Source organism: Cornus florida, unplaced genomic scaffold, assembly GCF_030987335.1.
Source record: "Cornus florida cultivar Cherokee Brave unplaced genomic scaffold, ASM3098733v1 CherokeeBrave_3.0.0_Hap2_Chr04, whole genome shotgun sequence".
NCBI classification, from domain to species: domain Eukaryota; kingdom Viridiplantae; phylum Streptophyta; class Magnoliopsida; order Cornales; family Cornaceae; genus Cornus; species Cornus florida.
In genome coordinates this window covers 60,410,388-60,554,566 of record NW_026775574.1, presented here as the reverse complement: position 1 = coordinate 60,554,566, position 144,179 = coordinate 60,410,388, and the positions used below count along the sequence as shown (strand labels likewise).

At 33.7% G+C, this 144,179-nt stretch overlaps 1 protein-coding gene and 2 pseudogenes across 6 annotated transcripts in view; 2 read left to right on the top strand and 1 right to left on the bottom strand.

Annotated features, from left to right (window-relative positions):
* Positions 1 to 6,925: 6,925 nt before the first annotated feature.
* Positions 6,926 to 7,024, bottom strand: LOC132305682 (small nucleolar RNA R71; annotated as a pseudogene).
* A 62,337-nt stretch (positions 7,025 to 69,361) lies between these two features.
* LOC132303350 (coiled-coil domain-containing protein SCD2-like) lies at positions 69,362 to 110,968 on the top strand (annotated as a pseudogene).
* Positions 110,969 to 136,197: 25,229 nt separating this feature from the next.
* Positions 136,198 to 144,179, top strand: part of LOC132303348 (probable disease resistance protein At4g27220) — a 19,543-nt gene continuing 11,561 nt past the window's right edge. For 4 of the 6 annotated variants that reach the window (XM_059800579.1, XM_059800580.1, XM_059800577.1 and 1 more), the window contains exons 1-2: positions 136,199 to 139,562; positions 142,501 to 143,016. In XM_059800579.1, the coding sequence (XP_059656562.1) occupies positions 136,872 to 139,562; positions 142,501 to 143,016 (3,207 nt within the window). In that variant the 5' untranslated portion in view covers positions 136,199 to 136,871. Of the gene's footprint in view, positions 139,563 to 142,500; positions 143,017 to 144,179 lie in introns of all 6 variants that reach the window. The other 2 variants (XM_059800582.1, XM_059800581.1) reach the window with 2 other exon arrangements.

The window sequence follows — 144,179 nt, the reverse complement described above, 5'->3', positions numbered from 1 at the left end:
GGTGAGGGGTACCAATGGTACTTGAATTTTGATTGCTGATCGAAAACGAGAACATGTGATATGTTTCCAGACAAATGATGATAAGTTGAAAATTCCTGCTTGTGAAAAGATCTCTTCGATGTCCCATTTCAGAGTCACTTGATCATATTGACTTGGTTTAGTTGCACATATGCATTGGCCATGGAATCAAGGTGTTTGGACTTAGTTCATGTATGTGTAGCTGGTATATGGAAGGCTAATGGACTGCTTATGGATTTGCAAGTAAGAGTCTCGTGCATTGAGACTTGTGAACTCTTGTGAAAGGGGAGCCAATTACTTGGAAAATTTTTTGCACTTTACAGGTGTGCTCGGTGATTTATCATCCTCATAGCAGAGGGGGAGATTGTTGGGGTTCACCCATGATGGACTATAACTAATGGACCCAAGGTGGTGGATAACTTTCATTGTTTGTTTGAAAGGGTTATAACCCTAAATGAGATGACTATTTTTATTGTATATAAAAGAACACGTTGTATGGAGAATGTAGACGTTGGGAGATTTTGGATTTTCCTTGTGAGTGATTGGGGGGTACAAAAGGATTGAGAGTGGTGAATCATATCTCTGGGTAATCCTCTATTATTTTCTATGGTTTTTATAAAAATCTCGTTCTCTATTAATGTAATTCTGATTTTGGGTGAACCACGTATATCTCTGATTTATTTTTCTTGAATGGTTGGTTGTTTGTTGCGTAGGTAATTATGTTTTATTTGCCAACACAGGTGTATTCTCATTGAGTATAACACGAGAGTCGTGTATAACATGAGAGTAAGAGCACAGGTATGAAAGTGAGAGGCATAACTGTTTTGAGAAGGAATGTTAATAGATATGAGAGAATTACAAAGAGAATCAAAGCTGTAATGTTTTGAATTTTTCCTATAATAACTCATTTTCAAGGATTTTTTGACTTTTCGGGATTTTTTTTTTCATTTTTGCCTCGTTTTGCGTGTTAGACACCATGGGGTGTGCCGAGTGAATTCCGAGAGTTGGTTGGGATATTTCTTCGAGTTCAGGACCTTTAGAAATGTATTGTGTGCCATTTCGGCATTATTTAGTTTTTCTGGCCGGGAGGTCCCAGGTGGTACCTGCAACCAGAGTTGTTGAGCACGGGGGTTATTTTTCGTGATTGTTACATTATTATTTTGTACTTAATTACATGGTTGTATGTTTAAATGGGTGGTTGTAATATGTTAGTGTATATATTTAATGACAAAGGATTTTTTTTTTTTAAGTCGTGGGACCCGCCATTACATTAACCATTATTAAGACCAAAGGGGTCATTATAGACCCATTTCCTTCATCTTTCTTCTCACGCAACCCTCCTCTCTCTCTCTATTTCTATTTCTATTTTTCTTTTCTCCACCATTTCAAGCTTAGATCTAGGCTTAACCTTTGAGATTTTGACTTTGCCACTGAAGGCAAAGTCAACGAGCACAACGAGGGTTTCGTTTTGATCTGAGCCAATTCTTGGTTGGAGCACTTGGGATTTTTGAGCTTGGGCTGAAATTTGGAGTTTTTCTTCCATATTGAGGTAGGGGTTCTCCTAATGCCTCAAGCTTTGTCTTTTATTTGAGCAAATTCTATATTTTTTTTTATATATTTTGAGATTTGCAAATTATGAGATGAAATTGATGCCTTATGAATATACCTAGGTATTAAAGCATGACTTGTTTTAAATTTGGTGTCAAAGGCATGTATGATTTTGTTATATGGAAGTTGTGTTGATGTATAAGTGATAGCATGTCATTGGTGTGTATATGATTCTATGTTAAGCATGCCTATGGATAAATCTTGTAAATGTCTTACTTGAAATAATGATGTGAAGAATGTCCCTGTCGTATTTAATTTTCAAAGTATTGTTTGATTGCTATAAAAATGTCTTGTTTAAATTCATTGAATTATGAATGCCATGTAAATGATATTATTGCCATATTGTTGAGTTAATGTTAAGAGGATGAAAAGTGGTGCATTTCACGACACAACAAGAAAGAGGATTTGAAAAATGGTTTGAAGAAGAAAGTTTTTATAAAAGAAAAGTTTTTATTTAAACTGGGGAGTTTTTATAAAATGAACTGGATTTCACGAGTCCGGGGCTAACTTGACCTAGAGGGAGCGCAACCCAGTGTAAGGTGTGAAAAAGTTGATATTAGGCCCCAAATGGTTGCCGAATTTAGAACCAGGGATAGCTATCAATCTCGCCTTGTTAAAATCGGTTAGCAGTTTTCAAAGAGTGAGAGTTGAGTCGGTAGAGACCAAGCATGGGACAGGGTGCATTACATTTCATATCATGCATGGCATTTTGCTAAAATGTAGCATGTGGTTGATGAGATGCTTATTTGTGCTATGATTATTGTATGGACTCCCAATGTATGACCCCGATTTCTTTTCCATCCCTATTATGTGTTACATGGCTCAAGGGAGTCCAAAGTTAACGTCTTAGGTGACTTCTACTGAGCCATTGTGCTCACCCCTTTTTTACTATATTCAGGTCACAGGAAGGAAGTGGCGGCCGACGTAGCCTTATACACCGTTTTCTGTGATGTTAGAGATATAATGTACTATGAGTCTTGGGATGACGCATATATATTATTTGATATTAGATAGGACTTCGATGCCTATAGACGACCTTGGGTTCAGGTAAAGACTCGGTTAACAATTTGGACCTTAGGTTCGGGTCGTTATAAATTTGGTATCAGAGCGTTAGGTTCAAATACCTTTCGAACGATGGGTAGTGGCTTGCCTAGAGGGGTAAAAGGTTGACTTGCATCTATTGCATGTTTTATGTTTATGTGATTACTGTATTATGAAGCATGCCTACTTGTTACTTACTTATGTGTTTACGATTTTGAAAGACATGCTTACTTGTTAAGTGTTCATATACTTATGTGTTTCAATGTTAAAATATGTGTTACATGGCCATGTATGCAGAATATTTATGTGATAATGATTGAAACCATGTTATACATGGTAAAATGGCAAGTAGTGAGTATAGATTATGACATGTAAGTTGTGAATGGTAATGTGACGGACAGTTGAGCACGGGTTGTGCAAGTGTGTATTATATGGAAAGATGATGAGGATAAACGGGATGTTAAATTTCACATAATGATTTAATGGACACGTTGTTTAAATTAATGTGATAGGACACGGTTGTGTCAAGGTATATGTTCCAGTTATTATATACATATGTATGCATGTATATGAGTATGCAGTTGAGCACAGGATGGTTGCTAGTACGGTAGAGCACTTGTAGCGACATAGATGGTTATGTCAGTTTTGAACTGGGTAGACGAGGAGCTTGGTTGCTCCAGAACTGTTGGGTAGGTGCTAGTTCTTATCAAATGAACAATGTGGACTTCTAGCAAATGGATTGAGCTATCCAGTATGTGGTCATTTTGACCTTCTTGTTATATTTTAGTGCGGTGGCACGGTGTTTATGTTGTATGTGAGTTTCATGCATTGGTTTATGGGTTCTTGTGACCGTGGAGGTCAGGTATATGAGATGGAGTTTTCGTGGGGGAAAGGTATGACCTTAGGAGGTTCGGGTTCACGACTTAGGTCACGTTTGGTGTAACTAGGATTGGCAGAGTCTTAAGCATGGTCTAGCGATCATAGACGTATATTTCGGGTATTCTGGTACAATTTAGGGAAACGTGTTGGTTATGATTGTTAAGGGGATTTGTTGGGCTCTGTGAGTCTAGGGTGGTGTAAGTGGTTAGTTTTGGCAGAGTAGTGTAGGATTATATGATAAGGCAGGTAGCATGGGGTCACTGAAGTGCTTGGTTGTTGATAAGCGCTGAAAAGTGCGTATTTAAACCCCTTAATCTTGAGCATTCTAGCACCTTTATCTATCTTACTTTATCGTTTTAGATTGATTTCGTATTATTTTCATTTTCAGGCACTTATCCCAAAAATAAGCTAACTCAGCCAAATAAGAGCTTAATTGAAGCAATTCTGGGATTAAACAAAGAAAGAAGCAAAGTGGAGAAAGAAGAAAGAAAATGAAGCCAAAGGTTGGAAGCAGCAAAGTTCGATCGATCCAAGTTCAAGGTTCGATCAATCGAACAATGATCGATCTCAGCACTTCAAGATAGATCCAAGCCTTAGCCCAAAAGCATAAAGTCCAAAAGTTTGATCGATCCAACACCATCCTTCGATCGATCGAACACTTTTGTCCTTATTCAAATAATTGATCCTATCCACAACTGTACCACCCACTAACCACTTTTGTCATTTTCCCATAAATATCTCCCAAAATATCTCGGATTTGTCTTTTTCTAAAAAGCTTAGCCAGTTGGATCGATCCAGCCTAAGTTTGATAGATCTCAGCCAATTCGATCGATCCAAAACCAAGGTTCAATCGATCGAACTTCCTCCAGTGCGAAAAAGTTAAAATTCCATCTCATTGAAAGTTGTCCTTTATCTAATCATTAGAGAATATTGTGTGGATGACCCCAGCTCATTTTGGGTGTCATTTTGACCTACCTATATAAGGATAAGGATTACTTTTTACATAGGGAGCCAATTTTATTTTCATATCATCTCTTGGAGAGCAAGCTTAGAGGAGGAGGAGGCTAGAGACACCATTGGAGTTCTTCATCAACAAGGAGTAGATTTCCACCATGGAGTTAGCCCTTGAGGGTTGGAGCAACATCACTATGAGTGGCTAGACATCCTCTTGGGGCTAGAGTTAGCCCCAAGCATGCTTTATATATCTTAATCTTGTGTATTATTGAGGGATTAGTGTTGTAATTAATGTTTTGACACCTTTATATATATAGATCTTGCTTATTCAATGATTTATGTAGTTTAAAGCTTCCAATTGACCATTTTATTCTATCCATATGTCTATGTATGCTAGAATAGATGTTCATGTGCTTGTCTCTAGATTTTGTGTTATTGATGCATGTCTATGTGTATTGATGCTATAGATTTGGAGATTGTCAAAACATAGTGCTTAAAGGAATACTCTTGTGATTCTCTTGATGATTCATACTTATTCCTTGATGGATTGTACATCTCCCCTAGTTTATTTTTATACTAGTAGTATAGATGTAGTGTAGTTATAGTGTAGTGTTAAATGGGAAAACAATACATGCTTGTTGTTTGATATTCCAAGCTTTTGAATGCAAGTAGCATATGTCTCTATCCTTGTGTTGTATTTCGGTTGTGAGCTTAATGAAAGGATTAATGACTTGTTTTGATCTATTGTGTCTTTCACATGTTGTTTAGATAATATATACTTCATTGTTTAGATATACTGTGCCTTTCACATGTTGTTTAGACAATACATGCTTAACTAGTCATCCTTGCTTGTTGAATCAACCAAACACACACACACCAATATTGCAACACAACATTTGCCCTCATTAATCACTTGTCATTGGTATAGAAATGCATTGCTTGGTGGCAACTCTAAACCCCAAGATCTCTCTCTCTCTTACTTACTCTTAATTGCATTCTTTGTTATCACTTAGTTTAATTCACTCGACCTACTAGCCCTAATAACGATTCCACAACATTGCTCGATCCTCACAAATCCCTTGGGACGATCCCTACTCGCCCTAGCTATATTTATAGTGAAAGGTAGTAGTGGCTTCTATAAATGTAAAACTCTTGGCCCTCGCCTTAAAATCCACACACTCTTCAAGCTTGATGTGGTGGGGCGGCACAAAACCGCATCAGCTTTTGGCGTCGTTGCCGGGGATTTGATTGATTAGATTTGGCAATGTTGGATTTGTGGAATTGATTAGGATTAGTACTCTTTTGATCGTGTCTTTACTTTATTTTTATTTTTCTTTAGATTACTTATTGTGTTGTTCTTATTTGACAAGGTGCATTGTTGGAGAAAAGCAAGCAAAGGAGCCATCAAGCATTCAAGCAAGCAAAGAAAGTAAAAAGCTAAAAATTCTAAAAATTTGCTAAGCTAAGCTTTAAATTTGGAGTTGAAGTGCTAAAGGACCTTTGTGAGACTTTCTTTACTCAATCCCTTAGTTAAATCGTCGTCCCGCGTGGAGGCTTATTTTTAATTCTCTTGCATCATTGTTATTAAAGCATGGGAGTATGAATTAAGTGTTTATGGAAGAAGTCTAATTGCATTGTTGTGAAGGCATAGTGTTTGTCATTCTTTGTGTTTGTTGTGTTTTGCATTGTGCATGCATGGACGTCGTTCATTGAGACCAACTCTTGTCCCTCTTGATTTGCATCTTGAATCTATCGTTAGAAATCCTAGGGGAAGAGGGAGTTCAAATAGAGCCAATCTATCAATGGATGACCATATTGACAATCATGTTGAAGACCTTGGTCACATAAACCAACAAGGTATCCTTCATCCCAATGTGTACAATGAGAACGTACAAGTACCATTAGGCATGCCAAGGCCATTCATTCACCAACTACCACAACAACAAGGCCAAGTTCCATATGGAATGCCAAGGCCAATGTATGCTCCATAACCTCCCATCATCAATCAACGAATTCAAAACCAAGGTGTTCATGTTGCACCTCAAGTAGCTAATCCACCTCTTGCTTTAAGAGACCATTATATGCCTAACGAGTATAATGCACCTACATGCATCCAATTGCCTCCATTTAGAGCACATCATTATGAAATTAAGCCACAAACCATTCAAATGCTTCCTAACTATCATGGACTTCCAAGTGAAGAACCTTACAATCATTTGGTTGAGTTTCTTGAAGTATGTTCCACCGAAAAATATACGGACATGCCAAAAGAGGTTTTAAGACTCAAACTTTTTCCATTCACCTTAAAAGACAAGGCAAAGTATTGGTTTAACAATCTTAGGCCTTTTTCAATCACTTTTTGGGCAGAAATGCAACAAGAATTCTTGAAGAAGTACTATCCGGTTTCTAAGACCAATGCCATGAGAACCTCAATTCGAGAATTTTCACATAGGGATGGAGAAACGTTTCATGAGGCATGGGAATGCTTCAATGAATTGCTTAGGAAGTGTCCACATCATGACATACCCAAATGGCAATTAGTTCAATATTTCTTTGAAAGCTTATCGGACAACTATAAGGGTATGGTTGATGCTTCCACGGATGGCTCATACATTGATAGGCATGAGGATGACATGTGGCGTCTCTATGAGAGCATGAGTGAAAATTCTTTGCATAGAACACTATCATCCAAGAATGGTAAAAATTCACAAGGTAGGAAGAGTGTTGGCTTACATCAAGTCGACCATTCAAATGAAATAACCGCCGAAATGAAGTCTGTATCTCAAAGGTTTGATCAATTTTTGATTAACCAAAACTCGGCGAACCAAGTATCTTCATTCCCTAAATGAACCTACTTTATCCTTATGATTAACCATGTATGACTTGTTATAGTGTTCTTCATTCTACTTCTCATTGTCATCACGGACAAATGCAAAATGAACCTAATGAACAAGCTAATACGGCTTTTGTGAACCAAGGGAACAATCCTTATGGTAATCATTATTATCCAAGTTGGAGGAATCATCTGAATTTCTCTTGGAAAAACCAAGGAGAGGGCTCAAACCCTTCCCAAGGCAGTTTTCAAGGGAAGTACATTCCACCTCCACTTCAAAACCAAATATCCCAAGGTTATAGACCTTATTAATCATAAGGGAATCAATTTGCTAATTCTCATTTTCCCAACCCATCTTATTCCCAAGGTAATACTAGAAGTCCCGCATTTGAAGAAAAAGTTTTGAATGCTTTGGGCACTTTAGAGGCTAACACTCAATTACTTCATTCTCACTCTCAATCTATTGTGAAGCTAGAAACCCAAGTAGGGTAAATAGCAAGCACTCTCAATGCAAGAGAGAAGGGAAAGATGCCTATTAATGCGTCACCTAAGCAACAATGTGTTATGGAAACCCATTCCTCATCGGAAGGCCACACCATTGAACATGTTAATGCGGTGACTACCTTGCGGAGTGGTAGGGATATGGACAATCAAGTTAGAATGTCCAATGAAGAGAATAAACCGGTACAACCTCAAGTTGTCACCCGTCCCGTTTCACATCCCATTCCTCCTTCATTGCATATACATGATCTTGTAAATGAAAAAGTTTTGAAAAATGTGTTTGAAAAAGAAATTTTGAAAAATGATGTTGAAAAGGTTTTGTTGAAAAATGATTTGAAAACTTCTTGTGTTGAAAAGAGTTCAAAAGAAAATTTTGAAAAGTGTTTGAACCAAAAGTTCCATTTCCGGATACCTTAAAAGGATCCATTTCAAAAGACAAGCAAAAGGCAAAAACCAATGAAATCATAGAAATATTTAGGCAAGTGAAAGTTAATCTTCCACTATTGGATGCAATCAAGCAAATTTGGGCTTATGCCAAATTCTTGAAAAACTTGTACACCCAAAAGCGGAAGAACAAGAGCCAAGCACTAAGAAAAGTGGTTTTGACCCAGCAAGTAAGCTCAATTTTGCAACATAACACTCTTCCAAAGTTTAAGGACCCCAGTTCACCCACTACATCATGCATTATTGGTGATCATATAATTAATCGGGCGCTTCTTGACTTAGGAGCAAGTGTTAACCTTCTTCTATACTCGGTTTATGTCAAATTGGGCCTAGGTGAATTGAAACCGACGTCGGTAGTTTTGCAACTTGCCGACCGATCCATTAAGAAGCCTAGGGGTATAATTGAGGATGTTTTGATAAAGATTGACAAATTCTTCTTCCCGGTTGATTTCGTTGTCATAGACATGGAACCGATCCCTAATCCTAAGAGCCAAATTTCCGTTATCCTTGGCCGTCCTTTCTTGGCAACCGCTAATGCCAACATCAATTGTAGGATGAGGATAATGAAGATCTCATTTGGCTACATAAAGGTGAAATTGAATATATTTAATCCCACACCCAATTCATTTGACAAATATGAAGGAGAGATTAATGTTGTAGATAAATGTCATGATCTACAATGTCAAGAAAATGAGCTTTTGTATAAGACCAAAACTTCCAAAGGATCATCTTCAACCTTGCATTCTCAAAATCTTGTTTCAAATTCTTGCTTTGAAAGGGCATGGAAGCCCAAAGGTTGTGATTGTATAGACAAGGGACCAAAGGTTTCTTTTAAGCTTAATCCAATAAGTTCTTCAAAGAACCATTTGTTGGGTGGAGTTCAAAGCATCTATCACCCCAAGAAGGAGGGGATGCATTATAAGATCTTTGATCCAGGCTAAAAGAGCCCAATGTCTTGCTAGAGACGTTAAAGACTAGCAACGACATTTCGTAGGATGTCAAAACCCTATTCCTCCCCCATTTCTATCTTTCTTTCATTTCTTGCGAAGTCTAGATACTTGTTTTTGGTTCATATGCATTGAAAGGAACTTTGGTGAGAATTGCATGAGCTTTCATGTCATTATTGAGCATTCTGCATAGTTCGATCGATCTCAAACCTGAGTTCGATCGATCGAACTCCATTTTGCATCCAACACTTAGAAAAATTTTCGACCAGCAGAAACCTGCATCCAAATCACCTCTCTGTCCCATTGTTCAAACTAACTCTTAGATTGATCAGGACACCTTCGATCGATCCAACTTCTAAGTTCGATCAATCTCATGATTCAACACTTAGAAAAAAATTTAGCCTACATCAACCTGCATATTTCACCTCTCTATCTGATCGATCAAAACATTCTAAGATCGATCTGAAAGTTTTTCGATCGATCCAACTTCCAAGTTCGATCGATCTTCAAGTTCCAACACTTAGCCAATTTTCTGAGCCAAAAACCTGCATATTTTTGCTCTCTATCTGATCGATCGAACGAACTCTCGTTACGATCGATTTTAGTTCTTCATTTCAGTATTTTGACTTTGTTTTGACTTTTCAAATTTTCAAAAATACAAAAATATTTTCATTTTTATTTTATTTTCATTTTATGTTATTTTTCAAAAAGTTTCCAAAAATTCAAAAATATTTTAATTAATTTTTAATTATTAATGTTTATTCAATTAAATTTAATTAAAATTATAAAATAAAAATAATAAAATAATAAAAAAACCAAAAATATTTTATTTTATTTTACTTTATTTTCCAATTTTAATTTTAATTCCAATTTTTAATTTTAATTTTGCAATTTTCAAAAATTTCAAAAATCCAAAAATAATTTGAAGAGAGTTCATCAAAGTTCGATCGATCTCGGTTGAAATTCGATCGATCGAACCCTGTCGAGAATGTTTTTAAAAATAGAATCGAAGGTTCTCAAGATCGATCATTTAGATCGATCTCACCCTCTCTCAAACCCTAGCTCTTCTTGTCGCCGCCACTGTGCACCCATCTTCATCATCATTTCCGGTAAACCTCTGGCGAAATTAGTGAGCTTCGACCATCTCTTCATCTTTCCAGATCTTGGATTTCATCTTATTCTCTTCATCTCATCTCTTCCCATCCATTTGAGGTAAGATCCGTGACCTCATGCTTGATTTTCAGCTTAGATTTCATGTATCCATGCTTTAGATGTTAAATCCATGCTTATTACATGCTCAAATCCACCATTGTTGAGCTTCGAAGCACTGTATTTCCATATATATATGTGTGTGTTGCTTCGTGTATATATTTTGCATATTTTCAGATTTTGATCTCATATTGGGAGTTTGGGCCTCGTTCAGTGATGGGGATTTATTGATTTGATGTGTTGTTGGGCCCACGAACACGTTTGTGTGGGCCCCACGCTTCCAAAGTCACAGATCTGTGACCTTTGAGTTTTCAATGTCACACAGTTCGATCGATCGAACTTGTATCTCTGATCGATCTTGGAAAATCGATCAAACTCATGTCTCCGATCGATCGAAGTTGTGAGATTGATCTTACTCACTTTCGATCGATCTAACTTTTGTGATCGATCTCACTCCTTTTTATGATCGATCAAACTTCACAGATCTCACACACATACTTCATAGATCTCACACACACACTTCATTCATCATATCTTATGTTCATGCTATCATATCTATGCCCAATGCCTGTGATATTCCACATTGGATGCATTTCATATTTACATTGTTTAGCATGTGTCATATTCTACCACTTGCATAGATTCATGTCATATTTGTTTTGTCTAGTTTACTTAACATACATGTTTCTATATCATGCTTAAAAAATTTCTTATTCTGGCACTAACTCCCATTGTAAGTTTTTCTTTTTCTTTTTGCAGGCCATGGTTAAGAGGAAAACAGTCGCCAACAGGTAACATGGGCCCACCTGACATATTAGGCCACAGACAGAGGAGCCAGCAGAACCCTCTCATGCACAGCAGGAGCCAGCACAGGCTACCCCACCTCAGTCACCATCTCATGAGGCTGAGGATGACCACATACCATCCACCTCTGCGACTCATCCTGCTTTTACTCCATCACCATCTCCACCGCATCATGAGGCTGAGCATTCACCTATACCAGCTCAGCCTGCTCAGCCAGCTCATCTGGAGCGTGATAGGCCCACGCCTCGATATGCGTATATGACGATTGACCATGAGTCAGAGTTCGACACGGCCTTCTTCTCTAGATCGGTGCTGACCCGATCCGCCTACCATGATATCATTCAGAGGGGCCTGGCCGCTATTTTTGCCCCCGTCACAGAGCCGGTCTATCCGCGGCTAGTACGGTTGTTCTACCAGAACCTCCAACCATCGCCTCGTACCACAACCGAGATGATCACTTCTGTCGATGGCCATCCGATCACCATCACAGTGGACTCTTTAGCTCGCTCTTGCCGCTGTCCACACCGCTATCCTCTGGAGCTTTAGGACACATATCCAAGGCTATACAGGCCTTCCTATGCCGATATGGCAGTTTTTCTCACCAGTCACCATGCCAGTGGCGAGACCATCGCCACCCGGACATTCCTTCCCGTCGACCTATGGTTCACCGATTCTGTTCTCTATCGGAACATATACATGGCCGGGCACAAGATTTAGAGGAGGGGCGATTATCTTACAGTCCTTTACTCCTTCTACACCTGGCACTGAGTGTCCATTCCCGTGTTCATCTGGAGCGTGATGAAGAAGCTGTATGACAAGTACATCAGCAAGGAAACGCCCAAACGGGCTAAGTCTCTTCCATTCAGCCACCTCATCACCCAGATTCTCATAGACCAACGTTACCCCATCCATCCTCGGGAGCACCCCGAGAGAGGTTCCTATCACTTCCTCAAGAAGGACTGGAATAAGAGCTACCGCTCCATTATTACCAGACTGTAGGACCACGCGGTAATGGATGCGGCAGAGTTAGAGCTAGAGGAGGCACAGGCACCAGCAGATGCAGCAGCAGTAACTCCCGTAGCGGATAACGCACCAGTCAATCCAACTGCCGAGCATTTAGATATAGACTTAGAGCGCCCTGCAGACGACGCAGAGCAAGACTCTCCAGCCAGGTCGCCCATTCATGAGCAGGAGCAGACTCAAGAGCTTTCTTCTGATTCATCTATGCCTGAGGCTCCAGATATGACCCCCGGCTTTGGAGTACGTCTGCAAACGCTTGAGGATGCTGTTGTTGCCATCCGAGCTGACCTCACAGCCCACAGAGCTGATTTTGCTGCCTTCCGCACGGATGTCGCGACCATGTTCAGAGATCTATCCAGAGACATCCGCGGAGCCAGACCTGCCCATCCTACCTCATCCTCCTGAGCTCCCAGTCCCTTCTATCTCATGATCCCTCTCTCCTTTTGATACTTTACTTTTGTCACTGTACATTATTATTTTTACAGCCGGTCTGTCGGCTTTGATATTTTTGTTGTACCTGCACTTTATCTATTTTATATATCTATTTTTGCTATGGATGTCATATGATTATATTCTCATATCTATATATTTGACTCCATCAGGTGCATCACAGTGACTTCAGTGAGAGAGTGCTACCCAATTTTCAGGACCACCCTTATACCTCTCTCATTTTTTTATCTGTTTATCCCATTTACACTTGCATGTCCACCATGCACTGATTATCCCATTTTGTTATCTGATGAGTTTATCCAAGTGCCAATTTTCAGGACCACAGTTCATCCCAAGTTTGGGGGGGCCATGTCACCCACTTCGGATACTTCAGTCCTGATCATTCTTGCTTAATTGCACTAGTATACTCTTTCCTTTATTCTCTTTGCACATTGAGGACATTGTGCCATTTAAGTTTGGGGGGGAATGGTGCTTTACAGTGTTAGTTTTAAATTCAAAATTTTGAGCATTACTTGTGTATTTGAGGGATAATTCTATAATTTGTCCATATCTAGCTATGATTTTGATTTTTTGAGGACTATATTGTTTAAAATTTAAAAATTGCTTGACTTGAGAGTCCAATACTCCTTGTATGCCTTATGAATGCCATTTAGGAGTAATTTTTTTGAAAAATTGATATCTTGGTTACACTTGTGGTCCACATCATCCTGATTTTGTAATTGCTTTGAGATTCATTCTAGGATTCTACACTAGCACAGGCGCACACTAGCATTCATTTATGGGGTACATGTTTTGTTGATTATTGAATTGGTTATATCCCAATTGGACTAGTAGTGCATTGAAAGCTTTCATTCTTGATAAAGGTGGATAACAATCCCTTTTCACTAAGTAGCCGGGATTCTAACCTCATCAAGCACTGAACTTCTCGCGCCGAAAGGTAGAGGGCCGAAACTCTATGTTAATAATTGAATTAAACAAAAAAAAAAAAAAAAAAAAAAAAGGTTGCAAAAGTAGTAAAAAGTGAGGACTTCTCCCAAAAAGTGAGAAGTGGGAAATGATTAGAAGATAGTTGATTTGAGCTTGTAAGTCCGTAGGGGTATTTGAATGCCTAATGCCTTAAAGCCGTCTGGTTTGGGAGTCATTGACCTAACACTCGACCTCATGAATCACTAGAAAGCTTAATAGATCAACACATTGCACCATGCTTCCATCTTTGATCCTAAAAAAAAAAAAAAAAAAAAAAAAAAAAAAAAAAAAAAAAAAAATCGAGTGAAAAGAATAAGCGCACCTAGATGAATGTCTTGATGATCGGTACTAGATTTGTGTGCTAGTTTGAGGGTAATGATGTGATTAATTCTTTAATTGGCTAAGAAAGCAACACATTTGATGCCGGTCCACTCAAAAGGATTCTAGAGTTGTTTTGATTTGCATGATCATTTTCTTGATGTGTGGAGGACCATATTTGTTTGCTTGATAGTGAAATTTTGGGAGATTGCTTGGAAATGTTTGAAAGATTGCATACTTGAGGTAGTTTTCTCCCTATGCTTGTTTGCAATATTGGTGCCTTTTTTGAAAGAATGAGCTTAATGTTTATAGGTACCATTTCTGGAAACCCTCACGAGACTTCACTTGTAACGACCCGGTCATTTACCTTCTTTTCCTTTTTCCTGAAATTTTACGAATGAATTTTTTTTCGTTTAATTTTCCTTTCTGAACTCTATTTCTTGTCGCTTAGTGTCGTCTCGAGTGCTTGGAAATGATTTCTGAGACTCTTTTCCATGAATTGACAACTTTTTTTGAGGATCGAGTCATTTCTGCATTTTCACTTTTTGGACACTATGCACTATTTCGTCTTTTTCCCTATTCTGTCTTATTCCCGTTTGTCAGTTTTTGGCACAACCTCACTTTTCATGCTTGGAGTTAGTTTTTGACTTCACATATCTTGATCTTGCGTGGTTTCCACGAAATACATATCTTCACTTTTTCAAGAAAGTACTCAGGTTGCTCCCGGTGTTCATAAGGGCATGGATGCATAATTATTTGGAATTATTTTCTTTTCTTCGATTGTTTTTCATAAATATCTTTTGAAGATATTTTATTTCAGGAGTATCTAAGAAAATATTTTTGGAAGATATTGCATTCTGGGGCATTAGTACAGTTAACACTTTTGTAGGGGTCATTGTGCAATTAAAGAAAGTTATGACAAAAATATCTCGTCTGGAGCCTGAATCCTTGTATGGGATTCATTTTCACATTTTGTCGAGTCGTGGACTCTTAGAATTCCGTTCTGGTCATTTTTCTCCAGTTTCAGAATTTCTGGACCCAATTAGCGCCGAACTTGTTCGGGGCATAACTTTCTGCTCGGGACTCGGTTTTTGACGCCGTTTCTTCCATTATTCATATTTTCTCATTTGGAATCTTTTTTGTTCACAGAGTTTTGCCGTTTGAGTACGTCTGCTCAAAATCCACTTTTCCAGACCCGGCGGGGCCCTTTCGGGGCACTTTTAGGGTTTTTCTATAAATAGGGGACTCAAAGAGAAAAATCAGAATTTTCCTCTTCTTCTTCCTCTCCCATGGCCGGCCAAGCTCCTTCCCATGGCTACCACCTTCTCTCTCCTCTTTTGATTCACTTTTCTTTGATGAAAAGTCTTCGGCCTTAACGTTTAATGCTTGTCTTGACGCCGCGCATCTTATGCCCTTATTAGAATCCATTTCCGACGATTTTTCGAGTCGGGTTTGGAGTCAAGTTGAGATTTTCATGGGGCTTCTTGCAGATTCTTGTTCACGGTGTTGTCTCCGACAAAACCTCTCGGTATCGTCGAATTCGGAGCACTTTTATTTTGGTGGGCCTTTGAAGTTTTCATCTCAAATCGAGGTAGGGGATGTTCTAGGTTTAATTCTTGTTTTATAGCATGATATTGATGCTTATACAACTTGGTTACATGCTTAAATATGAAATCTAGAGATTTTATTATTTATTTTTCTTGTACGGGATCTGATTTTCCCGGTTGCTCATGACTTGGTTTAAACATGTAGCATGATATTATATTACCCCTTGATATGTTCATTGTCATGTATTAAATTTAGAACATTTGAATAAGTATTAAAGCTTTTATTTAATATTTATCTTGAATGAAAGATTAATTCACATGGCCTTAATTAACTTGAAATCGATATGTGTTACCATATTAAATTAGGCCCTAGCATGCTCTTCAACACAGATTAATTTGAGAAAAAACGGAGATGTTTTAAAATCTAGAGAATAAGTAATTAATTGATTAATTAATTTATTCCTAGTGTACTATTCACTCCATTGAAATTTCGACTTGGTATTCATGATGTGCATGGTATGTAGTTTCACATATATTTGATTTAGAATATTTGATTAGGTTTTGAAATCTATCATTTATTATTTTTCTAGTAGTAGAGTTTAATACTCATGGCCGTTCATTGCATGGAATGTACTCGTATCGTGTCCTTAAATCAAGTCTTGACATGCTGTATAACATATATTAATTTGAGATTAATTGGATAAGTTTCAAAATCTAGAGATTTTAATTAAAGGAATTAATTAAAATCCACTCAATGGTTCCATGAGCTAGATTAAGTTTCTAACCTTGTATTCATGATTTTCTTGACGAGTTCCTTCACGAGTATCCATTTGAGAATAATCGGATAAGTTTTGAAACTTACATTTAATTATCTTCCTTGTATGGAATTAAATTCACATGGTTGTGTCTTGTATGAAATAACCTTGTAACATGATATTGAACTTGTCCTTGACATGCCTTATTCATAGAATACTTGGACTTGTCTTGTAATCTTAATAATTTAATCCCTTAAGTAGATTAAATCTCCGTTTATGCTTCCATCGGTTTAATCATGACTCCTTATATCTTTTTATCAAGTATCGTGACCCCTTTGTATCTTGGCTTCATTAGTGTACTTCATAGACTTGCACATTTGTCTTGAGATGTTTCAATTACACGTGTGTTATTTGATAAGTAATTGAACCATGTATCTTATACTTGTGGTATATCTATTTCAATGAATTTCATGTGCTATATATCTTGTTTCTAGTCTATATAGATGCACACTATGAATTCTTGACATTTTCACATGCCATGTTAGTTGATGAACTTAGGGCATGACTTATGTGTTCCAAAATCTTGGTTGTGCATGAAACGTGGTTAATGCATTTCTTGTATTTGATACAATCTTTGTTGCACAACTTGTTGATTTTGGGACTTGGAGATATCAATCAAGAATTGACATGGCTAGGACTCGATCCTAGTACGGGGGAATGTCCTCCTATACTATAGTGCGCACTAGGGGAAAAGTACCCATGGGTTAGTAGCCCTAAAGTGATCTCAAGAGTACGGTTTTAATCCAGGCAATATCCGAGTTCCCACATTGGTTGATTTCACTCTCTTTAAATTTCAAGTTGCTATTCCTTGAAGATTTAAACTTGTCATGTATGTGAAATGCTCCAATCCTGTTTACTTACATAGATATTATGCCTTGTTCTTGATTCATGTATAACTCTTTTCGTGTTTCATGGAATATTCCATCCTTGTTATTTGCATAGATATTATGCCTTGTTCCTGATTTCGTGTATAACTCTTGTCTTGCTAATTGGATTATCCCAATCTTGTTATTTGCATAGATATTATGCCTTGTTCTTGATTCCTTGTATAACTCCTATCGTGTAAATTAGAATGTTCTAATCTTGTCATTAATGTAGATATTATGCCTAGTTCTTGATTCCAAATATGCTTCTTGTCGTATTCTTGGGTTGTCCCAAATCTTGACTTGTTTCATATGAGTATATATCATGATTCTTGTTGTTAGTACTCTAGGGTAACTTAGGATGCTTCCTGAGTCTCATTGTGACATAGACATTAGGTGATATGAGCCTTCTTAATATGTTTCACCTTAAGGTGATAAATTATAAAACGCTAGGTCGATGCATGCTTATTCCCTACGAGTAGCCTTATGTTGCTCACCCCAAAGTTACTGGAGCATATTTCAGGTACGAAGACTTGGTTTGTGATGCTTAGCATTCCTTGGGTGGTTTGGAGACTTGGAGTTTCTTTTTAAAGCATTCTTATTCACATGCAAGTGTTAGCATATCTGATTTTTACTTTTAAAGTTGTAATTTATAGTTAGGTCAAAAATGTTATTTTTGCCTTAAGACTTGTAGCGTGTGCCTAAGCACATTTTTTTATGTTCATTTGATGCATATGATATGTGGCCAAGGGCCAAATTTCACTTGAAATCCATGTATGCACATAAATGTTGAATCTTGCTCTTAATGAGAAAAGTATGAAATTAGGGTTTCAACATGTCATTTTTGCACTGGAGTGTGCATAGTGTATGAAATTCATTATTTGCCTTTCATTTACCATGTATGAGGTATGGCCAAGGGTCAAACACCATTTTGTTTCCACTTTTGTATTCTTGTTTCACATATTGCATTTTTGGGGCTAAATAGTAGAATTCGAGCCTTTAAGGGTTCATTTTCAAATCGGGTGGCGTGACGTGTGTTACAGCACATCCACTAGGACCTATTTCATATGTATGAAGTGTGGCCAAGGGCCAAACATTCATTTGAAGTCATTTGTTGATTTTGGTTTTCAATTTTTTCATTTCAAGTTAATTTTCGCCTTTTTGGCCGTTGGGGGATCGAATTTTGACTCGGCCATTTTCCGGAGTCGCGGACCATTCCAGCACACTCAAAATCATCATTTACATTTGCGTGAATGATCGTTTCCATGAAAAACCCTTTCGTTTGTGTTTTGAGCCTCTTATGGACTCATTTCACCTTTTTGTTGAAAAACTCGGCCCAAGGGCATTTTGGAAATTTCCTTTGGGAAATAAATTCCGTTCTCTACTCCATCACATAGAAAATGTGATTTGAGGGGGATTTTCTTCACGACATTTTTCTGAAATATGTCATCTTGGTCACGAAAACCGCGCTCCAAACTCAATTTTCTGCATTTTTACTGTTTCTATTGTTTTTCTGCAACCTGGGTGGGTTGAACTGGTTTAGGAATTGCTGAACTAGGTCAAGGGTCATTTTTGTTCAGCTTTGGGCATTCTGCCAAAGTTGAACCGTTTCAAGAAATGTTGAACCGGTTCAAGTCTTCTAGAGTTTTTCAGTTTTGGACTTCAAACTTTAAACTGATGTAACTTCTTCGTTTCAACTCAGAATTGGTCCGTTCTTAAGTCTAAACTGACCGTGTCGAAGTAAGCTTTCCAATGGTACCAATTTCAACATTATATTCTTTTCCTATCTCAATATATCCTTATTTTAGTGAGAGGGTGTCGGATTTGGTTCGAACCGGGATAGGGTTCATCTGGGATTTCTCTTCCTTTGGCCTTGGGACTTTATGTGAAGTTACCAAAGGATGGTTTTAGATGTTTTTAATCTAATTTTACTTGTTGAAAGTCAAATTCCTTCCTCTTAGGGTAAAATGACCATTTTACCCTTGGTCCTTCCTTCGGTAGGGTTTTCATACCCTTGTCTTTGTTTTGCTTCCGCATCTGGATCCATTAACGGGTCAATATTTGGCTCATCACTGTAGTACTGGGTTGAATCAAAACCCTGGTCGTTACATCACTCGTCCACTAGGGGTAACCTAAGGGTTTAAAAGGCTTGTTGCATATGCTAAGTGCAAACGTGCTCCCTACGAAAGTGGCGTTATCCATTTATTATTTTCTAGTTCATAGTTGTATAGTTGTTCATTTCATTCCTTTACTTTTTAGTTCATTGCTAGGGACTAGCAATATTTAAGTTTGGGGGTGTGATGAGCGCTGAAAAGTGCGTATTTAAACCTCTTAAGCTTGAGCATTCTAGCGCCTTTATCTATCTTACTTTACAGTTTTAGATTGATTTCGTATTATTTCCATTTTCAGGCACTTATCCCGAAAATAAGCTAACTCAGACAAATAAGAGCTTAATTGAAGCAATTCTGAGATTAAACAAAGAAAGGAGCAAAGTGGAAAAAGAAGAAAGCAAATGAAGCCAAAGGTGGGAAGCAGCAAAGTTCGATCGATCTAAGTTCAAGGTTCGATCAATCGAACAATGATCGATCTCAGCACTTCAAGATAGATCCAAGACTTGGCCCAAAAGCATAATGTCCAAAAGTTCGATCGATCCAACACCATCCTTCGATCGATCGAACACCTTTATCCTTATTTAAATAATTGATCCTATCCACAGTTGTACCACCCACTAACTACTTTTGTCCTTTTCCCATAAATATCTCCCAAAATATCTCGGATTTGTCTTTTTCCAAAAAGCTTAGCCAGTTGGATCGATCCAGCCTAAGTTCGATAGATCTTAGCCAGTTCGATCGATCCAAGACCAACGTTCGATCGATCGAACTTCCTCCAGTGCGAAAAAGTTAAAATTCAATCTCATTGAAAGTTATCCTTTATCCAATCATTAGAGAATATTGTGTGCACGACCCCAACTCATTTTGGGTGTCATTTTGACCTACCTATATAAGGATAAGGATTACTTTTTATATAGGGAGCCAATTTTATTTTCATATCATCTCTTGGAGAGCAAGCTTAGAGGAGGAGGAGGCTAGAGACACCATTGGAGTTCTTCATCAACAAGGAGCAGATTTCCACCATGGAGTTAGCCCTTGAGGGTTGGAGCAACATCACTATGAGTGGCTAAACATCCTCTTGGGGCTAGAGTTAGCCCCAAGCATGCTTTCTATATCTTAAACTTGTGTATTATTGAGGGATTAGTGTTGTAATTAATGTTTTGACACCTTAATATATATAGATCTTGCTTATTCAATGATTTATGCGGTTTAATGCTTCCAATTGATCATTTCATTCTATCCATATGTCTATGTATGTTAGAATAGATGTTCATGTGCTTGTCTCTAGATTTTGTGTTATTGATGCATGTCTATGTGTATTGATGCTATAGATTTGGAGATTGTCAAAACATAGTGCTTAAAGGAATGCTCTTATGATTCTCTTGATGGTTCATACTTATTCCTTGATGGATTGTGCCTCTCCCTAGTTTATTTTCATGCTAGTAGTGTAGTTGTAGTGTAGTGTTAAATGGGAGAACAATCCATGTTTATTGTTTGATGTTCTAAGCTTTTGAATGCAAGTAGCATATGTCTCTATCCTTGTGTTGTATTTCGATTGTGAGCTTAATGAAAGGATTAATGACTTGTTTTGATCTATTGTGCCTTTCACATGTTGTTTAGACAATATATGCTTCATTGCTTAGATATATTGTGCCTTTCACATGTTGTTTAGACAATACATGCTTAACTAGTCATCCTTACTTGTTGAATCAACCAAACACACACACACCAATATTGCAACACAACATTTGCCCTCATTAATCACTTGTCATTGGTATAGAAATGCATTGCTTGGTGGTGATCTCTAAACCCCAAGATCTCTCTCTCTCTTACTTACTCTTAATTGCATTCTTTGTTATCACTTAGTTTAATTTAGTTGTTCTCTAATCAACTAACCAACCAATTGTTTGATCACTCGACCCACTAGCCCTAATAACGATTCCACGACATTGCTCGATCCTCACAAATCCCTTGGGACGATCCCTACTTGCCCTAGCTATATTTATAGTGAAAGGTAGTAGTGGCTTCTATAAATGTAAAACTCTTGGCCCTCGCCTTAAAATCCACACACTCTTTAAGCTTGATGTGGTGGGGCGGCACAAAATCGCATCAATTGTTGCGGATGAAGTGATAGATGGTAGGTACTGTATTACCAAATGGACTGTGTTTTAGAATTTGAAAGTTGTGGACTGGGGTTGTATTTCAATTGCATCTGGAGTATTAGGAGGTGGTACTTATTTTTTGAGGATCCAATGAGATAGACTGTCGATTTGGATTGATTTGGGATAAGGGCGATTCTGTAGGTTTAGCTGGTAGCCCCCTTTGACTTTTATCGGGACCAAGGGTGTTCTGAGGAACGGTGAAGAGAAGAGGTAATAATGTTGAACCTAGAGCGTGAAGATATCTTGACTGAGAGTGTAGATTTCCTTAGGAAGAGTGGTTTGAGTAACCGATTAAATGTTAGTGATTGATTGTGTTGTAGATGGCTTTGAGGAGACAGTTGGGCGTTAAGCGTTCTGGTTTCAGTGCTCATTTTTCCTTTTGGGAATTGTCGGCATAGTATTGCCGTTTAACGGTTCTTTTTTAGTGGCAAGTTGTGGTTGTTGTGGGGAGTATTGAGAGTGAGGCATACTCTCTTATTGTTATGGTGTTATCGTAGGGATACTTGAGGGGGATCGCTTGTTGGTAGTCTATGGAGTCGGTGGGATGTGAGTCCGAGTTTTCATTTGAGGATGATGGTAGTAGAGGCATTATGGCGTGATGTTTAGTACTGATGGGTAGAGCAATTTAAAGTGTGATCCGATTGTGGTTTAGAGAGTTGAGTTGTTTATTATACGTTATCAGGCAGGTGATGGGGTTGTGCATCAGTTGAGGCAATTATGGACAGTTTAGTCTTTAGAGCCAGTGAGGACGATGTTTCCATATAGGTACTTTTTCTTTTTTTTTCTTTTGACGAGTCAATGGGTTGTTGTGACTGAAGTCACGATTCTTGTATGCACGGTGTCTGAGGTAGTATCGCCCGGGAAGGTAGAAATGGAATCAGTGTCGAGGTGTCATTTCACGACATGGAAGTTATTGATTGGGAATTACGGGTTCCAGGTACAATGGGATGCGGTATCCGACGGGCTATGATCTTTCCTAGTGATAGTATGTTGTGAGCATTGATGTTCTTATCTGATGGTCGTGTTGTAGGTTATATCCTAGTACTCAACGAGATGGTGGTATTGGTCTGATTTGCTTTGGCTAGCATGGGTATTGCGGTGTAGCTTATGCGAGGTTTCGGTGTTCATGGTGTATGATGATCTATTAGTGGTGAGATCGCCTAGATTCGAGTTTATAGTTCTGCATGGGTATCGGATTGGTTCTCCTCCTTGTGTGTAAGGATTTCAATTCATCTCAGGTGAGATTAAGTATCCACAATGGGGCGTTTGGCCAGTGGCGTGTGACGAGGCACTAGGTACGCCTGGATTCAGGTTGTCGATCTCTTGCGAGTGCGGGGTTCGTTACCCTTCCATTTGTTCTGGTCCTGACAGGGATGTCGTTTGTAGAGAGTCTTGTTCTCTATTTAGGAGTTGTGCGCATTTGCGGATGGGCTAACCCGTGTGTGGTTTGTTATGTTGTTAGAGTTCACTAGTAAAGGATTGGTTGTATTGGTCGACTCACTCCCACGGAGGGAGTTAGGATCTTTGGTTTTAGTGGTGCTTGTTCTGAAAGTGGTTTTGACCACTGATGTGTGAGGCACGAGTTGCCAAATAGGGATTATGTATTTCTAGTGTTTAATACTAACGATGATGGCTAGGGGATGTGTCGTAAACTGGAAGTTTAAGGATGATTAGGTAATGTGATATGAGTCATGTACTTGGATGTTTTTATAGATATTTGATTCGAGCAATGTCTTAAGGACAAATGTTGGTGTTGTTTGAGTGCTGGCAGCTAGATATGTGAATGTGGGATTCTGTAGAGGAATAATGTGAATGATTGATTTTGGTTTTGAGGTTTCAAGCATAAGATAGTCATATTGTGTGTTTTGAAGAAGTAATAATGGAATCAATTGATGTTATGGAGTTGTCTACTTGGTATGAGTGTTATGAGGAGATCGGAGAGCTTTTATGCTGGTTGATGATTGTGGTATTTGGTGTCGTGTTGCTTTTAGCTTGCTATCGGTTGTATGATTAAGACATGATTGGGATTTATTTTTAAAGTAGGTATGTAACTGTATAGTTGTTGAGGTTACGTAGAGCGATGGATTAATAGTGAGTGGATCTCATGGTTGTCTCGTGGACTGTGTGAGATTGTGTTTGAGGTTTGGACTTAAAGATAGGAACGACGTCTGTGTTGAGACCGGATCGATGATGAGAATGGCTTGGACAATTATTTCTCCTGAATCAGTCCCTTTTTAACACGATGTCGGGTCAAAGGTCAATGATTGTTTCAATTTGTCAGGGACAGTGAGAGTAGGTATTGTACGTTGTGTCGGTGTGACAGTGTGGATTCGGGTGGTTTGTCTCAGGTGACGAGGAGTATTAAGTAGGACCAAGTATCAGATAAAGGTTTCTGGTGCGACCATTTGATTATCAAGGATCATGTTTTGCGAAATTGTGTCTGAAGTAATTGATAGTACTTTTTGTGATTGGGTGACTCATATTTATGTAGTCGTTGGGAGATTTACCGTTTAGCCATCTTAGGAGGTGCTAAGTATGATGATTATAGAGTAGAGTAACTGGAAATCGCTTGTACGGTTATGTGATAATATAGCTGCGTATTAAGTCACATGAGTATGGTTATTGGGAATGTGTTTACTTAGATTGGGACATAGTGTATGGCGGACGGGATTCCTTCTCTGGGGTTTTGTGTGTTCTTCAAAGGATGAGTTATGATTAATGTCGTCATATTCAGTGGTCGAGTGACCGTTCTTCTTTCAGGCTTTGGTGCCTTGCGTAGGGATGTAGAGTGGACCGATGTCTGTTTTGAGTCAGGTATAAAATCCATCTAGTTTTGTGTTATGATGTGGTGAGTGATGAATACCCTTATAAGGTGGTGAGCATTGTGTTTTAGTGGTAGTGGTGTCTGATAGCTTGGTGGCGTCCGGTGTCAAAGGCAATAAGGTTGGTGAGCTCATAATTTGTAATGTGTTTCTTAGGAAGGTTTATGACTGTGGGCCTCTTTCTTTAAGGATTGGTAGATTTCAAGGACGAAATCTCTCTTTGACATTGATGTCAATATTTTTGGACATGGTGGAGAAGTATTTAGAAGTCTTCATGGATGACTTCTCGGTTTTTGGGTCCTCATTTGATTCATGTCTCCAAAATCTCAAATAAGTGCTTCAAAGATGTCGTGAGACTAATCTTGTGTTAAGTTGGGACAGAGCCATTTCATGGTTCAAGAAGGAATCGTGCTTGGACATGTCATCTCTAAAAGAGGAATAAAAGTAGATAGAGAGAAAGTTGAGCTAATTTCTGAATTGTCTCCACCTACTACGGTGAGAGAAATCCGCTCCTTTCTAGGACATGCCGGTTTTTATTGCCAGTTCATCAAAGACTTTAGCAAAATTGCTAAACCCTTGTGCAACCTTCTTGCCAAGGAGACTCCATTTGTCTTTGATGAAACATGCCTAAATGATTTTCATCAACTTCGCACTCTTCTATCATCCGCTCCCATCATGCAACCTCCAAATTGGTCCTTACCATTTGAGATTATGTGTGATGCTTCCGACTTCGCAATGGGTGTTGTTTTGGGGCAAAGGGTAGGTAAACTACCATATGCTATATACTATGCGAGTAAGACTTTCTCAGGTGCCCAATTGAACTATTCTACCACCGAGAAAAAATTACTTGCCGTAGTATATGCCCTTGATAAATTTCGGTCATATCTCTTAGGATCCAAGGTAATTGTGTTTTCCTATCATGCCGCTCTTAGGCATCTTTTAATGAAAAAGGAAACCAAACCTCGTTTGATAAAATGGATCCTACTTCTTCAAGAATTTGACTTTGAAATCAAGGATAAAAAAGGCTCCGACAATGTCGTTGCCGATCATCGGTCTAGATTAATGGTTGATTCTTCTCCAAATCTTGAAATTCATTAATCATTTCCAGATAAACAACTCTTTCAAATCTCAAATGGGACATTGCCTTGGTTCACCGACATTGTTAATTATCTTATAACAGGCAAACTTCCCATTACTTAGTCAAAACAAGAAAAGGACCGATTCTTTGCTAACATCCGGAAATACTATTGGGAAGATCCCATTCTGTTTCGTTATTGCCCAGATCAAATCATAAGAAGATGTGTGCCGGAAAATGAAGTTCCGAGCGTCCTTGTGTTTTGTCATACACTTGCTTGTGGTGGGCATTTCAGTGGAAAAAAGACCACTTTGAAGGTTCTTCAAAGTGGGCTCTTCTGGCCCACTATCCACCGAGATGCCTATAACTTTTGCACGGTGTGTGTTCGGTGCCAAAAGTTGGGATCAATGTTAAAGAGAGACATGATGCCCTTAACTTCAGTCTTCGTTGTTGAAATCTTCGATGTATGGGGCATAGACTTTATGGGACCATTCCCAATGTCTTATGGCTTTCAATACATCCTCGTTGCAGTTGATTATGTTTCAAAATGGGTTGAGGCTTGTGCTACCAAAACGAATGACCACTCCATGGTAATTGTATTCGTTAAATCAAATATCTTTGCTCATTTTGGTATGCCAAGGGCTATGATAAGTGATGGAGGAAAACATTTCTGTAATCAATTCTTGAAGTAACTTTTCTTGAAATACTCCGTCACACATAAAGTGACCACTCCCGACCATCCCCAAACAAGTGGGCAAGTCGAGGTGTCAAATAGGGAAATCAAGCATATTCTTGAGAAAACTGTCAATCCGACCCGAAAAGATTGGTCAAAAAAATTGAACGATGCTTTGTGGGCTTACCGGACAGCTTACAAGACTCCAATAGGCATGTCTCCATATAGACTTGTTTATGGAAAGCCTTGTCATCTTCCAGTTGACCTAGAACACAAAGCACTTTGGGCAATAAAAAGGCTCAACTTTGATCTTGATAAGGCTGGAAAGGACCGTTTGCTCCAACTTAATGAGTTAGAGGAATTGAGAAATGATGCCTATGATAGTTCAAAAATCTACAAGGAAAAGACAAAAGCATTTCATGATAAACATATTGTGAAAAAGTCTTTTGAGGCCGGTCAAAAGGCTTGGTTATTCAACTCTAGACTCAAATTCTTCCCTGGAAAGCTTCGAACCAAATGGGAAAGCCCTTATCAAATCATCTCCGTCTCACCTCATGGGGCGGTTGAACTTAAAAATCTAAAAGATGAAGGGACCTTCAAAGTAAATGGTCAAAGGCTAAAACCATACATTGATAGACAAACTTTTCAAAGAAATGTGGAATCTGCCCTCTTGGTAGATCCCATTTACTTTGAAGATTGAGAGCATCTCACGTCTTTCTAGCGCCGTTAAACACTAGTTGTATCGAGTTTCTCCTTCGTTGCATTTTAATTTCCATTTTATTATTATTTTATTTTATTTTATTTTATTTTAATTTTTCCTTTTGTACATTTATGCATTTTTAAATTCAAAAAGAAAAAAAAAGTAACAAAAAATTAAAAAAATTTATAAATGGGTAATGTAGGTTGGTGTTTGATTTTATTTCTATTTTATTATTATTATTTTTATTATTTTTATATATATTTCATGTTAGTTTTGCTTTATTCAAAAACATTAAAAAAAATTTAAAATTTAAAAAAAAAAAAAAAAAAAAAAGTAAAAAAAAGTACTAGTTAGTATAGGTTGATAAGTGATTTTATTTCAATTTTATTTATTATTATTTTTTTATCTATTTTTTATTTTAGTGTATATATTCTTTTTAGTTTTGTTTTTAGGTGAGAGATCGATCCCTTCTTGACAGAGAGCAACAAAAAAATAGCCCAAATGAATTGATCCCCCATTCATGTGGATCAATCTCATTTTACTTGTATTTCCCCCTTCTCATTACATAGGGGAAATTTTTTGCCTAAAATTATCGATCCCCCATCAAAGCAGATCGATCGCCCTTAGCCCTTGAAACCACAAATACATTCCTCTTCTCTATTCCTTAAAATTCTGCTTCTTTCCCCAAAAATCTCTAAACCCAATTTCATCGTCCAACCCTCACGGTTCGCTCTTCTCTTCCGGCGGCTTTGCTTTCCTTTGTAAAACACTGTTGGGTGCGATTACAAGGGTGGGGTTACCATTCCTGAAAAACAGCAGCGCCGACGGTTTAGTTCTTCTCCGGTCGCATCTGGGTCGTCTTTCTGGCATCGCATCTCTATTCTTTCAACGGTGTCGCAACTGGGTCTTTCCGGCGAGAATGCGAAACGTCGTTCTCCAGCGATTTTAACTGGATTTCGACTGGTTCTGCTTCAGATCTCGGTTGGGTGGCGATGGGTCGCTGTTCTTCGCTGATTTTTCTGGGTTGCGTTTCCTTCCGGCGAATTTCTGAATCGCCGTTTTCTTCCAGCGAGCTTTTGAATCGCCTGGTTCTTCTCTGATCGCGATCGCGACTGCTCTCTCTCCGACGAACGCAGCTGGGCTCTTCTCGCGGCTGTTCGTAGTTCTTCTCCGGCGTCGAGGCTGAGTTTTTCCAGCGATTTAGGCTAGTTTCGCTGGCGATCAAGACTGGTTCTTCGACTTAGTTGCTGGGCTCTTCTCGCTGGCAATTCTTGGCCGGTTTCTTCAGTGCTCCCAGCTGTCTTCTCCGGCGAGCTTGTGATGTGTAAAAAAAAAAAAAAAATTAAATAAATATAAAAAAAAAATTAAATAACATAAAAAATAATAATAATAATAATAAATATAAAAAAATTAATTTAATAATAAATTAAATAAAAAAAATACATAAAAAATTTTTAAAATAAAAATAAAAAAAAAATTGAATTCTTGTTTAAAAAAAAAAAAATTGCATTGATATTTTTTTTTAACCAAAAAAAAAAATTTTGAATTGATTTATTTTAAATAAATAATAATAATAAAATAAATAAATTGAAAAAAAAAAAAAAAAAATTCACTAGCATTCTGTCTTGCTAGAGACGTTAAACTTAGCCCATTTTTTTTTTTTATTTTGTAGGTTGTATATACATATTCTTTTTCTTTGTTTCTTAAAAAAAAAAAAAAAAAACTTAATTTTCTTTCCATTTATTATTATTTGTTTATTATTATGTATATATATATTTATTTTATTTTAGTATATTTTTTTCTTTCTAATTTAGTATATTTTTCTTTGTGTTAAAAAAAAAAAAAAAAAAAAAAAAAAAAAAAAAAAGGACATCTGGGAGATCAATCCCATTCTTGAAATAAATAAAAAATCAAAAATATGTGTTTCCAGTATGCCCTTCTGATTGGTCATGAATGTTTTCAGATTTTATCAAGGATTTCATCTCATATCTCTTTGCAATGTATTATATATTATTTTGAATTGTATGAATTGCTTATCCCATGTGATATTTGATGTGAGTTTGCTAGTATAGTTATACAGATAGGTTTTTGCATCCAAGTTTGGGGGAGATATCTTTCCTACTGAATCATTGCCAGACTTCATAATCTTTACCATCACAGTATACTCTTTACATTATTTTTCATTGTCCTCATTGCACATTGAAGACAATGTACAGTTTAAGTTTGGGGGTAAGGTCATTATGATTCATTCTATTTAAGTTAAGCTTTAAATGCATGATGAGATTTGAGATGTGTTTGGCAATGATTTCGAACTTTTGAAGTATAGTTCCTTTGAAAAGCAAGTTGTTAGGGTCTAATACTTCTTGTATACTCTAGGATGCCATTTAAGGGTAAATTTTTAATTTTTGATATCATGTTTGCTCTTGTGGTACACATCATCCTGTTGGTTGAAAATGCTTTGAGAGTTGATTCTAGAATTCTACACTTGCACTTGCGCACACTAGCATTCAATTTGTGGGGTATATGCTTAGTTGATTATTGTCTTAGTTTATCCCAATTGAGCTAGTATGTTTTGAAAGCTTTCATTCTTGATAAAATGAACTTGTAAAGAAAAGAAATAAAAGCACTCACCAAAGGTGAGGAATAAAAAAAATAAAATAAAATAAAATAAAACTGCATTCTTTCAACATGTCAACTAATTAAAAAGGAAGACAAGGAAAGAATCTAAGATGTATGATTAGTTTAAGTTCGTAGCCTAACCATTCCGAGTCATTACGCCCTTAGGAGTGTTTTTACACTTAACGCCCTAAGACCATCTGGTTTGGGAGTCATTGGCTCAATGCTTGTTACATGGGGTGATTAGAGAACTTAAGAAACTTGGACATTGCACATGGTCATACATAAAAAATAAATATAAAATAAAATAAAAAAAAGAATGTTTGATTGAATAACAAGGTTCATTCAATGTCTTGACGTCTGGTACTATATCTGTATGCTAGTTTGAGGGTAAGACTATGCCATTACTTTGATTTGCTATAATAGCAACACATTTTGATGTCGGTTCACTCAAAAAGGATGATATAATTTATTCAATTTGCATGATTAATTGATTGATGTGTGAAGGACCATTTTTGCTTACATGATGTTGAAATGTTGATAATAGCTTAGAAATGGCAGAAATTTGCATACTTGAGATAGTCTACTTTCAACACTTGTTTAATATGTGTCGTTGCTTCTCAAGTAAGAAAGAGCTTTTGATGTTTGTGGGTACCATTTCTGAAAACCCTCACGAGACTTCACTCGTCCACTAGGGGTAACCTAGGGGTTTAAAAGGCTTGTTGCATATGCTAAATGCAACCGTGATCCCTACGAAAGTGGTGTTATCTTTATTTGCTTTATTAGTTCACAGTTGTATATATGTTTGTTTCATTTCCATGCTTTAGTTCATTGCTAGGAACTAGCAATATCTAAGTTCGGGGGCATGATAAGTGCTTAAATGTTGCACATTTCAGCACCTAAGATAGGGTATTTCAGTCATTGCATCTATCTTAATTTCATGTTTTAGTCCTAATTTATGTTTATGTGTATTTCAGGGCAATAAAGTTAAAATGAGCTAAGAACGGTCCATTAAAGCCTTTTTGGAGTCGAGTAAAGATATTCAGAAAAAAGTTCAAAAAATGACAAAAAGAGGTCGTAGCTCATTGCTCGTATAGTGTGTTTATTCTTCGAAAACGGTCAATCTCGAGCCTTTGATGATGTTCCCAAAGATGAAGAAGCAAACCAATTAACCCAGAGCCAAAATTGAACTAAATAAGGCTTAAAGGAAATTTCCAACTCTGGGGGGATCGATCCCCCAGGACTTGGCAACATTACAGATTTTTTTTATTGTTTAGGCTTATTTTGTGAACTATTGGGCTTTAATAAGGTTGTTACTTAAGGCCCAATGAGCCATTAGATTAGGGTTAGTATTTATTTTATTTAGGTGAATATTATTATGATTATTACGTTTTATATTCTGTATCGTATATTTTTTTCTCCCTGGGAAAAACACGGGAAAGAGGAGAAAAAGTAAGAACAGGCTAGGGTTTTGAGAAGAAGCTCAGAGATGATGAATCCAAGGATGGAGATTGTTCTGTCTTCAACTCTATCAACCATGAGTGGCTAATTCTCCTACTTAGGGTTGGATAAACCTTAAGCATGTAACCTATTCTCTCTCTCTTTTCATACTTTTTGGGGATTTATTTATGTAATTGATGTATAGGCTTGAATAACATGATTTAATTCTTTCAATTGTTTATTGGTATTAATCTCATGTTGTCTTATGTGTTATTGATGAATAAACAAGCTATACACTTGAATTCCTTGTAAATTGATTCTTGTGATGTCTATGCATGTGGTTAATTAGTTGTAATCGTGTTCAAATTGATGGAAAATTAATTCTATTTGATGGATGGCACTACATGTTTAGGTTAATTTATTGTCTAATTAGTTTTAAATTCATGTTTAATTAGTTTAATTTAAGATTAATTAATTTAATTGCAATTCAATTATTAGATAAGTAGACCATCCATACTTATGTTTGAATTCTATACTTTTTGTCACAATTGCATTATCTTCTAGATTAATGTAAGCTAGAATTGTAACTTGAATTGATGGACCATTCTTTGGATTGGTGAATTGCACTACACTTAGTTTATTTGTCATTAGGTATGCAATTCAAGCTTGAAATTGATGCTTCATACTTTTCTTTGCAAGTATTAGCTACATTAGAATTACATTTAATTATTTCCCCAATTAGTTGAAAGTGAGTGAGTTAGGGAATATGCTTAGTGGTGAATCCTACACCCTAAGTCTTTTTCCAATCTTTTATACTCTACTCTTTATTTGCATTATTAAGTTTAAAATTGGTCTAATCACAAAACTAAACCTTTTTAGCAACCACATAAGTACTAAAGTAGAATTCAATTCTGAAAAACCTATAATTGTTTAAATCTCTTGAGACGATCCCTACTCACTTCATACTCCATAGTATAAGTGTTTAGTGGTTTTATAAATTTTAAAATATAGTGCCCACTTGACATTATTTCTAAACCTAAAGTATTGTGCATTATTTTGTGCACACGCTCGGTCGCACCAGATACTAGACCCCAAATAGTTGCCGAATTTAGAACTAGGGATAACTATCAATCTCGCCTTGTTAAAGTCAATTAGCGGTTTTTGAAAAGTGAGAGTTGGGTCGGTAAAGACCAAGCATGGGATAGGGTGCATTACATGTCATATCATGCATGGCATTTGGCTAAAATGTAGTGTGTGGTTGATGAGATGCTTATTTGTGCTATGATTATTGTATTGACTCTTAAAGCATGACCCCGATTTCATTTCCATCCCCATTATGTGATACGTGGTTTAAGGGAGTCCAAAATTGACGCCTTAGACGACTTCTACTTAGCCGTTGTGCTCACCCCTTCTTTACTATTTTCAGGTCATGAGAAGGAAATGGCGGTCGACGTAGCCTTATCCACCTGCATTTGTGAGTTTTCTGTGATGTTAGAGATATATATTATGTATTAATATTGGATAGGACTTCGATGCCCTTAGACGACCTCGGATTCGAGTAAGGACCCGGTTAACGATTTGAACCCCGGGTTCGAGTCATTACAAAACCGATGATTTCTAAGATGACGAGTATGAGTATGAGTATGAGACTGAGACGCATAGTACTAGTATGAGAGTAAGAGTGTTGTGAGAACGAATGTTAATATGTAGGAGAGAATTACAAAGAGAATCAAAACGATGATTTCTAAGACCACGAGTTAGTGTGGAAAAATCCAAACAATTACCGGATGGTAAAAGAGTTAGCATGAAAAAAATCAAAAGAATAGCGAAAGAGTTAGCTCGAAATTCAAATTAAAGAATCCAAACACAGGAATGAACAAGTTGGATACATCATGAATGAAATGGTAAGCGTATCCAATTTCAACCGTGTCCTAAAACAAATTATTGGTTAGACGATTCAAAACAAATATATATATATATATATATATATATATATATATAAATATAAAGAACACTAGGGTTATTTATTGTACAATTCACCGTGATATGCCTATGATATCACCGCTCAATCCACAATTTATGGTTCATCAAGTCAAATGGAGAGTTTTCATAATTGTTAATTGTGAGGAATCCACAATTTATAATGCATCAAGTCAAATTGAGAGTTTTCATAATTGTTAATTGCGAGGTACCAACAGTTGAGTTTTCACAATTGTCATTGTGAGGGTACCAACCGATGATTAGACACTCAGGGTATTGTATGGTATCATCGCCTAATTCACAATTTTCCGTGTTTCAAGGCAAATTAAAAAATTTTATAGCCATGCATTGTGCGGGTAGCACTTGTAAATTCCATCTTGAGCTATTCCTAAACCGGGTAGCACTTGTAAATTCCTTCTTGAGCCCTAAACCAATCCAAACATTTAGTTTGAATAGTGAGGAAAGAGTGAAATAAGGTAGGTGAAAGTGAAAGGGTGTTATATATCCGTGAATTGACGTTAGTTTTCCTACATACTATAAGGTGACAGAGTGCTTTTAGTGATGAGATGTGATAACTTTTTCTAAGCCCAATATTGTGCTATTTTTTTTTTTATGCGACATGTTGGATTAAGTTTGATTCTATTGAATGGTTTACTTCTATGGTATTTAGAAAATACTTATATTAAAAACAATTAACCACTTTATGTTGCCAAACAATATAAATAATAAATAACAAATAAATAAAAAAACAACGACAAAATAGTTATTTTATCATAAAAGGTCTTCTGAAATTGGATGGTCTTCGAAAGTATAATTCCCAAATCGATGCATAAGCCAAACAACAGTTCTTCCTCCTCCTCTTCTTATTCTTATTCTTGTGTAAAATTAAAAACTACTCCTATGTTAAACGAGCACTATGTAGTCTGAGAAGCAAACAATTATACTGTCATTAAAAAAAATAAACATTTCATAAAAGTGATTATTAATTAAAAGATAAAGGGCCAATACGTAAAAAAAAAAAAAAAAAAAAAAAAAAAAATAGTCCAGACAATCATCACCACAAGAAGATATTAGGTGAGCAGAACATGTCATGTCATTGACTCATTGGTATGACTTGTAATAAAAATTCAGCATACAAAAAGAAAAGGCCCTACCACTGAAAAAAAAAAAAAAAAAATGCTAAAAACTGCTCTCACAAACAGACTCTAGAATGCCATGAAACTTCCTGCTGCTGCAATCCCAATTCTATGTGCACATTAATCTTTTGTAGTAGAATAAACACCAACAAGACAAGGATATAGAGCATCTTACCATAGTCCATAAGTTAAAAAAAAAAAAAAAAAAATCCTTTGCAATTTCGGGCGCCTTGTTATAAAATTGTTCTTGAAGCTCACCAGCCAACATCTCATCCGCTTCTATCAGTCTTGCCCTGGCATTTGAGTCAACATTTCTACTGCAACCTATACATGGAGAGGCAATATTTCTTATTCCGACTGGATCCGAATTGCCCAGATGCTGCCGATTCCGAATTCTATTTGAGCCAAGAAATGTGATTTGTCCCGCTCTAGAGGATTCACCATGATTTCCGAAAGTAGAGCCTGCCTTAATTCTTTCAAATCATGAGATTGCCGCATCACAACACTCATCAAATTCGTCCAAATAAGACATAAAGCGCGATGCTGTTTGAGCAATAGGTGAAGCAGACCCATGCTGACATGAGCCTTCATCCCAGTCTCTGAGGGAACTGTTACTCATTCCATCCCCATTATCCCTTCTCAACTTATCACTGTTTTCAAGGGATTGACAGATAGAACTTGATGTAGAGCATTCACCGTGATCACTTGAACTGGAGTGCTCGAGTCTTTTATTAAGTAAGATTTCTGCCTGACAATGCTCAACAGTAGAGTAGACCCATGCTGAAAGGTTGTATCCCAGTCTTTGGGAAAATCGTGACCAGTTCTGTTACAAATTACATCCCCATTGTCACTACAATTTTTATTGACGACAGATGATATTTATGCACCAAAATATCTACAAATAATAACTTCAAAATATCTACAAATAATAACACGGTCTAGGCATGTACCTAATCCATCCCAACCAAAGGTCCACAACCCTTAACTGGTGTGAGAATACAGAGTTGGCACTCAAATAAAAATATATTATAAGTCTTCTCTGCATATAAGTAGAGGCAGCAATGGCTTTGGTAAAGTCTAAAGAAACACGTCATCATGAATGTCCATGTACATGTGTGTGGAAGAATGCAAACATGTGTGTGTATAATTATCATAACTGATTAAATCATCCTATCTCCAGAAACCTAGTGAAGGGAAGTCATCTTTTGTGATAATTAAATGTGATGGGCAAAGAGAAAATAAAGAACCAAAAAAAATTATAACTGCATATTATTGCACATATGAGTGTCTTTATTACCCAACTCATTTCAAATGATTTTTTTTTCCTTCCTTTTTGAACAAAAAAAAAAGAGTTCTTTGGCAGAGGTCGTCACAGGCGAGAGTGTGTGTGCGAGAGAGAGAGATACAAAGGAAGCGGGTAAATTAAAGATTAAAAAGAGGCAGCATTTCATTTGTAATTTAAATAATGAAGGAAATGTAAGCTCTAAAACAAAAATAAAAACCTACAGTTTAAACAGAGTAAACCCGTACCCTTCTTGCTATTAAATTGTCTGGGAGTCTTAGGAAGGGGCATTGTGATGGTTCATTGATTTCTTTCAGTTCTCGGTCATCAGAAATACTGGAGTTTTCATCTGCCGGACTTTGATATCTGCTATTCTACAGAAATTCAAAAGGAAAAAGTTAATTACTAAATGCACCCATGTTTAGTAAATCTACATCTGACATCTAAGCATAAGTTGCACAGATACAACAAAATCACATAAAATCGTATGCAATAATTACATCGACAACATTTTTTTTTTTTCATAAATGAACATGGACAACATTAATATACAGGTTAATTAATTGAATGTTCTCTTGATGGAGCCCGTGACACTCACCAATGCAAACACTGATGCTCTTGGAGCGGTTGGATATGAAATGCTTGATCCAGTTGGCCCAAGTTTGTTCCAAATAAATATAGTAGCATTCAAAATAAATTTACTATAAAGTAGATATTTATTTAAAAGAAAAAAAAAAAGAAAGACGTAAACATGTGCAAAAACACGCACACTGAAATCCTAAACATATCAATTGTCCCTCATGTCAGAAATATGAATGAAGAACCAATATAAAGAGGGTTCATTATGGCATATATTAGGTTGTACCTCTTCGAAGGAGAGATTTTTTTTAGCTACATACAACCTGACCTCAGATCAAAAGTTCAAAACCTTTCCCTGCAAATTTATTCAGTACACAAAATCAAACAATCCATAAAAATTCCTTCAACTACACTCAAAGAAATAGGTCCAAATAGCATTACTCATCCATAGAAGACACACTCATAGAGAATTATACATATGTATATCTAGTTGTGTCACCATATCTTTGGGTTTGGATATTTAGTAAGCCCAACTTTGGATCATCAAACCAGCAACAGAAACCACCTAAAAGTCATGGCAAATACTGGTAAAAAAGCTTAGATCACTGATTGTCCCAAATTCACCACACAGTGTTATGCAAACACCATCCAAGACAAATGCATTATGATGATCACATTACACAAAACTGTTTATCAATCCACTTAAAGCTCACCTGAGTTCACTGGCATAGTGTTTATTTGCAATGAAGGGACACTAAACAAGGAAAAACAATATAAATAGAACTCTTAAAAACCCATATATAATTCAACAAAACTCCGAACAAACACATTACAAATTACTTCATCAATGTTGGATAACTTTATGGAGGGGTTTAAGCCGTGAGAGACGCTTAAGCGAACAAATGGTCACCGACAAAGAACGACAGATCAGATTGAAGGCAATCACCCAATCGATGACGACGCAGAGACGCCATTGACAATGCGACACCAATCGATCTTGAACGCAACTATACATATGTCAATGCGACATCAATCGCTAAGATTTAGAGGTCTTCGAGGGTTTGGAAGAGAAATCAAATGGGCTCTGCATTTTAGAGAGAGAGAAATGGACTCTCCGGCGTGCATCTTTTTTTAGAATTTTGAGAAGAGGAGAGAAAAATGAAAGGAGCACAATTCTGTCCGCCACATAATTTTAGCCTTTATAGGGCTTTTTTTCTTGTCGTGAATGGCCTTTACAGATGTACTGAAACAGATTAGAATCAATAAATAACTCTAATTATCCTACAGAATTTGGGAGCAACTTCGCACCACAACCACAACCAAACATCAAAAACTTGCAAATCCTGATAACAAAAATAATAATAATACCTGGTAGACAACTGCATAGTTTTTCTACCCGGCTCTTTCACTAAAAAAGATGACCCATAACCCCTTTTTCTTTGAGTCTTGGAGAATCATCGTCGTGAAACCAAATCAATCAGAATTGGACGACTATCCATTGTATTTTCTTTACAAGCATCCACTGCTTTTTCTTTACCTCTACCTTTACAATCATTGCCTGATGTCATTGAAGGGCATGCCATGCCATTTAAAGAAGAATTTCCTAATGCTCCACATGGGAAGGCCAAACTTCTGCTGTGCCCGTTACAAATGACCACGTTACCCCTGTCTCTTAAACAGTTTCTAACCCCTTCATCAGAAGAATTAGTGTTTCCTCAACTACCGGTCACTGATGAATTACCTCCATTTTCGATACAATCCTTGCCATCAACATTCTTCTCAGTTGATCTGCCAGGGGTTTCAAGACCCTCTAGTTCCTCATCAATGTTAATGTAATTCATATTCTGCATGACAAAGTTCCAACGGGTCATATGCAACAAATAAAATCAGTAATAGCCGTAACAAAGAATTCATACTTCATACTTGTGAAAATGACCTTAATACTATCACCCAAAAAAAAAAAAAAAAACAAATGAAAATGAAAAAGAGAGACATAGAAGAAGCATGATAAATTACATACATATACTAGAAAAATGATATTTTCACACCAAATATTGTTGTAATCTTGCACTCCCCTTATTTATTTATTTATTACAAGAAAAATGATATTTGCTAAAGCTTAATTTGATTCATCAACTATAAGAGAGACATTATAATGTTTTCCGCATAAACCACCAATCTCTACACTATAATAATTAAGAGGAGATATTATATTATGATGTTTTCCACATAAAGTGATGTAAACATAAAAAAAATTATTTGACAACATAGAACAGAAACACTAGTATAAGTTTCATTCGCCAAAATACTAGTACACTTAATGCTACTGAGAAAAATGAAATTTTGATGTGCAACTTAAAAAATAATAGTAAATTCCCAGAATAATATTAATAATAAAAATAATATTATTAAATAATAAAAAATCAAATATTTCCATTAAAATCTAATCAGATCTAAACACACAGATTCATACAACTTTTCAACCCAACTTCTCTCTCTGCACCCCATCACCACTTTCTCTCTCTAAAAATTGAATCAAGAAAATAGGTGCGACTAAAATACACAAAGATTTGTACAAGTCTTCCATCATCATTTTCTTTCTCTCTGAAAATTGAACCAAGAAAATATTATAATCCAATTATAAAATATGAAAAATCAAATGTTTCACCATTCAAAAAAAAAAAATCAAATGTTTCCATTTATTTTTAAAAAAGAAGATAAATTTAAACACAAGTAAAAGCAAACTGATAAACAATCTATGTACATGCATGCATAGATACACACAGAAATAAGAAACATTCCAATGCATGCATTGAAAAGAGATAGGGATGCCTATAATTAATCCAATTATACAATATGAAGAATCAAATACTTTCATTTAAATAAAAAAACATAAAATTTATCTGAAATAAAAACAAACTGATACACAATCTATAAACATATATGCACGCATAGACACACACAGAAAGAGAAAAATCCAATGCATGCATCGACAAACAGAGATCGAAATGCATGTAATCCAATTATACAATATGAAAAATCAAATATTCCATTTTTTTTTTTTTTTATTTATGAAAGAAGATAAATTTTAACACAAATAAAAATCAAACTGTAAGCAATCTATTTACATGCATGCATCGACACACACAGAAATAAGAAACAATGCAATGCATGCATAGAAAAGAGAGAAGATAAATTTTATCACAAATAAAAACATAGTTTATCTATATACATGCATGCATAGTCGCACACAGAGAGAAAAAATTAAAATGCATGCATAGAAAAAAAAAAAAAAAGGTATAGAAATGCATATAATCTAATTATACAATATGAAAAATCAACTATTAACATGAAATTATGTAAAATAAAAAATAATAAAAAAAAAATTGCTCACAAAATTAACAGGCATTTTAGGAGAAAAATGAACACAAGTCCAAGATTGAACAAACAGAAAATAACAATGAGTGGAAAATGAAAAGCCAAATAAAGGGTGCAATTTATTTAAAAAGTAGAAAAGGAATTTACCCAGTTCAGATGGAGCTTCAACAGAGAACCCAAATATGAATAATAGATGCCAATATAGTGAGAGAGAGAGAGAGAGGACTGAGGGGAGTTTGAACTCTTGATGGGTTTTCACTGTTGGTTCAAACCAACTACCGAGGCAGTAATAGCATCTAAGGTCGACACGTCCGAGAGAGGAGAGAGACAAGTGTTTCTTTGAGTTATTACAATACATGCGCTCTGATTGGTGGTGGGGTTCGTATATGCCCAATGAGAGAAAGAGAAATTTTATTTATTTGGTGGAAGTTCCAATAATTTGGTATAATAAATTACTTAAATAAAAATACCTTTTTTCATGGAATATATTCATGAGAAATTAAGAAATTAATTAAATTGTTTTAAAAAAATTTATTTAAGATTTTTATTTAAATAATTTATTTAAAAAATTAAAAGTAAATTGAAACAAATTTAATGGAGAATATGTTATCAAATTAGTATAAATTTTTTTCATAATTTATTTTAATAAAAAAAATAGATTAAGTGTAATTCAATAAGAAAAGGCATTTTGATCATTTAATGAAATATAGTCTAAGTAATGGGGCATTTTGTAATAAAATGTGATAGTTCAAGAGATATTATGGATAAAATATAGTTCAAGAGTGCTATTTACAAATTCAAACATAGTTAAAGAGATTTTTTTTAATCTTTACCCATAAAAATAAGATTTAGTTATTATATTGTGACATATAACCAACTCGAGTTGAAGATATATCACTGAAACGTAATAGACAAGTTCGTAATATCTTTCTGGATTTTTTTTCTTTTCAGCTTTTTATTTTTACTTTCTTCTTTTCCTCCGCAAGTTCAATAGAAAGTTGTTCTTAGAGCGAATGAGAATTGAAAATGGAGAAGACGACACTACTTGATGGTGATGACCTAGCTCAAAAATAAAATGGTGCAATATATCTAGGTTTGGAGTTGCATTTAAAAAATATTGTGTCTTACTTTTGTAGTGTTGTACTAACGTCTGTCCCACTCCTACCACATTGTTGGTGGGATATTGTTGTTATAAATAAATGATGTGATGTATAATTATGGTTTTGGAGTTGAACATTATAATTGGTATGTCTTTGTATATCCAAAGGTTAGCTAAGAAAAAAGCACCAACAACGTCAGTTTTCAGTTCCCTTTCTCATATATTGTTTTAATTTGAAAATATATAATGTCAAAAATATAATTTCACAGCAATGTTCATTTAAAAGAAAACTTTTTTCCATTTGATTTTCTCACCAATTTGAGCTTCCATATGTAAATGTAGCATAACATGGACCAAAACTACGGTTGGTTGAAGGAGAAGAAGAGATTCTTCTCCAAGGGATCAAAGAAAGATTTTGGCAAGTTCCAATGTTCGCAATGGATTCGACAAAGGGGCATTTGGGTTCTTCTTGAGGAGACGAGGTGTAATATGATGGTGTCAGCAATGGAGTTTAAAGTTTTCGAAGAAGGAGATGTTATGTTTAAGGCGTGATTTGGATCCTCGCATGGTTTCAATATTTAAGATTGAAGCACAGTAATACATGAAAATCTGCATTCATTATTATAAGCAATATAAAAATATATTTTTATAAAAACTGCATGATATATTTTTAAGAATTTTAGAAGTATGGAACTCTCGTCAACCAATAATGTCACAATCACAACGGCATAATCGATTATCATGATTTTAAAATTTTGATGGGATCAATGTAGATAGTCCGTTTTGCTCACTTTGCTCAGTGCTCATGATTATTCTCAAAATACGCCCACACAATTGAGAGATGTGTCATTTAACATCTCCTCCCAAATAGTGTAGAATGTCACAATCATAGTCAAAGTTTTTCAAACAACTCAAATAGAGCAAAATTTTAAAGAACTGGCACGACTCAAGAAAGAAAGTACACATTATAAAGAGAAATTGTTGTAGCCATGCCACCATGGGATATATTCAAACTAAGATTAGAGCTCAGAGCAAATAATGAATGAAAATTATGTAGGTCCTCTAGACCAAACCGAGTATACTAGTCATAAATGAGTTCAATGATAGAAAAACATATGTAGGAAATGAACAATCCTCCTCAAAAAAGGAAGGATATGAATGATGCCATTCCAATTCGAAGAAAGAAAGAGTGACGGTACATCATCACTTGAGAATAAGTTGTTGACACTTATATGTGTTACAATATCTACACAACAAAGCGGGTTATTATAAAAAGACAAGCAATCAAGTAATGTGAGTCTATAGGGTTAGAACCTAAGTTAGAATCATAAAATACTTATTCTGGCATGAGACTCAACAATTACTCGGGTTGTTGAGCAGATGGCCAGGGCTGCAAATGAACCGAGCCGAGCCGAGCTTTGGGTTGCTCGGGCTCTGCTCGTCACTCCCAGAGAGGTGCTCGGGCTCGGCTCGGGATCGGGCGAGCTTGGCTAAGCAAAGCTCGGGATCAACTCGATAGATTTTCCAGAAGCTCGGGCTCGATTACATGCACCTCCAATTGTTGATTCCTAACTCTGCATAACAGGAACTAAACAGACCAGCTTTTCTTTCACGATATCAAATCTCAATCTCCAAGAAGAAGAAAAAAGAAAAAATACAGAAGGAGAAAAAAAAAACAAATAAAGAAGTTAAAATTCCAAAGTTGTAGAATTAATTCCCGATTCAAGAAAAGAACTAAACAAGCTCTCTTTCATGAGATCAGATCTCAATCTCCAAGAAGAAGGAAAAAGAAAAATTACAGTAGAAAAAAAAACAAATAAAGAAGTTAAAATTTCAAAGTTGTAAAATTAATTCCCGATTCAAGAAAAGAACTAAACAAGCTCTCTTTCATGAGATCAGATCTTAATCTCCAAGAAGAAGAAAAAAGAAAAAATACAGAAGAAAAAAAAAACAAATAAAGAAGTTAAAATTAGATCTTATAAGGTTTTTGCCTTCCTCTGATGATAGCAGTGAGTGGAGTGATGAGTGACTTAGGGAGGGATGCCAGCGTTGGAGTTTATCGGAGCTTTGTTGCTTGTGAGGGCTTCCGGCGCATTTATGTGGTGAAGCTATGAAGATGGATACGTGGTGGAACTGCCTTCTTTAGGGTTTATTATATCACTTAAAAAGTATCAAAATCAACGGCTAAGATGCAACCTTAATTGATGATGGGCCAACGGTCCTTGGGCCTTATTAATGAAAGGATGTAAATTGGGCCAAACTAATGTATTATATGGGCTAACACTTTGAATATAGAATAGGGTTTGTTTGTTAACACAAATGGGTTGGGTCTTTAAAATGAATATGGGTCATTTTTTTTTTAGGCTTTATTATTTAGATTATAGTAATGGTTTTCAAATGGGCTTATCATGTATAATTGTAATGGTCTCATATATATGGGCTGGATCAAGAACTTATAATTGGCTAATAAACGAGCCTTATACGAGCTTTATTCACAAGCCTAAACGAGCCTTATCCGAGCCTTGTTCAGAGCCGAGCCTAACGTTGTTCAGGCTCGGCTTGTTTACTAAACGAGCCTAGAAATTGGGCTCGAGCTCGGCTCGTTTACTTAACGAAAGAGCCTGAGCCGAGCCCTTAGCGAGCCGAGCCCGAGCTGTTCATGAACAGCTCGGTTCATGAACAGCTCGGTTCATTTGCAACCCTACAGATGGCTTACAAAAATTGAAAAAATCTAGAATCTGATATGATGAAATTTTAACAATGTATTTACAAAAAAGTGGTGGTGAAATTCATAGAAGTCTAATGTCGTAGCAAGAAGTGAAAATTATAGAAGTCTTCTTTCATTTTATTTCTCGATCCTAACCCAGTTTGAAAAAAATTTCTTAACCCTATTTCTCTATGTAATCTCAACTATTTGTGCAAAATAGAAATTTTATTTCAGATAACAAAATAAAATGAGAATGATTTTGTTAACATCAGAGATTGGTTTAGAAATAATTTTGACTTAAATATAGGATTTGTTAAATTAATATTAATGAAGTAATTCAATTGTTCCATAACATTATCTGTTAATTACAGTCTTGAGGTGATCATGAGCTAAATAATGATAGTACACTCAAACTTCAATCTATCAGTATCAATTCCCTTTATTAACTGTTTGCAATGGTTTGTATGTTGTGTGTGAGAATATCAAATCAGCATTTTAAAATTAAAATCAGAGGAAATTTAGTTCAAATTTTAAATTAAATTTTCTCTAATTTCAATTCTAATGCGTTGATTTGGTTACATATTACCTACCTGTTTTGATACGAATGGATTAAAATAATACCCCCATAAAGTTCTCTAATTTGCATCATGTTCACTTTCAAATTCATACTGCCAATTATTGGTTTCTTTTTAACCTGATTACCAAGGTTAAGGTATTTAATTTATATTTAAGGCCTCGAAACACTCAATAGAAAAACCAACTATCATTGAAAATTATTATTCTGTATTATGCCATCACTGAACTGCAAACTTAGATTGAATCAGACAAAACAGAATTATCCCACTAGTAATATGGTAGGATATAGACTAATAAACATTAATGGTGGCCTCATATAATCTAATGGTATACCATATTTAAAAAAGTCTAAGTGCAAAAAACACCCTTCAAATATGTTTATAGTGTATATCACACCTTTCTCAAGCAAAATACACTCCTCAAGTTTTAATTTGGTGCAATCAAGTCCCTCCGACACATTTAAAATTAAACTTGACTAAAATACCCTTAGTCAACCATTTTATAAAATATATAAAAATGTAAAATTTTGTAAAAAACTAAAAAGTACAATAAACATGACTCGTTTTGCACACTCTGCAATCCGGTCTGGGTTATGGCAGAGGAAAGAGTGGCGACCATGGGTATGAAATTGGTGGTGTTAAGCGGCAGTATAGAAGGCGGAGGGCGGTGGCGCCGCTGCGTGGGGTATTCGGCAAGCTTGAGATTATTTTCTTGGACCGCCTCCGCGCTGGCCATCAAGCTGTGGACAAGTCGGAATCCGTTCTCCTGCTAATCCACGAGCACCACCGGCCGTCGTGGCTCCACTACAGCAGCTCCAATTTCTGGAATCGGTGATACATGCAGGCGGCAGAATTCTCAACCCCGGATCACAAGCAAGCCAAATCGCAAAATTTTCAACAAATATGTATTGATTTGCAAAATTCTCACCAAATCTCAACAGAATTCTCAACCCCTAATCACAAGCAACCCAATCACAAGAATTGATTTGCAAAATCCAATCGAAAGCAAACCCAACTGCAAAACCCCATGAATATTTTTTCACAATCACCAATATAATACCAAAACAAGAAATTGGGATTTTGGGTCGCGGCACCGGCGAGAAAGGAGAAACTCGACTGTGAGCGACGGCGAGCTCGGCATTGATGATGGAGGCGGCGGCGAGCTCGACTTTATGGAGTGACAGCAGAGAGGACGGACGATGGCGAGAATGGTGAGAAGACGGGCTCAGCTGTGGAGGGCTCGGCCGTGGATGACTCAGCGGCGAGCTCAGCAATGGGTAATTTCTCACTGTGAAAGGCAACAAAACCAAGATGAGGGAGAGAGAGATGTCAAAGTGATTTCTAGTCTTCCATAGCATCATCTTGATTCTAAAATTTAGTATTACTTGTGAGGTCTATCTACTACTATATATCCCAAGAATGGCTGTTGTGGTGTGTTTCTCTGTCCGATATTCAACGTAGGTACATGAAATTGGTATGTGACGTGTCTTGGGGTGGATATGTGTCTAAACATACTATTAATCATAAAGATTTTGAAACCCAATTATCCACAGAAACGAGTGAATCTTCATGTGGTTTTCATAATCTTATTTGGGCCGGCGAGCAAGGGAGGGCTCGGCGATGCAGTGCAGTGACGGCAGACGGGCTGTGGAGAGCGGTGGGCGACGGCTGTGGAGAGCTTGAATTGAGTTTTACAGAAAGTAGAGGGAGGGATGGATATTTTTAGAAGACTAAAAAAGCAAAATGGGTATTAGGGTAACAATTTATGTCAAATTTTTGACTTAATTTGACACAATTTTAAAATATTAAGAGTGTTTATTACACATTTTTTTAAATAGGTATAAAAATATTACGCAGAGTATATTCGAGGGATGTTTTCTGCACTTACCCCATTTAAAAATAAAATGACTTCTCAAATTTTTTATTTTTTTATTTTTTCAGTTTCTAATATTCTCTTTGCTTAATTATAAGCTGGTAATTTCCTTGTTTCAGCCTCTTGGTCTTTTGGTTTTAATTTTTTTTTCTCACTCACACAATTTAAGGTATTAAAAAGTGTTTTTGAGACCCACGAAGCTGTCATCTAATTCATAACATGAATATTTGAAAGTCCTAGCTTTTTATTTGGATTTATTAGTAAGGCCGCCCAAACACTAACGGGTACCTAGATGCACAGTGCACCCTCAGTAGCGCGTGTGTGTGTAACCATCATTAAACTTGAGTTTTCTTTTCCCATTTTTAGAGCTCATTTTTCTCTACTGCAACTCAAAGAACATGGATTAGATCATCCTTGGCAACTACAATCTAACAAATTGATTCAAAACATGCATGTTACTATCAGAAAATAGTGTAAAAGCAAAACAGTTACCAAATGCATCACAAAGATCCATGAATTTCATACTTTAATGAGGTAACCCCAAGTAGCTTCTCCCTGAAAATAGGGTCTTAAAGGCAACCACACCTTAAAAAATATGGATTACTCACTGAGATCCATCACTCAGATTGAAGAAAACCAATCTTTACACAAAAATACACATGCATATATATAAAAACACAAGCAACATATATATGTACATATACAAACACAAACACATGTAATTAGACTTTGAATTGAAAATTTAGAAAAGTAAAATGGCTTAAAGAAAAAACTTTTTTTCTCTATCAAGAACTTTTTGAAGCAGAACTGGCATTTTAGCTATGCAATCGTCACTGCCATTATGGAAATTAAATACAATAATTAAATTTAGATCATTAAAAAAATTGGTCATAAACAAAGACCGCAATATGTTTAGAAGATGGTCTCATATCAAGAAATTCAATCAAAGATTGTACGAAGGGTGAAATTGACCTTGAGCTACAATTACATGAAGTAGACTGTTACAGGTGAATACATATGTAACTTAAGTCAGTTGTAATCAAGTGCATGAGCACATCAGACAAACAATAAGTCCGTATCCCATCTTCCTTCAGGACCTCTATAATGAGCTTGCAATCCAGTCTTAGGCAATCTTTCTGTACATAGAAGCAAGCTTTAGCTTCTGCACCAGTACACATCAAACTTCTCAATGTGGCAATTTTTCTCGTACAATATTAAAGAATGGCTTGATTACAATATACAATAGCAAACTTCTCTATGGCAGCTATTTGGGTTTAAAACATATGCAAGGATCTCTCCCTCTTCTATATCAATCACCTTATCGTCCTCGTAGAAATCATCCTTCTTAAGGAACAAACCAAACTCCTCCAATGGTTTAGTTGATCCAAATACACTTAGATTCTCAAATTAGTTGACAATTTGCAGATTGTCCTCAAACTGAACAGTCTTCTTCATCTGAAATGAGGAGGGGAAAGACGAGTTAATTTCTTTTTAAGAAGCTCAAAACCAGATTTAGAAGTGTACATGAGGAAGCACAAAAAAAATAGAATATAAAATAAAATAAGATAAGCACAAACCTTCTGCAGAGAAAGTCGGGTTGCTTCTCTATTCCTCTCCTGCAACATTTGTCATGCTTCTGCTATCATTTGTGAAGCAGCTTCATCAACTCTAATTTGGGCTTCAATTCTGCCCTTGTTTGTAAACAATAAATTTACTAATTCAAATATACATTAGAAACATTTTGATATTTCGTTTTAGTTAGAGGAAGAGAAAAATGAACCTATTGTGATATAACAGAAACTTATTTATCTAAACCGAAAAATTAATACCAAGTTTGTCCATGGAATAGTAAAGAATTTATAATCACCTTTATCCTGCAGCATTTCCCTGTCTTTCCTTTTCCTGCTGCATTTTAATCCGAGTAGCTTTACCAGCCCGAAGGAATAAACAACAAGCTTAATGAGAACATCTCAAACTTGATTATTATGTAGTATACAAACTCTTAATCACTAGATGATAGCATCATATTTTTGCACTCTGAAATTTATATGAAAAGTTGATTTACATACCTGATTTAGCAATATCTCGTGTTGTGCTTTCAAGATAATGCCAGCAAACTATTTCTTTAGCATTACAACATGGATAACCGCATTTGGGGACAATTGAACATCTATAAGGGGAGCCCAATCAAAACCAAATAATCAAACGGAAGAATAAAATTTCATAAATATTAAAAGTGTTGCTACACTATACACATTTGAGTCAAACATTACTGATATACAAGTTATTTGGAGAGCCAAAATGCAGAAATCATGCATCCACCACTTCATACCTTTATAAACGATTTTCTATAAGGACCGGCTTTATAAGTTTTTGTCATTTTAGTAGGCTTTTTCCTGAGTAAGGAACATATACAATTCAACCAGTTAATATAAAAAAACCTAAAAATTCAACTAGCCTTAAGAGAGTGGAATTCTCACTGGCACTCTATAAGAGCATTACGCATTTTGGAGCATTTGGTTGAACCAGATAGCCAACGCCTATATGATTTATATCCATTTTAGGGTCAGTCATACTTATATACTAAATGTTAATCACTATGTATTCCTTCTATATGTTACATGAGTCCTAGCATATACCAGTATCTTCTGGTTTTTTATCATCACAGCCTTAACCTACAAACTTAAGAAATTTAAAAATAAGTATGTTCCTGATTAATTGCTCTGGGATTAATGAGGCCATTACCTATTGTAAGAAGGCTAAATTGGTTTGCTATACTTGGCTGGGGAGGTTCAGAAATTAAATAAATTGCTCTTCAAGAATGGCAACAAATTTGATTTCTAAATTAAATCAAGAGTCTTACAGTGTGCGTAGCGTTAATTTTTTTATTCACCAAAAACCTGATTTTCTGAATGGTGATTTTGAAATTAAGGTGAGATTCCATCATAGCCTTGTATAGAAGATTCTGTTAGAACAAAATCATCTTGAAAGTATCCGAGTGAGGTTTTATTGATTCTTGAATTGCAGCTTCAAAAACTCAAGAAACATCTCAGTTCTGCTCTAACAGGAACTAGCTTGTACCTCCGACAGGGACAATAGTAATAATTTATGAAAACTGAACAAAGTAGATGTGAAGTTTAAAATTTTGAATTATGGTTACATTTTTTCCCCCTTTTTCTTAGACGATGTATTTTATCGGAAAAAATAACCCAAGTTACATAATGCAAATAACATATATATATATATACTGATCTATAACAACAATCTCATCCATAAAAGTATTCAACGATACATGATTAATCCAATCAACAGAATGTCATAACAATATAAGAAAAAGAGAGATAAACAGATAAAAGGTAAAATGAAGTGTTAGAATGAAAGAGTAAATCATTATAATTTTCTTAAAGAACATACAAGTAAATCAAATATTAAATTTAAATATAGAGAAAAACATAGGTAATAAAATTAAATATATATATATATATATATATATATATATATATATATATATAGCTCCCAATAATGTAAGCAAGTATATACTTTCATAGCCGTTGCATCTAAACAACTTCTGATCAGTCCTTTCAGCTCGCACAAAGTTTTATCATCTCATTCTTCAATATTCACTTTGATTTTTTGTGCTTTCTGGTAGCTGAAACCAACCTTTTGAAGGAAACCCAGACAGAGAGCTTCGCTAAGTGCAAGAGATTATGGTTTTATAGTATCACTAATTCACCGCGTTTTTTTCTTTCTATGGATTTTATTATTTTGGCAAGTAATCCCAGCAAGCAGTTCTTTGGCGCTATTTATTCAAAATAAATCTTGCTTCAAGTTAAAGCTAATAATACAAAAATGACCGTGTTACCCTTCTATAACTGTTAATGCTTCTTTATTATTTTAATTTTTATTTATCATTCATTTTATTTTATTATGAGTAAGTTTGAGAATGAATCAAAATATATTCTAAAACATAAAAAAATATATTCCCTCTGTCCCAATAAAAAAAATATATCCACCTTTTTATTTTTGGTTGTGCAAAAATAAATGTCACAATTGAAGAGTCAAAGTACTATTTTTTTTGAAACATTGTTAATTTAATCTTCTTGCATTAAACTTATAAAAGGTAAACCATTATAGGGATGGACCATTATGGATAGATTCAGTAATACATTTACTACTAATACAATAAAAAAATACTATAATTCATCCACTTAAAAAGTTAGATTCCCAAAAAGTAACCTTTTTTTTTTTTTTTGGTACAAATTTGATATATGTGTGCACGTGTTTTACCATACCTTATACCTATTTCATTTTTCATTGTCACTCTCTCCAATCTATCTACCGAAGCCGCCGCTCAGGTAATGGCTACTCAGCCTTTGCACGGCCAACAATGATGAAGACGAGAACGAGGACGAGGACGATCAAGATTTAGGGTTTTGATTCACTGCTGCTCTTTGCATGCAAACTACAAGAATTTAGGGTACTAGGGACAAAAAAAAATAGTCCCAAAAGGTGCCTAATCCGTCCCTAATACCTATTAGGGACGGCAGATGCAACCGTCCCAATATGTGGCGTCCTAAAAGCCAATTAGGGACGGAACAACTTTCCGTCCCAAATAGTCAATTGGGACGAACACTAAACTTCTGTCCCAAATTATCATTTGGGACACAACTTTTTTCTGTCCCAAATACTCATTTAGGATGGAAATCAAATTTTTTTTTTTAAATATTATTTTATTTTATTGGTAATATGTGTACTTGCTATTTCTATTTTCATTTATCTGCTCCGTCCATTAAAACTAATAAGAAACTAGATATCATGTAAGCGCAAATAAAAAAAGCTAAATTTCACGTCTACACAAATAAAGCTGCTAAATTTTATTGGCCATTAATTAAAAAAACAATGTACAAATCACACTTACATTAATTCTGCTCAAAACATTACCAAATAACATAGTATCTAGATATCAATGTTTGAAATACATTTATCCAATAATAGAAGAGTAAGCATTGATCTATTGGTGAATGAGAGTGAAATGGTGGGTTCAGAGCATACTGGCCATACATCAGTGGCTACGAATTATTGAACAGGCTGCCAAAGGGTCCATAAAGCTACTATTACTGCAAAATGGGGGTCGATATGCGCCGAACTATGTGGACATGAATTGAGAGGACATCCTTTGATACTCAAACATACCATTCACAGTTGCCTTAAATATTCCAATAATGGACTCCCTCGCATCCAAATTATCAAATACCTCTGATGATAATTGGCTCACCATATTGTCCTGCATTATCAAACAAGTGAATGAACGACCATCAAATAGAATAACTGAATGCCCAACCATCAAACAGAACTGCAAAGCTAAAATCTAGACAACAAGCAATACCAACAGATTATGAACATTTAAGCTAAACAGGGCTAAAAATTACAGTGACTTATCATAGAAAATCTGGCTTAGCAGCTAAAGGAAAACAACTAAGCTATATATTATACGTCACTACTAACATTTCTTTATTTCACAAACATTACACAGGCTTAACATCCATTTACACCATTATTAGATCCCAACACCCACCAGAGAGTACAAACTATGCACCTAAAACTTTAAAGTAGAAAATAAACAATCCCAATTGACACTGCCTCCTAAGCTCACATTGACAACCTTTTAGAAATTAGCATTTTCAAGGCAATAATCAGTATCATGTTTGACAATCAATAATGTAAATAGTAATATTTAAATAATCATATATCGGTAAAATACATGTGACGAAAGAAGTAACACATATGCTAGAATGCCAAAGTCAGTGAAAGTTAGAATAACAATGTAATGCAGTATTTGATAGTGGTACTTTAATTCATAAGGCAATTCAAGGAGAATTAATTTATTCATGTATTTTATAGATATTTCCTGTATATTGCATCTGCAATATATAGACTTGTATGTTAAACCATGTTCCAAGTCCAAGATCAAGCAATGAACGAGTTAGTTAACAAAATAGCTCCGCCTAATAAACTTCATGCAATTTTGATTGATAATTTTTCTCAATATATTGTAAATCAGCTGAATGTGATTGCATATAGAATTTTTTGCAATCATAATTAACCAGAATGAACTCACAAGATCATTTACTGGAATGAACATAATCAGCATTCGAACCCACTCAAGCGAGTAGCATAACAAAAACTTCACTATTTTTGAAACAATTAAATTATCACAAGCATATAGGTCACAGCCTGTCATACATAAGAGAAGAGTGAAACCTCTTCCATTTCCCAATTTTACTAAGTTACACATAGGTTTGGCAGATTTAAAACAAAAGATAAAATTAAAATTGATTATTTTCCTTACTTCAATAGAAGTAAATTTTAAAATAATATGACTAAAATAAATGTTAAAAGCATGTAAAACCAAAATATCTCAATTACTTTCTATCAAGTCTCTTTTTCTCTATTTCTCACCATATCAGAATTAAAAAATGATATGTTTATTGCTTTTTTCTGTCACTAGATTAATTCATTATCAATCAGTTGAGTTAGGAGCAATTGTAGGTTGGAATGGTAGGAAAATCAAGCATTTAAGCTTTAAATCGGTGTAAAAAAGCTACACAGTACACACACAAAATTGAAGACAAAAACACACGGAGACATACAAATACAAATACACACAAAAATCTTTTAAAAGTATGGAAATATTACCTCACGCACAGAAACGCCCAAAAACTAGGTTGGAGAAAGCTGGTATGGGTTAACCCAACTGCAGTGGCCAAATACCCCAAATCCCGTAGCCAATCACCCCTCTTCTTCGTCACATCCAGTCCCAAACTGCAGCTCAATGACGGCGAGGATACAGTGACCTCAGCAACTTTTTCTCGGCGATAGCAACACCAAACGTAGATACCCACCACAAATTCAGTTACACACGGTGACTAGACAAATGACAATTGGCAACAGCGAACAGAGGGATCGTTGAATCGGTGACCTCACTTCCAGTTCCAGCTTTGTAGAATCGGTGGCCACCACAACTCCTCTGCCTCTATCCACTTAATCCTCTTGTTACTCTGCTTCTTCTTCTTCCTCTGATATCGAAACCCTACACATCTCATCGCCGTCGCACTGGCTCTACACAGCCACCGTATATCCCTGCCGCCATCTGATCCACATCCTGCTCCCTCACTTAGAGTGAATGACTAAGGCATCATTTGGGTTACATAGAGAGAGGGAAGAAGAAAGATCATGTGTGGTGGTCCACTGGTCGTAGAGAGAGAAGAGAGTGAGCGCAGAGATGGAGATGGGCAAGGTTTTCTAAAGAAATCATAGGTTAACCCAAAACGACGTAGTATTTTTTTTTATATTATTATTATTAATATCGAATTAATTTTATGGGTGTCACGTGGAAATAGAAATCTGGGACGAACAAAATTATGTCCCTAAATATGTAACAACTGTACCCAAAGGCCATTTCGCAAAAATTTTCAACAAATTTTTCCCTCCAAAATGTTGGCGAGCGCATTTTTGGGTCATTCGGGACAGTTAGTCTCTTATCGTCCCAAAAACCCTACCTTTTTGGAGACAGTTTTAAAACAGTCCCTAATAATCCGTTCCTATTGCCCACAACTCTTGTAGTCGGCATCTCTTCCTCGAATAGTCAACGGCAACAACATGAAGCCGGTGGCTCATTTTCTTAATTATTACCATGAAGATTTTTTTAGTAAGAAACTCATATAGTATTTATTTATTTTTGGCAAAAGAGCAAAAAAAAAATCCCTAAACTACAACATTGTTGCATAATGCACCCCTGAACTGATTTTAGAAGCAAGTTGCCCCCCCTTAACTATTAAAAGGAAGCAAAATGCCCCCTTTAATGCCATCGGAGACAATTTTCCGACCGGCAAAGCGATACAATTACTAATTTACCCTTATTTATTATAAAAAATATATAATTTTATTGTGTAAAATACCAACAATGCCCTCATATATATATATATATATATATATATATATATATATATATATATTCTTCTTCAGTCTTCCCCACCTTCACCCTTCTCATCAAGAAGCTTTTTGACTCCATAGGCTGGCTTGTCCAAGGCGAGTCAATGTTCGAATTTTTTGTTGTGTTGACTGGACCTGGATGGTGAATATAATCTATCTCAACTGTCCGATGAAAAGATAGGGATCCATTGGCCTAGTAGCCTAATAAAAACCCGAAAAAGTTACTTAAAAGGCATGTTTGATTTTGTAAGAATTATTCTTGTTTTTAAGGTATGTGTTGTAAATTTGCCCAAAATCTTCCATATATAGATAGTAAGTATACTTATTAATTGGCAAACAAACGAATGCAGTGCCATTGATTTGAATTTTTTCAGAAAACAGTAAGAGAGAAAAGTATTTGTAGAGAATGTCTTCCCTGCAGAGGAAAAAATATTGTGGATGAAACAAAGTCTTTGCTTCACTATAATATTACACCTGAATCATCTCAATCCTAGTCATCACTTACAGCGCAACCTCAATCTCTCTCTCTAAAACTCAGTTTTGTTTCTCAAGGGAAATGGGTCGCCTTCTCTCTCAACCATGACCATACGATCGCTACTCAAGTTTTAATCGCCAGACCAAACAAATTGAGTTGCTGCTAAAAGCAATGACCTCGCCGCATCAAATCGACCCTTAAGCTCGTCTCCAATGCTTGGTTGTTTGAACCGACTCTCGTCAGCGAGGAATGTGTTAGAGACGGTGAGGATCCATTCGGCGTATTTTAGGCCACTACTCGGCCTTTGCTTTGTTGCTGCTACTGTCAAGATGCTCCATTCTCTCTCTATTTATCTAGTGGTTTGGAGAGAGCCAATGGTTGTCGGTGGTGGGTTTTGTCTGTTGGAGGTTGTGTATAGTGGTTGAAGGTGGGAAGACTGAAAAAAAAAAAAAAATGAGGGCATATTTGGTATTTCACATTCATGAATTATATATTTTTTATAATAAATTAATAAATAAGGGTAAATTAGTAATTGTATCACTTTGCCGATCGAAAAGTTGTCTCTGATGGCCTTAAAGGGGCATTTTGCTTACTCTTAATAGTTGAGGGAACAACTTGCTTCTAAAAATAGTTTAGGGGACATTATAAAACAATGATATAATATAAGGGTGTTTTTTTACTCTTTTGCCTTTATTTTTATAGGAATTTAAATTAGTGTGTTCCATTTTAAAAGGTAGATGAAATAGCATTTAATTACACCTCCTTAATAATCAATTAAATCTCCATAATAAAATAGGGTTTTCCATTTTAAAAGTAGATGAAATAGCATTTAATTACACCTCCTTAATAATCAATTAAATCTCCATAATGAGTAAGAAAATGCTTCTTGGAATATTGAATTATAACTTTTTATGATAAATCAATAACTCAGTAATGCATAAGAAAATGCTTCGTGGGCCCAACGTAACATTTCGATTACCATGACTAATAAATACATCAAAATCCCTTTGAGAGAGAAATAAAAAAATGACAAAATTAATCAAACTGGGACCCACTTTTAGAGAGAGAGAGAGATTAATTGTATTGTGGAGTTAACGGCTTTAATGGAATTTCAATCCACTTCATTTTTTGTTTTGTTGGAAGCCAAATTGTTTTCTCAAACAATTCAGCATATTTTCTTTCTTTTCCCAGGATTGTGATAGCTCCGTATAGCAATCTCCATCTTCACAAAACATCCTCCACATTAATTACAACTCTTATCCAAAGCCTATGAATAAAAAAATAAAAAAAATAAAAATAAATCTTAATGTCTATATAAATCATTAATCTATTAGGACATTAAGGTCATTTCAGATAATTAAGGTTAATAATGTCTTTACACTCCTTCTAAAGGGAAATTTGGTATTAATACAGTATTCATTTACTGAAATAAGCCCCAAAAAAAACAATTTTAAAAAAATGGCATTGACTATGAACGGAAGGAAGAATTTTTTACCAAATAATGAATCTTCAAAGGAAGCCAATGTTTTTTTTTTATTATTATTTTTTTTTTTTTAAAAAAAAAAAAAAAGGTAAGCTAAGGAAGCCAATGTTGTATTAGGATGATCTTTATTCATAGTTATATAAATGTACTATTAATATAATAGAAAGAAAAGTAGATTTTAAGATAAAATATAGTTTTTTTGAGCAAGTTTTTCTTAAATCATAATAAATATAAATAAATTTTCATTTCTTTATGCCTTTTTAACGAAAGGCATTGTGGTCCAACAGTATCTCCACTATCTCCCAAAATGAATAATGAGGGTTCGAGTCTCCAATATGTGAGTTTCTTGGACCAAAAAAGAAAAAAAAATTTAACACCTTTTTACCAAATTCATTGACTTGGTAATAAGAATTTATACTACTATTTTACAAGGGAAAAAAAAGAATAATTTATACTACTATTAGTAGCGTGTAGATGTTATATTTTTTACATACATTTTCTATGCATTTTTTTATCAAATAATTTTTTTGATTTTTTTTTTCACTAGCCCAACAATTCGGGCTGACTAATAAATATTGCAATCGTTACACCTCTTTGAATTGCATACTGAATATAATATCAAATAAGATGAAAATAAAATTAGAAGGGAAAAAATCAAAATAAGATGCATCTACTCAAATGTATAATATTTATAAATTTAATTTATTTATTTATTTATATCTATATCTATAAACACTACTAAAGTGTGCAGATTTATAATTTTTTAATACATTTTCTATGCATTAATTATTTTATCAAACAAACTTTTTGGTATTTTATTCAAGTTGTTGGATAACCCAACAAATTGAATACACCGCTTGAAATTTCCCACTTGCATAAGATGAAAATTATTTTGGGAAAAAAATAAATAAATAACAAAATGTGATGCACATTCTACATTATATACATTATTATATATTTTTTTTTCTTTTTATGTAATAAACTCATGTTTAATAACATTTACATCTGCGAGAGACACAAATAAGCAAATAAAATATTTGGTTGGAGGAGCACGACCCGTCAATACGACTCGAACACGATACGACCCGTCAACACGACTCGAACACGACACGAGTTAAGCAGGTTTGTGTTGACCTTAAATGGGTTCGGGTCGTAAATGGGTTGACACGATTAACCTGATTAGTTAATCGTATCGTATTTGGATTTAGAGGTTCAACCCGTGTAACCCGTTTATGTACGTTTAATTATACGTTTAATAAATAAATTTCTATTTACCAAAATTACTATCTAAAATTGTCCCTTATAATTTACTCTTTTGTAAACTAGAGATTATTTAGTAATTTGGTTGAATTGAAACTTATATATTTTCTAGTATTTATTATTTTATTGAGTATTCTTAATAATTTAAATGATATAATATTTTATTTTTGTAAATAGGTCATTAAACGGGTTACACGTGTAATCCGTTTAATAAACAGGTCGGGTTAGTGTTGAGAGTTCATGACACAATTATTAAACAGGCCGTGTTCGGGTTGAGTTATTTAGTAGAACACCCTTAGGTCGACATGATATGATTACGACCCGCGAACACGAATTGCCACCTGTGATATCCCTCAACTCCGAGACATGGGTTGATCGGGTCCAAGCCCAAATCGAGGGAAATATCAAACAATTAAGATAATAAACAAGCATAGAATACAATATTAAATAAGAATAAATAATAAAGCTAAAAAGAAAACTAAATAATAAATTCTTCATTAAAATCCAAAAGAATAATACTCCAATAATAAATCCAAATCCTCTGATACCAATAACCATCTAGATTACAACTCGGGAATTCATCATGTGAACCCCTAATACAATACCAATTAAAAACTAAAGTAAAGAAATCCAACTGAAATAAAAGAAAAATCCTACATAAATGAGTGATGAAGATTGTCTCTACTCGGCACGAACAATTTCTAAGTCTTGAACTGACGAACACCTGAAAAAGAATAGTGGATCAGGCCCACAAATAAGTTATACTCTATTACAGTACAAACAGAGACCCGATACACGTATACATCCTAATCAACTCAATAATAACTAAGTAGTCCGTATATATATATAGATACATACTAAATGACTCTCACTGGACTATAGGGTTGTATCAACCTGAATAGTAAACAACATGCAAAACGCACATATAATGGGCATGAGTACCTAGACCTACCAGGGCACACATTTATCTGTTATATCCAGCTATGCATTTCAGGCAATATACGCACCATATCCACTGATCTTGAGACTCAAGCTCATACCATAGCACATATCTATACATATATAAAATATATCATATCTAAACATAAAAGTAAACTATTCAACCATATTATTTCAATGGCATGTCATCCAACTGGTTCCGTGTCCTGACACAAATAAGTAGGACTTAATTTTTCTGTTAATCTGTCGCTAGAATGCCCCCATATTATTTTAGTGCTGCATTAATCCATAAAATCGACAATTGATGCAACAAAGATAATAATACATCAATTAATCTAGAAATAAGTATAATAAAAATCAGATAAAATACGTGATCATATTATACTACTGTGATACCCCCGGATTTTTGAATGCGGGTTGGCCAGGCCCACGTCCGAATACCCGGGGATATCAAAAATAAATCGGCAATAATCGAACATAGAATACAAATATGATAAATAGAAATAGATAAAATGCTGAAAAGAAAACTAAATGATAATCCAATTATGAAAACTTCAGAGTAAATTTTCATTGGTTAATAAATCCTTCTGGTACAATTAATCCTCAAAAATAATACAACTCGGGAATCCATACTATATGGATCTCTAGAAAATCCAAACTAAATAAGTAACTGAAATAATGTCTATATCTAAAAACTAAACTATAAACGAATCTCCTAGGTAGAATTGGAAGAATGAAGTAGACTGATCCCTGCTCAGCACGAACAATCTCGACACCTGGCAAACACCTGAAAAATAATGGTAGGTCAGGCCCACAAACAAGTTCTACTCTACTACAATCCAAGCAGAGATCCGATACACGTATACATCCTAGTCAATCCAACAATAACTAGTAATCTGTATAGATATCTATATATATAGATACACACTATAGGAACCTCACTAAACTATAAGGTCATCTCAACCTAAATAGTAGACAACATACAAAATGCACATATAGTGGGCATGAGTACGTAAACCTACCAGGGTACACAACTACACTGTATCTAGCTACACATCCCTGGCAATATATGTACCCTAACCATAATCCTGAGACTCAAACTCATATCATGGCATCATAACATATATATAAAGATTCGTATAAGCATAAAATAAATGTCATTCATCTGATACAGTGGTCTGACACGAATAAGGAGGACTTAACTCCATGGTTAATCCATTCCCTTATAAATAAATATGTAGGACTTAACTTTTTTGGTTAATCCGTCCCTAGAATGTCACCATCCCATACCGGTGCACTAAACCATACAGTCCAATAAATGATGCAACAGATAAAATAATACATCAATTAATTCAGAAATAATAAATAAATAAGTAGGACTTAACTTCTTTGGTTAATCCGTCCCTAGAATGCCATCGTCCCATATCAGTGCATTAAGCCATACAGTCTAATAAATGATGCAACAGATAAAATAATACACCAATTAATCCAAAAATAATATGATACACATCATACAGATACCCTTTACATATATTTTAGCAAATAAAACAATTTAAATAGCATGTGGTTAATTTACATTTCAAGTAATTAACCTACATCTCAATTAAATTATATAAAGGTTCATAGCCATTATTTAAGACTATTTAGACATTAATTTAAATTGTTAGACCAATTAAATTAACTCCTTGATCCAATTAAACAACTTATAGGTAATTTAATTCTTAATTATCCACATCCTTAGCACATATAGGTATATTATGCATTCTGGGATTTTTCAAGTCCATTTAATCATTTAATAATTGATTAATAATAGATTTAAACAAATCTGGATGCTTAAAACCAAAAATCAAAGGTCGTAGCCCAACTGAGCAGGCTCGGTTGCCAACCGAGTCGGCTCGATTACCAATCAAGTCGGCTCAATTCTAACTGAGTCGACTCAGTTGATGCTAAAGGTTGTCTTCTTCGTTGGTTCAACATCTGTAAACCCTAAAACTTCATTGTTGGCCTCTAAGCTTCAACCTAAGTCCAATAAGTCCATATTAATTTACTTTAGATGTTTTAACATGTAAAGATCAAACTTAAACATCAATTATGCATCAAAAATTCAAGAATCATTCAAAACAAGAATATGAAACTAAAATCATACAACCCTCTATTTTAGTCTAATTAAGCATGCATAATTATTCAGTTTTAATTGTTTAAGTTTCCTAAAATCTCCGAGGCATGTATAGCACACAAATCAAAGGGAAAGAGATAGAAGAAGAACTTGCATCTTGAGGATTTTGAATAAAGCCCAACTCCCTTCTTCTTCGATAAATCCCTTGATGTCGGTAGCCTCTAGATGCCGTCGTCCTCCTCTGCAGGTTGGTCTATACCCACACTAGCAACCCTTGCCTCATTCTTCCTTGGTTCGGCCCTCTCCTTGGCCGAGACCTTTCTTCTCTCCCTCACATTTTTCCCTTATTTTCCTTCTCTGTTACTTCTTGTTGCCCAAAGATTGACTCTAGAAGGGAGTGAATAGAGTCAATGGCCAATTTTCGCAATTTATAAATATGATTACTAACTAGTCTCTTAAAATAATTATGCAATAACCAAATGAACTAGATAACTAATTCAAAGCATAAAAGTAAAAGAGATAGGGAAGAGAAATTGCAAACAATGACTCGACGATTTTAGCGAGGTTTGAAAACTCCTACTCCTCGGCTCAAGACCCTTCTTGAGACTTCCCAATCCACTATGGCCTCTCCTTACGAGTGGAAAGCAAACATTTACATGAAGCAACTCCTTGTTTCGCCTTGCTAAGAGAACAACCTTCCCTCAGTCTTCTTTTGGGTCACACCAACACGGTGGGTCAAACCAACCCATTACAATTGATAGTAATAAGAGCAATGAAGTACAAGAAATATCTCTCAAAGATAGATGTACAAGTTTTAGCTCACAACTAGAGTATTGATGAATATAAGTGAAGCTCAAACTTTATGAATGATATGAATAGGAGAGGATGATATAAGTAAAGAATAAAAGCTCTAATGAACTCAATAGGATCTTTCAAGTATAGAATAGAGCAAAAACTCTTCGAATCCTTCGTTGAATCTCTAAAGTATAATATATGAATGAATGGGAGAGATGAAGAGAAAATGTGAGAACAAAAGCTCTCTTTGATGCCTAATGAGGTCTCTCAAGTATTAGCTATATTGCATGCCTACAATGTGCATACAATGTGTATTTATAGGCCCTTGGAAGAATATAGCCGTTTGGGGGCATAATGGTAAAGTCCCATGAAGTCAAAGGGTCAAAGTGCCATTGTAGTTTGAAATCTGCAGATTCGACAAGAACTGGTCGACATGTGGCATAAACCGGTTGACCTCTTTGCATGAACCAGTTGGTGTATGCTACAAACCGGTTGACACTTTCTTCCTAAACCAGTTGATGTATGCTACAAACCAGTCGACATAAATAACCTTCTTTTTGAGATTTTGCTACTGCCTAGATACCGATTGACATGAGCTTAGTAGGTGTCGACATGAACAAGCTTCTTCTTGAAATTTTGCTACTGGACAGAAAAGAATATGACTTTAAATGGACATAACTCGGTCCATTTAACTCCAAATGAGGTGAAATTTAAGTCTAACTTTATTGCCTTGAAGTCAACTTTCTAATGCCACCGACCTTACTCAAAAACTCCAATCACAGAAATGGTTTTGGCCATTTTAGTGCAACCTTGTCAGAAATTTCGCAGACTAGAATCAGGTATCTTGTGATGGTTATATCTCACTCAATTCAAATCATTTTTAGGTGAAATTTAAGTCTAAATTCAAGGGCTCGAAGTTAGCTTTCCAATGCCACTAACCTTACTTAAAAATTTCAACTACAAAAATAGTTATAACATTTTTAGTACAGGCTGGTTTGGATATTTTCTAGGCTGAAAATTACTTCTTATGAGATATCCATCTTTTTAGCACCTAGGACTTCGATAAATGGTTCAATTTAATTCAAGTCCTGTTTCTAAGAGTCTAAGGGCATATGAAGATGATAAATTTCAAGTGCATTGTGTCCTAGAGTCATTTACTAAATTATGGTAATAAAGGCTTTAAAGATGAAAATTTAATTTCAACGTTTTTTTCCTTTTCTTTCTAGAGACCAAAATAAATATTATGATTAATGTGCATGGTCCTAGAATTTCTAGCTTAAGTGATAAGTTCTTTCAAAGCTTAAACAAGCTTGAACTAACTCATTATTTAGCAAAGACTCCACATGTCATATACGATGAAGTTCATAGTCTATTGCTAATGAATATATGCATGATCCAATAAAGATGAGCTTCAAATAGATTCATAAATACTTTGACATTGAATCATAAACACTCACCAATCCATCTACCCATTTCTTCAAGCTTTGTCCATGATCGTGTAGGCTTTGAGGTAGTACTGTTTTCTTCCTTCTTTTGAGTTGTTTTCTTACTTAATGTAGTCCAAGTTATCTTTGGATAGACTTTGCATTTTGTTCCTTGCAACTTCAACTCTTCTTTGTATTCATTTCTTTCATTGATGTGATATTGAATAATGGAATACTTGGAATGATCTTTAGTGCTTCATCGAGGTCATTCTTTGAATGTGAATAATCTATATTATACTCAATGTGAACATTAGTCCTTAAACACCATTAATGGTTTGTTATCATCAAAACCTCTAGATTGTCCTTGAATGAAATCATTATGGTCAACACTTTTTTTCTCTATATATCATATATAACCTAATATGTAATATAGTCTCCCACAGAAATATACTATTATATATATGGGCTATAAAATCTAACCCTAATCCTAATTGTGATACAAGTTAGATAAAAGGGAAAACAATAAAAGAAATTCATATATATACAACTATGTCAGTATGTGATTTCATAAATATAAATATACTATATATTTTAAAACTATATATATATATATATTTATACTTAATATTACTAACTATAAATATTAATAATTATTATTATTATATTCTCCTATATATATATATATATATATATATATATATATATATATATCACCAATCCATAGGTAATTATTTGTACCCTTTTAATCTCCTATTCAAGTAGTCCATGCGACCCAATTAAATGGTCCATTACTACTAACTATATCCATCCTTTAAAATACAAGTAAAATAAAATACATTTAAATCTTAATAAATAAAATTATAATAAATTAAAATCATTTAAGCACACAATACAAATAACACATAGACAAATAGCCAATTAAATCAAGTACCACTTAAATCAATTAAACACATAAGTAATTAGCCAAAAAAATCAATTAAACAATTAAGTCAATTAAACATATAACGAATAGCCAAATAATCAATTAATCAAATAAAAATGCAATTAAAATAATTAAATAAATACCGAGACTATCCTTTTAAATTAGGGGTATTACAACTGCTAATACATGATTAAAATCATATAACATCCATTTAAATTGTTAAAATAATATTAAGCAATTAAATCATCCATTAACAACATATAAATTTAATTAAAATTTCATATTGTTCAAGTTCTTAGCATACGAATATAGATTATGCATACTGGGTATTTAACATGTTCATCATAGTCATTTAAATCATCTATAACAATCGAAACAACCCTGAAACACCTAAATTATCAAAAACAGAACCCTAAAACAATTTCAGCCCTATTCCCAGCAAAGGAGCCGGCTCTTTCCAAGAGAGAGCCTCCTCTCAGCCTGAGGGAGCCGACTCCCTTCTCCATGGAGCCAGCTCTATCCCTAAGAGCTGTACCGAGATTTGCAGAGGGAGCCAGCTCTCTTCCCGTGGGAGCCAGCTCTCAACCTGCTAATCTTCATCTTTTTCGTCTCCGGCGACCTTTCGACACTCCTATCCCCTCTGTTAAGTTTCCTAAACATCTGCTCTTGGTCTCAAACGATCCCAATTAATTTTATAAAGTCCATATGCATCTTTAATTCGAATTAAAACAAGATTACATATAAGAAAACTCAAGATCAAACAAATACAAATATAAACACATAACATTGTTTTAAATCTGATTTAGCATGCATATATGATCAATTTACTGTCCATTTAAATACTAGAATTAACCTAAGCATGTATAAAACATGAAATCTATGGGAAAAAGTTAGAAGAAGAACTTGCCTTAAGATTTCAGATTGAAACCTTAAACCTCTTTCTTCCTCTAATTTTTCGGCAATCTTAGTTGTCGTCGAATCCTTTATGCTGCTTGGTTCTAGCCATGAGCAATCCCTCTTCCTTTCTTCCTTGGATTAGCCTTGCTTCCTTGGTCAACCTCTCCTCTTTCTCTTTCTGTTTCTCTCCCTAAAACTCTCTGTAAAATCTCTCTCTCTATGTATATAATATATCACGTAATATATTTTAAGCCTCCCACAGACTTATACTTATATATATATATATATAAGGAAAATAATTCCAATTATTGTAGTAGTAATATACAACTATATAAAACTAACGTGATATAAATATATATATATATATATATATATATATATATGTACAACTATCCATGTAGTCCATGCGACCCAATTGGTTGGTCTATTACTACTATCCATATCCATCCTTTAAAATAAAATTACATTTAAATTACTAAATAACTACACAACATCATATAACATTTAAATAAATAATTTCCTACAATAATTAATTAAAATAAATCATTTAAGCACACAATTTTAATTAAACAATTAATTCAATTCAACATATAAACAAATAGCCAAAAAAGTTAAAAATGCAATTAAAATAATTAAATAAATCCTGAGACTATCTTTTAAAATTAGGGATATTGCACCACCCCTAGGTGAGCCTAACCCTAGCAACCCGATTCCCGCCCGATATTTATACGGGAATGGATAAGGTCATTGAGACCATAAGAAGTGACTGGGTTTAAACTTTAAAGTCTAAATTCATTTTGGGCGGAATTTGAGCAAAGATATTAGTAACCCAAGAAACCTAAAGAACCCAAAATAGTTTATAAATTTTATACAAGACTACAAGTAAAATCAAATCAATATTAGATTATTCACTTCGCTTTGTTACTTTAACATGTTTATTTTTGTAAAGTACAAACATATAATAATTGAATTCTAGTTAAGAATGCAAAATATTAAAGAATATCAAAATATTGAGTTCTTTCCAAATTATTATTATGTAAACTTAGAATGATTGAAATATCTTTTATTAGAAATTATAAATTATTCATATTACACATAATTTGGTTTTTTCTTTAACATGATATGAGAGGTTTTATTTTATGTCAAGTTTATGTTATTATATACTTTAACATTTTATTTTTTACAATTTTATTTATTTATAGGTTATTAAAATTTTGGATGACCCGAGAAACTTGTGCGGTATGGGTGCGGGCTGAGATACAATGAGTTTTTTAGGACTTTGATATGGGGCGGGCTAAGATGTTAGAACCTTGGGTTTGGCGTGGGCTAACCCCTTGGTCCACCTAAGTCCTGTAATGTCCCGGATTTTTTTTGAAGTTATTTTTGTGCCTTGTTTTGCGTACTACGCGAGCCTCGAGGGCCGTTTAGATCATTTTCTTGAGTCAAGAGTTTTATTAATGTATTTTTATTTATTTTAAGTCATTTAGAGGCAATGGGATATTTTTTGAGAATTGGGACGACTTCCGGGTTTGGGAACTCCTTCCGGTTGTGCTGTTTTACATCAGGGGCATTATGGACTTTTCACCAGCATATGCATATATGTGTATTTGTATATTAGGAAGATAGTTTAGGGACCTTGTTGGCATTGCAATAGTTATAGATAAGCAAAAGGGTAAACCAACCAAAAGTGACAATCACCCACATTTTGACAAATAGCAAACTAGGGATCACAAGGTGACCAACTTATTTCCTTCCTCCTTCCCACACTCGGAAGCATCTCTCTCTCCCTCTATGTTTGTATTTTCTCTCTCTATATCTATACACGCAAGTTGGTAAGCTATATTTGAGGGGTTTAAAGGGTGATGTTGAAGAAGGTCGAGAAGGGAGTTTCATTCTACTTGACTAGTGCTTTTATTTGAAACTAATCTTGCTATCATTTGGGGGATTTTGAAATTTGGTGTGGCTTAGGGCTTGTTTGGTTATCTTCCTTTAAGGTAGGAGTTTTCTAAGACTTTCAGCTTTCCCTTTCATTGAGGATTATTGTCTTTTTTTGAATTCTATGTTGAGGCCATACTATGAAAATGTTGCTAGTGAGGTGTTAATGAGATGATTATGTGTTAAAGTATGCTTATGTGAAAGGAATGTACTATTCTATGTTGAATTTAAATGCTAGCTTAATTGTATTACCATGACTCGTGTGAAAAGCATGCTTGTTGTCAAATGATGGAGTAATGTCATGTTTATAGTTGATTTCCTATCAAATATATTGCTTATGATTATATTATGAGAATGTCATGCTTATATTAAATGTCTTGATAATGCCATGTTATGCCATTATTGTTACATAGGCGAATTGGAAGTTTAATTGATGAAAATGATGCATTAGCATAGCATGATGGGAATGGGGAATAAGAAAGGGTTTGAAATCAAAATTTATAAAAAGAACTGGATTTCGCAAGTCCAGTGCTAACTTTGACCTAGAGGGAGTGTGTGTCGGTTTAGGACGCGTAAAGTTGATTACTATGCCCCAAATGGTCGTTGGTTTAGAAGCCAGGATAGTTATTTAATCTCGCCTCGATAACGTCAGTTAGCGATTTTCGGTGTGAGTCAGGGTCAGTAGAGACCAAGTTGGGGATATGGTGCATTGCATAGCATTTTTATGCATATTTATGATAAGTTGAATATTTGCTGTGATGAGAATAATTATATGACATAAATGCTATAGAAACCCCGATGCATGACTTTGGTTCCATGTTATTCCCGCTATGTGTTTCGTGGCTCAAGAGAGTCCAAAGTTGACGTCTTAGACAACTTTTACTAAGTCTCTGTGCTCATCCCTTCCTCTAACATTTTTCAGGTCATGGTAAGGAAGTAGTCGACGACGTTCCTACTCAAGGGTAGTTAGAGTTGAAGAATCCCCTCTTTTGTAATTTTTGTACTAAATGGCATTTTCTGTAAACTTTGGGTCAAACATGTCATTCTTTTGTAATCGCCTAAACGGTAATGTAATTTATTCTTTTGAAGTATGCAATTATTAATCCCAAATGTTATTTTGAAATATTACTCATGGATGAATGCTTGTAAAAGGTGGGCCAGTTAAGGGGCTTTTACGTCATTTCTCATCACGAATGGTTATGTATGATGTATTCTGTCTTCGTTCTTTGTTCATGTATGTTTTCGGGGTAGGTTTACATCACAAGAATGTCCACAAATGAACCAAAGAAATTGTCAATGGCCTGGACATTCAAAATGCCTTAGAACCAACCCCAACAGAGAATCGGTCGACGTGTGCCACTGTTCACGTCGACCGGTATCTCATTAATAGGAACCATCACTGTGCAGCAACCAGTCAACGTGTGGCCTGCAGACGTCGACCAAAACATGTAGTTTCATTGCTTCTTCTTCTGCCTTGTGTTGTCCTGTCCTGACCCATCCAATGGTATTAGGGTGTATTATATTGACTTGTGAGGTGCATGAATCACATTCTAACTATGGAAATGACCATGCTGCCTTAGATGACCTCGGGTTCGGTTAGGAACCCGGATAATGATTCGAACCCCCGGATTCGGGTCGTTACAAGTCTCATCCCTAGCAGAGTAAGTAAAGAGATTGCAAAAACAAGATGCTTACAAGTGTGATGTAGAACTGTAGAAGTTATATTCTTACATGCTTTTCAAAGAAGTAATCATATTCAATGTGCACCAAGGGCATTGTGGTCCAGTGATATCTCTTTTACCTCCCAAAGTGAATGGTGAGGGTTCGAGTTTCCAAATAAGTAAAGTGTGGATGTGAGTGGTGTGAGTTAGTTTTTTGACAATGACAAAAAAATAATAATAATAAATAAAAATAAATAAATATATTTGACATGCCAATCACTTATGAAACCTTGATTTCTAGCACTAGTGTACCATTATTAATTATAATATAGTCAGGGATGGATCTGTGAAGGGCACAATGGGGGCATCTGGCCCCACTGAAAATTTTTATTATTGCATTTTACACCCATAAATTTTATATGTTTTTGCATTTATACCTATAAAATTTTAAAATAGCCCCCGTCGAAATGATGAAAAAATCCCTCTATATAAATTTGACCTCCGCATATGAATTTCTAGATCCGTCCCTGAATATAGTAGACATGATTTAGTAAATTACTTCGTTTATATTTACAAATGTACTATGATCATAAATTCATAATTGATTAACTAAATTAATTCAATTTTGCTTTTATTTCTTTAAAATCAAACAAGATTTAGGAAATAATTTGAATTTCAAATTTCTTCTTAAGTTAATCTATAAGAGGATACAAGAATTCTTCTTTTTCTTTAAATCCCTATATGTGTTTTCAAGATTTGAGAAAAATAATATCTAAGTATTTTTACAAGTTTGTGCATTAATTTTTAATTGTGATTTTTGGTCATGTGCATTTCATCTGAACTTTTTACTCGTTTTTTAATTTTTATTTTTTTTAACTGGTGTGAATTTTTTACTAGGTTTATTAAAAGTACAACAATATTCTAGTTAAGTAAAAGTACAAAAGAATGATGAGTTTAAGATATTAGGGAATTTTTGTTAATAACTTTAAATTGGGAAAAAAAATCCTTTTGAATAAATACAATTGTTGCTTTACTAACATCCTTAATATTAGGATTGTTGCTAACAGCTTACTACAATAAATGAAAATGAAGAATAAAAAATTTACAAGAAATGATTGTAATAGTAGCAATTAAAATTTACAAGTAAACAAAGGAAGAAATGATTGTAATAGGGTTATTAAATATAAAACAATGTTCTAGTTAAGTAAAACTACAAAAGAATGATGAGTTTAAAATATTGGCGAATTTTTGTTAATAACTTTAAAATGAAAAAAACAAAAAACAAAAATCATTTTGAATAAATACAATTGTTGCTTTACTAAGTTCCTTAATAATAAGATTGTTGCTAACAACTTGCTATAATAAATGAAAATGAAGAATTACAAGTAAACAATGGAAGAAATGATTGTCATTGCCTTATTAGTGCGTGATCAGTATATTAGTGTCTTCTGTAAATTTTGAAGTTACTGGTTTCGACTCTAAACATCTATACTAATCTAACAACTAAACACTTCTTGTCTTGGAAAAAAAAAAGAAAAAGAAAGAATTAATTTCGGAGTACCATGTTTAGACTATTAGCATCTCTACAAGTCTAACAACTAACAATTCTTCTCTTGAAAAAACAATAAAAAGGGAAGACACGATTGTAATAGTAACAATTAAAATACGCATCAATGATTATTTTTTTTGTATTTTTCCTGGCAATAAATTATTATTTATTTATTTTAACAACTTCGACAATAAATTTATAAGTTTGTTTGTGACATTTGAACTCACTCACCTTTTATTTTTAAAAAAATAGATGAAATACAAATCTCTTTTTAATTTTAATTAAAAATGTGTAATCGTAATTAATGATTACTTATCATTAGTCGATATTATACTTCCTAATTTCTTTCCTAATATTACATAAATGTATAGTGGAGTATGAACTTATTCCCAACGGTGATGTAATGACCTCTTACAACACCACCAACCACGTCCCCCACTAACATAACATAACATACATACATACATACATACATACATACATACATCTGTGTATACATATCTCTCCCCTCACTCTACTAGAAAAGTAGAAAAGCCACAATATCTCCGTCAATCTCTCTCATCACACTCCGAAAATCACAAACATTGCGATCCAATGTCACACTCTATATACAAAGATCTAGGCCCTGAGAATTTCTAGTATTCTCTCTCCTCATTAATTTTCTCTCTCTATATACCTATACATATATATATATATGATGGATCGTAGACGAACTGATAGTCCGGTTTACGCACGCCATTGGAGCAGCGAATCGAGCGTTACCTCCGGCTCTTCTTCTCCGGCAATGTAGCCGGTGCGTCACCACCACTCGCGGTCGTCGTCCACCACCAGCATTTCCAACATCGAGCGGAATCAGAACTTCGCCGCCAAGGCCGCCGCTCAGCGGCTCTCTCAGGTCATGGCTACTCAGGCGGCCGACAATGATGACGACGAGGACGAGGACGATGAAGATTTAGGGTTTCGATTCACTGCTCCTCTGCCACCGTCTCTTCCCCGAACAGTCAACGGCAACAACAACAGGCCGGCGATTCCGTCTTCAAAGATCAATAGATCTTCACCAGCAGTAATTTCGATTCTCTTTAGTTTTGCCTCTCACTTCATTTTTAATTATTTGGTTTATTGCAATGAAGTCGAGTTTGAATTCAATTTTCAACAATGATAGTAACAGATTCAAAATTTGGTGCTGCATTCGGTTCTTGACTCTGTTCTTGCGCATTAAGCGGTTTGATGTTGATTGTTTACTGAACTCAAGTTTCAACTATTTTTTCAGTATAATGTAATGATTCTAATGAACGATTCATGTCATAGGTCTTAGTGAATTGTAATCAGGTGTAGGATCATCATAATGTGGATTGTATCTGTGGATGTTGCTTTAACTGCATTAATAATTGTCAAAAGAAAAATAAAAAAATAGAAGAAAGGTTTGATGACAATCATCTATCTGGAATTGTTTCTGGTTTGGGAAAGATTTTGAGTTTTTTGACATGCAATATAATTGATGCAGCTATATATATATGTGTGTGGTGTTTAAATGGGTTTGAGTAGATGGTTTAAACTAGAATGCTAATTGTTTTATCTGTTATTTTAATGAGTTAGCCCGGAACTTTGTAGAAGAAACTCCATCAGTTCGCTCAACATCAGCTGGAAGGCCATCAATGTCTATTCGTACAACTCCATCATTACCACCAGCCAGAACATCTCTAAGGACTCAAATTTCTATGCCACCAATTGATCCTCCTAGGCAACGAGAGAAATGGTAAAGAAAATTCTCTGTTATTACTTTCTCAAGTACCATTAGTCTCACAAGTCAACATTAAAAAGGAAAAAAGAATTTGGGAAAAATTTGGTTACATGCAATTGGCACATTGGATATGTCTTAAGGTGTAACACCTCTAAAATTATATCATGCTGAAAAGGGAAAGGAGAAAAATATTTCACAAAAAGTTGAATGGACTTGAAGAATTACTCCTCTCTTTCGTTTTTGCTTATTTGTTATTTAGGCTCAGTTATTCAGAATGAAGAAAAAAAAAAAAATGGAGATAATGTTAAACATACCTTCAAGGAAGGATGGGTTAAATGGAGGGGTGCACGTAATATGTTGTGTGATTGGCATGTTCCGTTAAGATTGAAAAGCTAGTTATATGAATAGTTATTTGAACAACCGTTCCTTATTGGACAAAATGTTGGATAGAAAAGCTAAGAATAACATATGCATAAAGTGAGTATGGAGGGAGTGCGAATGTTGAGATGGATTTGCAGCAAGATAAGAAATGAGGCCTAGTTTGGTGTGGTGGAATGGAATGCAAAGAAAGTGGAATGGAATGGTTTTTATTCCATTCTTGTGTTTGGTGTCCAATTTTAAACTTGGAATCGTCATTCTCCACCATTCTTGGAGAATGGTCATTCCATTAAAATCATTCCACCTTTTCACAAAAGGAATGACCATTCCATTCCAACTTTAGAAAAATACAAACTAAAAAAATATTAAAAAATAAAACCTAACAAATTACAAACCCACGCATCACCATCTCCTCCATCAAACAAACCGTCGGCATCATCACATCCTCTGTCAAACCCACCGCCGGCATCATCACCTCTATCAAACCCACAGCCGGCATCATCACATCCTCTGTCAAACCCACCGCCGGCATCATCACCTCTATCAAACCCACCGCCGGCATCATCATCTCCTCTATCAAACCCACCGCCGGCATCATCACCTCCTCCATCAAACCGCCGGCGTCATCATCTCCTCCATCAAACCCACCACTGGCATCATCATCTCCTCCATCAAACCCACTGCCTGATCTTGAACTTCAAAGTGATGGACCAAGACACAATAAAAAATCAAAAGTAGATCTGAAGCTTTTTTGTTTTTTTGTAAGTTAAAAAAAATAAATAAATAAAATAAAAAAAGAAGATCTGAAGCTTTTTCGTGATATTTTCCAAATCTGTTTACATAAGCTTTTTCATTGATTTTGTGAAAGAATTGCTGAAACCATTCTTTCCAAATCAGATCCATCCTCACCCGATCGAAGTTTGTAAATCGGATCACCATTCTTTCCAAATCGGATCACCATTCTTTCCATCGCCTTTTCTCGCCCCAATCTCCAACGCCTCACTTGCCCAGTTTCTACTTTCTCTCTACTTTCTATCCACTGTTTCTACTTTCTCTCTACTTTCTCTCTCTATCTATTGCCCCAATTTCATTCTTACATACCTATTTCTATCCACTGTTTCTACTTTCTCTCTACTTTCTCTCTCTATCTATTGCCCCAATTTCATTCTTACATACCTATTTCTATCCACTGGATTGGAAAAAAATTTGATGTTAATTTTTTAGTTAAATTTTTTTTTATTAATGATAAAGATAATTTGGAGAAAACAATATAAATGATGAATAAGGTAAAACATTATAAATTTAATCCATTTTTATTTTTAGTCCAACCAAACAAATAAATGGAAATTATTATTTTACTTTTATACATTCCATTCTATGTTTGCAATCAAACAAGAGAATGGGAATCATAATTCCCACTCTATTCCATTTCCATTCCATTCCCACCTCTATTTCCATTCCATTCCAATTCATTCCACCACACCAAACTATCCCTGATAGAATTAGAAACGAACACATTCTTGAGATGTTTGAAGTAACACCAATTAGAGATAAAATAAGTGAAAATTGATTATGATGGTTTGGACATGTGCAAAGAAGACCATCTAGTGTGCTAATTAGGAAAAATGACACTGTCCATAGTTGTGTTATGTGGATTCTTCAAAAGTATGTGAAATACTCGTATCGGACGCATGACACTCGGAAAAGGGAATGAAATATGGTTTGGTTGGACATGTGCCTAAAATGTATTACTCAGTATAATATACCTTCAAAATGATTTAAATGCCTATTTTGAACATTATGTTATTGTATATATATATATATTTTACTCTATAAGATAAAAGAATAATATAAATAGTATGAATATTTACTAGTATACCTATTTCCTTCTATTTGGGGATTTGATACACCCGACACTTGCACACATACCTGCACCTGACACATTTATCCGAGTCGAGGTAACATAGGTCCACATTGAGGGCAATGCAGGGAAGGGGAAGATCAAATTTAACTTTGGTAGAGCTAGTAAGCAAGGAAATGGAAACATGTGGTTTGACTAAGGTTAGGGCCCTATATAGAGTAAAATAGGAAAATAGGATTCATGTAGTTGACCCCAAGTAGTTAGGAAAAAAGGCTTTGTTGAGTTTAGTTAAATTGGAGAGAAATATATACAAGCTGGCTGTAGGCGCTGGAAATCAAATCTCTCATTACAGTTACACCTGCCTGTAACAAACCAAACAAAAACAAAAAATCTAAGCTGAATTGGTGATGAAGAAAATGTTCAAAATTGTTGAAAAGACAAGGAGACTATGACCATTACTCCCAGTCTTTGATTTCCGAAGATTTGGAGCTTCTTTGTTTGTTTAAAACATGGCTTCTTAGGCCTACAAAATAAGTTAGCAACCTAAGAAGCACGGAAACGGATACGACACGGACACGGACACGGACACGGACACGGCGACATGGTAAATCCTAAAAAATTAGGACACGGATACGGCGGGGACATAAATCCTATGGACCTCCACAAATTCTTAGAAAATTGAAGCCCAACTTTAGCCCTCTTTGAGCATCTGTTCTTGTTTCGGTTGTTGAAGTATACGCTTCCCCTTTGAACTATTCACAGGATGAGCATTAGTTCGATTGAAGCAGTATTAACCAAGGTTGTTAAAATCGGGATTCTATGTAGGATCGTTGGGGGTTCCGTAGAATTGGAATCCTAGAATTGGGTTGAGAATCGTAAGATTCTACCAAACTAGTAGAAAAACGTTTCAAACTAATATCTCTAAGATATAGCAAAGATAAGTCCAAAACACAAAACTTGTATAGAAGTACCACTCCAAATATAATGTATAAGAGAATGTAGTGCTACTAATATATCCAAATAATTCAACTAATCAAGTTTCAAACTTTCAACATCAATTCAATTAGATGTGAATTATATATATATATATATATATAAAGAATTATTACCAACTTAGATGCTAGTGCCACTAACTATATGAATTACTGAATTATGAACACAAAGTTATAAACATTATACACTGACCAAAATTATCAAATTTATATCCAAAAACATAAATAGAACAGAAACATAACAGATTAACAAAGGTGCAATTGAACAAGAAATACCCATGCTTATCAATTAGGAACATCCGAACAAGAAAAAGGCCTGATGTCGAAGACCAACTGAATTTGGAGTCTTCAATGTTCACCAAATTCAGAATTTCTCTTTATCTTTACTGTTTTGGGCCCAAGATCGTTGGGATTTCTTATTAAAAGAGCCCAACCCATCAAAACAGTGTGTCAGTGCAAAAATACAGGGCCAAACAAGGCACAAAATAAAATCTTATAGAATCAGTAGAATCTTTCGAATCTTACGATTCTACGGTGAGATTCTACCCCGATTCTATCCAAAGGAGCAATTTTCATGCGATTTAACTAGTTTTGGGGGTCTAGGATCGTAGAATCGCGATCTTAACAACTTTGGTAACAGGAACTTCACAGTGGAAAGAAAAGCAGGAACGCCTTGAGTCTTCCTCTTTGGCTTTGAAGCTGTTTTTGATGGTAACGAGTTACCTTACCATCTTTCCTTTTACAGAGGCTTTGCTAAAGGAATTGCATTGTTCTTGCATTTCTTGACTGGTGGCTTCTTTTTCTTTCTTTTTGAGAGCTTTCCAAGCTTGAAACGTAAACTTGAACTCAGGCTAGGCTCTCCTCTTGAAACAAATAAGGATGAAGTTTTAATTTTACTTATCAAAAAAAAAAAAATAAAGATGAAGTTTAAGGGGAGACGAACAATGATGAATCCATAAGAAGAGAAGAAATTCATGGAAACAACTGAAAATATTGTTGTGAAAGGAAAAAAAGAAGTATCAAGGGTTTGTGAAGAAAGAAAATAAGAAGAAGAGGAGAGAGAGGACCATCCCCAATTAACAGCCCAATGGCCTAGCGGTACCAGGCCCTTACTTCCCAAAGGGAGGTCAAGGGTTTAAGCCTCCATGGAGGCATGTGTGTGTGAGTATCAACTATGAAAAAAAAAACCAGAGAGGACCATCCATTGGCAATAAAGCTTGGTCGGTGGGAGAACAAGAGAGAGCCAAAGTTGATTGTGCAAGAGTTTGAATCTTTGAACTAAAATATAAGCCTAAATATATGATTATTTTAATATAAAATGGTTTCATAAATATTAACTTCTAAGTAATTATGTAATGACTACCGTATTATGGGAATTTATTAAACAATTCCTCATACTTACACTTCAACACAACTTTCTTAAAAGTCACCAAGAATGCACTTATCCAAAAAAAAAAAAAAAAAAAACCCTAAGAATGTGACACGCATGTTGGAGGCGTGTCCGAATATTCAAAAAAATATATATATATATCAGACACGTATTTTGGAGTGCCCGACCCTTGTCGGGACGTGTTTGGCGCGTTTCGGTGTCCGACAAGGATTCTTTGCCCTTTTAGGTGTGTTAGTACTTCCTAGTTAGCAACTAATCTTTTTGTATCTTCTTAGGCCTTTTTACCCAATGGATCTCTCCAATTCCCTTAAACTTCTTTTGGTTCCTATATTTCTTTGGAATGAATATGTTAGTATTGCTCTGAGTCTCCTTGAGGTTTCCTTCCTCTTTTTGAGGAGTTACCAAGCAATCGTAGTCAAAGAGAGGAGTTCCCAAGCAAGCATTATTATGAGTCTCCTTAATTGGAGCACAAGAATCAAGGACATCAAATATGTTAGAGCAACTAACAGTTCCCTTCCTCTTTACCTTTTGAAAATGAAGAGTGAACTATCTTTTTACCTTCTTTTAAGGAACCTAAATCTGCTCATTGGGTTGATTTTTTTCTCACATTCCATTGTTATTTAGGGGGAGGTTTTGCTTTGTTTGGAACCAAATTCCTTTGGGATTTGAAATTGGAAATGGAAAAGGAATTGGACTGTAATTAAATAAAATTCTATTTTAATGTTTGGAAGAAACTGGAATTTGTAAAAAGGAATTTAGTGCCGATGAGGCTGGTGTGGGATTAGATAAGAAGGTCTTTCGTCATCTACAATGTTGCGCTCATGGTTCAAACAAATCCCTACCAGCTACTACTTGGTTAATGGGAAGCACCTCTAGACTTTCATCTCGGGATTCTCATAGAAACATCCATGTTTATAGATGGTCGAGAAAAATAAACAGAAATGGACCTCCACTGACCCAGGTATGTCCTCTGTTATTCATCCCCAGAGCTCCCTTACAGCACCTTCTTCTTCTTCCTCTCTTTCTTGTGGGGTGGTGAGGGGCGATGTTGAGATGTCAATGGAGAAGAGCAGTGTTTTGTCTGTTGTGCCTTCGGCACCTGCAGACGAGTATGGGCTGGTTACAGACAGAATGATTGCCAGCGGATTTGTCAATTCAGAGCAATCTGATCCACTTAATTGTGCAGTTCAGGACTTATCGGATGGGGTTTCGGTCCGTTTAGGGAGAGACCTTCACTTTCAGCTGTCTAATGAGTCAGCGATGGCTCTGCTCAAAGAACTCCGCCTTTATGTAGCCTTGAAAGGCCTTAATTGCATGCCGTCTGGAGGGGTTGAGGAGAATAAATTGGTTAGCATCCTGAGTAGTGGAATAGGAGACTACAATACAGATTCTGACTCGTTTACAGAGTCTTTTGATTTTGGAAGGGATTGTGATGAGGAGGTGGCTACTGATCTGGTTTCCATCCAACTAGTCTGTTCCAACGAGTTTGTTCCTTGGCTGGAGAATGATTTTTCTGAAGTGATAGAGAGGAACCTTTGGCAATTGAGAGACCTGGTTGTTCAGAAACAAATGTTGACTTGGGTAAGGACTGGATGATTGAAAACATAGGAGCTGCTAGTGAGTTGTTGGGTGTTTCTTCAGAGGGGAACAATGACCATACACTATCCATTCTTCAAGCAATAGTTGAAGGAAGAGAGGTCGCTGTGACTGAAGAGGTTGTGAACCCGAGGCCTATATCATCCTGGAAAGGGGCACAGGAGATCAAGAATCTTATCTCTGCAGTCAATTAAGAAAGGGGTGGTGAGGGAGAGGGGAAGGACTAGGAGTCGGAGTTCGACGAAAGGAGGAGGGGAGATCATTTTATCTGGTTTTTAATGAAGTTACGAATTATTTCTTGGAATGTTCGTGGTCTCAACGACCCGAATAAAAGGAGGGTGGTAAAGGTAGCTTTAAGGAGTGGGGGGCCCAAGTTGTTTGTTTGCAAGAAACAAAGTTGGCATCCATTTCTGATGGGGTGGTTAGGAGTTTGTGGGGAGGAAGGTTTGTGGAATGGGAGGCCTTGAATGCTACAAGTACTTTGGGCGGTATCTTAGTTAGGTGGGATTGTAGATGATTGTCTCGGTTGGATGTGTGGGTAGGGAGATTTTTAGTGTCTTGCAAGTTCAAATTGGAAGAGGATAATTTCAAATGGGTTTTCACTGGGTTCTATGGACCAGTTGTTGATATGGATAGGCCTTTTTTCTGGGAGGAGCTAAACTATGTTCAAGAAATGTGGTCTCTTCCTTGGTGTTTGGGTGGGGATTTCAATTCTGTTAGATTCCCATTAGAGAGGTCCACAGGAGGGAGGAGGTCTTCTGAAATGGATCAGTTTTCTGATTTCATTGACGAGCATCTTCTCATTGATTTACCAATGGAAGGCGCAGCCTATACATGGTTGAATGGCAGGGACCCAGTCACTTTTTCAAGGCTGGATCATTTCTTGATTCCTGGCGAGTGGGAAGAGAAATTTCCGGATGTCGTTCAAGCAGTTTTAGCACGGGTTATATCTGATCATGTTCCTTTGGTTTTAGATTGTGGAGGTTTGTGTTCTCAAAGGTCTTCGTTTCGATTTGAGAATATGTGGCTAAGAGCGGAGGATTTCCAAGGGAAAGTTTAGTCTTGGTGGGGAGGGTGTTGTTGTCATAGGCTCATCTAGCTTCATTTTAACTACAAAGTTGAAGGCTCAAATTCGATCTTAAGAAGTGGAATAAAGACCTTTTTGGGAATCTTGAATGGAGGAAGCATAGAATCCTTGCTGATTTTTATGAGATTGATCGCCTAGAAGAGGCGGGTGGGGATGTGGAGTTTTTGCGTTCTAGAAGAGCCTCTTGTCAGGCAGCTCTTGCTAAGACTGCTAGTATGGAGGAGATATCATGGTGACAAAAATCTCGGGTTCTTTGCTAAAAGAGGGAGATCGTAATACAAATTTTTTTCATAGACTCGCTAACGCTCATAGAAGAAGTAATCATATAGGACGTATTCGGGTGGAAGGTGTAGAGATGTGGAGGGAAGAAGATGTGCGAGATGGGATTGCTTCTAAGCTTTATACCGAACCGCTTGCTTGGAGACCTAAATTTGATGGTCTTCATTTTGAGGCTATTTATGAGATTGATAGGGAGCGGCTTGAGATTCCCTTTACTGAAGAAGAAGTTCTAAAGGCTTTATCAAGTTGTAGCGGGGACAAAGCTCCTAGGCCAGATGGGTTCACTATGCGGTTTCTTATGGAAAGTTGGGCAGTTGTGAAAAACGATGTGATGGGCACTTTTCAGGAGTTTTATTCTACTGGTGCCTTTGAGAAGTTGCTAAATGCAACCTTCATTGCCCTTATCCCTAAGAAGGGAGGTGCTTCTGACATTAAAGACTTCCGTCCTATCAGCTTAGTGGGTTGTATCTACAAGCTTATGGCTAAGGTCCTTGCTTTTAGGATGAGGGGAGTGATGGATGGGATTATATCGGACTCGTAGAATGCTTTTGTTGGAGGAAGGCAAATTCTTGACTCAGTTCTTATTGCAGGCGAATGTGTGGACTCTGGATTGAGAAGTGGTGTTCCCGGAGTCTTGTGCAAACTTGACATTGAGAAAGCGTATGATCATGTGAATTGGAATTTCCTGCTTTATTTGCTTCAGAGAATGGGGTTTGGAAGTAAATGGAGGAAATGGATAGAGACATGCCTTTCGTTTGTCAAATTCTCTGTTCTTGTGAACGGGTCTCCTGCTGGTTTCTTTGGGTGTTCTCGGGGTTTAAATCAGGAGATCCCCTGTCATCTATCCTCTTTCTTATTGTTATGGAGGGATTAAGCAGACTTATGCAAAGGGCAGAGGATCTTGATCTTATTTAGGGCTTTATGGTGGGAAGAGATCCTGTCCGTCAGATAGAAATCTCTCATTTACTTTTTGCGGATGACACCCTGATGCTGATGTGCCTTAGCTTAGATACTTGAGGTGCATCTTGGCTTGTTTTCAGGCTGTCTCTGGTCTGAAGGTTAATGTGGCTAAAAGTGTGCTAGTTCCGATTGGAGATGTTCAGGATATCTTATCTTTAGCGGCAGTCCTTGGGTGTAGGGTGAGTTCTTTTCCAATTCTGTATTTGGGTTTGCCTTTAGGGGTTTCCTCTAGAACGGTGGGGAGTTGGGACCCTGTGATTGATAAGTATGCGAAGAAATTAGCAGGATGGAAAAAGCAATACTTGTCTAAGGGGGGGAAAGTTACGCTTATAAAGAGCACTTTATCGAGCCTTCCCACATATTTTTTTTATCTATGTTCCAAATTCCATGCTCTGTTGCTGCTAGGACTGGAAAATTCAAAGGGATTTCCTTTGGGGTGGAAGAGGAGAGGAATTTAAGTATCACCTTGTCAATTGGGAACAAGTTTGCAAGCCAATGAAGTTTGGTGGTCTTGGTATCAGAAGACTGGTCCCCTTTAACCAAGCTCTTCTGGGAAAATGGCTGTGGAGGTACGGGAGGGAAAGACATCGCCCTTGGCGAAGGCTTGTTTTATGCCAATATGGGGAAGAGAGTGGTGGTTGGTCTACTCGTCTGGTTTCTCTCGTGGGAGGAGTTGGGGTGTGGAAATTCATTAGGAAGGGATGGGACGCTTTTTCTACTCATATCAGATTCCAAGTTTGTGATGGCAGATGTGTACGCTTTTGGGAGGATCTTTGGTGTGGAGACCGGCCCTTATCTTGTTTATTTCTAGGTTATACATTATTGTAGTTGATAGACATGCCTACGTAGCCAACTGTTATTGGCTTGATAGCAGTGGGATTACGTGGGACGTGCACTTTCGACGCTCTTTTCAAGATTGGGAGGTGGACAAAGTATGTGTTTTTTTGAATTTGCTGTATCGATAGGAGGCAGTTGGTAGAGGTAGTGATGACATGACATGGATTCCCTCTTCCTATAGTCGCTTCGAAGTGCGATCCTTATTCTTATGTCTTTCTAATTTTGATATCATTGATATTCCGTGGAAGACTATCTGGCGTTCTATGGCTCCAACTAGGGTGGCATTCTTTGTTTGGACCGCTGTATGGGGTAAGATCCTAACGATTGATAATCTAAGGAAAAGGGGCAATTGTCTTGTTAACTGGTGTTGCCTTTGCAAACAAGATGGTGAGTCAGTTGCTCACACTCTCATGCATTGTCCTATGGCGAGGGATTGTTGGGATCTTATCTTTTGTTTGTTTGGTATGCGTTGCGTTATGCCTCGTTATCCTAAGGACTTGATTCGTATTTGGAGAGGATGCCGTGTGAGAAGCGCTATTCACGATTATTGGAGAGTTGTACCACATTGTGTCTGGTGGTGTATCTGGAAGGAGAGGAATAGTAGAATGTTCGAAGGGAAAGAATCGTCCACGACGATTCTGAAATTTCACATCATACGCTCTATTTTCAGTTATGTAAAGAGGAAGTCCTGCTCTTCTCCCGAAGATTTAATTATTTTTTGGCTTCTTTGGGGCCTTAAACCCTTATTCCACTTTTGTATAAGGGATGCGTTCCCCTCTTGAACGCCTTTTTATTTCAATTATTACTTATCAAAAAAATAATAATAATAAAATAAAATAAAATTTGTATCAGTTTGGGATAAAGAGAAGTGAAAGTTATGAAGGAGGTTTGTAGAATTAGAGACCAGAAAACAGTTAATAAAAGGATAATTTTGTAATTACATTTCAAATCCCATCAAATCCTATAATTTTTCGTCCGATTTCTCCACCTTCCCAATTTTCCTTTAGAATCCCATCAAATCCCTTTCCCTTTTAAAATCCCATCATTTCAAACAAGTGATTATATATTTTTTTAATTCCAATTCCTATGAAATCCCAAGGTTCCAAACACAATGTTAGGAGTGCCCAAAGGTCTCAAATATTCTATAATTTTTGAGATCTTCAAGAGAACTCCACTGTAATTTCAAGAGGTTCACCATAGTGGCATAGCCAAGATTTAAGTTAAAACCTGTTGTGATTTTTTGATTGGCTAGTATCCCCACACAAATTAGGGCAAAATTAAGTCTAGCTTTTTTGTCGAGTTTGGTCATTCACGTATAAAGTTATATTTTTTTAAACTAAAACAATCTTCAGTCAATGATTTAGAGTAGCGTTGTAAAATTTGACCAAACAGATATGCAACAGAAATAACTGCATTGGGTTACCGTATCTTAGGTACAATAAGATTGCCACCAAAATAATAGGGGCCACCATCAATGATTCTCTGAAGGGCAATTGCACCCTTGCACTTGAACAAGGGGTCAATGACCCATTATCAGTGCTACACACGAAGTGGAAAGGAACATTTTGTCTAAAAGTACCCGGCTAATTTGATAATTTGGGAGATCTTGGAGGGACATAAACAGTTGGTTCTTGTACCCAAGGTCAGTTTTATGGCCTTTGCTTAGGCTTGAGGGAAGAATCCTTTTCTGAATGTTACACTAAGCTGTTGCATGTAATTGGGGAATTCTAGGCTTACCCAGCATTTTTGGATCGTATCCATCTTAGCTAGACTGGTGGATGGTCCAGACGGTTAAGATGCCTCAATCTGGTCATGTTGGCTGGATCAGCTAGTTGGATGCTTTGGTCATGTCGGCCAATTCATTTAAGTAACTGAACCCACCAGGTTGGGAGCCAAGCCAGTAGGGCGAGCAGCATAGTGGTGAATGTGCATCCATTGTACTAAAGCAGTTGGAACCAGTTTCAAATTTGAATCCAAATCCAAATCCAAATATTGCTTTTGATACCAAGAGTTAGTGCCACTTGTCATTGTGGTTGCACGTGCCCAGATTAGCTGGAGTTCTACTGGGTAAGCAAACTAACAGCCTCCAGGATCAGGAGAGGAACACGCCTCTAGAGAAGCATTATCTGTTACCATATGGAAAAGATGACTATGTACATATATATATATGTGCTTACTCATATGCTCTTGTGAATTCATTATCCTGTGTGTTTGTTTGTGCATGTGTATGATGTGCATGTACATGTATCAACTGCCTAGCTTGTCCTGCATCAAATGGACGGCAGTTCTTGAGCAATATTTTCTACTCTGTTCATTTGATATGTACCCACACGGAGAAGTTCATATAGTTCACTTTTTGCAATAAGATGAGAACAATTACTAACATGCATTGCAGATTCTCATCAGATATGGGGCAAATAAACTCGAAAGAGACGGGAGATCAACGCGAGGCTTCTGCTCTTCATGACGAAGTATGTTAATTACATACATTGAGTTTTCGTCTTTGTGTCTGTGTATTTTATGGTCAACATCTGAATATGCATCTGGAGTTTTTAATCTAGAGATGTAAGACGAGGGTGTTATATTGTTATGTTTTCATATGCTTGAAGATTCACTTTTAGGCTAATGTCTAATTGTTGTGCAGCTTGATATGCTACAAGAAGAGAATGAGAATATTGTTGAGAAGGTGCATCTCCCTCTCTCTCTCCACACACACACACACACACACACACAAACACAATCCTCAACCCGGAAGGGGGGGTAGGGGGCCAAATTTTTCTGGCTTAATGTGATATTTATAGTTTGTGATCTGTTGTATAGCTCAGAGCTGTGGAAGAAGGTTGTGAAGAAGCACAAGCTAGAGTTTGTTGAGAAACAGGTCATATCTTTATTATTGTTTGTTGTACAGTAGAATGTAAAAGGATGTGCTTGGCTTCTAATTAGAATCTCTTGTTTAGGTCTTTTTACATGGATGAGGCCTCCATATCTTGTCTGGCTTGCTTGTAATTTTTCCTGATTGATTCCAAAGGGGATACTATAACAATAAATTGACATTTCGGGTTATGTAATGCTAGGCTTCTTGTGGTGATAAATTATACCCAACACTGGCATGTGTGAAAGATTATGTAAAACTCATTGATGTGGTTTTCCTACTTTTTCTCCAGGGAAATTAAGATTTCATAACATTGCCTAGGAGTAGGTGCATTACCAGCCTACCCCTCCCAACACCCTGCATTGGTGGATGAACAGTGGGTGAAGTTAAGCCACAAATATACTTCTGTCAATTACTTAGGGCTTTGTTTGGAAATATTTTGCATGAATACCATTTTTGTTTGCATGTTGTATATGCCCGACAACAATGTGCTTCCAACCTATCTTAATACTTTTTTTTTTGATAAGTAACTTATCTTAATACTAAAACAACAACAACATACAAAGACCTTTTCTAACTATTTGGAGTCGGTTACACGAACCCCTATCTAAGGTCAAGAACTCAGTCAAACCACATGTTATTACATCTTCTCTTACTAACTCTACCCAAGTTAATTTTGTCTATCCCTCCTCTAGCATTATCATCAATGTGAACTATCTCATTGTTTTTAACCGGTGCACTTAATGGTCTTCTTTGTACATTCCAAGCCATCTTGATCAATTTCTTTCACTTTATCTACAATGAGTTTTACTTTAACCATCTCACGAACTGGTTCATTTCATTGTATCCTTTCTTGTCTTGACGCACATCCATCTCAACATTCGCATTTCCTGCACTCTCACTTTGTGCATATGTTAATTCTTAGTTGCCCATCATTCCGTCCCATAAATAATGGCTAGTCTAGTAGCTGTTTTATAGTCGATCACACTATTCCTGACACACTACTCCATTTAACCTACCCTGCCTTGATTCTACAATTAAAATCATATACAATTTCTCTCCTTCATTGTGAAAAATTGAGCGTAATTGTGGAAATGTTCACTTTTTGGTATCTTTTGAATCTTCACTGCATCCCTCTTTGTATTTCTAGATTTACTAAAGTTTGCTAAATTTCTGTTATTGTGATAATGAAATCTTGCTGCTTGCTTTTGTTTTCTCAGGTAGCTGCTCTTGGAGAAGGGATATATTTGGAAGCTAAATTATTGAGCAGGTATGTTGTTAGAAATGCCTCCAAGTCCACCATTTTTCATAGATTGTTCTGTTTATGGTAGTTTTTATGTCATGTTCTGATCATGATGTCTCCTGTCATTCATTTGCAGAAAGGAAGCCGCATTGCGACAAAGAGAGGTAATTTGGGAAATTTGAGTTATTCGTTGAGTTAATAAATGACTCATATAATAGTTAACTAGTGGTCTGTACATCCCTTTGCTTGAGTTTGACTTGGATGAGTGACGTCTTGGACTTAGGCCATGGAATGGCCTAAGTGAAACAATTCCTTGTGTTCGTTACAGAAATAAAGTTTTGGAATACATGAACAGATTGGAGTATGCCATTTTTATACATGGCATGGTATTTGAATTTTTTCCTATCTGCCATTCAAGTATGTTGAAATAATATTTATTATCACAGGTTGCACTTAGAGATGCAAAACAAACGAAAGATGGGGCGGATGAGGAAATTGCATCCCTTCGATCTGAAGTTAAGGTAAAGTATGATACTAACTGGACATTAATGTGTCTCTCTTTTTTAGTTTTATTTTACTGCTTAACTTAATGTTTATCGTTCTGCTGTTGGTGCTGCTGTTGCGTTATTATGGTTTGATATTTTTGCTTGATTCAGAATGCAAAAAGTGAGGCTGCAGTTGCTGTGGATCAGCTGCAGGGAACTGAATCTGAAGTTAAAGCTCTTCGTTCAATGACACAAAGAATGGTTTTGACTCGGAGTGAAATGTTATGTATTTATATAGTTGCACAGAGCTTAGAAATTTCATATGTGGATTAATTGTATTCACCTATCTGCATTGCAGGAGGAAGTTGTGCTTAAGAGGTGGTGGCTTGCGCGCTATTGGGGCTTAGCTGCCCGGCATGGTAATCTACATGTTACAACTATGATGTGCTTAAGAAGGTCTTTTTTATTTTTATGATTTTTTATTTGATTAAATTACACTTGCACCCCCTGAGTCTTGCCCTAATTACACACGGTGGTTGAAAATGGCCTTCATTACACTTGCCTCCCTTACTGCCATCAAGCAGCTAATGGGCATCTAAAATGATATGGAAATGTCATTACCTCTCGTATATATTATGAACTTTTCTTTTCTTTTCTTCTTTCTCGTTTCTTTTTCTTATCTCTGTCTCTCTTTTTTCTCTCTCATCAATCATTATCCTCATAGTTTCTTCCCTGATAAAGATTGAACCATACCAACCACAGTGAGGACACAACCTGCTTGACTCCATCCGATAGTTACTCGTTTATGTGATTGGACACAACGAGGTTCACACTGATGGCACTGTGCGCTATCCCTTACCGAGTACCCTGGCAGCTCAGTGAGGAGCCTATTTGTTTTTCTCAGGCTGTTCCGTTTCCCGAATGGCGCGCTGCTATGACTGATGAGTTTAATGCTCTCCTTAAATATCATACTTGGGCCCTGGTTCCTCCTTTGCCGCATCACAACACAGTGGTTTTCAAGTGGGTTTTTAAGGTTGAGCACCTAGCGGATGGCATGGTTGAACGTCACAAAGCCCGCCTTGTGGCTGAGGGCTTCTATCAACAACATGGTCTGGATTATGATGGGACTTTCAGCCCCGTGGTTAAGCCTACCACTATTCGTACTATTCTCAACATGGCAGTGTCTTCTGGATGGGATGACAGTTAGATGCCAAGAATGCCTTCTTGCATAGTTTTCTCCATGAGATAGTTTTTATGACTCCGCTCACAAGGTTTGTTGGTCCCCAGTGCCCTCTCCATGTTTATCAGCTTCAGAAGGCCACCTACGGGCTCAAACAGGCATCTCGTGCATGGTTCCAACGATTTAGTTCCTTCCTCGTCCGGTTTGGATTTACACAGTTGCGTCGACTACTCTATGTTTGTATTTCAACGCTCTTCTTAGATGATGATACTATTGGTGTATGTGGACAACATTGTGCACATTAGGAACACACCTTCATTGATCTCATCCTTTATCTCCACTCTTGGTATAGAGTTTGAGATAAAGAAGGATCTCTGTCCTCTTCATTACTTTCTTAGCTTTGAGGTGTCCCCCTTTGCGCTCTGGTCTACATCTTTTCAGACTCGATACGCTGTTGATCTCTTACGCCGCAGTTCTATGGTCGAGCGCAAACCATATAGAACCCTTATGAATGCCGCGACATAGCTCTCAGCCCTAGAGGGTGATCCACTTTTGGAATCTATTGAGTATCGCCGCTTGGTTAGATCTCTTCTCTAACCTGTCCAGACATTGCCTTTGTGGTTCATCATGTTGCTCAGTTCATGAGTGCCCATTGGACCACTCATCCTCCTATTGTTAAGTGCATTATGCGCTATCTCAATGGCACTTTGGATTTTGGATTGGTCTTTCACCCTTCCTCTGGTGCTTTAGTCCTTCATGTCTTCTCTGATACTGATTGTGCCGGTTTTTCCTTATAGTCGGCGTTCCACTTCTGGGTACTATGTTTTCTTGGGTGCGAATCTCATTTCTTGGAGTGCTAAGAAACAACCTACTGTTTCTCATTCGAGTTTTGAGTCCAGTACTGCGCACTCACTCATGTCGACACCTTTAACATGAGCTTCATGTGCCCTTGTCCACACCTATCATTCTCTACTATGACAACCTCAGCACTACACACATGGCATCCATTCTTGACTTTCGTGCTCGTACCAGGCATATTGAGCTTGATTACTACTTCATTCGGGAACTAGTTCTCTCTGATAGCCATCGTGTTCAATTTGTTCCTTCTGCCAACCTATGTTACCTGGACTCGGGTACGGGTGTTGGACACGGGTGCGTGTCTAGAAGTCGGATCCTTTCATCTTTGAAATTATTGGATACGGAGACTTTGCTAAAAAGGGTCCAAAAGTTGGACACGGACACTTGGACATGGTTATAATTATTATATAGGGTTACAAAGTATAGGCCATTTGTGTATTATTTGAGGGTAGGATGGTATTTTGAAATAAAAACAAGACAATCTTGTAACATTTATTATTTATTTGAAAAGCAAGTAGTTGGAGTAAAAAGTAAATGTAAAAGTTAAAAAGTTAAGTAAAGGTAAAAGTTAAAAAAGTTAGGAGTCAAATGTAAATGTACAAGTTGCTAAGTAAAACAATCACAATGTGATAAGATTTATATTTTATAAGAAGACAACTGTCAGCCACAAATAAAAAGTGAAGACAGCTGGCAGCAGCAATCTATTAAATACTCTTTTAGATCTGAAAGGTTGCGTAAAAAACCATACCTCGGTCAGAAGAACAAGACTTGTGCATGAAGAACCCATCATCTTCAACCTTAAAAAACCCTAATGTCGAACCGGCAACCTCTATAAGTATAAACATACCAGAAGGCATTCGATTTAATAAAGAGACACGAAAAAAAAGTTCAGATCTTTGCCAGCCGTGTCCGATGGTGTGAAAGGTATGTCGGTGTCCGTGTCGTGTTGTGTCGACACGGACACCCTGGCCTGGTTAGGCGAGTCCAGGTAACATAGCCGCCAACCAAACTACAGATATCTTCACTAAGCTTCACAAAAATTGCTTTGAGCTTCAGCGTTCCAAACTCCGCCTCCCTAGACCGTTGAGTTTGTGGGGGAGTATTAGACAACCCCCTTAGATTTAGGCTTAATATTAGCTTTTATAGTTGCATATATTCTATTACATGTGTCTTAGGTTAACATTCATTTAGCATTAGATTTGGACTTACCTTTTATGTAAAACATATAAATACCAATATTAGGATGAATACAATGGTGTTAATTTTCCAGTTATTTAACTCTCACAGAAAAAGAAAGGGATGACTGAAAATCGCAGGTTTTGCCAGACTTATGTTAATAGGAATGTGGAGACTTACCTGATCGGGAATTCACTAGACAGTCATCGGGTCAGTGATCGGAGATGTTACTACAAATTTTGCGAACCAAAAACAAATCAATAAACACAATAGAAAAGGAAACGCACCACACAAAGAATACAAATATTTCCGTGGTTTGCCAAAGCCTACGGGCCATAGTGTCAATTCGGTGAATGATCTCAATAGAAATATAAAAAGAAGAAAAATGAGAGAATTGTGTAAAGGCTTGAATGAGATAAATCACTCATTCACAGCTCTAGTATTTATAGATAAAAAGAGCCCATGCTCATATTATAAGAAAGGAAACTAAATCAAATTGAAATCAAATCACAACATATTCTATAACATAATCTCTGCTAATATGGTAAGTCAGTGCATAAATCGTGGCTATCATATATGCTAACACTCCTCCTTAAGTTGGTGGGTGGATATCTGAAACACCCAACTTGGATAATGCATTCTCAAACACAATCTTGCTGATACCCTCTGTAAGAATGTCTGCAAGTTGTTGAGAGCTTGTGACAAACGGAGTGCAAATTTGACCAAAGTGACGGTCCACCTCTATATGCTTAGTCCTGTCATGCTGAACGAGATTTGCTGCTATGCTAATGGCAGACTTGTTGTTGCAGTAGAGTGAGAATGGAAGCGACACTGGAAGGCACAAGTCTGTTTTTAAGGTTTTCAGTCATAGCAACTCACATATCCCAAGAGCCATAACCCTATACTCTTACCTCTGCACTAGATCAAGAGACAACATCCTGCTTCTTACTGCGCCAAGTAACCAAGTTACCACCAGTAGTAGTACAATAACCCGAAGTTGACCTCCTATCTGAAACTGGTCCCGCATAATCAACATTTGTCCAAGCCTCAACATGTAATTGACCATGATTGGCAAACAAAATACCACGACCCAGACACCCTTTTAAGTAGCGAAGGATCCGAATAGCTGCATCAAGGTGAGAGGTACGAGAAGAGTTCATGAATTGACTCACGACCCTAACGACATAAGCAATGTCAGGTCGAGTCAAGGATAAATAGATGAACTTCACCACAAGTTGTTGATACTGACCAACATTTGACAACAAATCCCCCTCATAATCAGCCAACCGATGATTTTGCTCAATCGGAGTATCAGCAGGACGAGCGCTAAGCTGACCAGAAGTAGAAATCAAGTCAAGAACACACTTGCGTTGAGAGATGCTAATTCTAGCCTTGGAGCGAGCCACCTCAATGCCCAAGAAGTATTGTAGGGGACTAAGATCCTTAATCTCAAACCGACGGCCAAGATAGCTCTTAATCTCAGCAATTCCGGTTGTATCATTTCCGGTAAGAACAATATCATCGACATACACAATGAGAGCAACTGTCTTATCGCCTGAATAACGTAAAAACAAGGTATGATCAGCTGCACTTTGATGGAAACCAAACTTGAGCATGGCAGTGCCAGAGCGATCAGACCAAGCTTGAGGAGACTACTTGCGGCTATACAAAGAACGACGAAGACGACATACCATACCAGAATGAGCAGGAGAACGAAAGCTCGGAGGAGGAACCATGTACACTTCCTCCTACAAACACCATTGAGAAAGGTATTTTTGACATCTATCTAAAATAGAGGCCAAGATCGAATCGCAGCAACAGAAAATGATACTTGGATGGTATTCATCTTGGTAGTAGGGGCAAAAGTCTCTTGATAATCTATGCCATAAGTCTGAGCATAACCCTTGGCAACCAACTGGGCCTTGTAACGAGCAACTAACCCATCTGGATTATGCTTAACTGTAAACACTCAATGACAACCCACAACCTTTCGTCCAGTAGGAAGCGGAACCATGTCCCAAGTTTGATTTTTCTCAAGTGCTTGTAGTTCTTTGGTCGTAGCATCACGCCATTGAGGTTGTGCTAGTGCATCTGCAACAGTAGAAGGAAGAGGAACCGAGGCAACAAAAACAAGAAAACTCCGATAGGAGGGTGAGAGAGCACAATCAGAAACAAAATTAGAAATAGGGTATATACAAGAACGTTTACCCTTTCGAAGAGCAATGGGGCGATCATCAAGCGAAACAATAGCTTGAGAAGGCGGAGCTGGTGCCGAAGGAACAGGGCAGTCGATCATGGGAATAGAAGCTTGTACCTATTGTCTCCGACTATAAATCTGTGGAAAAGGAACAATTCCCTCTGCTAGAGGGGTATCACGTGGAGGAATCATAGAAGATGAAACAGGTAACGAAAGAGGAGTTGAAGACGGAAGAAGGTGATCATCCATTATATTCAACGGAAACCATTCACTTTGAGAACCAACTGAACCACTATAGTATGGTGTATGCTTAAAGAAAGAAACATCCATGGATATAAACTGCTGACGACTGGGAGGATGGTAATACCTATAACCTTTTTGAGAGTGAGAATAGCCCAAAAACACACACTTCAAAGACTTGGGGTCAAGCTTTGTACGAGTCTACCCCAATTGCTGAGCAAAGCACTCACACCTGAAGACTCTCGGAGGAATAAAAAAAGAGATGAATTGGGATGTAAGATTGAGAGTGGGGCTGCAAAGTTAAGAACTCTAGAAGGAGTCCTATTAATGATGTAAACAGATGTAAGAACTGCATCTCCCCAAAATGACTGGGGAACATTTATGCCAATGCAGATTGCTTTGGCTAAGTCAAGGATGTGACGATTCTTTCTCTCAGAACGACCATTCTGTTGAGGAGTTTTAACATTAGCCATCTGATACTCAATTCCAAATTTTATACATAACCGTTGTACCTCCCCATAAGTGTACTCCGTACCATGGTCAGATCTGAATTTTTTAATGGTACAACCATATTGAGTCTGAACTATTGTCATAAAATTTTTAAAAATGGTGTACACCTCATTTTTGGTTTTCATAAGATAAACCCATGTAACATGACTATGATCATCAATGAACAACACAAAATATCGAAATCCAAGACTAGAAGTAACTGGGCAAGGACCCCACACATCTGAATGAACAAGATCAAAAGGTGTTAAAGCAAATTTATTACTACTAGCAGGATAATTGGAACGAACATGTTTAGCCATATAACATGTCTCACAGGATAAATATGTCACTGCCATGTTACAAAATAAGGAAGGAAATAAATGTTTTAAATAACCGAAAGAAATATGTCCTGAATGCATGTGCCAACACATAAGTTGGGCTTTATTAGATGAAATAAAATTAGAAAATGAAGCTGAATCTGCTTAAGGTGACAAAGGAGCATCCAACATGTATAGACTGTCCACTTCATGCCCACTGCCAATTGTTCGTTTCGACACCAGATCCTGAAAAATACAATGAGAGGGAAAGAATGTTACACTATAATTTAATTGTTTGGTAACGCTACTAACAAAAATAAGATTTGTAGTCAACTGTGGAATAGGAAATGTATCTGACAAAGTAAATGAAGGAGTAACTGATATGTGACCTTCCCCAGCAATGGAAGATGGAGAGCTATCCGTAAGGCGTATCTTGTGATGGCCAGAGCAGATACTATAAGATTGGAAGAATGAGGACATACCAGCATATTGTCTGAAGCACCAGAATCAATGATCTATGGTGTCGAAGACGCAGATATGCTATGTGCAGACGCAATAGTACCTGAGTGGGCATAAGTGGAGGTTGGCTGAGAGAGTTGCAAGGAGTTGACAACAAGACTGGTTGTGTAACAGAATGTGTAGAGGATCGAGGTTGTTGTTTCTGTTGCGGTGGGCGTCTATATGGAGCATAATAACGAGATTTGATGTGACCAAATTTTCCGCGATGGTCACACCGTCCATGTTGTCATCCCAGAGGAGGACTGGTGGTAGAGATCTGCACTGACTAGGATGGTGCAGTTCCTGAAAGGTTTGGAACCCGAACTGCCATAGTAGAACAATCAACAGAAGCAACACTTAATGGATTAGTCCAACGGCTCTCATCTGACAACATATAGGAGTATGCATCCTCAAGAGTAGGGAATGAAGATAAGCCCAATAAATGAACACGAGCATACTCAAACTCGTCGTTCAACCCAGCAAGAAACTGAAACACTCGATTCTTCTCCACAATCCCTGCATATAAAACTGCATCATCTGGATCCTTCCAAGAGAGAAAGGAATCATAATGTGACATCTCCTCCCAAATAGCACAAAGCTTGGCGATGTAACCTGAAACTGTCAAGTCACCCTGAGAAATCTTGGTGATATCTAGCCCCAACTGGAAAATCCGTGCATTATTCTGCCTCTGAGAATAAGTGCGTTGAACTAAATCCCAAATCTACTTAGCAGTCTTCATAAGCATATAGCCAACAACTATGTTTGGTTGCATCGAATTGAGTAGCCAAGACATAACCGTAGTGTTATCTGCAAACCACTGCGGATATGCCTTCTCTTACTCAACTGGCTCCTTTTCAGAACCAGTAATATGGTCAATCTTGCCTTTGCCACCAATGAACATCTTGGTAGACTGTGCCCTAATCAAATAGTTGGAACCATCCAACTTCACTGTGGTGATTTGAAGTCCTGATGAGTTGGTGGGAAAAATGGCACTATCACCCACAGAACTTGAGCCAAGAGAATTAACAGTCGAGGACCCTGAATTTGCCATAATCTGTCACACGACAATAAAAAACACCACCACAAATTCTGTTAATAAATCAAAGAGTCTCCCTTCTCAGTCCATTCCCGAAAAACCCAAATACATACTTTTTTTAAGGAGCGCTACCCGCTTACATATAGCCAGACAACCTCCTTCTTAATATCCGGAACCTCTTTGTAGACTATTTTTTTTTTTTTACCCAAGCCCTTCCAGGTGTTGGAGACCAATTATCCCAATTTATCCAACCCTAGAAGAGTAAAAAAGAAATTGTAAAACTTTGAAATACCTGTTTTTGATCACAAAATAGCAACACAGAAAAACATGTGTAGGCAAACAGCCTAAGGTGGCTGTCGCACAAGTAGCAAGGCTGCTCAAAGGTGTGGAAAGGTGTTGGCTCTGATACTAAGTCGAAATATAAAAAGAAGAAAAATGAGATAATTGTGTAAAGGCTTGAATGAGATAAATCACTCATTCACAGCTTTAGTATTTATAGATAAAAAAAGCACATGTTCATATTACAAGAAAGGAAACTAAATCAAATTTAAATCAAATTACAACATATTCTAAAGCATATTCTATAGCATAATCAAATCTCTGCTAATATGATAAGTCATTCCATAACTCGTGGCTATCATATATGCTAACAATCTCATTATGCAAAAAACAGGACATTACAAGTTTCAGCCCCCAAACCCTAACTTTAGCTCTCTCTTTCCAACGATTTTCAGTGTTCTCAGGTTACCCATTCCAAACTCTAATGCCCTTGTATACTGGGCTACAAGAGAGTTCTAAATAGGGACCACGACCCGCAAGAGAAAACAAGACACATTTTTGGGTCGAAACTGAGTGGCAATGTGACCAGGGCTGAACAAAATTCGGACCACAACATCACAGGAGACTTACCTGACTTTTGTGAAAGTATATATATCTGGTAGGGATATAGCCCTTGTCCAACGTATTTGGAAATTATTAAAATATCCTTCACTCGCAAAAACCAAATTATTTATTTATTTTTTTAAAAACTAGACCTTTCACATACTATTCTGAAATAAACACTATAACACTTGAATCAACCCAAATTTTAATTGCAAAAGATCCAAATCATGCTTCATATTGCCCCTCAGTTTACAATGTCACCATCCGGAACTTAATAGATTCTATAAAAAAACAAAAAAAAACAAAAAAGTCAAAATTTCTGGATTCTAATTATTTTGAGTTTTTATTTTCTATTTTTGTTCAGATTCACGCACTCCGCTACCTTGACTTTATGATATCTAGGACTTCAAATAAATCTGCTCGCTGCTTTACTTGATTGTGTCATGTACTCTGTTTGATATTGTTTTATTATAGTTCTGTTTGGTTTTGATTTGTTTGAGTTATTGAGGTTACTTTCAAGCTTACTTGGGTTTTGGTTCAATGTGTCAATTTCTGCAGCTGACCCTCTCACACCAGATTAGTTCGATAATGATGTTCTGTTTGCTTTTTTAGGCATCTGTGCAGATATTGCAGTGTAGAAGCATGAGTACTGGTCTTCCTTAGCACCTCTTCCTTTTGAAGTAGTCATTTCTGCCGGACAAAAAGCTAAAGAGGAATGCTGGGAAAAAGGCTAGTAACAACTCTTTGAAAATTTATGTCATATCTATTTGTGTTTCCGGCATCCGGAAATTGTTGCCCCTGTGGTCATTTGGTTTAGGCAATATTTTTGAATTATTTGCAGTCCTTTTTTTTTTTTTTTTTTTTTTTAATCAAACTGTGAAGCCTTTACATCTGCAACATCGAGCAGGTGAGGACAATCCTGAGAGGACGAACAAACTTGTTCTGGACTTGAGCGATCTAACTGGAGAAGGAAATATTGAGAGTATGCTTTCAGTTGAAATGGGCTTGAAAGAGCTTGCTTCTTGAAGGTTCCTCTTTAAATTTAAAGATCAAACTTTGTTTTATTTACATCAACATCTATCTTCGATCTTTCTCATGGTTATCCTCATTAGTCTTATCATTCAAACTGATGCAATCCTGCAATATTCTCTTAAATTTTCATCATCTTCATGCTCTTTAACTGCAGTTGCTTTATCAGTGATTTGGTATCTATTTCTTGGAAAGTGTTGCTCTATTTAACACTATAATTGCTGTTTTTCAGGTTGAAGGTGCAATTCTGCTTGCATTGGCCCAACAGCGACGTGCAAATGCTCTTCGACTATCCATCTCAGGTTTATTTTGTTTAGCTTCTTTTGGCTTGATTCCATTTTTTAGCTGCTTTAATTTAGAAATTTCCTTCTTGAATATATTTTGCCTTCTTTGAGATTACCAATGATTCCCATGATTTTGATGAATATTGTTTTCCCTCTTATACGGGGCACTCAAAAGTCATAAATATTATGTATGTATTATGAAGTCCAAGTTTTTGCAAGAATGATGATTTTTATGTTTACTCATTGGGATATCCCTTTTATCATAACTGGTTGTATCAAAATAAGTGGCCTCTTGAAATTAAGTGGGATTTTTTTGACCTGGTGCCCTACCTGTTTGCATTCATTTCCTAGGGTATAGCATTTTGCATTTACCTCCTTTTGTTGTCCTAATGACTCTGTTTATAAGACTATCATTGTCTTTTGAAAAAACCATCAATCTAAGTTATTGAAGGACAAAAGTTCTTGTGTCCAATAAAAACTCTCCTACTAACCTGGTTAACTAGATATGGTATGGTATGTGATGAGCCAATTGGCGTACTATTGATTTTTAAAAGAGTGAGTATGAAAATTACTGGTGGAGACACATCCGAAAAAGTTGAATAATATGTGGGACTATCGTGATGTAGTTGATGGACAACAGGTGAAAATTCTTGTTGGTCCAATGCTTCAAGTTTGCATAGCCACCGATTGGACCAGCATTTCGTTGAAGGCTTCTGCCTATTCTAAGCATTTTTCTTGTTTGGATGCTGAAGTCTTCTAGATTATATTTAAGGTTTGGTAATAGCTATTGGCAAAAATGGTTTTCTTCCTAAGCATATTTTGTTATTTAGCAGTTGTGGCATGGAAATAATCTTTGGCCTGAGACAAGTGGTGTTCTAATATTGAGGAACTTGGTTCTGGGAGGTCTTAGTTCAAGTCTTTCCATTTGCAACTGTTCTCTCGATTTGCACTCTATATGTTATCTCAAATTGCATTCTATATATTCTCACTGAGACGGATTGTACGTAAGGGAGGGTGTGAGAGCATGGGATAAATATGGGGTTCATTCCTTTTCAGCTTAAGTTTTTAGATTAATTAGTTATAAATATGGTATCAAAATGGGTAAGGTCTTGAGTTCGAATCTCACCATCATCCCTACTATATTTGATGAACATGTTTGGACAATTCATAACTGTGAGTCTGGTGTTAGAGGATATAAATACTTTATTAACATCTTTTCTAACAGAAGAATTTTTGGGTTTAGTGGTGTTCGAACATGATAGTAGAGTTTCGTTGTGTGAGGTTCGGGTACAAATCTTCCTATCTAACAGAAGCTGTTCACCTATACTGCAAGTTCGTACTTCGCATCTGTTTGCCTCTCCACGTGCAAGATGCGGTCACAAGTAAGGGGGGATGTGAGAGAATGATTTACATTGTTATCCTATTCCTTAAGTATTATTAAATGAATAAAAAAGGAAAGAAAATTGTCAGGTTCAGTAATATGCACAAGAGTACTTATGTAATTCTGTTTATTTTGTGTGCAGATATTAAATCACCTGGAGATCCAAAGTATATTGATGCATTTGGTACGTTCCATTTGGATATTTTATTGCATTTTGCTTCAGGCTGATGCCAGATAGGTGGAATGAGAATTTGTTGTTGTTTTAGTATTGGCTATTAATTTAGAATCTATAATTGCACAAATTGCATTAGACTACTACTAAATTCAAAAGTGAGATGCAATTGCAAACCACAGGTTTTATCTAATGATGTTTAGTCGTCGAAGGTATATCTGATAGTGACCCCAGAGAGATTTGTTGATGTACCCCCCAAAAATCATATTTTGTATCCGTCATCTGTTTGCAGTTTGTTAGCTTCATTTCACTGTTTTGTGAGGAAAAGGATCCTCTCCTTGAGAATCTTTCTGCTGGACTCTGCAGTGCTCATCCCGCGGCTCAGATTTTAGCCACGTCATCCTCGATGTTCAAATCTACAACTTGCAATTTCAATTTTAAAAGAAATTTCAACATGGAGGATGACGTGGCTGAATTTGGGCCACACGATTGAACCCTGCGGAGTCCAAGAGAGAGATACTCAAGGAGAGGACCCGTTTCTGTTTTGTGATATTATATATATATATATTGGTTACTCTAATTTTTCTTGTAGATTGGTTCTGGACAAATTTTATTCGTATGGGTTGCAATCTTTCACTGCATTGAGGTCTTCTTTCGGCTAATCAAAACACCTACAATATTTAGAGCAAAGCTTCAACTATTTTTATAGGGTAAAGTGCAAGAAACCCCCTTCAACTATTACCCTATTAGCAAATAACCCCCCTCAATTATAAACGTGGCAACAAACCCCCTGAACTAACCATTTGGTTGCAATTTACCCAATCCGACGACCGGTGAATTGAATTTGACCATGAAGTTGTGCATGCTTGGTCACGTGATGACCCAATTTTATTTAAATGACCAAACTGCCCTTATGAAAACTAAAAGACCACAGTGCCCATCGTATAACACTGAAACGCACCCTACCCTAATTTCCTAAAAATCCCCAAATACAAATGCGACTGAATCCTAATGGTATCAACTAATTTTTTATTGCAACAATGGCACTGCCCAGAAAAGCATATGCACTTAGCATCGTCCATGGAGTTCGCTTCCTCTTCAACGATGATGACAACTGGCGGAAGAGCGGTCGATGGCACCTGCGACAGATTCGTCATCTATAACCCATCGCCATCGACTGTTGTAGACTGTTTGTCTGTAGTTAACGATGACGTGAATGAATTGGCGGACGACGTTTTCTATCGTCTTTGGAAACTCAAGTAATTCATACTCAACCACACACCACCCCCAACATACATGCGTGATAAAACCAATTTAACTCTGCAAATCCACTGCCACCACCTGAACGTCAACAAATCAAACCACAACATTCTACTCTTAGAAACTCTAAACAATTTATACTGGATCAGCCACAGCTATCCCAACATATAAACCCAATTGAAAGTGAGTTGTTTGGGTCTCTTTTTTGCTTTTCCTAATATTATTCAAACTGGAATCTCTTCGATTCTGAATAACAATAGATACTGATCCGAAACACAATTTCGAATTCAATATTAAATTTTTAATCGTTTTAAAAACGTCGATGACATTGAACAGCCACTCCGACGCCTTTCAATCGGCATTGTGTTCTTCCCTGTTGATACCTTCCCCAGAAGTTCCAACTCATATTTATTTATTATTTTTAGATAGGTCTGTGGATAACTGATAAGGTTGGGCGAGTTGGCTGAGTTCTGTTGAGTTGTCTCATTTTGATTGATTGTTGAGATTGTTAGCTGCCACATCATCAATTTAGTTGTATAACCCTTAAAACTACGTAGTTTTAAATAAGGGCAAATATGTCTTTTGATTTTTCTGACCAAGTCAACTGTTGGATTGTCCTTAAATTAAACAAAATCAATAGTTCAAGGGGGTTATTTGTAATTCCAGGGGATTAGTTGCACTTGAGTAAGAGTTGGGGGTTTCTTGCACTTTACCCATTTTTATATAACATGTGCATTTATTTACACAGCAACTCCCAAATTTTGTTACTGTTCCATCTTTTGTTCTTTTTCTTCTTTTTTTTCGGTGTTCCATCTTATGTTTAAGCAGCCAGAAAGTTGAAGCTTATTTGAAGCTTCTTATGTTTGTAGCATTATAGTTATCGATGTCCTTGTTTATTGCAGAACTGAGTGCAGAGGAGTCTGAGGATGTTCTTTTCAAGGAGGTCTGGCTTTTCTTTCTTAGTTACCTCTACTTGTATCCATGTCACTCTTGATTTATGACATTTAACCAGTGAGTCTTATATATTTTATACACACACACACACACACACACACACACACACACACACACACATACATATATATATATATATCATGTTAGTTTATAGCTAATGGTAGCTGTTAGTCATATTTTCTTTTTCTGAAATTTTGTACAAAAACTGGGTTGGTGCACTTTTTCATGATTTTTATTAATGACATCATTACTTAGAAAACCCAACGAAAAATGATTAAGTAAACAAATTATCAACTTAATTAGTGATTTTCATTCAATTGTGCTCCACTGACTTCCAGTTTCGTCAAAGATCTGGAAAGTCTTTGTCCCTTGTTGGGAAGGTAACATGGCGCACATGGGGATTTTTTCTTTTCTTTTCATTTCTATTTTTATTCTTGGCCTCGATTTAACTTCATAGTAGAATTATGTCGTTTATTTATTTATTTATAGTGATGGTTAAAAATCACATCCATTCGCAGTACTCGGTAGTGGTTCTTTATAACTAGTTTTTTTAATCTTAAAGTGACCTGTTCATATCCTAATTATTTGATTTTTATTTACATCACATAACTTTAACAGGCATGGCTTACATATTTTTGGGGAAGAGCCAAAGCCAATTGTATAGAAGAGGAGATTGCCAAAAAACGACTTCAATTTTGGATTAGCCATAGCCGACAGTCACCAACTTCGCATGATGCTGTGGATGGTAATTTTTGCTTATTATAGTCCTCATGATTAACATAGAAATACCAATCCTTATTTCAGGAATACCATTTGGTAAGTTGATAATTGATATTGAATGATACTATGACAGAAATATATATATATATATATATATATATATATATATATATATATATATATTTTTGACCCTTAGATATCTTTGAGCATGTATTCATCAGTCATAACTAATAAAAAGGTAAACTTATACATAGGTGAATCTTATGTGAGACTGTATAAAAAGAGCAAACCCAATACACGAGGCTCCTGCCATTGCGGGGTCTGGGGAGGGTTAGATGTACGGTCTTATCTTCGCATGCGAAGAGACCGTTTCCTTCTGTCAAACCAGTCATAATGTGAAACTGAATATGATATCTAAAAGTTTATAAGAATACCCTCGATATATTAAGAGGGACAATTGTGCCGCCTCTGTAATTTTGAAAGAAAATTGTTAACAAATTGGGATTCATTTTTTTTGTTACTGATTTGTGCAATTAGTCTTAGGCTTGCTATTTTTCTTTCTGTTACTTGCTTTCAAGTGTATTGGAAGTGGCCTTTTTCAGTTTGCTATGGTGCTATGATGTATATTCCCCCTCTTTATCCATTGTACTAAGCACTTGGTTTTTTTCAATGGAAACAACCTCATTCATGAAAAAATAATAAATTTGGGATTCATATATCGACACTTTTTTTTTTCTTCCATTTGAACTCATTTCTATAATTCTTTTAGTTGCTTTAATAGGTGCAGTTGTAGCCCGTAAAAAATTTGTAGAACTAGGAATCGAAATCCAATTTTGTTCTAGGTTACACATTCATTTCCCTTCAATTCTATTTGAATTCGTGTATAAAATAGAAATGCTTTTAGGAAACTAGCACTCGAAAGTGTTTCTATAACATATACTTGTCCATTTTAATTGCGGAATCCCTAATTATGGCAGGCTTTGATTATTGTAGACTTGTAGTCATACACCAAGTATCCTAGCATTAGCAGCTCAATTCAGAGTTGCATGTTATGGTCTGTGTATCCGCTTTTTTTGTTTGTAGTTTAATCCATTATTTGCTCATTTATTTGGCAGACCAAATTTGAATTCAAGGACCATCGGATCACGTGTGTCTTGTTCTTTTAGTAAATTAAGTATTTTGGAAGTAATAAATTGTCCGTCGAGATATCTCTTCTCCGCCGCCGCAGCAAGAGGCCTTCTGCAACTCCAAGAATTAACTATATTTCACTGTGAAAACTTGGAAGAAATAGTTGGAGATGACAATGAAATCATGGATACAGTTACTTTTCATCAATTAAAGAAGTCTACCAAAACTGAGAAGCTTCAATGCCAATACGAAGAAGACGTCAGCTGAAGAATGCAATGTGTCCGGCCTTGCACAACTGTTTAATGATAAGGTATGCTCCGCATTATCTATCCGCATTCCACACTTATTTTTAATGATTTTGATGTGATTTCATCTTCTTTTTTTCTTTCTTTTTATTTTGTATATATAAGTATAATTTCATCTATTTCACATGAAAGTTTTTAACTTTTTGTATATACTTTTTATTTATCTTTCTATTTTATCAGATAAGAATTCAATTGAATAACTCTTACATGAATAGTCACGTGTAAGACGAAATCTCCACCCACACGTGCGAGTGGAGAAAGGGAATAATATTGCAAGTTACAGCAATAGCGTGGTTCTTTCACAACATGGACGAAATCTAGTTTGATCTTATTTTTTTTATATATATAATTCTACAAATTATCAGAATTAAGCAGACTGCGTTTGTTATTGAAATGACAAAACATTCATGATCAAGATGATTGTATCACTTGTTAATTTAGATGATGATATCTATCTAAATTACAATTTATTATACAAAACATGCTCATCATAACTAGACAAGCATTGAAATTTATTAATATTATCTATTCTACCTTCACCGTTCAAAGTGAAAAACATAAGTTTGGTTATAATCTATATATATATATTTTAATCATGAGAATTGAATTTGGTTAGACAACTTGGGGTTGATTGGTACTGAATTTTCCAGATCCGAAGTTTGATGAAATAAGATGAATTGAAACGTTTGAATATACAAACTAATTTTTTTTTTTTTTTTTTTTAAATTTTCGGTTTCCTAGAACAAATCAAGTAGAATATCTGAATGAAAATATTAGGAAACATACCTAAGATTGAATGAATTCTCCAGATAAAATTATTCCTGCTTGAAAACTAACATATCATAAATGGATCTTGACATTATTCTGTATAAAGTGGTCTAAAGTGTCTTTTTCAATTATTATAATTATTTTTTTGTAACTTCACTTTCCTACGTCTTTGACCCGAGAGTAGAGAACAAAGTTCAATGGGCACCTTTTTTGTTCATGACATTAACTATTTTCAACAATTATTTTTATTTTTATATCTGTTTTGGCTCTGCACAGATACACCATATAAATTCTCTCCGTGCGGGCAAAGAGCCACATTACCGGTCACATGTAGGGGTGCAACTTGGGCGGGCTAGCCCAGCCCAACCCGAGTCCAGCCCATAAAATTTAAAATCTGGACATATAAATTCACAATTCGGGTTTAAGTCAGGTTGGGTTTTTTCAAAACCCAATCTTATTCGGTTTGGGCTGGGTTCAACCCGAAAGCCCAAATTAAACATTTCATTAAAAAAAAAAAATCCACGAGGAAGATGAGGGTCAGGCGGTTGAGGAGCTCTTTGACCGGAACGGTCACTTCTCTAACGTCTTTGTCGCCAAGGGTACGCTCGCAACGGAGGTTGAAGACGAGGGTCAAGCTGTTCTGTCGGGCAGCCGACTCGTCTATGGTGAATTTCACGGGGAAGTTCCAGGTGGGGTTGTCGTTGCCGTCTCTGTCGACGATGGTCTTTTGCTTGGTGCTGTGGTCGCCGGCAATCGAAACGACGACGTACACGTCCATCTTGGTGATAAAGTTGACTTTCTTGAGGTCTTTTGTGGAGATCGACAACCTTGATTTCTAAGGTACGGTACTCCATATTGATTAGAAACGACAGATCGACGGAGAGAGATATACTAGAAGATATATACAGAGAGAGAAAGAGAGTTTTAGAGAGAGAGAGAGAGGCAGGCGGATGTAGCAGAGACGTAAACCATGTGGTCCGGTTAATGCAATGAGACGTAAACCATGGTTGGGTTAACTTGATTGGTGGTTAATTACTAAGTTTTAACCATGGTTAATTCGAAGTTTGAACAATTCTAATGAATTTAGGTACTAGAAACCTAATAGTCTAGACTAGACGTCGTTATATATATATATATATATATATATATATATATTTGATTTATATATATATAAAATTACAAAATATATATCAACCCGTGAACCCGACCCGATCCGCCCGAACATATTTGGTCCGGATTATAACCCAACCCATGTTGGGTGCAATTCGGGTTGAATCAACCCAACCTAATTCGGGTTAAATCAACCCAACCTGATTCGGGTTGAGGTTGGGTTGGGGCTGGGCTGGGTTGGGCCAACCCAAGTTGCACCCCTAGTCACATGTCAAAATCTCATCTTGCAAAGCAATCTAATACTAATATATTGTTGATAAGTGAAAAAATATTTTAATGTTTATAATAGAGAAAACTTATCAGAAATCTGTCACCATAAGGAAATTTAAAATTTAACTCTCAAATTACTAAAAATAAAAAATAATAATAATAATAATTAAAAAAAAAAAGCATAATTACCTCCTCATAGTATAATTTGGATGGCTGGTTTTATTATCTTGATACACTTTTTTGTACAATTTTAATTAAATTATGAATTTCATTTGTTTTTCTTAAAACAATATAATTATGTATTTAAATCCTTCAATTGTATTAGCTTTTTCTGTTCCTGTGTTTTGGTGGAGCTTGTTACCTACAAATTCTTTCAATAAACTAAAAGCATCAACACTGACAGTTTTGAAGTACAACATTTCTTTATTAAAATGAGATTTCAGATCATCAACAATATTACAGTTTTTTTGAAGTATAGTATTTCTTTTTTAAAATGTGATTTCAGATTATCAACATTAATAAATATGTTAAGTGCAATAATATTAAAGCATCAACCCATAAATTTTTGAAGGACAATAAACTAAAAGCATTCTAGTAAGTCTAATATCTATTCTAACCTTTTTTTGACCTTGTGCTATTTTTCCTTAAAAAATGTTAATGAATTTCAATTAGATTTCAACTGAGCCTTCCAGTGAATGTTGTGTTTTGGTGGCTTTTTGTTATTGCATCCACATGTCCTTGAAATCAGTAATAAACTTTATTATTGTTTTCCTTAAAAAATGTTAAACCATTAATTTGGCAGATTGCGTTATTTTCAAGAGAAAGAAAGGAATATTATCAGCAGCAAGCTGATGTTTTGCAGGTTAAATTTCCTTGCTTGGAGGAGTTGGTTATTGAGGGAATGAACAAGTTATTAAATGTTGCTTCAACAGAATCACTTACAAGTTTCCAGAACCTAAAAGAGCTCCATGTGAGACGGTGTGACTCCCTGCAAGAGGTATTTAAAGTTGAAGGGTCAAAAGGAGCAGAAGAAACAGGTGCAAGCAATAAAGCTATGGGAAAAGAAGTGGAGAACAATCTTGTGTTCACTCGATTAAATAAAGTGAACTTTTGCGGTCTCTGCTGCAGTGGAGGGTCCAAAGAAGAAGAAGAAGCCAGTGATAAAGCACCAAATATCACATCTGGATTGCAGTCAAAGGGAAAAGAAGTGGAGAACAATATTGTGTTCCCTCAATTAAATAAACTGGTCTTAGAAAAGCTACCATCCCTGATGAGCTTTTGCGGAAGGAATTGCATTTCTGAATTGCCATCCGTAATAAAAATAACAGTAGGATGTTGTCCCAAATTGGAGATGTTTCCTTGCCGATACCTGAACAGTACTGAACCATTGCGGAACCTGAACATTGTGGAGCTAAATCTAGTGGATGCCCCATTACAACCATTGCCAAATGAAATGGTAAGTCCATTATTTCCTATTACAGTTATGAGGAAACTATTATTCCAATTTTCTCTGGTGTTATTGAAAATTTGCACACCAATTTAAATCCATCTATTTATATACCAGAGCCTCAAAAATCATAACCAGATGGAGCCTCAAATGAATGCCACTAGCTGTGAGCAGGACGGGGGTTTTTCTTGTCAACAACCTAATATGCAGTTATATATCTATAATTTGAGAAGAAATTGATGAATTTGTAGAGCATAAAATGGATTTAGTACTGAAAATTAGAAGGTTCATTATTGCTTGGTTTGCTTTATTTTTTTAATCAGAATATTGTGGAGCTAAATACAGTGAGTGATTTCTGTGCGCAAGTTGAATTTCCTATCTTGGATACATTGATATTGAGTGATGAGAGCATCTTCGAAGGTACTTGCCATGTCCTTCCCTTTTGCAAAGTAATAAGATCCTTGGAGGTGCACTTCTGCAGCAACTTAGTAAATTGTTGGTTTCCTTGATGGAGTCGCCACAACCAACAAAGCTTGAAGAGTTGTGTGTGAATGTAGGAGGTGGCCAAGTTTTACATTTATAGAAAGCCACTACTACCTTTCTCTATATAAAATATAGATAGGGCGAGTAGGGATCGTCCCAAGGGATTTGATGGTGTATCGAATTGTGAAACTATGGAAATTAGGGTTAGTAGGTCGAATGATCACACAATTGTTGATTGATTATACTAAATTGAATTCAACTAAATAAAATAATATGAGGTAAACAAGAGAGAGAGAGGTCTTGGGGTGTAGAGATCACCACCAAGCAATACTTTTTTATACTACTAACAAGTGATCAATTGAGGGTAATGGATGTGTTGCAATATGATAAGGGTGTGTGTGCATTAGGTTGATTCAATTGGCAAGGATGACAAATCAAGCAAGTATTGTCTAAACATGATGTGAAGAGCACAATATATCTAAATAATAGAGCATATATTGTCTAGACAACATGGGGTTAGCACAATAGATCAAAACATGTCATTAATCCTTCATTAAGCTCACAATCCACATGCAACACAATATTAGAGGAATATGCCACTTGGACTCACAAGCATGGAACATCAAACATCAAGAGTAGATTGTCCTCCCATCTAACATTATACTACCACTACACTAAATCTACACTACTAGCATGAAAATAAAGCTATCTAGACTAGGGCAGAGGCACAAACCATCAAGAATAGGCATAAACCATCAAATGAACCAAAATAGCATTCATTAAGCATATCATCTTGATAATCTCTAGATCTATAGCATCAATACACATAGACATGCATCAAAAACACTAAATCTAGAGATAAGCACATGAATATCCTACTCTAGCATACATAGACATATAGGTAGAATAGAATAGTCAATTGGAAGCATTAAACCATACAAACCATGAAATAATCAAGATTTATATATACATGAATATCAAGATGTATCATACAACACTAATCCCTCAATAATACACAAGATTAGAGTATAGAAAGCATGCTTGGGGCTAACTCTAGCCCCAAGAAGATGTCTAGCCACTCATGGTAGTGATGATCCAACCCTCAAGGGCTAACTCCATGGCTGCTCCTTGTTGGTGAAGATCTCCTCCAATGGTTGCTCTAGCTTCCTCCTTTCTTCCTCTCCAAGAATAGCCTCCAAAAAATGATTTTCAATGTGTGACAAGAGACTCTAGACTCCCCCCCAAAAAGTGTATCATATTCCTTATATAGGTAGGTCAAATACACCCTATGATGAGCTGTGGTCGTGCAAGGCATATTCTCCAATGATTGGGTGAAGGACGGAATAAATGAGCTGGACTTTAACTTTTTCTCGCTGGAGGAAGTTCGATCAATCGAACCTTAACTTGGATCGATCGAAGATGGGTTCGATCGATCGAACTGCATCTTGGATCGATCGAAGTGGTCTGACTCCTCCGGATAAGGACAAGGCTGAGATATTTCGAAGATATTTATGGGGAAAAGGACAAAAGTGGTTGGTAGGCGTACAGCTGTGGATAAGATCAATCATTTGAATAGGACAAAATAGGGTTCGATCGATCGAAGGTGATGTTGGATCGATCGAACTTGGAATTTCAGCAAAGGCCAAGGTTGGATCTATCGAGAAGTACTGTGATCGATCATAGATGTTCGATCGATCGAACTCTAAGTTGGATCGATCGAACTTTTCAGCTGCACAACTTTGATTTCTTTTTGCTCCTTTCTTTCTCCACTTTGCTCCCTCCTTTGGTTTATCTTAGGATTGCTTCAATTAAGCTCTTATTTGGCTGAGTTAGCTCAATTTTGGGATTAGTGCCTGAAAATATAAATAACACGTAATAAGTTTAAAACGGCAAAGTAAGATAGATAAAGGTACTAGGATGCTTAAGCTTAACGGGTTTAAATGCGCACTTTTCAGTGCTCATCATAAATGCTTCTACTCTACTTCAACGGTTTGAGAATATCCAAAAGCACACTCTGCAACATTGTTTCTCATTGGAGGTTATCTTCAAACCTTGAAGGACTTTCGGTGTTTCACAGCCTAACATCTTTGACAGTTCGAAATTGCAACAGGCTGAAGTATCTATTCTCACTCTCAATAGCAAGAAGTCTCACACAACTCAAGGATCTAAGAATTGAATATTGTGATGTGATGGAAGAAATACTTAAAAACGAAGGAGGAGGAGAAGATGCCACGGGTGAAATTGTGTTCTCTCGGCTAGGGTATCTGAAACTTTTTTCTGTACCAAACCTCACATGTTTTTGTCGGGCAAACGATGTTTTTCAATTCCCATCCTTGACAATGGTTAATATACACGAATGTCCGGAATTGAAGACTTTCACATTTGGATACTTAAGCACACTGGATGTAAAAGTACGCACAGATTTGATGTCTAGCCGTGCAAGTGACCTTAATAATCATGTGTAGCAATCTCGGAAAGGAAAGGTAACTATGTACACGTGCCTTTGTCCTTATTACAAGACATCACTTAGCGAATGCTTTTCATTTAATCCGTTCACCTTCTGTTTAATTTAGGGACTAGCGGTGGAGGAATATAATGATGAAAAAACAAGTTAAGAAGAAGGAGAAACCACGATGATCATATTCCACTAAATCAGTAAATAAGGTACCGACTGCTGTGTTTTCTTTTTCTTTACGTTTTTTTTTTTTTTCATCATCTAGTAATTTGTTTGGGGGTGGTGGTAGGGGTTGAGTAGATATTCCATAAGTTATGTTCGACCAATCAAAATATAATAATTAAGTTAGATGAGGGAAATTTAAATATTTAAGTATGACTTATTTAATTGAATTGTGTATTTTGATTGAAGAGCATACCAATGATATACTCTAATTACTCAATATCTTCTAAGCTGTCCAATTTGTTAGTAGGATGTGAATTCTTTGTATTATTTATTTATTTATTTCCGTTTTCAATAACTATAACTAATTGTTTCTTTTCTCTGTTTCAAATTTCCTGTCTCAAAAGGCATTTACAAATATCTCTCCACAGTTCAAAGTATGTTCATCTTTGTCTAACTTTTAGTCAATTTATTGACCCTAAGCCCCTCTTTTCACCAATTGTTGATCCTTTTGCAAAATTGAAATTTCCTTCAAAGAAAGCGGAAAAACGAGAGCAGAATTTCCTTAATATATTGTTGTAATGAGAAACATTTCTGGAAAATTATAAATGTATTAGTAATTTATTATCTATCAATATTTAAGTTTTTGCTTATATTATTTTGGTTAAGTTTTCCTATTATATACATTCTCATTTTTCAACATTGTCTACCCCTCTGACTGCCACCATGTGTGTATATATACATATATATAATTTCATTAAATCAGTTATTTTTTATTTTATTCTTTCATGTATATCGTACGTAACCTTCATATTGGTGGTTCTGATTGTAGTAGGATGGAAGAGGTTTTCAATTTATAACAATTCTCATTTGGGTATTCCAGTCCACAAAAATAAAAGATATAAAAGTGTTGGGTTAGAATAAAAACACTTAACAAACTTCATAGCTTAAAGTTCATATGATTTAAAGAGACGTCGGTTTGATGATGATCCGTATAGCAAGTGGTTAGTAAAATTTAATTTTTTTCATTTTTATGGGAAAGAAAAAAAGTAATGGATGAAACAAATGCAAAATAGTGATGCTATCACTCATGGTGGCAATTGCAGTGCTGCCTTTGATGGTTGTGGTGAAAATGGAATTGAGATTTAAAACTCTTAATTAAAGGCTCTTTCTCATACTTAAATATAAATATATAGATATATATATAAATTTTCCCCCTTCTCAATAATTCATTAGTTATAGTTTCCATTTTGAATTTCTGACCAATCAGCCTCTATTATTTGCAGGTGGATCTAAATTCTCATGGGACCTAATCTAAATCAATGGGAGGTGATTGAAACGTTCCAATAAAATGTGTTTTGTCTCTTACAATTCCTAAGAACATACTGCGACTTTTCATTATTATTATTATTATTATTGACAACTCTTAGCAGCACGAAAAAATGAAAAACGCCTAAAAGACAACAAAATCTAATAATACGTAAGCATAAACCAGTATGCTTAAAGTATCCATCAGGCCCAGGGGATTTATTTGATCTCAATGAGAAAAAAACACTCTTGTATTTCCTCCATGGAAGGAATGGCTGAGAGACAAAGAAGAAAACCAGTATGCAGGTATACCTTGGGGGTGCACTTCTGCAGCAACTTAGTAAATGCTTCTACTCTGCTGCTACAGCGGTTTGAGAATATCCAAGTGCTCTCATCAACTCTCAAGCTTGCCCCCCTCTCTCTCCCTACAACTGCTAACTTTAACTTGTATGTATGGGTTTTGTTTTAATTTTTTTGATATTTATTATTTTTTGTGCCTATTGTGTTTTTCAGCGAGGAAGAAGCAAGGATGAAAATCTACTGTGTCTCAACTAGACACTATTATGCATTTGGAGCCCTTGTATCTGAAGAACTTTCATACAAGATCAAAGGTACTTCATGCACTTGATGCTTGGTTTCTGCTATTGTTTATTGAAATTGGGATTTCTAAGCATTGGTATGTATTCCTATTTCCTATCAATCTCGTTTTCTTTTGCAATGCGTTTCTTATGAATGTGTTTGATTTTCAGCTATGTGGAGTTCTAGTGAATTTGATGATAATCTAGTTTTGTTCTGTAATTCTGATTCAGAATGTTGTGAAATTTTATATCAAATTGGAGAATTTGCATTACCAAAAGAACCTTTTTCTGTGTTTATTAATTTGCCTAAACTTAATTGATATGCGAGTATATTTATTTTTTATGTCCTCCTCTTTCATGTCCACAATATGTTTGAATCTAGTTTTCTTTGAAAGTGGAGTTTCACTAAATTTTGCATATGGAAATTGTATGCTCCTATTCACAATTAAGATTCATTCAATTGTTGGCTACCAGAAGTGTGTGTGTGTTTTCTGCATATCAACATTGCTATAAAAAGAGAGGATCTTCATTACCCATTTCAAAAGCAATCAATTGTAGAAAAAGTGAAAGGTTATATTCCTGTAGTCCCAACCCTCTTTCTGTGTTTACTTGTCCTTTGATGTCTTACCTGTTATTTTGTTCTGTTCAGTGAGATGCTTGATGGTTGCCGTGCACTTCTGTCAATAGCAACTGTAACTAATCCCCTTGTATTTGACCAACTCTTGAAATCTATATGGTCAGCTTTGTAATATTCTCTTGTGGCCCTTCAATATATATCTTTAATTTAATGTTTTTTTGTTAATTATAGTTGCATTCACATTACAATGTCCTTTTATGACATAATTTATTTTGTTCACAATTTTACACAAGTTGACTCTTCACCTTGATGTTCAGCCCTTTTGGCCCTCTTAGCCTTGTTGTCTGGCTTTATGTGTGAAGTCATAAAAGTTCTTATGGTAAATTACACTGAAGAGGAGGAGACATGGAGTTGGGTGGCACGTGATATTTTATTAGATATCTGGACGGCACTTCTTGTGTTATATATTCCATTATTTACTTTTTCAGTATCTTGTCACGTGCATGAAATTCTAAAAACACTCTCATTCCTTCATTTATCTGTATATTTAGAAAGAATCGTAGGGTAGCATGATGGTTATTTTTTTCCAAATCCTCATTTTGCGTTAGAAGCATTGTTATTATAGGTAAATATTATCAAAATGTAAATGTAATGAGTACTAATGTCAAATAGCTAAGGTTGTATTGTAATTAACAGCCTTTCAACTTTCTGATATATAGATTAGGAGCATTCTTGAATAAACACAGAGTGACATTTGGAAACAGATCATCTTCCTATTGTATACTGTATTAGCATGTGTTTTGCTGCCTCATATTTGGTCCAACAAAGTGTAGTTGATGTTATAGTCAACTCAACTTACTCCTGCTCCCACCTTTTTGTTACCTTGTGTTATTGAAATTATTATGGCAAGTGGACTTGTAGGGCTCTGAGAATCATCTAATGCCAAGGACTGACTCTTGATTACTTCATGACAACTTCATTTACATCCCCATCTGTGTACTTGAAAGCCTTGACTTTAATGTGTTTTAAGTACTATTTCCTTAATTTGTTGCATGTATTTTGTTTGTATTTTGTTCACAAATATTAGAAAAAAGAAAGTTTGAAGTTTGATGAGTTCTTTTGAAGAAACTTGTGATTGTGTTGCCTTTGGAATTGTATGGCTACATTTGTGAAAAATTCTTTTGCTTGTACAATTTGGATGGTATTTTTAATTTGAACACGGATGCTACAATTTGGTGGTTGCCTAAATTTATTAGCACACATTTGTAGTTTTATAAATAAAATAAAAAACCCCTACCGTCATCAAAACTGTTGTAGTGCCTTTTCAATTAGTAACCGTCATCATATTATACAAATCGCAATAAAACTATGTTTTTAATTAAATTTGACCGTTAATATCAAAATAACAATAGTTTATAGAGTGCAAAAAAACATTCCTATAACGCTTATAATGCGTATCGCATCCCTCATATACTAAATGACCGATTTTACCATCTCATAAAATGATGCATTTTTAAATAATATGCTTCATATAGTTTTGTACTCCTTAGATCTTTGAATGAAGTGGGCATCCAAGTACGTTTTTACTTCTTAAAAGAATCATTTGTCAATTTGATTTCAATTATGATGTAACCATTAAAATTGGTAACTGCAATCCACGATTTTGTTTCAGTTTCATCTACTTTGAGTCTACTTTGCGGTGGACGGTGACCATATTTTATTATTTTTTTTTTGGGATCAATGAAGGGTAAATATCATCATTTCATGTTTTATTTACACATGTCAGCAATGACATAAACCGGAGCATTAAATAAAGCTAAGAGAAAGATAATAAAATCATTTTTTTAATTTGAGAACAATAAATCAAAATATGAGGAAGTGTTAAAGTATTTAACCCTTATTAAAAAGTTTTTCCTCTAAGCGTAATATCTTACACTTTAAAGTATTTAATTTAAAATTACACTAAATAGCTAATCACTGTTGATGAGAATAACTCTCTGCTAGGATTGAATTGTTGAGTCTTATCCAAAGAGTCAATAGCACACACCAACACCACATCTCAAATGGTTTCTTTTCAACATATATATGTAACTTTAGTCCACTACTTTGTGATAATAGTGTTTTTATTTTAAATTAATAAATATTATTTAATATTTCGCTTGTAATTATATGTGTATAATGTTGGGTACGACGGTACGACTCTTTATAGAAGTAGTCTTAATAATTGATATATATATATATATATATATATATATATATATATATATATATACTATAAAAAGGCACGTGCGATACATGTGGCGAATGTTTTGTCACTTATAGAATTTTTGTTTTCATATATATTTTTTTAATTGTTGATTGAAACCTTTTAACAATAAAACTTACAAAAAATTGCAATTTTTTTGTAACTTTTCTTATATTAATTAATAAAAATATTTTTATATTAATAAATAAATACTAAAATATTTTAAAATTTGTGGTAGAATTTGAGTTTTGTAAAGTAATAAATTCTTTTAGATTTTTATATTAATACTGAAATATTTATATATTTTTTTATTAATTAATAAAAAAATTATTTTAATACTGAAATTGGTGGTAGAGTTTGAGTTTTGCAAAGTAATAAATTCTTTTAGGTAATTTGAATTTTATGAGATAATTTGTAATTTGAATTTTATTAGATAATATTTTGAAAAATTATATATATATATATATATAATAATATAGATTTGAATTTTATTATGTAATTTGAAATTTAGTATAATTTTAAATTTAAAGTAGAAATTCAATTATATTAATTTTAATTAAATTTTAAAATAGAAATTCAATTATATTAATCGTACATTAGATTGAAATTGATATAAAAATTTATTATATGGAGTTTGTGGGTTTTTTTGGAAGACCCTAGTTATATTTTATTTTCTTTAAATATATCATTGTTTAATGTGACAGAGTTTTATAGAAAATAAAATAGATAATTTGTAATAGAGTTTTATAGAAATTATTTTATTTTATTTAAATATATTCAATTTGTGTACTCCCTCCTTCCTCCATACCTCTATTTATAGGCTTCTTAGATTAATAGGATGATGACATGTATATAATGACATAATCATAACTAGCTCGGGTTATATTGTGATAATTATTCATAAAAAATAACTATTCATTTTATATCAAAAAACAAAAATTTTATTATGATTGATTTTATTAAGTAATTTTTAGAGTCTTTAAAAATAGAAATTCAGTTATACTAATAGTACATTATATTGAAATTGATATAAAAATTTATTATATAGAGTTTATGGTTTTTGGAAGACCCTAGGTTATATTTTATTTTCTTTAAATATATCATTATCTAATATAATAGAGTTTTATAGAAAATAAAATAGTTAATTTGTGATAGAGTTTTATACAAATTATTTTATTTTATTTAAATATATTCTTCTAAAATTATATTTTCTTTTATTAAAAAACTCATTTTAAATAAATAAATACAAGGGTTATATGTGATAAAGTTCTCTTTTTATATCAATTAATAAATATATTTTATATTAAAAAATAAATACTGAAATGCTAAAATTCCTTACATTTTTATATTTTATATCTATATGTATTATTATATTATCATATATTTTCCTTAAATATATATATTTGTCTAATGTGATAGAGTTTAAAGAAAATAAAATAGGTAATTTATGGTGGAGTTTATAGAAATTATTTAATTTTCTTTAAATATATCTTTTTCTAATTAGATTTCCTTTTATTAAAAACTCATCATAAATAGATAAATACAGACTATATGTTATAAAATAGTTAATTTGTGGTAGAATTTAGGTAATTTGTGTTAGAGTTTAATAGAAATTCTTTAAAAATATCCTGGTCTAATGTGATAGAATTTTATTGAAAATAAAATAAGTAATATGTGGAAAAATTTTATATAAATTATTTATTTTCTTTAAATAGATATATATATACACACACACACACACACACTTGTCTAATTAGATTTTTTTATTTATTAAAAAACTCAAAATAAAAGGTAATTTGTAGTACAGTTTTAAAAATTATTTTTATTTTTTATATCAATTATTAAATATTTTTTACATTAATAATTTTGTCTAGTTTTATTTTCTTTTATTAAAAAACACATAATAAATAGATAAAAAGGCAATTTGTGTTAGAGTTTTATATAAACTTTTTTTTAAAATATTTTATTTTCTTTAAATATATCCTTGTCTAATTAGATTTCTCTCTATTAAAAAACTCATAATAAATAGATAAATACAAGTTATATGTGATAGAATTTTAAAGAAAATAAAATAGATAATTTTTGGTAAACTCTTTTTAAATGATTTTCTATAAAACTCTAACACATATTAACTATTTATCTACTTATTATGAGTTTTTTTAATTAATATTTTAATATATTAATAATTATTATCTAATTAGATTAGCTATTATTTAAAAAAAAAAAAAAACACTCATAATAAAAGGTAATTTGTGGTACAGTTTTAGAAAAATTATTTAATTTATATTTTATATCAATTAAAAAGTATTTTTGATATTTATAATTCTTGTCTAATTAGATTTTATTTTATTAAAAAAATCATAATAAATAGGTAATTTGTAATAGAGTTTAATAGAAACTCTTTTAAAAAAAATTTTAAAATCAATTAATAAATATTTTTTATATTAATAATTCTTGTGTAATTAGATTTCTTTTTATTAAAAAAACTCATAATCAATAGATAAAAAGGTAATTTGTGTTAGAGTTTTATAGAAACTCTTTTAAAGACTCTTTTCATATCAATTAATAAATAATTTTTTATATTAATAATACTTGTTCAATTAGATTTCTTTTTATTAAAAAAGTCATAATAAATAAATGAATATGTAATTTGTGTTAGAGTTTTATAAAAATTCTTTAAATATATCATTCTTTGGTGTGATAGAGTTCTATAGAAAAAATAAAATAGGTAATTTGTGATACAATTTTATAGAAACTATTTATTTTCTTTAAATATATCTTTGTCTAATTAAATTTTATTTTATTAAGAAACTTTTAATAAAAGTTAATTTGTAGTAGAGTTTTAAAAAAATTATTTTATTTTATATATCAATTAATAAATATTTTTTATATTAATAATTCTTATCTAATTAGATTTATTTTTATTAAAAAATTCATAATAATATATATATAAATAGGTTAATTTGAATTTTATTAGTTAGATTTTAGAGTTTTATAGAGTTTTTTTTTTTTTAATAAAAAATATTTTCATATGAATTACTAAATATTTTTTATATATAAATAAATACTGAAACTCTTTAGTAGAGTTTCTGTATGTTTCTCTGAAATTCTGAATTTCTAAAATTCTTAATTTGTGTACCCCTTCCTACTCCTTTCATGCCTCTATTTATAGACTTTTTGAATTAATAGGATGATGGCATGTGTCAGTGTGATAACGACATAATAATAAGCCGGTTATATTGTAATAATTATTCATAAAAAATAACTATTCTTTTTATATCAATTAATAAATATTTTATTGTGATTGTTTTATTAAGTAATTTTTAGAGTTTCATAGAAACTATTTTTATATCAATTAATAAATATTTTTTTCTATAAATAAATAAATAAATACTGAAATACTAAAACATTATATTTTATTTAAATATATCCTTGTCTAATATGATAGAGTTTTAAAGAAAATAAAATAAGTAATTTATGGTAAAGTTTTATACAAATTATTTTATTTTCTTTAAATATATTATTGTTTAATTAGATTTCTTTTTATTAAAAAACTCATCATAAATAGATAAATACAGATCATATGTGATAGAGTTTTAAAGAAAATAAAATAGTTAATTTGTGGTAGAGTTTAGGTAATTGGTGTTAGAGTTTAATAGAAATTCTTTAAATATATCATTGTCTAATGTGATAGAGTTTTATTGAAAATAAAATATGTAACTTGTGTTAGAATGTTATATAAATTATTTATTTTCTTTATATATATATATATATATATATATATATATATCCTAGTCTAATTTGGTTTCTTTTACTAAAAAACTTATAATAAATAGATAAATAGGTAATTTGTGTTACAGTTTTATAGAAACTCTTTAAATATATCTTTATTTAGTGTGATAGAGTTTTATCGAAAATAGAAAAAGATAATTTGTGATAGAATTTTATATAAATGATTTTATTTTCTTTAAATATATCATTGTCTAATTAGATTTCTTTTTATTAAAAAACTCATAATAAAAGCTAATTTGTGATAGAGTTTTAAAAAAAATTATTTTATTTTATATATCAATTAAGAAATATTTTTTAAATTAATAATTATTGTCTAATTACATTTATTTTTATTATAAAATTCATAATAATTTTATTATGAATTTTATTAGATAGATTTTAAATTTTTTTATTTTTAAAAAAAAATAAATAAATACTGGAACTCTTTGCACATTTAATAATAGTATAGATAAAAACTCTTTTTATACTAATTAATAAATATTTTTTTATATAAATAAATAAATACTGAAACTCTTTAGCAGAGCTTTTGTATTTTACTTAATTTACTGAAACTCTTTGGCATATCTTCTGTATTTTACTCTAAAATTTTATATTTCTAGAATTATCGATTATATAAATAAATGCTAAAACTCTTTGACAGAGCATAATATATATATATATATATATATATATATATATATATATATATATAAAACTAATTAGATAACGTGTTAATAATGATGAGCACTGAAAAGTGCGCATTTAAACCCGTTAAGCTTAAGCATTCTAGTACCTTTATCTATCTTATTTTGCCGTTTTAGACTTATTACGTGTTATTTATATTTTCAGGCACTAATCCCAAAATTGAGCTAAGTCAGCCAAATAAGAGCTTAATTGAAGCAATCCTGAGATAAACCAAAGGAGGGAGCAAAGTGGAGAAAGAAAGGAGCAAAAAGGAATCAAGTTGTGCAGCTGAAAAGTTCAATCGATCCAACTTAGAGTTCGATCGATCAAACATCTATGATCGATCACAGTACTTCTCGATAGATCCAACCTTGGCCTTTGCTGAAATTCCAAGTTCGATCGATCCAACATCACCTTCGATCGATCGAACCCTATTTTGTCCTATTCAAATTATTGATCTTATCCACAGCTGTACGCCTACCAACCACTTTTGTCTTTTTCCCCATAAATATCTTGAAAATATCCCAGCCTTGTCATCATCCGGAGGAGTCAGACCACTTCGATCGATCCAAGATGTAGTTCGATCGATCGAACCCATTTTCGATCGATCCAAGTTAAGGTTCGATCGATCGAACTTCCTCCAGCGAGAAAAAAGTTAAAGTCCAGCTCATCTATTCCGTCCTTCATCCAATCATTGGAGAATATGCCTTGCACGACCACAGCTCATCATGTGGTGTATTTGACCTACTTATATAAGAAATATGATACACTTTTTGAGGGAGAGTCTCTTGTCACACATTGAAAATCATCTAGGAAGCTATTCTTGGAGAGGAAGAAGGGAGGAAGCTAGAGCAACCTTTGGAGGAGATCTTCACCAACAAGGAGCAGCCATGGAGTTAGCCCTTGAGGGTTGGATCATCACTACCATGAGTGGCTAGACATCCTCTTGGGGCTAGAGTTAGCCCCAAACATGCTTTCTTTACCTAATCTTGTGTAATTTTGAGGGATTTGTGTTGTAATGCATATTTTGACTCTTAAACTTATGAAGATCTTGATTATTCATTGAGTTCTATGGATTAATGCTTCTAATTGATCATTTTCTCTATCTATATGTCTATGTATGCTAGAGTAGATGCTTACCTTTAGATTTAATGTTATTGATGCATGTCTATGTGTATTAATGCCTTTAATCTTGAGATTGTCAAAATATGAAATTCTTAATGTAATACTCTTGTTATGTCTCTAGATGGTTCATACTTATTCCTTGATGGATTGTGCTTCTCTTTTAAGTAGTGTAGTGTTAGTTGGGGAAACAATTCATGCTTGTTCTTTGATGTTCCATGCTTTTGAATGCAAGAAGCATATGCTCTAATATTGTGGTGTAATGGAATTTTGAACTTAATGAAGGATTAATGACTAGTTATGATATGTTGTATCTTTCACATGTGTTTAGACAATTTATTCATCTCCCAATAGATATTTTGTACCTCTCACATGATGTTTAGATAATGCATGTTTAACTAAGTCATCCTTATGGATTGCTTGGACTATGAGCTTAATGAAAGGTTCAATGACTTGAATTGTTATTTTGTTATCTTCACATGATGTTTAGACAATATATTCCTCTACCAATAGATGCATTGTGGCCTCACACATGTTGATTGAGACAATTTGCACTTGTTGAGTCACCCTTACCAATTGAATGTCTTTTACACACACAACATTGTTGCAACACATTCATTTCCCTCATTAGTCACTTGATTATGGTTTGGAATAGTATTGTTTGGTGGTGATCTTTACACCCCAAGACCTTTCCTTCTTACTTACATCTTATCTTATTGCATTACTTTATTATAGTTTAGCTCATTTAGTATAATCAACCAACCAATCAATTGTGTGATCATTCGACCTACTAACCCTAATTACCATAGTTTCACAATTCGATACACCATCAAATCTCTTGGGACGATCCCTACTCGCCCTATCTATATTTTATATAGAGAAATGTAGTAATATAGAGAAAGGTAGTAGTGGCTTTCTATAAATGTAAAACTTAGCCACCTCCTAACACACAACTCTTCAAACTTGACTTGGTATCACGACCCTTGTAAAGGACCGGTCAAATAACTTTTTTTCTAATTTTAATGTGCACACATGATAATTTGAAGGTTAAAATTTTGAATTTTTCAGAGCTACTCTCAAAGGATTTTTTTGATGCATGTAAAATAAAAGGCTTTCATATGCTCAGAAATAAATTATGGAATATTTAACTAGGCAAAAAAATTATTATAGAGTATTTTAAGACACCGACAGTCGACGCCAACATTTTTTACTAAAAAAATTTCACACTTTTTCACATCGAATTATTGACACAATTTTAATGAGAGTGTAATTTGTGGCGGTAAATTTGAAAGAGGTCAAAATTCTTTTTACTGTGTACAACTTTTACAATTAGAGATCCAAATTGTGTGGAGACCACTGATGCAAAAGCAAATCCAAAACGACTGACACAGATGGGGGACTTGTGACTGTATCATCTTTTTTTATATATTTGTTTAAATTTTAGTTGCTTAATAGTATTGTATTATGAGTTTAAATAATTATTAATGTAGCTTAAATTCAAGTAAAAAATTCTTGTGTTTAATACACGCTTTTTATAAAAGAAAAATTAATTATTTTGTGAAAAAATAATAAAATGTATTGTTTTTCATTTTATTCAAATTTAATTTCTAATTTTGTATAAATACATATATGAAAGTTTGAATTTAAATTTTATATCTAATATTCTAGCAAAAGTATATATATATATATATATATATATATTATTTAATGCGAGTAAAAACATACAGTAATTAATTTTTTAAAAATTAAAGCAAATGGAGGAGAGGATCCAGCTATTGGAGACCCAAATTGTATGGAGACCATTGATGCAAAAGCAAATCCACCAATATTTGTTTTGTCCTTATTTTGTCGGTTCTAATTATACTACACACCCTCTCTCTCTCTCTCTCTCTCTCTCCCTCTCTCTTTCAAACTCATCTAAAATATCTCAGCTCAATCATTCATCTCAATATTTCAATATTGCATTTGCGATCCTAAAATCGGATCTTAAAATTAGAATAAAGAAATTTTAATATAATTTTTTAAAATTTTAATTTTAATGTGCCCATCTTATGATTCCTAAAGTAGATTATTTGTATTAAAAAAAAAAAAAGAAGAAGAGAAAAGAAATAAAAGTATCTTTTATATAGAGCATAGACTGAATTTGGAAATCACTTATGATATTATAACTTTTTGTGAGACATGAAATAAATACATGTATTGTCTCTCTTTAAAAGAATAATGATAAAATGTATCTAATTGATTGAGAATGATATCACTACGACGTCATTAAATATTATGATGCGCCCGACTTTAACTTTATATTGTTATTCTTTTTAAACTTAGCATGGTGCTTGTTTAAATTTAAATGATTATATTATTAGTAAGTTGAGTCAAAAGGTAATTATGAAAGAGTGGAGCATTTTTCTTTTAAGTATAAGCATAAGTACATAGACTTGCACATTGGGACAATTTTATATATTTTATTTTAATTTTTTGTGGTTCCATATTTTGCAAGTGAACTTTGTTGAACATTGTACTCAACATTTTATTTTGTTAAAATATTTGAGAGAAATTTCAATAGTTAATTTCTAACAAAAACATAATTAAAGCAATCTGAAATATTTTTGTGGCACTGTTTTTTGTGATCAAAGCTTTTAAATAAGCACTTTGAATCAGTTATGATTTATTCATTTGAACATAAAATTTTGATTTATGATGATTCTTCTATTTTTTTTGAAAGGGGCCAATATTGTATTGGACAGTACCTATTTGTAACCTTATTGCATTTTTTAAAAAAATATTATTTTATTCTTTACTTTATATATTACAAGCCAAACTCCTAACATTTTCGTTTTACTAGTTTTCTTCTTGTATTTGCCTTTTTCTAATTTGTTACCATTGTCTGGGGACATTTTCATGAAAGCTACATTAGCAATAGCTTTTTCTAATTTGTCAATGCATCCACCAATTCGGCCATTTTTCTTCTTATATTTGCCTTTTTCTAATTTGTTACATTGTCTCGGGACATTTTCATGAAAACTACTTTAGCAATAGCTTTTTCTAATTTGTCAATGCATTCACAGCGTGTCGGCCATTTTGCTTTAATAATGCAGTGACATGAAAATCACTATGTTTTGTCTTTTTCTTCTCCTTTTTCTTTCTTTGTCGCTTGTAATCATTCTCTCTTTTGGGAACACTAAAAGAAAATTTGTCCATGCATTCACACCCAATCCGGCTCTTCTAATCTTCTAAGTTTGGCAATACCTGGTCGTCGCGGATCATAATTGCATCGTGTCGACGTAAGAGTATTCTAATAAATAGTTCAACCTAAACATGACCTGTTTAATATTCGTATCAGAAATCATCAATCATAATCCAACTTGTTGAATAAATAGATGATACGTATAACCCTTTTAATGACCTATTTACTAAAATAAAAAAATATATATATTATTTGAATTATTAATAATAACTAATTAAAAAATAAATAATAGAAAATTATAAGTTTCAATCCAATCAAATTACTAAATAGTCTCTAGTTTATAAAAGAATAAATTAAAAGACAAAAGTTTAGATACTTATTTTTCAAACTTAAATATAATTTTGTTTATGATATGTATAGTTAAACGGGCATAAACAGGTTGAACTACCTTAACCGAAACACGACACAATTAGTTAAACGAGTTAATTGTGTCGATCTGTTTATGACCCAAACCCATTTAACTCGTGTCGTGTTGACTGATCGTGTCAAAATTTATCACCTCTATTATCGCAAATGAATATATAAATAAATTATTTATTTTGGCATTACCTTAAAAAATAAATAAAAAATAAAAAAAGTTACACCCCCGAATAAATTCTCTTTTGACAACACTAAAAAAGGTACTTTAAAAAAAAAACAGAAAAAAAAAAGGAAGCGAAAAACACGCCCCAAAATTATGTAATTTCCGAAGCTCCTCTTATAGTGGGAAATGGTGAAGATTCACTTTTGCTTATTCTAATATGATTCCTATTTCTACGAATTTTCCAACGAAGCTAGTATGATCTGACTTTACCATTTTATAAACAAAACCTAAATTATATTTCGATGGAAAATCACTTTTTTCCATCGAAATTTCCTCTTTTTTCCATCATTCTTAACCAATCAGATAAAATTCTTGATCATAGCTTAAATAGTTTCATCCAAAACTATTAACAAGCTTTTTTTCTCATTGAAACATCAATAAGTCCCACAAAGATAATTTTAAGACTAATAAATCATACTTTTAATATATAATTTATTTTGTATATATTTGTTTAAATTTTAGTTGCTTAATTATATTGCATTATGAGTTTAAATAATTATTAATGTAATTTAAATTCAACTAAAAAAATTCTTGTGTTTAATACACGCTTTTTATGAAAGAAAAATTAATTATTTTATATAAAAATAATAAAATGTATTGCTTTTCATTTTATTCAAATTTTATTTCTAATTATATATATATATATATATATATATGAAAGTTTTAATTTAAATTTTATATCTAATATACTAGCAAGAGTATACATATATATATATATATATATATATATATATATATATATATTATTTATTTAATGCGAATAAAAACATAATTGTATATATATATATATATATTCTTTATTTAATGCAGATCCCACTTGTGTGGAGACCATTGATGCAAAACCAAATCGAAAAAGATTGACACAGATGACTTGTGACTGTATTATCTTTTCAATTGTCAATGCATCCACCAATCGTCTTCATTTGTTTTGTCCTTCTTTTGTCGGTTCTAATCATACAACACACTCTCTCTCTCTCAAACTCATATATACTTCCTTTTACTCTCATCTTCTCTCTCGCCATCTAAAATCTCTCACCTCAATCATTCTTCTCAATATTTCACCATTGCATTCCTAAAATCGGATCTTAAAATTAAAATTAAAAAAAAATTGGTTAAATTTTTTAATTTAATTTAATTTATTTTTTTTTTAATTTTAATGTGCCCATCTTGTGTTTCCTAACATAGATTATTTCTATAAAAACAAAAAACAAAGCAAATAAAAGTATTTTGTTATAGACTGAATTTGGAGACCCACTTCTTATATTGTAACTTTTTGTGAGACATGAAATAAATAAATATATTGACCCCTCTAAAAGAATAATGGTAAAATGTATCTGATTGGTTAAGAATGATGTTACCATAACATTATTAGATATTATGAGATTATCATAAGGTTATCTATTACTCATATTACTTTGACTTTCTAATTCCTATCATTATTTTTTTAAACTTGGCACAATGTTCTTTTAAATTTAAATGAATATATTATTAGTAAGTTGACTCAAAAAGGTAATTATGAAAGAGTGGAGCATTTTTATTTTAATTATAAGCATAAGTACATAGACTTGCACATTGGGACAATTTTATATATTTTATTTTAATTTTTTGTGGTTCCATATTTTTTGCAAGTGAACTTTGGTGGGCATTGAACTCCACATTCTATTTTGTTAAAATATTTGAAAGAAATTCCAATATTTAATTTCTAATAAAAACATAATTATAGCAATCTGAAATATTTTTGTGACGCTGTTTTTGTGATCAAAGGTTTTAAAGAAGCACTTGGAATCAATTATGATTTATTCATTAGAACATAAAATTATGAATTATGATGAGTCTTCTATTTTTTTTTATTAAAGAGACCAATATTGTATTGTACAGTATCTATTTGAAACTTTATTGCATTTTTTTTTAATTTGTCAATGCATCCACCAATTCGGCCATTTTAAACTTATATTTGCCTTTTTCTAATTTGTTACATTGTCTCGGGACATTTTCATGAAAACTACTTTAGCAATAGCTTTTTCTAATTTGTCAATGCATCCACAGCGCGTCGGCCATTTTGCTTTAATAATGCAGTGACATGAAAATCACTTTGTTTTGTCTTTTTCTTATCCTTTTTTCTTTCTTTGTCGCTCGTAATCATTCTCTCTTTTGGAAACACTAAAAGAAAATTTGTCCATGCATTCACACCCAATCCGGCTTGTCTAAGTTTGGCAATGCCTGATCGCAAATCATAATTGTATCGTGTCGACGTAAGAATATTCTAATAAATAGTTTAATCTGAACATGACTCGTTTAATATTCGTGTCAGAAATCATCAATCATAACCCAACTTATTTAATAAACGAATTATACGTATAACCCTTTTAATGACCTATTTACTAAAACAAAAAAATATATATATTATTTGAATTATTAATAATAACTAATTAAAAAATAAATAATAGAAAATTATAAGTTTCAATCCAATCAAATTACTAAATAGTCTCTAGTTTATAAAAGAGTAAATTAAAAGACAAAAGTTTAGATACTTATTTTTCAAACTTAAATATAATTTTGTTTATGATATGTATAGTTAAAAGGGCATAAACAGGTTGAACTATCTTAACCGAAACACGACACAATTAGTTAAACGAGTTAATTGTGTCGATCTGTTTATGACCCAAACCCATTTAACTTGTGTCATGTTGACTAGTCGTGTCAAAATTTATCACCTCTATTATCGCAAATGAATATATAAATAAATTATTTATTTTGGCATTACCTTAAAAAATAAAAAAAATAAAAAAAAAGTTACACCCCCGAATAAATTCTCTTTTGACAACACTAAAAAGGGTACTTTAAAAAAAAAACAGAAAAAAAAAGGAAGCGAAAAACACGAACCAAAATTATGTAATTTCCGAAGCTCCTGTTATAGTGGGAAATGGTGACGATTCACTTTTGCTTATTCTAATATGATTCCTATTTCTCCGAATTTTCCAACGAAGCTAGTATGATCTGACTTTACCATTTTATAAACAAAACCTAAATTATATTTCGATGGAAAATCACTTTTTTCCATCGAAATTTCCTCTTTTTTCCATCATTCTTAACCAATCAGATAAAATTCTTGATCATAGCTAAAATAGTTTCATCCAAAACTATTAACAAGCTTTTTTTCTCATTGAAACATCAATAAGTCCCACAAAGATAATTTTAAGACTAATAAATCATACTTTTAATATATAATTTATTTTGTATATATTTGTTTAAATTTTAGTTGCTTAATTATATTGCATTATGAGTTTAAATAATTATTAATGTAATTTAAATTCAACTAAAAAAATTCTTGTGTTTAATACACGCTTTTTATGAAAGAAAAATTAATTATTTTATATAAAAATAATAAAATGTATTGCTTTTCATTTTATTCAAATTTTATTTCTAATTTTATATATATATATATGAAAGTTTTAATTTAAATTTTATATCTAATATACTAGCAAGAGTATACATATATATATATATATATATATATATATATATATATAATTTATTTAATGCGAATAAAAACATAATTGTATATATATATATATATTCTTTATTTAATGCAGATCCAACTTGTGTGGAGACCATTGATGCAAAAGCAAATCGAAAAAGATTGACACAGAGTAAAATACAAAAGTTCTATCAAAAAATATATTTATTAATTGATATATAAAAAGTTTTTATCTATACTATTATTAGATGTGTAATGAGTTTCAGTATTTATTTATTTATATATAAAAAATATTTATTAAATGATATGAAAAGAGTGTAAAGAGTTTCAGTATTTATTTAGTTATATAAAAAAATATTTATTAAATGACATGAAAAGAGTTTTTTTTTTTTTTTTTTTTTATAAAAAAACTCTATAAAACACTAAAATCTACATAATAAAATTTAAATTAACCTATTTATCTATTTATTATTATCAATTTTTTAATATAAGAAAATCTAATTAGACAATAATTATTAATATAAAAAATATTTATTAATTGATATTTAAAATAAAATAATTTTTATAAACCTCTACCACAAATTAGCTTTTATTATGAGTTTCTTAATAAAATTAAATCTAATTAGACAAGTATATATTTAAAGAAAATAAAATAATTTATATAAAACTCTATTACAAATTACCTATTTGATTTTCAATAAAACTCTATGAAGAAAGATATATTTAAAGAGTTCTATAAAACTCTAACACAAATTACATGTTTATCTATTTATTATGAGTTTTTTTAATGAAAGGAAACCGAATTAGATAAGTATTATTAATATAAAAAATTATTTATTAACTGATACAAAAAGAGGTTTTAAAAGAGTTTTTAAAAAACTCTTAACACAAATTACCTATTTATCTATTTATTATGAGTTTTTAATAAAAGTAAATCTAATTAGACAATAATTATTAAAATAAAAAATATTTATTAATTGATATAAAAAGTGTTTTTAAAATGGTTTATATCAAACTCTAACACTAATTACTTATTTATTTATTTATTATAAGTTTTTTAATAAAAAAAAATCTGATTGGCCACCAAGGGCATGACCACCATGAACCCACTTGCTTAAAGTGGTCCCTCTTGTTAGCTTCTGGAAAGGGACCCATAGGTTTTCGTGGGCCCACACGTATCGAACTAACCTGCAAAAGCTTACCATTAATTATTACACCATCACCAGTAATGGTTACACGAAGACTTGTTTGCTGTTGTGTGCCAATTTGATCTCTTTGGTAGGGGCCCTGTGGCAAGGGCAAATCTGAATTTTGGGTAGGGGCCTCTAGACAAAAGGTAAATTTGTGTCTATGCAGGATCAGATGAATGTAATTTTATCATAAATTATTTTTTTATTTTAAACTCGTGAACTCCGAATTAGAAAAGATCAAATCCCTCTTTCGCCAAAGCTCCCAATCTTCCTGTAGCAATGAATATGTAACCTAGCCGACAAATATGGAATTTTTTATATAATGCCTCCTTTAAAATTATTTGTTTTAGAAATCCATAATAAAATACAAAACTCTACCAAAGAGTTTTAGTATTTCTTTATTTATATTAAAAATATATTTATTAATTGATATAAAAAATAGTTGAATTTCAGAGTAAAATAAAGAAACTCTGTCAAAGAGTTTCAGTATTTATTTATTTATATAAAAAAAATATTTATTAATTGATATAAAAAAGAGTTGAATTCCAGAGTAAAATACCGAAGCTCTGTCAAAGAATTTCAGTATTTATTTATTAATTAATATAAAAAGAGTTTTTATCTATACTATTATTAAAAAATATTTATTAATTGATATAAAAAGAGTTTTTATCTATACTATTATTAGATGTGTAAAGAGTTTCAATATTTATTTATTTATATAAAAAAATATTTATTAAATGATATGAAAAGAGTTTTTACAAAAAAAAAAAAAAAAAAAAAAAGCCTCTATAAAACACTAAAATCTACATAATAAAATTTAAATTAACATATTTATCTATTTATTATTATCAAATTTTTAATAAAAGAAATTTTAATTAGACAAGAATTATTAATATAAAAATATTTATTAATTGATATATAAAATAAAATAATTTTTCTAAAACTCTACCACAAATTAGCTTTTATTTAATAAAATTAAATCTAATTAGACAAGTATATATTTAATGAAAATAAAATAATTTCTATAAAACTTTATTACAAATTACCTATTTTATTTTCAATAAAACTCTATCAACAAAGATATATTTAAAGAGTTTCTATAAAACTCTAAAACAAATTACCTATTTATCTATTTATTATTAGTTTTTTTTAATAAAAGGAAACCGAATTAGACAAGTATTACAAATATAAAAAATTATTTATTAACTGATACAAAAAGAGGTTTTAAAAAAGTTTTTTAAAAAATCTAACACAAATTACCTATTTATTATGAGTTTTTTTTTTTTTTTTAATAAAAGTAAAAAATTCTAACACAAATAATTTATATAAAATTCTACCACAAATTATCTATTTTATTTGTAATGAAATCTATCACATTAGACAATGATATATTTAAAGAGTTTTTATAAGACTCTAACACAAATTACCAAAAATCAACTATTTTATTTTTTTTAAAACTCTATCACATATAACCTGTATTTATCTATTTATTATGAATTTTCTAATAAAAGGAAATCTAATTAAATAAGGATATATTTGAAGAAAATAAAACAATTTCTATAACTCTGTCACATTAGACAAGGATATATTTAAAATATATATATAATAATATAATAATACATGTAAATAAAATATAAATGTTAAAGAATTTGATCATTTCAGTATTTATTTTTTAATATAATTTTTTTTAATTAATATAAAAAGATAAATGTATCACATATAAGTATATAACCCTTGTATTTATCTATTTATTATGAGATTTTTAATAAAAAAAATCTAATTTTACAAAGATATATCTAAATAAAATAAAATAATTTCTATAAAACTCTACTACAAATTAACTATTTTATTTTCTATAAAATTCTCTCACATTAGATAAGGATATATTTAAAGAAAATAAAATATAACCTAGGTCTTCCAAAAACCACAAACTCTATATAATAAATTTTTATATCAATTTCAATCTAATGTATGATTAGTATAATTGAATTTCTATTTTAAAATTTAATTAAAAATTAATATAATTGAATTTCTATTGTAAATTAAAAATTGTAATAAATTTCAAATTACCTAATAAAATTCAAATTACAAATTACCTAATAAAATTCAAATTACCTAAAAGAATTTGTTACTTTGCAAAACTTAAATATTTCACTATTAAAATAAAAAATTATTAATTAATAAAAATAATATAAAATAAAAATATTTTAGTATTAATATTAAAACGTAAAAGAATTTATTAATTTACGAAACTTAAACTCTATCACCAATTTCAAAATATTTCAGTATTTATTTATTAGTATAAAATAAATATTTATTAATCAATATAAAAAGAGTTACAAAAAATTGCAATTTATTTGTAACGTTTATTGTTACAAGCTTTAAATCAACAATTAGAAAAAAAAAAAATATGAAAACAAAAATTCTATAAGTTACAAAACATTCACCACGTGCATCGCACGTGTCTTTTCCTAATATATATATATATACTACTTTGATAACGTGTTATAACTTCTTTTCTAATTTTAAGGTGCACACATGATAATTTGAAGGTTAAAATTTTGAATTTTTCTAAGCTACTCTCAAAGGATTTTTTTGATGCATGTAAAATAAAAAGCTTTTATATGCTCAAAAATAAATTATGGAGTATTTAATTAGGCAAAAAAATTATCATAGAGTATTTTAAGACACAGACAGTCGACGCCAACATTATTTACTAAAAAAAATTCACACTTTTTCACATTGAAATCTTCGTTGAATTATTGACACAATTTTAATGAGAGTGTAATTTGTGTTGGTAAATTTGAAAGAGGTCAAAATTCTTTTTACTGTGTACAACTTTTACAATTAGAGATCCAAATTGTGTGGAGACCAATGATGCAAAAAGCAAATCCAAAAAGACTGACACAGATGGGGGACATGTGACTGTATCAACTTTTTTTTTATATATTTGTTTAAATTTCAGTTGCTTAATTATATTGTATTATGAGTTTAAATAATTGTTAATGTAATTTAAATTCAAGTAAAAAATTATTGTGTTTCATTCACGCTTTTTATAAATAAAAAAAAAAATTAATTATTTTATAAAATAATAAAAAAATGTATTGTTTTTCATTTTATTCAAATTTTATTTCTAATTTTGTATAAACACATATATGAAAGTTTGAATTTAAATTTTATATCTAATATTCTAGCAAAAGTATATATATATATATATATTTTATTTAATGCGAGTAAAAAACATAAAGTAATTAATTTTTAAAAAATTAAAGCAAATGGAGGAGAGTATCGAGCTATTGGAGATCTAAATTGTGCGGAGACCATTGATGCAAAAGCAAATCCACCAATCGAGTTCATTTGTTTTGTCCTTTTGTCGGTTCTAATCATACTACACACTCTCTCTCTCCCTCTCTTTCAAACTCATCTAAAATATCTCACCTCAATCATTCATCTCAATATTTCAGTATTCCATTTGCGATCCTAAAATGGGATCTTAAAATTAGAATAAAAAAATTTTAATTTAATTTTTTTAAATTTAAATTTTAATTTTAATGTGCCCATCTTGTGTTTTCTAATATAGATTATTTCTATTAAATAAAAGCATATACTGAATTTGGAGACCACTTATGATATTATAACTTTTTGTGAGACATGAAATAAATAAATGTATTGTCTCTCGTTAAAAGAATAATGATAAAATGTATCTGATTGGTTGAGAATGATATTACTATGACGTTCATTAAATATTACGAGTACCCAGTGGACAAAATCTGGACCAAAGAAAAAGAGAACTATGTCGTGCTAGTAAGTTGACTGCAAATGCTATATCAGGTCGCAAGGTATATAAAAACACTGATTGCACTAAGATATAGTAATCCAACTTATTTCAGAATAGGTAGGATTTAATATTTAAACTAATTCATACCTAATATGTCACTATCTCATACTGGTGCATACAATCCACAATTAAAGAATTAATGTAATAAATGCTAAGTTTAATATAACATTATCTTTTATTCATATCAATTTAGTTAGATGTGTCTGACTTTAACTTTCTATTCTTTTTAAACTTAGCATGGTACTTATTTAAATTTAAATGATTATATTATTAGTAAGTTGTGTCAAGAGGTAATTATGAAAGAGTGAAGCATTTTTCTTTTAAGCATAAGTACATAGCCTTGCACATTGGGTCAATTTTTTATATTTTATTTTAATTTTTTGTAGTTCCATATTTTGCAAGTGAACTTTGTTGAACATTGTACTCAACATTCTATTTTGTTAAAATATTTGAGAGAAATTGCAATATTTAATTTCCAATAAAAACATAATTAAAGCAATCTGAAATATTTTTGTGACACTGTTTTTTGTGATCAAAGTTTTTAAAGAAGCACTTTGAATCAGTTATGATTTATTCATTCGAATATAAAATTATGATTTATGATAAGTCTTCTATTTTTTATTTTCAACCTGAATATGTGTCGTTGAATATTCGTGTCAGAAACCCTTAACCCTAACCCAACTTATTTAATAAACGGATTATACGTATAACTCTTTTAATGACTTATTTATTAAAACAATATATATATATATATTATTTAAATTAATAATACTAATTAATTAAAAATAAATAATAGAAAATTATAAGTTTTACGAAAAACGTGTTACCTTTTTTCTTTGACATAATAATTATCATTTACTTTTCCTTATGATGACACACACTCTCTCTCTACCATCTGATTTTGCATCTCTCTCAATTTGCAATCCCTCAATCTCTATTCTCTCTCTCTCTACCATCTGAATTTGCATCTCTCTCTCTCTCTCAATCTGCAATCCCTCAATCTGTATTCTCTCTTATCTCACATCTACTGAATCTTCACTTTCCGTTCATCTATTTTATGTGTTTAATTTTATTCTTAAGTTTCCTCAACAACTTTTTAACCTCTGTGTTTTTCTGGTGCTCCCATTTTGCTCTCTTACATGCATCTGATTTTCCCTCACTTCCTCTGTCTCTCTCTCTCTTAATTTTTCTGTTAAATGTGAATTAGGCTCTGCGCTCCCCCCAACCCCCCCCCCCCCCCCCAAAAAAAATTATATATTTTATTTCAATTCTTTGCGGTTCCATATTATAAGTTTCAATTCAATTAAAAAATATATATATATTATTTAAGTTATTAATAATAATCAATTAAAAAATAAATAATAGAAAATTATAAATTTTAATTCAATCAAATTAATAAATAGTCTCTAATTTATAAAAGAGTAAATTATAAGACACAAGTTTATATACTTATTTTTCGAACTTAAAAATAAATTTGTTTATGACATGTATAGTTAAACGAGTATAAATGGGTTACACGGGTTGAACTCTCTTAACCCAAACACAACACGATTAATTAAATGGATTAATCGTGTCGATTTATTTATGATCCGAACCTGTTTAAGGTAAACTCAAACCCGTTTAACCCGTGCTGTGTTCCAGTCGTGTCAAAATTTGTTACTCCTATTATCCCACATGAATATATAAATAAATTATTTGTTTTGGCATTAATTAAAAAAAAAAAAAAAATTACACCTCTAGAATAAATTATCTCTTTTGACAAAACTAGAAAGGGCACTCAAAAAAAAAAAACACATGTTATCTCGAATAAACTATATGTTTATGACGTTGGAATTATTGGAAGTGTCCATCAGCCGAGCCATTTTCTTTCTGATTTTTAATAATACAGTGTCATGACATAAAATCGTGTTAACTCTGTTTTTTCTTTGACATTTCTAATCTTCATCCTTTACCTTTTCTTTTGAAATATACTTTCTATTTTTTTCCTCTGGATTCAAATTATATGAAACAAACAAAAGGATTTTAAATTAGTGAATGCATAAATCATGTTGTGGTATTTTGGTGATTGTTGTGGATGAAATATTACGTGTGTTATATTTTATATTGTTACTACATTAAACGGTTAGTAATAAACTATTTTAATACTTTATTAAGGATTTCATCTACCATTACTTGCAAAGTTGAGGGAGGAAGCAATCCGGCTGGCTCATAATTTATACTGTAGGGTTTGCGCTTTTTTTACACCTCAATTTGAATCTCTTTGTAAATCTCCTTACCAATTTTCAATTTTACAATTTTATTTTATTTTATTGTGATTCAATATTTTGCAAGTGAATTTTGTTGAGCATTGAACTCAACATTCTATTTTGTTAAAAATATTTGAGAGAAATTCCAGTGCCCAATTTTGAATAATACATGATTAAAGCAATGTGAAATATTTTTGTGACACTGTTTTTTGTGATAAGAGTTTTTTAGGAAGCAGTTGGAATCAATTTAAGTCAATTATGATTTATTCATTATAACATAAAATTATGATTTGCCATGAGTCTTCTATTTATTTTTTTTTGAAAGAGACCAGTCTTGTATTGCACAGTATTTATTCCTAACTTTATCACAAATATTTTTTAAGAAATATTACTTTATATATTACTAGCTTTTATTAGTTTTCGTCTTTTATTTACCTTTTTTTAGTATGTTACCCATCTCTTCCGCATTTTCATGATTGCTATTATATTGCTTTACCAAAAACAAATCCAACATTAGGAATAGCTTTTTAATTTGTCAAATGCCATCGACCAAACAATCCATTTTTCTTTTTTGATGTTTCTTTAATAATGCAGTCCTAGTGCGCCATCACATGAAAATCACGTCCTTTTGCTTTTGCATTTTCCTTTATTAGTCGCTTTTAATCATTGTCAGAGTATTTTCAACTGTTGTGTGTATATATATATATATATATTTGTATAAATATGATATGTGATAATAAATTCACACAAAAATTTTAGACTAATCATTTTTGAACTCCAGCTATTATTTTATACATTTGGTGTAAAAATGTATTTGCTCATAACAACCAATCAATCCCCAGGAGTATAGTGGCGTTGACAGGAATGCTGGAGGTAAATCCTTGAGATTTCGCTTTCGAACCGTATTCCTGACTGAATGGTGCGTGTATTATAGGACGGATACACGTGCTTTACAGAAAAAAATAAATAAATAACAACCAATCACGCGACACCACATAATTTTTACAAACTTATTTAATATATGATTGATTTATTAATGGAATGAGAAAGAGGGAGGAGAAATGAAATATGCTAATGTGCGTGTGTAAAAGAGTTGTGCAAATGCACAACAATTTTACACATTGAGGAGGTGGCAATGTATCTTAAGAGCATATCTCGAACGGTTGTATGTACATATATATATATTGTATAAATTTGATGTGTCATAAGAAATTTACACAAAAATTTTGGACTACTCATTTTTTGCTCTAACCATTATTTTATATCTTTTGTGTAAAAACGTATCTGCCAATAATAACAAAACCCACATAACTTTTGCAGAGTAATCTTTGCCTAATTACATTTGTGTAAAAAAAATAGTTCTCGTGATCACATTTGTCACTATCGCAATTACATCTCTTAGATCTTTTGAGTCTTAGGGGCTCATTGATTTAATGATTACGATTTTAAATAATCAAGGGTTATTATTGAAGATATTATACATATATATATATATATTGTATAAAATATGGATATATGTATAATTAAATTATTATTCTTATTTGATATATTATATTAGGCTGGTTATGAAATTAATGTTATGCATTTAATATGCATAAAATGGTTATGTGTGAATTAATTTATTGTTAAGTTTAAAGTTGATACATAGTTGAATTGTATATATGGATGAATTGTCATAGGTGTAAATATATTGCCTAAATATTTGTATGAATAAAATACATACATAGAAAGTATGGTTAAGTTGTTAATTTAAAAGTATAAATATATATACTTAGAGGCATGGTTAAGTTGACAATATATAAATAAATATATTTATAATGGCATGATTGATTTGCCAAATGTATAAATAAATATACTTGTGAAGGTATGGTTGAATTACCAATGTATAAATAAATATATTTATAATGACATGGTTTATTTGTTAAAGCGTAATTAAATTGCTATGTGTTAGATGATTAAAATTCCATCTATGATTATTGAATGTGTAAGTTGGATTATGATTAGATATTCTTATATTAGAATAATTTAGTATTTAAAGGTTAATATAATATTTTTTATTTTAATATAAAATAATATTGGTGCAGACATGAATGATTTGTCAAAGCTTGGGTATTGGATATGCGATTTAAATAATTACAATTATTATTTGGGATTGGATTAAATATATTATTCCTTTAATTACATTTTATTATTTAAATGGTTTAATAATTGTTTAGGATTGAATTAAGGTCAAAAGAATTTCTCTTTAAAAGAGATTGCAGATTGGTTTAGGAATGATTATTAATTTAATCATTGTTTAATAGTTTTAAATTTAATGAACCTATTAATGGATGTGATTAGTGTTTTATATATAATTATATATATATATATATATATATATATATATATATATATATATGTGTGTGTGTATCATTGTTTATTAAAGATAAAAACTTTAATAGGATTAGTTTTGGTGAGAGATGGTTTATATCTGCCAATAACAATAAGTAAGGAGGCAAAAACTCTGCAAATTACTAAAAAAAAAAAAAATTACAGATTATGTATATTTTACACATTTTTTTTTTTTTTTTAAACGTAGATGCTTTCAATTCCCTTTTATTATAGAAAAGAATCAAAAGATCTGCAAGATTTAGAAATCATTTGTGTAATGAGACTCCCCTAGAAAAATTTTGATGTAAGTTTTTGTAAAAAAAAAAAAAATAGAAAAAAAAAATGAATAATTTTGATGTAAAACATATTTTTCACATATCTTTGAGTTATAAAGTGTAGGGTTACAAAAACTTAATTATAAACTTCTTTCCTAATTCTAATTGAACAGAATAATAATAATGTTTTTTTTTTTTGACACAACAGCATAATAATAAGGTGCACACAAGATAAACTGAAGCTGGAAATTTTGAATTTTTCTGAGTTACTTTTAAGGAATTTTTTATAATTATTGTCCGTCGTATAAATTTTAAGTTTGTAATTTAGATTAAAAAATGATCACACAATCAAAATTTTTTTAGTGATAAATGTGTTGGTGACCAAAGTTTCTAAGAAAGCAATCCAAACCAATTTTACTCATTAAATTTACTGGGTGCACACAAGATAAACTGAAGCTGGAAATTTTGAATTTTTCTGAGTTACTTTTAAGGAATTTTTTATAATTATTGTCCGTCGTATAAATTTTAAGTTTGTAATTTAGATTAAAAAATGATCACACAATCAAAATTTTTTTAGTGATAAATGTGTTGGTGACCAAAGTTTCTAAGAAAGCAATCCAAACCAATTTTACTCATTAAATTTACTGTCTACTTGTACACTTAAGTTTAAACCATTTAAGCCTCTAATGATTGGATATGAGACAACTTTTAATGAGTTGGAATTTAAAATTTTCTCTGGATTTGGGAAGTTCGATCGATCGAACTTGTGGTGCGATCGATCGATCGATCGAACTCTAAGTTGGATCGATCGAACTTTTCAGCTGCACAACTTTGATTCCTTTTTGCTCCTTTCTTTCTCCACTTCGCTCCCTCCTTTGGTTTATCTCAGGATTGCTTATGTAAGTGTACTAAACATGCATATATTAAATATTATTGAAACTTTAAACGCCAAAACCACAAGTTACAATCAAACCAGATGGCTTTAGGGTGCTAAGTGTAGAAACACTCCTAGGGCTTAATAACTCGAGTTGAAAAGATTACGAATTTCAACTGGTCATTGACTGCAATTTTTTTGAGTTAAAGATGAAGTTTGTATAAGTATTTTTTTTTCCATCAAAACTAATTTTTTTTACCATATTCTTAACAAAATCAAAATCATATTTCGCAGAATTTCTTGTAAATTCATGTATTACATGATCCAATATCTAAAAACTGACATTAGAAGTTTTGTTTTTATTCTTGTAAAATTTTCTAGTGCCATGATGACTGACTGACATGAAAAACGTGTTCTCTTTTTTCTCATATCATCTACTTTACCTTCTCTCACTCTCTCTCTCTAACATCTGAATTTGCATCTCTCATCTCTCTCTCTCTCTCTCTCTCTCTCTCTCTCTCTCAATCTGCAATCCCTCTGTTCTCTCTTATATCACTGTCTCACCATCTCTCTCAATCTGCAATCCCTCTGTTCTCTCTTGTCTCACCATCTCTCTGTTCTACTGAATCGATCTTCCCTTTCCGTTCATCTAATTTATTTGTATTGGATCAGACTTAATTGGAATTGAAATATTATGCCAGAGGTATGTCTTTAAATTAATCTCTTCTTTAGTTTTTTACCTTTCTGTTTTTCTGGTGCTCTCCCATTTCCTGCTTTGTATCTCTGTAATATCCCACATTCACTCTCTTAGTTTTTCCGTTAAATGTGAATTAGGCTGTCTTTTAGACCTGAATTTGTGTCTCTCTTGAGTGTCTCCTTGTGAATCTTCACTTTTCTTTCCCAAAAAAAAACTTCACTTTTGTTTGTCATTTAAAATCAAACTCTCTGTATTTGTTTTGAAGTCTCTTTCTTTGATTTCTTAGCTTTCTCTTTGTTAAATCTTCCTGTATTTCTGTTGCCATATATTTCCTTCTATTCTGTATTGCATCATACATCTCCTTAGAGAGAGAAAAGAAAGAGGGAGAAATTAAAAATGGAAGTGATTACGAAAATTGTGGAAAAGATGATAGAGCCCATCATAGGCCGCTTGTACACATACATCGGCCATCAATTTGGTTATTTGCTTCACTGCAAGCAAAACGTTGAGGAATTTCATGATGAAGTTGACAAACTCAGAGATGCCATGGAAGTACTCCAGGAAAAGGTCAATCAAGCCGGAAACAATGCTGAAGTCGTTGAGAAAAATGTCTCCAAGTGGCTTGATAAAGTGCACACCAGATTGCCGACTATGGTAGATGACATGAACAGATTACAACAAGGCACAGAAAATCTCAAGTGTGTTGATGTATGCTCACGCTACCGGTTGGGTAAGGAAGGAAAAAAGAAGAAGAATATTGTTACCAAGCTTATGGAGGAGGGCAAATTTGACACTGTTGCACACCGGCCTCGTCTCACTAGTATTTGGCGCTCAAACAGCATGAAGTACGAGTGTTTTGAATCCAGAGAGACGGTTTTTAAGCAGATCATGGAGGCACTAAAAGATGATAGCAATTACAAGATTGGGATTCATGGGATGCCGGGCGTTGGAAAAACGAGAATGATGAAAGAAGTTGCCGAACAAGCTCAAAAATGTAAGCTCTTTGATGAGATCGCCCAAGTAGTTGTCACCCAAAATCCAAATTTAAAAGAAATTCAACAAAAACTTGCAGAAGGGTTGAATTATAAATTAGAAGAAGAGACTGAAGATGCAAGAAAGGGGCGGCTATACCTTAGACTGAAAAATGGTAAAAACATCCTTGTAATGGTGGATGACGTTTGGAATGATAAAATTAAGTTGGAGGGCATTGGAATTCCAGCTACAGATGATCATTTCACGGGTTGCAAAATTTTGTTAACCTCTCGGAGTAGAGATGTGTGCAAAGAGATGGGTGTTCAAGAAAAAGGTAACTTTCAAATTGGAGTCTTATCGGATGTTGAAGCATGGTCCCTTTTTAAGAAGAAGGTGGGAGATTCTTTTGAAACTCATGAAATGCAATCTGTAGCGGAAGAAGTGTGCAGAGAATGTGCATGTTTGCCATTGGCAATACTTGCAGTTGGTGGAGCACTACAGAATAAGAGTAAGCAGAAATGGAAAGATGCACTAAAACAACTAAGAAATTGTAGGGCAGATAACATTGGTGGATTGCAGGGAAAACTCTATTCACGCATAGAGTTGAGCTACGACTACCTGGAGTCTATTGATGCAAAGTCAATTTTTTTGCTCTGTTGTTTGTTCGGAGAAGATGCTGAGATTTTCATTGATGATTTGGTGATGTATGGCGTTGGATTGAGACTTCTCCAAGGCGTGGATACAATGGAAGAAGCACGGAATAGAACTCATGCGATCGTCGATACCCTAAAGATATCTTCTTTGTTGTTAGAAGGTAAAAGTGAAAACTATGTAAAAATGCACGATGTCATTCGAGATGTCGCCATTTCGATTGCATCAAAAGGGGAAGATGGCATGTTTATAGTGAAAGCCGGTGTTGAGAAGTGGCCAGAGGATGATGAATACAAAAGATGCAGAGCAATCTCATTAAGGTTGAGCAAAGATTGTGTGCTTCCCGATAATTCAGAATATCCTCAACTACGCACCTTAATGTTGGAAGGTTGCTATCGTTCACCAACTATTCCGAGTAACTTTTTTAAAGGGATGGAGAAGCTTGAAGTTTTACATTTGCGTGACATGGGCAACTTGACAGTACCATCGTCACTTCAAAATCTTCGGATGTTACGACTGTACCGGTGCAAATTGGTGAACCTAGCTTTTCTCAAGGAGTTGCGAAAACTTGAGATACTAAGCATTCAATATCCTAGTCTGGAAGAGTGGACTCTGGATATAGGGCAGTTGACTAGTCTACGGTCGTTGGATGTGAGAGGCTTTTCCAATCTCCAAATCCTTCCAGGTTTCATATCTAGTCTATCCCAGCTTGAGGAATTTCACATTCGAGACTTTGACCAATGGGAGATTGAAGGCAATGCAAGCCTGGTTGAACTAAATTCATTGACTCGCTTAATCAGTTTACAAGTTCAAGTGCCAAATGTCAAGTTACTGCCCATCAATGAGCTCCTGTCTAAGTCGTTAATCAGATTTCAAATATCCATTGGCCAGGGATTACACTTTTATGGTTTTGACGGTTCATCTACAGCAACAAGGATACTGAAACTAAAGGGAATTCCTTTGAAGAGGGAGCTTCACATTTTGATGGAGAAAGCTGAAGTGCTACATTTAGAAGAACTGGAAATTTTAAAGAATGTGAGTCAAGACACAGATGGTGAGGGGTTTCTAGACTTGAAGTATCTTAGAGTTTGGGATTGTAAGGGGATAGAACATTTATTTGGCAGACCAAATTGGAATTCACAGACCATCGGATCACGTGTGTCTTGTTCTTTTAGCAAATTAAGTATTTTGCGAGTATTCGAGTGTCCGTCGAGATATCTCTTCTCCGCAGCCGCAGCAAGAGGCCTTCTGCAACTCCAAGAATTAACTATAAGTTACTGTGAAAACTTGGAAGAAATAGTTGGAGATGACAATGAAATCATGGATAATGTTGTTACTTTTCATCAATTAAAGAAAATGAGGTTGGAGGATCTACCAAAACTGAGAAGCTTCAATGCCAATACGAAGAAGACGTCAGCTGAAGAATGCAATGTGTCCGGCCTTGCACAACTGTTTAATGATAAGGTATGCTCCGCATTATCTATCCACATTCCACATCATCAAAGCATCAGCACTTATCTTTTTCTTGCCAATATTTTATGTTATGTTCTATCTCATCCTTGGGTTTCTTTTGTACCTTTGTTTTTGTGGTTCATGTACTCTGTCAAACAAGCTTATCCTTGCTGGATAGAGTACATTGTAACTATTTTTCCTGTTCTTTTGTGGAAGGTTAGTGTTTGGTAATTCCAACTTTTTTCAACTTGATTATCGCTAAATAATAAATAGTAATAATTTTTGACAAAACATATAATTTATCATTACGGATTGAATTTTCTTTCTGGCTTTATTTTGGGATAGAATTTTGTGTTTGTGTGTTTGACAATAGCAATATACAGAATTTTAAATTAATTTTGATTTTTTTTTTTTTTTTTGAAGCACTAAACCTCTGTTTGCATGACATAACAAACAAGTTGGGTAAAGGGAACATGATAAAGTTCAGCAATTATGGCTTCTAATGAATTGAAATTGTAAGACCAAATTTTAATAGGTAAGAGAAAATGTGGAATTCAAATATAAGAAATTTGTTTCTTGTAATACATGAGCTCTTTAGTAATTTCATTCTAGGGAAAAAAAGAAATTGAAGCGCCGAAAGGATATTATTTAGGGAAAATAATTGACAAGGAAGGTTAATATATTTTATAATGCATTTAAAAAATATATGAAACATTATTGTAATTGAAGTATATGAAAATAATTGACAAGGAAGGTTAATATATTTTGTAATTGAAGATCAAATACTGAGTCAACCAGCTAATCAATTGAGACCATGCTGTCCTATTCATAACACTGAGTCAACCAGCTAATCAATCTCGACTCTTCTTGTGTCATTTACTAAATAAATTACCTTATGAGTTGTCTCTCAATGGTTGAAGCAGACAAGAGTCCCATGTTCTCTTCAGCTCTCCTCAGAAAGGTAAGGCAGAATTTGGTCTAGAGGTGCAAATGGCTAGTATTTAATTTTCGGATTCTTAGAACAAATCAATCTCGACTCTTCTTGTGTCATTTATTTTTTTATTTTTAATTTTCGGATTCTTAGAACAAATCAAGTAGAATATCTGAACGAAAATATTAGAAACATACCATAAAATTATTCCTACTTGAAAACTAACATATATTAAAATGTAATAAAATAACTATTTAATTTACGAACTCTTATCAAATGGATCTTGATATTATTTTGTATAAAGTGGTCTAAAGTGTCTTTTTCAATTAATTCTTTTTTTTTTTTTTTTTTTTGTAACTTCACTTTCCTATGTCTTTGACCCGAGAATAGAGAACAAAGTTCAACTTTGATGGACTTGGGCCGTTGTTTTGGCAGCCTTGGGCTTGTCTGTTGTATTGGGCTTTTGCCTATTTGGATCTTGTACAGATACATAATCAATACACCTTATCTTTCATAAAAAAAAAAAAAAAAAAAAAAAAAAAAAAAAAAAAAATATTTATTTGTTTATTTTTTATATCATTTTTGGCTCTGCACAAATACACCCCATAAATTCTCTCTGGTGCGGGCAAAGCGCCACATTACCCACTTGTCAAAATCTCATCTTGCAAAGCAATCGAATGCCAATATATTGTTAATAAGTGAAAAAATATTTTAATGTTTGTAATAGAGAACACTTATTAGAAATTTATTACCATAAGGAAATTTAAAATTTAATTCTCAAAATTAATAAAAATAGAAAAAAAAAATGCAAAATTACCTCTTCGTAATATATTTTGGATGACTGGTTTTATTATCTTGATACACTTTTTTGTGCAATTTTAATTAAATTAAGAATTTCATTTGTTTTTCTTAAAACAATATAATTATGTATTTAAATCCTTCAATTGTGTAAGCTTTTTCTATTCCTGTGTTTTGGTGAAGCTTGTTACTTACAAATTCTTTCAATAAACTAAAAGCATCAACACTGACAGTTTTTGAAGTACAATATTTCTTTGTTAAAATGTGATTTCAGATCATCAACGCTATGACAGTTTTTTTGAAGTATAATATTTCTTTTTAAATGTGATTTCAGATCATCAACATTAATGAATATGTTGAGTGCAATAATCTTAAAACATCAACCCATAAATTTTTGAAGTACAATAAACTAAAAGCATTCTTGATTTCATATCTTTTCATTTCAATTAAATTATTACATTCTAGTAAGTCCAATATCTATTCTAACCTTTTTTTTTTTGACCTTGTGCTATTTTTCCTTAAAAAATGTTAATGAATTTCAATTACATTTCCACTTAGCCTTCCGTTGAATGTCGTGTTTTGTTGGCTTTTTGTTACTGCATCCACATGTCCTTGATATCAGTAATAAACTATCATATTTATTAATGTTGATGAATCTTCTTATCTACAAATTCTTTCAATAAACTAAACACAGCAACAATATGACAATTTTTGAAGTACAAGATAATAAATGTGATTACAGATCATCAACACTACGACATTGCTATATTACTCTGCGATTGCAAATTCAATTTTCAAACCATTTCATTTACATTGCAATTCTTTTCTTTAGAAACTCCTTTTGGTCAACACTTTGTTTTCTCTTTAAAAAGAATTTTTCAATTACAATCGGGATTAGGAAGTTTTCTTAATTAAAAACAAATAGTTGTTTGCATGTCTATTTTGAAAAGTATCGACACTATGATAGTTTTTTGAAGTATAGTATTTCTTTTTTTATTTGTGATTTTAGATCATTAACACTAATAAATATGTTAAGTGCAATAATCTTAAAGCATTAACCCATAAATTTTTGAAGTACAATAAACCAAAGGCATCCTTGATTTCATATATTTTCATTTCAATTGAAATTCTAGTCAGTCTAATATCTATTCTGACCTTTTTTGACATTTGTGCTATTTTTCCAACATTAATTCATGAAATGTGACGTAATGAAATTTGCAGGTTAAGTTCCCAGCATTGGAGTTATTGGAGATTGGAGGTTTGGAAAGCCTCACAGCGATATGGGATAACCAATTATTCCTGGGTTCACAAGCAGAAGATTCCTTCCGGCAGCTGAGGTTCATTGAAGTGGATATGTGTGAGAAGCTAGTAAATGTCATTCCACCCAATGTACTCCCGTTGTTACAGAAACTTGAAAGCCTCATAGTTTGGTCATGTGATTCAATTGTATCTGGAGTTGAAGTGGTTGCTATTGAAGAAGGTGGTGATGAGATCGTCATGTTTCCTCAATTAAAGACCATGGAACTTTCAAATTTGCCAAAGCTCTGTAGTTTCTGTTGTAGTGGAGGATCCAAAGAAGAAGAAGAAGCAAGCGATAAGATCCTAGTGTTCCCTCAATTAAACAAAATGAAACTTTCAAGTTTGCCAAAGTTCAGTAGTTTCTGCTGCTTCAGAAATGAAAAAGAAAGCATATTGAAGGAGACTATTCCTCAACGAGATGCTCTCTTTAACCAAAAGGTATGTATGTTCATGTGTCCTTAAATTAATCCTAATTAACCTTGGGTGCACTGAACAACTGAAATTAATAAATGTCACCTAGATTTCCACAAGGTATGTACGTTCATGTGTCCTTAAATTAATCCTAATCCACACTTATTGATCCTATCACTTAACAAATCAGTTAATTTAGATGATGATATCTATCTAAATTACAATTTATCAAACAAGACATGATCATCATAACTAGACAAGCATTGAAATTTATTAATATCTATTTTACCTTCACGTTCAAAGAGAAAAAAATAAGTTTGGTTAGAATTTAATATATATTTTTTTAATCATGAGAATTGAATTTGGTTAGAGACTTTGGGGTTGATTGGTATTGAATTTTCCAGACACAAATCATCTCTCAATTTCTTATTTCTTTCTTTCTTTATTTATTTTTCTTTTTGTTAAAACGTAACTTATCACTCCTGAAATTTGATAAAATAAAATGAATTGAAACGTTTGAATATACAAACCAAATTTTTTTTTTTTTTAATAAAATTTTTGGATTCCTAGAACAAATCAAATAGACTGAATGAAAATATTAGAATCATACCTAACCTTGTCAAATGGATCTTGACATTATTTCGTATAAAGTGGACTAAAGTGTCTTTTTCAAATTTATTTATTTATTATTATTATATTTTCCTACGTCTTTTACTCGACTCTTGAGAACAAAGTTCAATGGGCACATTTTTTTTTTCTTTTAATTTTTTTTTTTTTTTTTTTTTTTTTTGGCTCTGCACAAATATACCACATAAATTCTCTCCAGTTCGAGCAAAGCGCCACATCACCCACTTGTCAAAACGTCATCTTGCAGAGCAATATAATACTAATATATTGTTGATAAGTGAAAAAATATTTTAATGTTTATAATAGGGAAAACATATCAAGAATCTATAACCATAAGGAAATTTAAAATTCAATTCTCTCAAAATTACTAAAAATAGAAGAAAAAAAAATACAAAATTACCTCCTCGTAATATGATTTTGATGGATGGATGGATGGTTTTATTATATTGATAGGTTTTTTATTTTTATTTTTATTTTTACAGTTTTAATGAAATTAAGAATTTCATTTTTTTTCTTAAAACATTATAATTATGTATTTAAATCCTTCAATTGTGTAAGCATTT